We start from the raw sequence: 101,149 nt of genomic DNA on the forward strand, positions 1-101,149 counted from the left end.
TTTTTTTCCCTCTGCCTTTTTAACCCGTGCTCATGTGCTTCATCCTTGACCTGGATGGTCCATCAATTCCCATGGTCCATTCAGTTCTTGGCCACTGCTGATGCTTCTAATAAGGCAGCCAATTACTGCCAAGTGTAGCGATGGTTTTAGTGGAGTCTGGGACCTGTAAAAAAGTTTGTCAGTTGTTTCTAATTTGTATACAGTTCTCCAAAATTACAGCTCCTGACAGGACCATGATGAAAGAGCATGTGCCAGGCAGGCAGCTGCCTGGGCTGTTGGATGTTTGAGGACTCCAGAGACAACCCAGTTCTCCCTCCTGTAGTGGAATCGGCCAAGGCCCCATCAATGTTATGGATCCAAAAGCCCTTAGGAACCTAGATGAAACTCATTAATTTATCTACTCAGACCACTAGCACTATTTGCTAATGCAAATCATCCTCAACAGATGAGATTACACTGAAAGGAAATGGGCTCGAATAGTTCACATCCAATTAGCTCGGTTGTTGTGTCCTTTTGCTTCTAGGACCACAGGAAAGGGCTGCTGCACAAGGAGGTGGATACATCCTCTCTATCCTTATGCACCTAAGCTCACCGGCTTCCTCCTGTTGCTTCTGCCTCCGTCCTGGCTGCTACACAGACACAGCGCAGCCAGCCCTACATAGCCCGGCTGCTGGCCCAGCCCCACGCCAGGATCCTCCTCCTGCGAGCCGCGGCTGCTCAGTGGAGGACCGAGCCGCGAATCACTCGGTGCCCACGTGCAAGGCCCTGCCCACCCCCGCCCTAGTCCTGCCTGCCCACTACCAGCCCGTCTGCGCCAGCTCCCTTCAGCCAGCCGGGCGCTGCAGTAACTCGCCAAGTCGCCTCCTGCTTTTAAGCAACAGCTGCAGGTAGGTCCGAGACCAGAGCCCCGCTGCAGGGCTCGGGGGGTGCCTCGGGCAAGCGGGAGGCGGGTGCCTGCGCTTGCTCCGGGCTAGTCTCCATCGGCCGCTCCCTGCTGGAGACAGCCCCGGGCGCAGCAGCTGCCCTGTTCCAGCAGGGCAGAGCGGGGACGTGTCGGTCCCTCCTCCCCAGCTGCTGGGGGCGGAGGAAAGAGTCTTCGCAGTCCCGTCTGGGAGGCTGGGGGGACAAGGACCCCATCCCGCCTCCGGTGGGGACAATGGGAAGCTCCGCCTGGACGCCAGTGACTCAGGATGGAACCCTCCAGCTTCCACAGAAGGGCAGGAGCTGGGATGCAGCCCGTGTGGCCCCGGCACATGAGCGCCCTTGGACTCCGGAGCTGGGGTCCCGTCCCTGGGTAGCAGGGAGCCGCCGTGCGCCCTGGGTTACGCGCGTGAGCGCAGCCAGTAGGGACCCACCCAGTCCAAGCCTGATGCGCTGCTGGAGAGTGCGGGGAGCGATCGCTGCTGTCCTTCACCCTGTGGCTGCTTTGATGTATCTAATAGAAACCTGCCACGTAAAATATTCCACGGGTGTCCGTCCAGCACCGGATGGTACCAGATCCTGGCAAGGAGCTGGGTGCCCTCCACTCTCCCTGACTCCCTGGGAGGGAAAGGTGCGCAGCAGCCTGCAGGACCGAGCCCAGATTCTGTTCGGAGGCATCGTGAATTCTTACTCATTAACCAAGAAGGGAGGTATATGTTGATATTTAAATAAACTCTCCTTCCTGAGGCGCTGGCACTATTTCAAAATCTATAATAAAGAAAGCTCATATGCAAAAAGTTCAAAACTGCCCCAAGTTACTAATGGTACTTTCTGCATAGCTAACTTTTCTTTTTGGTACACCACTTTTCACTTAATGGTGAAACTTAGGTGCTGTATCTACACTCAAACAGAGCCACTCATTGGAATTGAAAGAATATTTACATATAATTTTAAAGAGCCAGTGAACAAACCTTTCATTAGTAAAGGGACACTTAAAATGTAATCAGTTGTACAACTGTTAACAGATAACATTTTGTTTTCAGTCTTAGCAGCAGAATGGACCCGGCTGCTTTTTGGATGCATATTTGGGGGGTTCTTTTTGGTAATTGTGTAGTAGCTTAAGGGTAGTAGCTGCTGCTGTGAATTTTCTATGGTTGTAAAATCTAGCAGACAAGATGGAAGGTCACTATGAGTCATTGCTTGCATATGCACACGCCCACATCAATGGGCATTACTGAAATGGTTTTGGATGGCAAACCATAGTGGAAATGGAAATAAAAGCCTGCAGCAGTTTTTTTGTGTGCCTTAAAAACAAACAAGCAAATAGAATGTTCTCCTTTTGAGAAAATATAGTAATACCGCACAGCTGATTGAGTAGCTATGATATCATTTCACTTATTTATTGATATTAATGGCTGACCAGTGAGATTATTTCAGAGGCACAATAAGGTATTTCCTATTACTACAGTGAGTATAAGTACCTAGATAGATTGACTGAGGAGAGCTCGAAGAAATTTTTAACTGTAGAAACGCAAGCTGATTCAAAATAGAAATTATTTTTTTGTAGCCTGCTGACAATGTACATGGCCCTGTACAGTACATGAAGTAGACAAGCTCCCTGTCCATAGAATCTTGCAATCAAAGAGCAAAGAGAATATATTTGCTTAGGTAAAACATCCCCTAGCGTGAACAGAAAATGAATGTTCAAAGTCCCTGTGTTTTGTGTGGTATGTGAGATTAATGACAGGGCACCTGCTGTGTGATTTGGCATTACATAGTCCAGCAACACATCATAATATATTTTGTGATGTAGCTACATGATAGTTTCTGTGTTTCAAGGAATTTAACTTTGTTTTTTTAAATTCTCATAAAATCACTGATGTTACAATTTTTTTTCAAAATACTGAAGATGTATGTTCTTGTTGCCCAGAGGCAAAAATAGCCCGGTGTAATCTGGTACAGAAATCCTGGAGAAGCTTCTACTCCATAACATCCCACTGCTGTTCTTGGATATCTTAATAAGAAACCTGTGAAGATTGTATTGGTGGATTTGCAGAGGAGATCAGCGGGTAAAGGGTCATCTTCCTCTGCTTTACAGCTGATTTAGGATAGATGCCAAACACTGGTAAAAATAGCACAAGTCTGTTCACATTGGTGCCGGGAATACTGGGGGCTTTGTGTTTGTTTTATGCCTGGAGTAAGTATGTTTTGAAAACACTATTTGAATAGAAATTTCAAAGATGTATACACTTAAATGTATTTAAAATGTTTCCTAGGAAGAGAGTTAAAAAAGTTATGGGGATGACTTGTTTCAAGGAGGCCTCATTAGTAAGTAGATCCTCTTTGAATAAACTGCTTTGAATGTTAACTTGCTTTTGGATGTAAAAATCCAACTTTGCTAACAAGGATCCTACCATCATTCTTTTTCCTGAGTCTGTTATTTCTCTAACTGATAATTGCAGTTCTTTCCACCCTCCATAGCCAGCTTCATGCATGATGCAAGTTTATTGGCAAAAAATCTTCCCTTTGCTGGGGCGTGGCATGGCTCAGCACAGGGTATTCCTACTTTAGGATAAAAAGGGGAGCTTTTATAGCATCTTTCCTCCTCTAGGTTTCTCAAACTACTCTACAAAGTACACCTCTACCCCGATATAACGCAACCCAATATAACACAATTTTGGATATAATGTGGTAAAGCAGTGCTCCGGGGGGGCGGGGCTGCGCACTCCGGCGGATCAAAGCAAGTTCCATATAGTGCAGTTTCACCTATAACGTGGTAAGATTTTTTGGCTCCCGAGGACAGCGTTATATCGGGGTAGAGGTGTAATGAGTTAAATACTGTTTACAATGACTGTTGAGGCAAGTGAAACCACATTTTTGTGACCTGGAATAGTTCTCACACAACCTTAGACATTGCAGCCAGGTTTATTAATTTTTATCTATGGGAAAGTTTACACCATAGCCCCTTTGATAAATTGCCATGAGCAGAAGAGATCCCAATTTAACATGCCCTTGGCTTCTAGCATTTCAGCAGGCATCTTGCAGAGCACTGCAACGTACGTAGTGGCTACAGTCTTAAGTTTTAGAATGGACTCCACACTATGACCTCTGTACCTGGTGGTGAGAATGCTGGCCACTGTGTCAGAGTGACCCTATAGTGAGTGTGTGCCATTTAAAATACTTAGTTTATCTCAACCATCTATTGCCTTGATCATCCTGTCACTAAAGTCCGTGGGAGCATTACCATGGATTTCAGTGGTACTCAGCCTGAAGACAGTCTGGTTTATCTGGAAGCACCTGTAGCCCCAGGAGAGTGGGGATGTAGTTATACCTCATGGAACAGCAATGATCAATCAGTGAGTTTGAAGGTGAACATTTTCATATGCATCTAAAAGTTACTGGGGAGATTTTCAGAGACACAACTGGTGTTGAATTTCAGTGGGAGCTAGGTCCCTATCTGCCACTTGTGTCATTGAAAAACTCCCCCATAATAAAGTTTAACTTGTAAAACAAACATGGCACAATGACTGGCTATTTCCCACAATCTGATGACAATCAATGTGTTGGGAGGGAAGAGGGAGAAACTGAATCAGAAATCAAGACTTGCCTATTTCTACATGACTAAAGAGTAGCAAGGCAGAAATGACAGAGAGTTCTGTTTGTTTCAGCTTTAATCTTAGTGTAACCTAAATTTAACTCTTGATCATCATGAGTGTTTTAGCCTGGGACATTCATTACCAAAGCACAGACCTCTACCAGTTGAGCTGAAGGAGGGACAGCATTAGCCAATTACAGTAGTGGGCAGTTGTCCTCTATGGACTAATTCCTAGAAGGTGGAGGCAGCATCTAGTTTCAATCATGGTACGGGCTAGTTTCATAATATAGAGGTGTTGCTCTCAATTCCAGCTATAATACAAGTTGTCTAGCACTTTCCATTATAAAACCTTGTTTTGTAAACATTTTGTGTAATATATAAGCAAATCTCGCAACTCACAAATGGTTAATGTGTCTGCCAACATCACAAAGTTGGATGCGACTGCTGCAAAAAGAGAAAAGCTAACAAGATGATAATACAGAAAGCAGTACTAATATTTTAAAGAACCACCTCGACTAACTGCTTTATATGAATTTGAATACAACTTTTTTTTTTCCTCTGGTGCAGGAAAGTGATTTGATCTAGGGACTTTTGGTGGGAACCACGCCATTCCTAAAATAGCTGCCATGTATTTGGTGGTTACATTTGTTTTTTCCATTCTCTTCACAAATATGATCTTTCTGGTTTGTAATCTGAGTTTGAACATCAATCAATAGCTGTCAGATGGAGGAGCATGCTGGGTAGGGATGTGCCACAACTCACCAATGTATCCCCACTTTTACGTCTGCCTCAAGAAACAGCTGTTTTTGAAAGCGTGCAAGAGTTACCAAATTGCATTTAAGCCAATGGAACTTTGAGTCCTTCATTCAAGTCAAATGCAAATCACTGTTAAGCTTAACTGTCAAGTAACTTTTGTAAGACACTGAGTAACACTGGACAGCAAAAAGCAGATGTTGTAAGTAGTTTTTGTTCATTCATAAACAGCATTTAGGAATATAGGAATTGCCATGTGGACTGTCTAGTCCAGCATCCTCTGTCTGAGGTTGGTCAGTATCAGATGCTCCACAGGAAGAGTTAAGAAACAAAGAGTATGGATGTTCTCATTTTCTATATACATTTCTAATCCTATTTTGAATCCTGCTGAACTCCCGATTCAGTGATGTCTAGTGCCACTGAGTTCCACAAGCATCAGCTGGAGTACTGTCTCCAGTTTTGGGCACCACACTTTAAGAAAGATATGAACAAACTCGAGAGATTTCGTAGAAGAGCAACAAAATGATATGACATTTGGCAAACATGACCTATGAGGACAGGCTGAAAGAACTGGGCATGTTTAGTCTAAAGAAGAGAAGAATGGAGGGAGGGAGTGGGAGGACGTAATCTTCAAATAGGTAAAAGGCTGTTATAAAGAGGACTTTCTAATTATAAAGATAGTTAAACATTGGAACAGGTTACCTAAGGAGTTTGTGGAATCCCCATCACTGGAGGTTTTTTAAGACAAGGCTAGACAAACACCTGTCAGAGATGGTCTAGGTTTACTTAATCCTGCTTCAGCATGGTGGGGTTGGACTAGATGACCTTTTGAGGTCTCTTCTATCCCTGCATTTCAACGATTATGTTCTACATAATCTCTATCATTTGTAAATTTGCTGCTTTTCAATGTCATTAGCTGTCCCCTTTTTCCTGTAAGGATAAGTGGAAGTACCTGATTATCTTTCCTGTGCAATTAATTATTTTGTATACTTCTGTCATGTCTCCTTTTATTATTCTCCTCCACATAAAATTAAAGTCCCAGTCTTTTCAAGCTCATCATGCGTTTATCACTCCAAACAAAAGTATGAACGAACAATTTTAGGAGGCTGAGGGATAGAGAAAGACCTTAAAATGGTTATCGGCTTTTCCATAAAGAGATGTATTTGCATTTGGGTCCTGTGTTAATTGAAAGGATACCAGAGATTAGATTTAAAAAAAGAAAACTCCTTGAATGGGGATGGCACACAGCACACGGCCCATGTGTTGTTTTAGGATGTCAAGGATTTTCACAACTATGACATGGTTTTGATGCAGAAGGGTCCACAGGACAGTGATCATGTTAAAAGTTAAACACTTAATGCTCAGGACAAGATGTAGCTACTTGGACAAGTGCAGCATATAGTTCAAATATATAGTATTAGCAGCCTTGCTGTTTCAAAACAGATCCTGCAACCTGTGTCATGCCCTCTACCCTGACCAAGACCTCAGAGAGGGGAATTTATATTTGTTAGATCCCAGTTCTGCTTCCTCCAAGACCCATTTCAGAGTAGCATCCCCTTGGAACTTACTGGACATGTCCACTAGGAATGCTGCCACCTTAAAATGCAGCCTAGGTAACTTATTTTCCCTCCCACATGGTCCACAATGGAGGAGTCAGGCTGCTGCTCAGCAATCAGGCAACACAGACTGGGGTTTGTCTGAGCAAAAAATATCCGTCTTCCCAGAATAGTCCTCTGAGCAGAAAATAGCTTTTCATGTAGCACTGTGAAAAAGAAAATGGAGGGTAAGACAGAAAGGAGGGGATCTGAAATGTAGCGTGTTACCCATTGTACCTACTCTGCCTCCCAGGGCCCTCCTTACCCATATGCAAAGCACGCAGCTGCGTAGGGCTCCGGGGAATTTAAGGCATCACATTTCCTGGTGCCCTGTGCAGCTGCGTGCTGCTCCAGCCCCTGCTCCGCCGCTTCCCACCCCTGTTCACTCCCCTGAGGGCTGCTGCAGGGGATGGGCCTGCACTCACTGCATGGTAAATGGAGCCACCCGGCCTCAGCCTGCTCCGCTCCCCTGGCTCCCAGCCACACTGCTCGTGAGTACTGGGGAGTGGTTCCTCCCTGCCCCCCAAGCCTGGGAGCCAGGGGAGCAGAGCGGAGCAGGTTGGGACCGGGGGGGCAGTTTTCCCCCTTCCCCCCAGCCCTCTCCCCTTGGAGGCCTGGAGCTCCCCACAGCCCTCCCACTGGGGGCTGCGTAGGGTACCAAAATGGCTAGGCACAGCCCTGCTGCTTCCTACACTGATTTGCTGCTCACGTCTCCATTCAAGGCACAGTCCTAGAAAAGATGGAGAAGGAATGTTTTTTTGCAGGAAAAGCAAAAGCAAAAGCAAAAGAAGTCAGTGGGACAAGCCACTGCACAGGCTCCATGCGAGCAGGACTTGGATTCCAGAGAACGTCCTCCTGCTTCACCCCTGCTTCCTGAAAGGTCATGTTGGCAAGCATATGCTATTTACACCACATCGTGCAATCTGAGATTTCCTGACTGGAAGAGTACGTTAGTCAGGCTTTTTGTTAGCACGCTGCTCGTTCACTTTGTCTACTATCCATGCACCACTATGTTTGTGTGCGCTCCTCCATTTGTACCTGTTCAGCTGGTAGCTGTTCTAGTATAAGTTATTTATTTCATTTTTGTATTGCACCAGAGGCTACAGTCAGGACCATTGTGTAAAGTGCTGTACAAACACACATGAAGATGTGAACCCCGCCCAAAAGAGTTTACCATCTTGTACCTCTTCTACCAGTACAAATCTGAACCTGTTCTGTTTGCAGAGTGCTGTTTATATACTGGTACCTGTTCTATTGAGATAAGAACCCACCCTGAAAAATAATTAACTGGTTTCCCAGTGCCCTCTAGCAGCATTGTCAGGCACTCAAAATCCTAGAGCACCTGTCTCAAGGTTACCTAGGCGATGAACATTTTTAAGCACCTATCTCTAGAATTTAACTGCCTGTTCTTTGACCTGATTCATTCAGATGTTGAAGGTGTGCCTAGTGATGGTATTAAGTAATAGCAGCCACCTTGGGCGTTATGGGTATTCTGCATCCAGCTAGGGAAGGCAACAGATTGGCTAGTATCTGTACAAACATTAAAGTCCTAGGGACATGCCTTACCTAGGTAAATAACTTACGAACCTAGCACAATGCTAGGCTGAGGGAAAGGAAGCTGTAGCATTTAGCTGTCTTCCACAGGGGCTAATCTGCCTAATTGCCATTCTGCCAGCTTCTCTTAGGGGGATTCATTGTAGCATATGTCACAAGGTTATGCTGGAAGGGCTTTGTGAAGCAATATGGGAACTCAAAACATCCCATCAATCCATAGCTAGTCAATATCACACCATGGAGTGTGAATGGTGGCTTGCTGTGGTATTGTATATAATTCTGGCTAGACACAGTTCTTTCCATTTGGAACTGCACTGAGATGCATCCAGTTAAATGTGTGTGAAGGATATTCAGAGTAGGAGTCAGTGATCCTGAGAGGACTCTGAGAAGTGATGGGGTGGGAGAAGAACTTGCTTCTGTGGATTCTCAAGAAAACTGGTTCCTTCCTACCTAGCTGGAAAGATAGCCACCCCTCCTGCCCCAGTCTATAGGACAATCGGGATTTTTGATCACCCTCCTTCCCCAGGAGGAGCCTGGAGAATCCCAATTGATCTCAGGCATGGAGGTTTCTATTCTGTGCACAGCCATCACCGGAGAGAGACTTGCTTGTCTATATTAGGAGCTAGTCGGTGAGTCAGTGGGAAATCATCCGACAGTGTTTAAACATATGGGCTTAGTAAATATTTGCACACAAAAAATGATAGCTACAATTCAAAACAAAATATATAAAACGCAGAAGGAAGTGAATCATGGAAAAGAAGCAAGATCTTTCAGTTTGGACAGAGCCTCAAATACTAGCTGAAATCAAAATCGTTAGGGCTTTGTTCTCTCTCGCTTTCTGATCCGAGTAACACTTTGGTTCCCCAAAACCAAAAGTCTGAATCACGTTAATAAAAACCAATCAACCCTCCAGAGCTATCTGTGTAATCACCATGAAGAGAACTTTACACACCTTAATATGAAGAGGAACTAGGTCAGGGGTAGGCAACCTATGGCACGGGTGCCGAAGGCAGCACGCAAGCTGATTTTCAGTGGCACTCACACTGCCTGGGTCCTGGCCACCGGTCTGGGGGGTTCTGCATTTTAAATTTAATTTTACTTGAAGCTTCTTAAACTTCTTAAAAACCTTATTTACTTTACATACAACAATAGTTTAGTTATATATTATAGACTTAGAGAGAGAGACTGTCTAAAAATGTTAAAATGTATGACTGGCACACAAAACCTTAAATTAGAGTGAATAAATGAAGACTCGGCACACCACTTCTGAAAGGTTGCCGACCCCTGAACTAGGTAGTATACTGTCTATGTATTAATGATATTGCCTTCTAGTGACTGGCTGGCAGAGATGATCAGCTAGCTGGTACGGGACTACCTTAGCTCAGATTGTGATGGACCTCTTTTTGCAACTAAACAAGGGTTCCAGTCCTGGCTGCTCAAATGTGTATGATGAATGCAGTAGTTGTGTCTAGGTTTGTTATATCAGGGGAGTGAATTGACAGAATATACTTATATAGTCCTTTATTTTTTCAGAGCAGCATGAAAACATCAACTTTATAAATCACCGCCACAGATCAATGATGTTTGACTGTCCAAACTGAATGAAATGCAAGAAGTAAACAAATAGCATAAAGGCTGAAAAATAAATTAGAATGTTTCTTTATCTTTTAATAATGTCGGCTGCTGATAACAAAAGTTCAAATGAATGTGATTATTTAAAAGGATATATTCTAACAAAGCCAAGATTTTGGTGCAAGTAATATGACGGAGATAAACAACAGACTTGTCATATATGTCAGTATGTTTTGTTAGTAAAACACACCCAGTTACTGTCACAGGAACTCAAGAGCCCGCAGAGCATTTAGTTTTTGTATCTCATTGTAGGATTATGATTTTGCCCTGTTAGCCAGCTATAATCTGGGGATATTAAGTGGAAAGATAAAATTGGTTTACATGCAGTGGATTGGAATCCACTTATCCTCTTTCTGAAAGACCAGGCTATTTAATACCATGTCTACACTACAGAAATAATCAGGTCTAAAAATATTACGCAGCTGTATTGCAAGAGTGTTATTACTAGTGTGGACAGAAAAACTCCAAACATGTTCAGGAGCACAATTTTCATCAACTTAATGTCAGCAAATTAGTATCATTTCTTCAGGGGCTAAAACATGTTTTTCCTTTCCATTCAAGGTGAGAAAACTGTGCTATACCGTGTTTGGAACACAACCCTGGATCTCATTTGTGATTGAGCTGATTTTGTAGGTTAGAAGGGTTTGGAAAAGAGCAGAGTGACCTTTGACTTTTCATTTGTGCAAGAGTCTTCAGCTCTTTCTAAAAGCACATCCGACCTCTTTTAAAGTTCTGAGTGTGGTTGTTCAGCAAGGTCCCCGGCTGTGAACGGGGGTGGAACTCAGAATGTGGGCTGAATGGTCACGTCTGATGTTCCTGCCATTCACCATTGTCCCAGCCATTGCAGTGAGTGGAAAAATGTGCTGGCAGATGAGCACTGTGAGCACTGAGGATCCAGTATAACCACATTCCCTTGATGGAGAGGCGGTAATTTAGCCTCTTCCCCACAAAGGCCTGAAAATGTTCACTTTTAACTTTGTTTCAGGAGTGATGAGCCACCTGTTACAAGGATTAAACAAAAGCTAACCTGCAGCATCTGGTTTACAACAAAAGTTTGTGTGAGGCACTGTACAAAAACAGTAAGAAAATCCCTGCTCCAAATTGCTTACCAACGAAACAGAGGAAAAAGAGAGGCCCAGAGAACTAAATTGACTCACCTGAGGTCAGTGGCAAGCCAGGCATAAAACCCAGAGTATCTGAGGCACAGCCCATATTCTGTTCAGTGGACTACACTGCCTCTCTAGTTACGCTGATTACACTGTACAGCTCTTCCAGAATAACTCCATGTGGAGACAAACCCTGAAAAGCAACTGGGTAAATCCTAACCCACTTTTAAAATGCTGCTTTTGAGGAAGGAAGATACTGCAGCAAAAACAGGGATGATGAACTGAAAGGATCACTTGGGGCTTGGCTACACTCAAAACTTCAATGTGCTCCCGCGGCAGCGCTTTGAACTGCGAGTGTGGTCGCGGCGCCAGTGCTGGGAGAGAGCTCTCCCAGCGCTGCATGTACTCCACCTCCTCATGGGGATTAGCTTGCAGTGCTGGGAGCTGTGCTCCCAGTGCTGGGGCACTGTTTACGCTGGCGCTTTGCAGCGCTGTAACTTTCTGTGCTCAGGGTTTTTTTCGCACCCCTGAGCGAGAAAGCTGTAGTGCTGTAAAGCACCAGTGTAGCCAAGGCCTTGTGCTTGTGTGCCCGGGGGAGAAGGACTTGAGAAATGTTTGATTGGTAGGCAGTCTGTCCGTTTAGCTTATATTTAGAGCAGTGGTTCTCAACCTGATTACCATTGTGGGCCGCATATACACCTCTCTATGTGTTATGTAGGCCACATCCTATATATGTGTTACCTGTATGGCCCTGAGGATGTCACATGAATCGCAGTTGTGTGCTGATTGCGCCGCAAGCAGCCTGCAGGTTGAGAACCACTGATTTAGATGAATAAACCAAAAACTAAATGCAAGCACCAAGCACTTATATAGTGGTTGTTTTAATTCTTACTACCTGCTCAGATCAACCCCCAGCCCTCCACTACAAGAAACTTATTATCGGTTTTGAACATATATAGGTTTGAGCTTTATTAAGTCAAGAGACTGAATACGTTCAGTGCTGCTTTATGTATTGTAAAGGTCTTTACGAGGAGGGAAGCAGAACATTGGATGGGGATGGTTTGGGGCCCGGTTGCTAGCTGGAGAAGTGGGAACCAATTAGTGAGGTCTTCGCCTTCACCTTGAGTCTGCTGCTGGCAGTACGGCAGCTTAAGGTGCAGGCATAATAGGGACCATTCACTAGCGCTCAGAGCTGGGCTTATGCTGGGATACGACAAAGTAACAGCTAAATGTGTTTAATCACAAATAGATCTTCTACAAATGTAACAATTGCTTATACCTCTCTCTCCCTAGATAAGCCGATAGCAGTGGTTTGTTGTGAGAGCTTGCAAGTCTGAACCACTTGCATCCGTCAGCTTTGTGTTTTATGCTACAGTTATTGTGAAGAGCCCTATTCTGGGCCTCTGCAGATTGCATTTCATCTCACGCCTCATTCTGGGCACTTCTGCAATGGTGTCCAGTTCCTTTTTTCCTTAGGAATCATTTATTACTTGTTCATTGATTTGCTCGGGAGGTTTGTGAATTGAACAAGAATGTCTGTGTTGCTGGGGGGTGTAGAGCTTTGCCAGCTCTACCATGCCAGGTGAGCAAGTAGTCGCCTGAGGCTGCTAAACACTGCTCCTGTTTGTGTTGTGTTGTGTGACTAGGGGCTGGTGGGATGAACATGTGCCAGTTTCCCTCCAGCGGATGCTGTGTAGAGCCTTGGCACGTGTCCTCCTCCTATATCAACATCCCAGGCGCTTCTGTTTTTTTGCTATTGCCACCTGATCTAAGAGTGGTTTATAACATGGCAAGATTGTTGGCTTAACATGGAGAATTGTATCTCACTGGGTACTTATGTCTTCCTCTAAGATCTGAGCTATTCTCAGCATGTTGGCAATGTGACTATCTAGGTCATTTGTGCATAATCTGGCTGCCGTGCAAAATCATCCTGAGCTACCAAACCAAAGACAGATTCTTGTTTACATACTTAACACAGCAGGAAGCATGTAAAAAAAACAAACAGCTTGGGTCATGTAGAATAAATAACCAGGTCTTCTGTCCTTTGGAGAAGATGCTCTGGACAGATTCCAGTAAGATGTGTTTACACTTGTAATCAGGGACAAAAACTTAAATGGATTTGTGTGTGTGCGCACTTTTGCAGAATAACTGTTCAGCGGGTGTGTGGTCTAGGATCTTTGCGTGAACACAGATCCAAAGCTGTTTTTCCTTTATTAAACTTATTGACAAGTGTGTGCTTCATGAGTAAAGAGGAGGTAGGATTTAATATTCACAGCCAAAGCAATCACTGATCACATAAGCAATTGATGAGGCACTAGTGCCTGCTTGAAAGCTGGAATTCAGCAAGCGATGCGAAGGAAGGGAAAGAAGTTCTTGAGGCCAATGTACAGGTCTTTGAGATCAAGTCAGGAGGTCCAGCCTCTCTTCCTGGTTCTGCCACACACTCCCTTTGTGACCTAGGACAAGTCTCTTGGGCCAAAAGTGGCCACTGATTCTCAGAACCTCAGCTTTTGAGATGAATTTTCAGAGATGCTCAGGAGCCCTGCCCTCAACACTCATTTTAGTGACACTCCTTCAGTAACATGGGCTCTGTGTCAGAGCCCTTCTCTTAGCTGACTGAACTTCTGGTCCCGTGGGAAATCATCTGCATTCAGATAAAAGGCAGCATTAAAATTTCACTGTGTGGGCACAGGATCAGCTCACATGTGATAATGTTTAGAAAGTATCATGGAGAGTCTAAAAAATTGCTGAACAGAGAACCTTTCAAGTGGGGAGTCTCTTTGAATTTGGAGGACGGTATGGAAAACAATGGGTCTGATTCTCCATGGACTGACATGTTGTGTCACCATTTACACTATGCCACGGTAGGGTAAATGTCACAATTCTGACTTGGGAGCTTCATACGCATCCCTTTGCATATGTTCAAGTGACCACACAAGATGCAAAGTAGTGGACAATGAAGACCTCCATCTCTGTCAGCTCTCCTGAAAGAAGAGTTACAGGCTAAGTGCAGATCGAGAACACCTGTTTACCTCAAGCCTCTGCTTTGGCGAGATCCAGACTTCCACAAAAATGTTCCTTTCTTCTCTAAAGGAAGAGCCAGCTCTCCTCTGACAGATTGCACAATGCCTCAGCCACTATTGTTGGGACAGACAAGAGCACTAAGGGTATGGCTACATTTGGAATTTCAAAGCGCTGCCCCGGCAGCGCTTTGAAGTGTGAGTGTAGTCAGAGCGGCAGCGCTGGGAGAGAGCTCTCCCAGCGCTGCATGTAAACCACATCCCTTATGGGTGTAGCATGCAGCGCTGGGAGCTGTGCTCCCAGCGCTGCTGCCCTGATTACACTGACGCTTTACAGCGCTGTATCTTGCAGCACTCGGGGGGTGTTTTTTCACACCCCAGTTGCAGCGCTGTAAAGTGTGAGTGTAGCCAAGGCCTAAAGCAGGTTGCAGCCTCTTCTCATTGCTCATCTTATACTAAGGAGATTTGACATTCCTGTTTCTGTGTAATTGCATCAGGCTGGTCACACCTATTGGCCTATAGGCCACATACCATGTCATGCCTTTTGTGTATGGCTTAGCGATTCTTTATGCAGAACTAGAACACCTAGTCAGCATTTTAGCACTGATTTGCATTTGAATACGATTTAGGATTTGTTTGCTCATGAATAAAAGAAAGCAGCTGGCTTTCTGAGATCCTGAGGTGGTGTGTACTGTGCATTTAAGAGCACGACTGAACTCCTACTTATTGTGTTCACTAGGGTAGGGCTTTGTGGTTGAGTCAGTTGATTCTCAGCTGGATGTGACTGTCTCTCATCCTAGATGTGGTCCTAGAATGTTCACAGAGGGTCTAGTTCTTTTCTCCCGTGCCAGTTTGAGCCTGGTGTAACTTCAGTGGAGTTGCTCCTAATTTACAACAGTGCAAGTGGGAAGAGAATCAGGCTCTTAAGTTGAGATTTTAAAAGTTAGCAGTTCCTCCTGACCTCTTGTGTTTAATAGGTGGGTCTTACTTAAGTGACTAAAAGCTAGCAGCAAAAACTAGTAGTTGTTGGAAATATCAGACTAGAGCTGGAATTGTTAATCATGAGGCAAAGAACATGAGAATGGCCATACTGGTTAGACCAAAGGTCTGTCTAGCCCAGTATCCTGTCATCTGACAGTGGCCCAGTGCCAAGTGCCCCAGAGGGAATTAGCAGAACAGGTAATCATCAAGTGATCCATCCCCTGTCACCCATGCCCAACTTCTGGCAGACAGACACTAGGGATGCCATCCCTGCCTGTCTTAGCTAATAGCCATTGATGGGTCTATCCTCCATGAATTTATCTAGTTTTTTTTTTTAACCCTGTTATAGTCTTGGTCTTCACAACATCCTCTGACAAGATTTCCACAGGTTGACTGTGCCCAGACTATGCATATAATAATTTGGCCTGTTTCACCTGGCTATTCTCATTTGTTAAAAGGATTCCACGGGAATGTTAATCTGTGAATGCAAAAAACAACTTTGCCTACAACAAAGATATTGCTATACTTTGGGGGAAGGAAATTTTAACTTGTTCTCTACAGGATTTAGTTTTTAAAGTTGAGGGGAGAGCTGTTAAAAGGACACCGTCAACTTGAACATTGTGAGCTTCTGATAAAGCCGCCTTTAGTCGGTGTCCTGAATTTTGTTTTAAATGTACATTTGTACCATTCATTTTATGTATCTCACTAGCGTGCTGGTTTTCATTAGTATGAATTTTTTCAAATGTGAAAAAAAAATACAACAAAAAAGTTTTAGACTGTGTGTGCAAAAGGAAAAAAGTAGCATTTGACTTACCCACCTAGAAGGATGGGTGCAGCAGTTAACTACTGCTAGCATGCATAAGCAGCAACCAGTCCTAGGAACACCATTAGCAATGCTGTTCCTCAGACAGCGAGAGACAAAACTAAAATAGATTATGGGGTCACTGTGGTTGTCCTAAAGATGCTTTCTTTACAAGTTTCTCAGCGTGGGGATTGTTTTTAGTTGTGTGTGTGTGTGTATGAATTTAGTGCTGCCTGGAGACCAGAGACAGATCTAATCTACTGTTTTAGATATTTTTCAGTGCTTGTCACCGTGGTGATAAAGCTGAAAGAGACCATGCGGCCTTTTCAGTGTCTGACTTAAGACTTAGTCACTCATGCTATATGCAAATTTTGCAAAGAGCTAAAAAAAGTAAAGACAAATATTTGACTGTTTCCAGGGTGCAGTGTCATCAGTTGTTAATATTGTACTGAATTGCTCTCTTCCACTATACTGTCTTGTGCAGAGTGACCAGATGTTCCTATTTTATAGGGACTGTCCTGATATTTGGGGTATTTTCTTCTATAGGCGCTTGTTACCCCCCACCCCATGCTGATGTTTCACACTGGCTGTCTGGTCACCCTAGTCCTGTAGGATGTCACAGGGTTTCTTTAAAGCTGCAGAGACGCTTCACTGATCCCACAAATTCCCACAGTTTGTGCAAATTCATCAAGGCTTTTCACCAATCCCAGGTGTAGAACAGAGGTGAAGAAAAGTGAGAATTTTTAGTATCTCAGTGATTACTACGCTCTGTATCTAGAGTCTTGAACCTACCTAGAGGCTGGATTGTGGAAAATAAGCCAGGCTCGATGCCTATCAAAATGCTTGCCAAAGAGTTTCCTCTTATGCCCTCCAAACCAGCTTGTCAGTTGCAGCTGGAGGTACTGAGCTAGCCTGCTGGTGCTTTTTGTTCTTGATGCCTTTTATCTAAATAACTATTTATAGCCATGCAAAGCAGCATTAGTTGGTAGACAATAAGTCTGTGAAGCCAGCCAGGGGTTATTCCCAATAATGGTGCCACGCAACACTGCCTTCCTGTTTTTCTAGAGGAACAATACTCTTGTGAAGCATGTATGTAAACCTGCAAGCTGAGTAGAAACCAATGTGCAAGGTATGGACTTTTCAAGTAACAAGGCAAAAATCAGAATGCAGCAGAGGAATTACTACAAGCAAGGTTTACTAGTAGGAAAGTAGGTAACGTAAAATAATATAGGATCCGAGTGTCCATGGAACAACAGGCTCCATAGACATTTTATTAAAAGAAAACACATTGCTGGTCATAAGTAATTATACCTGTGACTCTGATGGCTTTTTAAGAGCTTTTCTGGTCCCTTTGGATAAAGTGGATCAGCCAGATTGTAAAAGCGTTTATTAAGCCAAAAGGGAAAAAAAAACAACTTCTAGAATATTAGCAAAGCCATTCATGCAAACGTGTAATTAAGGCTTTTATTTTCCAATGGGTGGAACATGTATAGGACAGACAAGAACATTGGAGCTATTACATCTCCTGTGTAACTAATTTGAAAAAAAAAACTCTCTCTCTTTTAAGGAAACATTATTCTATGAGCATTTGTCAGGCAGGACTTTCAGACAAGTCTGTTCGTTGGTGCAAGTCACCTTTTTATTCTTGAGGCCAGTGTTATTATTGTAATAATTCGCAGTGCCAGTTACCGTTATTTTAACCAGGTAGTTAATTGTATTCTTCACAATGCAAAGTGTTAAGTGATGAAAGAAAAATGTAATACATGATTAACTCACGGTGAGAGCTCTGTAAAATGTTCTCGCCAGGTTCAAGTCATCGTGGTTTCAGCTTTCATTACAAAATCAGACGAGGTTCCTCCAAAGGTTTCTAGCAAACCTGGTGTCAACTTATGAGCTTGTGCTAACACCATGCCGATCTCACTGGTTCCTTGTTTCAGTGCAAAGCCAGGAGGAAGTTTGGGTTTGGCTGAATTTTGAGTTGGTTTTAGGGTTTGTTCTAACATGCAACTTGGGGTGGAATTTTCTGAACTGAAAAGCCTTTTTTTACTACAGGTCTACTTGTCCTGGCCACTGACTCATTGCTTCGCATCACATGGGATGCATGCTGGGAAGTCCCCACTTCTGGTGGAAAAGGATTATAGACTCAGAGCCCATACCAGTTATGATAGATGGATTCAGGATATGTGGCAGAGAGAGATTGCAGTGAGTGACTGGTAAATGGGAAACAGAGTGGCTCTCCAAGAGACTTTCCAATGCACTGACATGGGAAGTGTCACCCTGAGGGTGCACAGTGCCCCAAAGGGGGTGAAGAGGAGGTGGGGCCATGACTCTGCCTCCCCTGCACATAAGCTGCATGGAGGGGTTTGTGTTGCACTCCAGAAAGGCATACGTGCAGCCAGGAGCTCCCTGAGACAGAGCAGCCCCTAAGGCTTCCTTTAGTGTGTGCATCTCTGCACTGCACCCAACCCATGGCTGTACAAACATGGCCGTCTGAATTTGGTGGTGCTGTAATGCAGGGGAGTGAGAGAACTGGCTGACTGCAAAGGCAGGTGTGGGCCTTCAGGGTGCAATGTGAGCTGGTTCCTAAGGGAAGTTACTGCAGCAGGAATGCTGGTTGTACACTTACTGGAATAAGGCTTGCTATTCACTACTGTAGGGGTTAAATCTCTAGCCTGCTGCCTGCCTCCCTCCCAGCTTGGGTTTGTGCAAATCCCAGTTTGACAGTCTGCCCCACAGAGGGTCCTTTTCTGCTAGAAGCAGTCAGATGTCTCCTGAAGCTTAGGGTAAAGAGAAGCCACAGGCCCAAATGAAGTGCACAGAGAGCACAAGAGTGCAGATGTGACAGTGTAATTCACTTCTGTGCCAGCTGCAAATTCCCTGCGATTCAGCTTTCTTCCAGCAGTGACCAAGGCCTCCTTTATCATCTTGATTTAGCCAGCTGTGATTTCTTGTGGTCCCACTTTGCCTAGGGAAGTTCAGTCTGCATTTTTCTACATTAGAGCCAGACAGTGGCCTTGTTTGCATTGCTTATAGCACAGCTTTGTTTAACAAAACAGCCCCCCCAAACCCTCAGTCAGTTTCCTTGTTATAGTAAATAGAATTCCTTTCACTGCAGAAGCTAAGGGCTTATGGGTAAAGTGTGCTGGTTTCTTTGGGATATTAAAGGGAGAAGCTGGCTGCTTAGAAATGAGTTAATTTCTCTTTTTAAAATGCAAAACAGTCAGCTTAGCTAGACTGCAGCCTTCCCTCTGCCTGCCGGACAGACTGTACATGGGTCTCAGGTTTGAAAGAGGAGGACGCTCCAGTTAAAGAAGCAGGCAGCATAAAGCAAAAAGAACAGCATGTTGTAGCTGGTCTTGTACAGACTGGACAGCATGCCTGATGCAGCCCAACAAAGCCAGCTAAAAAGAGGTTTCAAATTTACCTACTTCCAAGTTCTTCACTGCAAATGGATAGGTGCCAACATTTCTGATATCAACCATTACTTAGATTCATGGAAGGGAAGTAATTTATAGCACTTACTCCTTGCTAATGAGACACAGCAATAAAGCTCAGATGGAAATAAATTAAGTGGCTGGTTAGCCTGGTTACTTTTCAGATTTACATAAAGCTTGCTAGGACTAGTACAGAGTAGTGTTTTCAAAGTCTAGAAACAGTTAAAATCCAAGTAAAGAATAATAAAAAAAACTCAAGTTTTTTTTAAAGTTATTTGTACTTTTGTTTTAAATATTGTGGGCTGGCCTGTGCTTCCCTCAGCTGGTGAGCTTTTACTGACATGGGTAGTCCTATTGACTTGCCACAGCAGAAATGGTGTGGTAATTTACTCTGTCTTCAGCTGCTTGGAGTAACCAACCATGAGAGCTGGGTCTCCCCTTTCTTAAGGGGATGCACTCAAACAATGAATCACTGTGTATTATATAAAGAGGGCACTGTAGCACCTGGCAGAGCAGTTATTATGCATTGTCCATATGTACTAAAGAAATACAATCTGTACTAGAACTGAAATTTCATTTCAGGGCTCATACCAAAAAAATTTAGAGGCTTTAAAAAAAAATTCCCTACAGTCCTAGAAATGTAAAGAACTAAGAAGCGCAGACATTTTAGAGGTTTTGTGATATGATGGGGATGTGGGTGTACACTAGTCCAGTTTGACTGGACACCCTAAAAATCCTGCCTTCTTCAAATGCATGTTTCTCTCATAAAAAATGTCTAACAATAGTGTTGCCCACTAGAATAGTAACGTAAACTGTTGCACAAAACATTTTAACTCTAAAGGAGCATTGGTTTCCCTCCCCCCCCCCCCCCGCCTCTAGTTTATTGTTTAAGAAACAACCGTTTTCCTACCTGTTTGGGAAAACTAATTTTGATGCTCATACCACCACTTCCAACTTTGTCTGCCCCCCTCCCCCAAACACATACACCCTTTCTCTTTCAGAAACACAGACACTTCTCTCAGCTAAATCTATACACCAAACAGATGCGCACTCCCTCCCTGTTTCACAACATTTTTACCAATAATGTAATTTATAAGGAGATATGGAACAGTAATTTTTCACCTCTGCCCCCTCCCTCACCATGTATTAGCCATAAATAAAGGCAGTGAAAAGCCTTAATCTTTGTGGAATGGCTGAGCTGTAGAAATACCATCCTTCTAGTCTTACTGCTTTCATAGCCACAGCTGTTCTGAGGAAAGACCTGTGTGCAAATATTTGTTTCTTCATAAACTTGACTGTTTGGCTCTTTGAATAGCCAGTCCCCTTATTCCAGTGTAATTAAGAAACTGGAATCTCACTTCAGTGAATTTTAATTTGGAAACTGTTAGAATATTTTTATTATTTTGCACATATTGTGCTCTGGCAATACCACCAATCAGTTGATGTTTTGGTAGAATTTGTGCATTCCTTAAGCTTTGGTGAGCCTGCTGGAATGTTTGTGGTCAAATGTGAATCAGAAGCTTGAGTCTAGCGGAAAGCTATCTTGTTTCATGCATTGGCTGCAACATTTTCCCCTTTCTCACTAAGCACCGGCTGATTCTCCAGCGCCTGTTGCCACCTTTCAAAAGGGGGTTTTGGATAGCAGCAGTAGGAGTTGTAGGTAGTGTTTGTGGTGAGGCAGTAGGGAAGTGTTTGAATTAGAGGTGCCAGGATAGGTCAGACTAGAGTCATTGGAAAGTCTATTCCCTGTAATTGACATTGCAATGGGATACAGCCAGGAAAGTGAGCAGATGTGAGTCTGGACTATACATGCCAGAGATCATGTCATGGGCCTGGGCAGTGGTAGCTCTTTTCTATCCATTTTGTTTTTATTTGCGTAACTGAGGCACTATAGAGCTCTGGTGAGACCATGCCTGAAATGTCACATTCAGCTCCAGATATGTTACCAGAAACACAGAAACAAGGTAGAAAGAATTCAGAGAGGAGCAACAAAATGAGTACGAGGCAGAAAGATCAGATTTACGGGGGTCAGAATGACAGTATCCTCAATGGAGGATAGATCCACCAATTACTATTAGCCAGGAATGCAACCCCATGGTCTGGGTGTCCCTAAACCTCTGACTGTCAGAAGCTGGGAGTGGACCAAATGGGGATGGATCACTTAATAAATTGCCCTGTTCTGTTCATTCCCTCTGAAACATCTGGCACCGGCCACTGTTGGAAGGCAGGATACTGGGCTAGATTAACCATTGGTCTGATCCAGTATGGCCATTCTTATGTATCTTGGCGGAATGAAAGCTGAGTGTGAAGCATGCCAGTCTACAAATATATGAAAGGCTTAAATGCCCAGAGAGAATTATTTAGGGACGTAAAAAGCAGGGTATCATTAGGAGTAGTGGGGTGGACTTAAGAAAAGGAACTTTTCAGTTGGATACTAGGAAAAAAAACCAACCACAAACACTTTGTGGAATTGTCTCCAGAGAGAAGTGATGGGAGCTGCATCCCATAAGAGTTTTGAAAGGAGACTGGACAGCATGCCAGAGAAGATATATAGTAGGGGGACATTGAGCCCATCCCCCTCGGCCAATGAGCTGACAGGTGTTCGTTACATCAACTTCTAGGATAGGTCACATTTTTTACCAGCTGTAACACTGTAACCAAAGTCCTGCATTTCCAGTCCAGTCGCTAGTGCGCAGACACCCACCTCAGAATGCCCCACTGCAACTGGCCCCTGGTTCCTAGCCACTAGGAGCGGCCAAGAATTAAGTAGGCCCAGGAGACTGAATGCCCCTTCCTTGGAGGGAGTGTGTTCAGAAGAGAATTGAGGCATGCTGGCAATGGCAGTGTCGGGGTGGGGCAGAAAGGAGCCTAACCTGCACCACTCTGGTGCTCAGGGGAAGCCCTCAGTACCCAGGGCAGCCAGCCTACCTTTCAGGGGCAATCACGTACTGTAGAAGTGTGGCCTCACCACTAGCATCCCCCATCTCACAGCTGGGTGTAGCGCAGCAGTTCTTTCCTCTCTGGTGCCCCAGGCAATGGCGGCTGGAGTGGTCTGCCTCTTCTTGCAGCTCAGCCAGGTCACATTTTAGTTCCATCCCTCCTGGGGTAACAGCAAGTCCAACACAAATCCAGTGTCCTCACATTTGGGCCTCAGACCCACAGTCCGTACATGAGGGCTTTAAAGCAGCCTTATCCCTCTGTGTCAGGGGCTTCACACCACCTTCCCAGTGGTGGAAGGAGAAACCCAGGCCCACCCTGCACAGTGGGTTGCAATCCAGGGAGCCTGGAAACAGCCACAGTCTGCTCTGTCAGACACCTTGCCTCGGCCTTCTTGGACCAATCCTACCCTGAGCCTTTCTTCAGGCCCTTTCCCCAGCCCCTTGCTGGGCTATCTGTACTGAGCAGTGCCTCCCAGGCTTTTCACCAGAGGTCTGCTTTCTACCCTTGTATCAGCATCAGCTATAGGAGCTTGCTCCAGTCCTGTGCCTTCAGGTACCTTTCCCTACACAGGGCTTCCTCCTTACCCTGCAGGGGTGTTTCCCACAACTCTTGCCTGTCCCAGAGAGCACCTGCACAATTCTTCCCTTACAAACCCTTCTGTGCAAGACCTTCTGTCTTTGTAGCTCCACCCAGCTCCTCTCCAGTAGGGCTTCATCTTTCATTAGGCCTGGGGCACCCTCCAGGTTCAGCCAGGTGGGTTAATTGGCCTTTAGGGCCCACATTAACCCTTTCACCACTTGTGCAGGGTGAACACCTCACCACAGTTCGCTGAAAACTTCTTTTGAAAAAGCAAACTCCAAACTGGAAGACTGATGTACCCTGCCACTGAGCAATCAGACAATTCAAGCTTCCTAGTAGATGTTACTTTTCATTTGCTATACGTCAGGGCATTGTGTGCTGTAATTAGTGAGCATATCCCCATAATTATCTCAGTAGGAAGGTACACGTTTATAAGATGTTCTTGAATAGACCTTTCATGCTTACTGAGATGTTAATCACACAGCTGGCGTCCGTAATAAGCAGTTGTCTTCTGCTGTTTGTTCAAAACACAAGGGCTTCTTTCCTTAAAAGCTTTTGTTTTCATCCCTGAGCAGCCAAACCTCCTTCAGATAATTCCCCAGCAGTGAAACTGTGTATTCAATGCCATGTGTTTATAGAGCTTTGCTGTCCTTGAATGCATTTTCTGTGGGTAAGATGTTGGGTTTACTCTGCATCAGTTGTGAGGGTGATTTGGATGGTTATACTAGTATTTGCTTCACACCACTTCTTTGCCATGCTTTCCACCAGTGACATCTTCTCTATAATCTATGCACTGACTTCTGCCACGTCAGCAACGAGCTTTGAACCCTTCACACCAAAGCTCAGTTTTCTGCCATTCCAGTGAAAGGCGTAACTACATTTGCTGACAGCTGTAGTAGGCTGGACCAGCCACGTGAATATTACTTGTACTCCTCACCTTATGTCCTAAGAGCACCATAATTTATTATTTGCTCACTATGTTGGTCACATAATTTTTGTTTCATTCTCCTTTCCTTACCCATTTCCTTTGTCTGCCTTCATGCTTTGCACTTGTCTGATTGATATTGTAAGCTCTGCAGGATAGGGGTTGGGGCTAACATTTTCAAACCCACCTAAGTGACTTAGGAGCCTCAGTCTATGGGAAATAGGACCCTATGTCACTTTTGAAAATGGGGTGTAGGCTCCTGAATTACTTAGGCACTTTGCCTTGGGTCTTTTTCCCTCAGTCTCAGTGGAGTTGCATGCAAAGTTCTGGCACTGTATAAATGTTTATGAATAAATACTTGAAACTCTCTTTCCATCTGCAAGGGACTTGTCTCTCTTTCCAACATTGTTACTAATTTGTTTTTCAGTGTAGTCCTCTGGATTTGGGTGGACCACAGATGGAACAGCTGTAAGAGCCATTCACTGATGGCTTCCCAGCACTGCTCAACTTGCCTTGGCCAACACTTATGATTCCAGCAAAATTTTTGCTGCCTTTCAGACCCTTGATGCTCTGTGTGAGCTCCCTCCCCGGGGACGGGAAAAAAATCTGTCCAAGCCCAGCCAGATGAAGAAATTGTTTTTATTCTCTGTTAAAAATTGAGAACTTCCAAGGAAATTTTGTTTTGATACTTACTGTCAAAAGTCTATTAACTGAGCAGAAGCTTGCCAAGATCTGAAATACTTAATAGCCAAATGTCCAGACACAGAGCACCAGCTCGGAAACTATGGAACAAAAAACATAGTGTTCTAGCAAAACAGAGAGAGATGGAAAATGATTTTCATGAGGAGAGGAGAAAGCTTTCCTATGTTACGGAGTGTGTGTGTGTCCCTCATCTTGATCCCATTGAGGTCAATGGAAGTTTGGCCACTGACTTCAGTGGGGGTGGGAGGAGCAACAGATCCTTGTTTAAGTATCTTCCTAGAAATTGGGTAATTAATCTGAAGATTCCACTCAGTTCTGCTCTAGATACATGTAGCTTGCAATATAAACACATAAAGAGATTCATTTCCTCCCTGATCTCCTAGGGTAGGCGTACCATCCCAGACTCTATAGCGTGGTTACAACAAACCTCTGCATGGGTTTTCAGTAGTGCTTAAACCCAGAACCTTCAGCACCACAGCATCACCCTTAGCGCTTGGAACTCTAGGAGTAACTCCATCATGTGGTAGTGGTAGTAGGCTATTATATTTTAATGGACTAGCCACTTGAGGGACATATTGCACACACAGTTCTAATGTGGCCCAGCAGTGCAATCAGTGAGAAATCTTATTGTAGGGCACTTATTGTTTTGTACACTACTTGGATGAAGCAGGCTCATTGCTGGCACTGTTCATCTCATGCCAGGAGACAGTAGGCCTGGTTCTTGAGTCTTTTGACATCAGCTCTACACTGTTATTGTTGAACTCAATAAGCCCAAAGACTGCTGGATGCATGTCACAGTTATCTTGCTCAATCCCGAAAAGCATACGGTGTGAAATTATTGAGCTGGCTTTGCTCTCCCATCTTGTCTGGCAAGGGAAGTCCTTTTGCCAGCAGACGAGTGGTCCTTCGTTGTTGTACCTAGAACCCCTCTGCTTCACACCAATTTCATTGTAGCTGGTTTCAGAGTAGCAGCCATGTTAGTCTGTATCCGCAAAAAGAACAGAAGGGTGCCACAAGTACTCCTGTTCTTATCGTAGCTTGTGTAGAGGCTTAAATCCATGCGCAGGAGACCAAAGCATTTGTCAAATGTTGCTTCTTGCTTATCTATATGTACAGGGAAATATGAACACATCATTCCTCACTCTCCAACCTCTCAACCGGCTCCCTTTAGCACTCTTTGTCCTTTCCCACAGTTCACTGACGTATGTATGAGAATCTTTTCCTCCACAGGCCTTGCCATCTGGGACGACCTTTTTGTTCCTCAGCACCTCATCAACTCTCTGTCTATTTCCAGTTCTCAGCGGATGCATTCTTGTCTCCATTGCTGATGCCTCTCTCTGTTATTGGCCTTTTGATGAAATATTTAGCTTATTTGTCCATTATTGCACCGCCCGCTGTAATGAATACCATATTTCCCTGTATTACTGTCTTTTGGAATTGAGCCTCCATAAATGACTGCACAGAATAAATCTGTGTAGCCTCCAAGTGGACCGTGTGCATAGGCATGTTACACCCTTATATTTCAGAGGGAGCTGGGTGTGTTTCCTTGTGATAAAGCACCAGCTTATGCAGCACATCTTTATTGACAGGGAAACAAAGAAGGGGCTGTGGCTCCTCAGTCCCTCTTCTGTTGGAGGTGAAAGAGTGAAGAACCCTTTGCTGTTAAAAACGCTTCTTAAATTCCAGTGCAAACACGGCTAGAGTTGCATTCTTCTCACAGCTTTTTGTACAATGGCTCTGAGGTTAAGGTACGCAAACTCTGTATCTGTCGCAGGGCTCGGCTATCTCGTTACAGCAGCTGTTCTTCTTTCAGCTGTGGTAAGTGACCAATCGTATAATTAAACACTGTAAAACTTTTCCTCTGCTAAGAAAATACTTGCAAGGGTTGTGTTCTCCTGCGTGGTTTTAAGCTTTCCTAAAAGGCTTCCTTAACTAAGCTGTGCAGCCTGTGGAGTGGAAACTGTAAGAGGGCACTGTTTTAAATATCCGTTTGATGACAGGGTTCAGTTTAGATACGGATTCAGCAGCTAACTTGCTGTATTGCTTTCCAGTCTGCAGCATTTTGTATTTCTGGCCTTGTGAGCTGAGCATAAATTTTATTTTTGTCCATTAATTATTGTGAACTTTCCTCTTTGTTGACGTACTGGATGCTTATGATGTAATCTTATTTCTTTCATCTTTGCCTTCTAGGCCTGCCCTGGTAGAGGGACACAGACCCTTCTTTAATCTAAAATACATCAGGATTGGTTTATTTCTTTTTAATATTGCTATCCTGAATTCTTTCTAGTTGTAGCCATAGAACTTTATTGTCTCAAAAGAAGTGATAACACATTGTCCATGCTTAATAAATAATAATAATAATGTAGAGGCAGCAATGGCAGGTTCGAATTGCAAAGTTTGCTAGGGACAGGGAAGGGAGTCAACAGCCATCAGGAGTAGTGATTTATTAGTGTAATTCCTAGAAGCCATATAAAAGCGTTGGAGTAAATAGTGCATCATAATATCATAGAAGCATAGACACTAGGGATGTACAAGTCCTGTTAGATCACCTATTCACCTCCCTGCCAATGTCAGATTGTTCTCTGTCATGTTTTTTCCAGCCTAGCAATGATGGGACTTCCAGTGTTTGTCTGTGAGAGACTAATAGATCACATGTTATAGGGAAATATAACAGTGATTTTGCAAACCACGTAAAATATATAGATGAAAGGAAAATATATATATATTCCCTGGAGCCTTCCAACTTATGGAATGTTTCTATAAAGGAACGGATAGAAAGGGAACTTCTGTGTCTTTTGCCTCCACCCTTCCACACAAAGAAATGACTAATCAGCAGAGAAGAAAGAACTGCAAAACTGAATGGATAGGGAGAAAGTAATCAGATAACAGGGAATAGAGGCAAAAAGAGGCTAGGAAGGAAGTCAGGAAATGGAGGTGGGTGGACATGGAAAGTAATGAAGGTCAAGCAGGATTTTCCTTAGATGATTTCAGTGCGAGAGCCAATGGAAACTTCCCAATCGTTGTTTGGAACCGCAGTAATTAGGAGTCCAGAAGCAGTCTTAGTTTAACAAGAGTTTCATTGTACTGCACAAGCCTAAGAGAATTCTCTGTTTCATTTCCCTCTCCCAGCCTGTCAGCATGGTGGAACACGCTGAGTTTCTGAAGGCTGGAAAGGAGCCGGGCCTACAGATCTGGCGGATTGAGAAATTTGATTTGGTACCTGTGCCAAAAAACCTGTATGGAGACTTCTTCACTGGAGATGCTTATCTGGTTCTGAACACCATCAAACAGCGGAGTGGGAACCTGCAGTATGACCTGCATTTCTGGTTAGGTAAGGTCTGAGGGGCTTGTCTCTGTCTTAATGGAAATTGGCAGTTCTTCCAACTCCTGGAGCTAAACCCGGGAAGGTGAACATTCTTGCACTGTGTTCCTCTCACTGGTCCAGGACTCTTGGGTAAACCTGTCCTGCCACAAGGGAAAAGAAGGCAAAACTGGCACTGTTAAGGCCATTTAATTTTATATTCCCATAGCACCTCTCATCCTAAAGTGTTTCGCACTTTCCCTGAACAATGCACTACTGACATGCAGCCACCTCTGGGGTGGAGGGCAGCAACTAATCATTGCCCTGCACAACCACAAGAAGGGAAAATGTTGTTCAGTCTCTACAACAAACCTTTACGCTTTTGTAAAGTGCCATGGGGTCTTTAATGCCCACATAGGGACCTCAGTTGAGCTCTCATACAAAACACGCATCGCCGCTGCAGCTCTGCAGTGCTGTAAAATGGAGTAGCCTGCTAATGATCAATGGGGTTCTATTCTAGTTCAGTGCGTTGTCATATCTATGTTGTAGCAATGCCAGATCTCCTGAGAGAGGGATTCTCAAGGGTTCCTGAAAGTCTGCAGAGCCAGGCTGCCGATGCGCTAGTGCCCCCTAAGGGTCTGCTAGATTGCCTGACTTTTGGGCAGACTGAATGCATCTTCTTGCCAAGTCAGCTGGCCAGGCTGTCAGGGGTAGTAGCGCCTAGCTCTTATCCAGAGCTTTTCATCTGTAGATCTTTACAAAGGAGGTCAGTGTTGCTATAGCTGGTATACAGATGGAGAAACTGAGACTCAGTCCCTGCCTGGCTGTAATAAAATACCTGTCAGTAAAGGTTTTCCGGGAAACTCGCCCTCCAGGGAATTGTTTGCACAGTGTGAAACAGCTGGATGAGAAGGCAGAGACCCTGCATTCACTCTGTGGTGTCTTCCTTCGATTTCTAGGGGATTTCTGTAGTCAGGATGAAAGCGGTGCAGCTGCCATATTCACTGTTCAGATGGACGATTATCTTCATGGGAAGGCTATCCAGCATCGGGAGGTGCAAGGGCACGAGTCTTCAACTTTCCTGGGATACTTCAAATCCGGCCTGAAGTACAAAGTATGTATTTGCTGGACATCCAGCCTAGCAGGTCTGAATCTGAGTAGGATGGTTTCCCAGCCTGTCCACATCACCGAGGAGAAGTAAGGATTGCCTTCTTGTCGATCACCAGCTGTTTTCAATGACAGGGCACAGAACAGCAACTCAGCAACTCATAGTAAGAGAGCCCGGGCTGGATTCAGTGAGACAGAAGTGAAAGCCCCAGGCAATTGTAGGGATTGGAGTTTTGTTTTTCTTGCAAGAAGGGAGCTGCCGCAAGGTGTCTGCAACTGATTTGGGAAATAGACATCTGAGTTAATGGCAGATGCCTGGCCCTGTGCATTGATTGTACCCTTCCCCAGCTACTCAACCAGCTATGGCTTTCCAGTGTCTCTTTTTCTATGCCCAGCATATTTCCTCTGCTAGCTCTCTTGGCAGCGATCATCGGTAGTATTACGGGAAGGTGGGGGAAAGCATTGGGGAGTCATTCTTCCATAGTGGTGCAAAATGGTGGGATAGGAGAAGAGTGGAATTAGATTGTCCAGAAATAGTTATCCACATTAGCTATCCACTGGCACAAACAAAGCAACATTACGCCAGACTCTTCTGCAGTTGGCTATTTTTTTCCTTGTCCTGGATTTTCCTACAATTTTTTTTTATTTGCTTATTCGTAACCCTAGTATTTTCCATTCCTTTCTCCTTTTAATTTGGTTTCGCTTTTGGGTGAACGGCTTAAACCTACTGCCTAAATTGTCCAAGAATAGAACAGAAGCTTCTGCCAGATACAGACCTTTAATCTGTGGAGGTATCAGTTTTGAAAGTGTTTTAAACCTTCCCGTGGACAAATGCAGTGAAAAGGACAGGTAGCAAAAAAGTGAGTTCTCTTACTGCGTGTGTATGGAGAGTGAAAGAATATGTGAGAGGCAGTTGTCCACAGACAGACTGCTCAAAGGGAGGCAGCGTGTTTTAGTGGTTAGAGCAATGGGCTGGGTGGTCAGGAAGTGTGAGTACTATTCTCAGCTCGGCGCTGATATGGTCTTTGTAACTTCCTCTTTTGAATTCACTTTGTTTTCTGTTCACTCTTTCTCTTTGCAGCCGTGAGAATGAATGGTGGAGTCTGGGTAACTGGGAATAGCTGAAGGGGCATGTTACTCTAATACACACAGTGCAATAAAAAGGCCAGCGTAGACCTGGCTTCCTCCACTTTCCGCTCACCCCCTTTATATTCATATTGTGAGTCGGAGTTACCTTCTTCTTTGTTCTTTTAGGCTGGTGGAGTTGCCTCTGGCTTCAAGCATGTGGTTCCCAATGAGGTGACTGTCCAAAGAGTCCTTCAGATCAAAGGCAGGCGAGTGGTTCGAGCTACTGAGGTCCCTGTGAGCTGGGACAGTTTCAACAACGGAGATTGTTTCATCCTTGATCTGGGCAGTGTAAGTCTGCTAGTTAAACACACGTTTGGCAAATCTTCGGGGAATGGGAAATGTCTTGGTGGGCCATTTGTTTTTCTTCCTAGTCTGTGTTAAGCTGTGTGAGGCTCCCCAAGGTCACCAGTGATTTCACAAACTGCACAGCCGATCTGTTAACTCTCCTATTGTCACGGTGGAAAGTGAGCTGTATTTTCCTGGTCTGATGAGCTGTGGACTCTAGGCCCCTAGATCCACGTTTCCCAACCCCTCACCAACTGCTGCTGCAGGCTGCCCCTTCCTACCTGCATGAAAAGGCCCTAATGCACCACTGCTGCTTAGGTCAGGCCTGTTAACCCAGCCATTGGTGTGTTCTTTGCATTACGCTGCCTAAAGAAGCCTCGTGTTTCTGAGATGGGGCTCTCTGAAATGCCATACTCTTTATCTGTGCCCTGCAGGACATCCACCAGTGGTGCGGCTCCAAGAGCAATCGGTTTGAGAGGCTGAAGGCCACCCAGGTGGCTAAGGGGATCCGGGATAATGAGCGGAGTGGCCGTGGCAATGTCTACGTGGTGGAGGAAGGGTCAGAGCGGGAGCAAATGCTGCAGGTCACTTTCTTTGTATTTCACTGAACGTCACAGCAAAGTCCTGTCTGTGCAATCAGCTGCAGGGGTGATGAGTGTGGCGTCTGGATGAAAGGATGGCCTGCACGCACATGTGCAGTACAGAATGTGTGTGTTGATATACAGTATCAGCAGGAGAAGCGTTGTCGAATGGCTAGAGCACAGGATTGTGAGTCACAATATCTAGGTCTAACTCTGGCCTTGCCATTGACTTGCTGGGTGGCCTTGGACAAATTGTATAGCCTGTCTGTGCCTCAGTTTCCTCATCTGTTTCCTGCATCATAGTGTAAGAATTAATGAATATGTGTGAAGTGCTTTGAGATCCTCAGAGGGAGGGGACTATTCAAGTGCTCAATACTAGTGTTGTTTCTGCTGGCCGTTCTCTTGTGCAAGGGACAGAAAACAGTGGGTGTTGAGCCCCATTTGGAGATTGGAACATACCAGTTTTGATGTAGCTGACCTACATTTTTTCTTGTTTTTTTTGTTGTTTTTTTTTTGTGGTCAGAGCATCTGGGGAGCAGAAATTCTCTTGGATCAACACACATAGCTAGCAGATTGTTTTCCTCTCTCTCAGGTTCTGGGACCTAAGCCCGATCTGCCAGAAGGAGTCGCTGATGACCTCAAAGCTGACGCATCCAATAGAAAGCTGGCTAAGCTGTATAAGGTAACAAGAAGCAGATGGCTGCTGACAGAGGAATCCTGTAAAGGGTGGAATCATAGAATCATTGAAATGTAGGGCCGGAAGGGACCTTGAGAGTCCAGCCCCCTGTGCTAAGATAGGATCAAGTAAACCCTGAAAGATGTTTGTCTAACTTGTTCTAACTAGACAGAGCTGGAGTGGAGCAGAGGGGCTCTGATTCTCACTTGTGTCGCTAGCTATTTATGAAGTGTTAGCAAAGAAAGTTTATGCAAGACTATCTAAGTAGCCACCATTGCTTTGTTGCCTTGCCCAGGCCTTACTGACTCCCATGTGAGAGCTGGAATTGTCAGGAATGGAGGTGCAATGTCACACATGCCAGGCTGCTGGGAGAGCTTGCAGTTGCTATCCATGAGAGAAGGAAGTAAAGTGAAATGAATCAGCCAAGCAGCTGTATTTAGCAGGGGAAGAGGGAGCCCTCCTCTGTCCTGTCAGGAATGAACTAGAATCAAGGAGCTTAAGACCCCAACTCTGTTAACTCCTCTGCCCCTGTCATGCAGGCTGGCTTGACAGCTAATATATATATATATATATATATATATATATATATATATATATGGAGATATACCTATCTCACAGAACTGGAAGGGACCCTGAAAGGTTATTGAGTTCAGCCCCCTGCCTTCCGTAGCAGGACCATGTACTGATTTTGCCCCAGATCTCTAAGTGGTCCCCTGAAGGATTGAACTCACAATCCTGGGATTAGCAGGTCAATGTGCACACCACTGAGCTATCCCTCCCCCCAGGAGGTTTAGTGCTCTAGCTAGCCACAGTGTGGGCAACAGCAGGGCAGACTGGCCCACAGGGACCTGCCAGTGTCTCTCAGCCCTGCCCTGCAGAGCCCACTTCAAGGTGCAAGAAGGGAGTTTAGTGTCAATCTGCTGGCAGGTGATTTAGTAAATAAGTATGACATGGTTTTGTGATGTCCACACTTGTCCATTAGTAACTCTAGAGTCTGAATCCCCCACACGCATTTCATGTGGACCAGCAAGCCAACCAGTGGCTTTTCCTTGGGATAGTCACCAGGATGCTGAAATAGCCCTTTCCAGTTCTTAGGGAACAGGACAGTTCTGCTGACAAGGCCCCTTTGGCTGCATTTGCATTGAGGACATTGGAGAGATGTGCTGCCATTTCTGTAGTCTCATAGGAAGTTGCAGTGGTGGGAGAAATCCCTGAAATCCTAGGGGCAGACCACCCCTTTGTATCACATCACTGCTGTGCCAAGAACAGCACGTTTGAAGGACAGGAGGCGTGAAGGAAACCAATGCACCCAAGTCCCAATGTTCACCTCCAACTACATGTAGCTGTGGAACGCTGAGAGGAGAAGGACTCCAGGTTCTTCCACAGAGTGCCTCTGAACTGAGCCTCGTGTTGCATTATCCCAGGTCTCCAATGGTGCAGGGAACATGGCTGTCTCTCTGGTAGCAGACGAGAATCCGTTCTCCCAGGCTGCACTGGACTCCAATGACTGTTTCATTCTGGACCATGGCTCTGATGGGAAAATCTTCATTTGGAAAGGTACCCGGGGGAGGGAGGAGTAGATAAAGGCAGCTGTGCATGGGATCTATATTCGATTCTTGGTCCCAGCTTCCTGCAAGTAGGGGGTGAGGAGGGAGTGCATGGTGCTGGTCAATTGCAGCGTCTCCAGGGAATTAAAGAACAGCGCACGGCTCAGAAGGGCATCTCGGGAGACTTCGCAGAAAAAGTTAAGAAGTTCTGAGTGGAAGAGAAGATCATTTAAGTTCTTGGATACCCGTGCAGGGATCTTTGTGTAGGGCGCTCTGGCAGGGATGCGGGTCTGCATGTGGCAGTGAGGATGCTCATGTGGAAATGGTTCCCCCATTAGCTATGCCAGTCTCTCTCCCTCTGTGCGATCCTGATGCCTGAGCACCAGGGGAGAGGGTCTTGCTGACTGGCCCTCTCTTGGAGCCTGCCAGGCAGGGTGTAGCCAGTGCAGGATCTCCGGCTGTGGGGCTCGTAGCTGTGGATCATGGATGACTGGGATGGTGCAGGGCAGGGGGGAGGGTTTTAGACTGTGTCACTGGACCATATGCTGCAGTACTTTGCACATACAAAAGACGGTTACTCACCTTTGTAACTGTTGTTCTTCGAGATGTGTTGCTCACATCCATTCCAGTTAGGTGTGCGCGCCGCGCGTGCACGTTCGTCGGAAACTTTTTTACCCTAGCAACTCCAGTGGGCCGGCAGGTCGCCCCCTGGAGTGGCGCCGCCATGGCGCCCAATATATATCCCTGCCGGCCCGCCCGCTCCTCAGTTCCTTCTTGCCGGCTACTCCGACAGTGGGGAAGGAGGGCGGGTGTGGAATGGATGTGAGCAACACATCTCGAAGAACAACAGTTACAAAGGTGAGTAACCGTCTTTTCTTCTTCGAGTGATTGCTCACATCCATTCCAGTTAGGTGACTCCCAAGCCATACCTAGGCGGTGGGGTCGGAGTAAGAAGTCGCGGCATGGAGCACTGCAGTTCCGAAGGCCGCATCCTCTCTCGACTGCTGTACCAGGGCGTAGTGGGAAGCAAAGGTGTGGACCGATGACCAGGTCGCTGCCCGACAGATTTCCTGGATGGGCACACGGGCCAGGAAAGCCAGCGACGACGCCTGCGCCCTGGTAGAATGCGCAGTCACACGGCCCGTAGGGACATGGGCCAAGTCATAACAGGTCCTGATACAGGACGTAACCCACGAGGATAACCTCTGGGAGGAGATAGGAAGCCCTTTCATACGGTCCGCTACCGCCACGAAAAGCTGGGGGGATTTGCGGAAGGGTTTGGTCCTCTCTATGTAGAACGCGAGAGCTCTACGGACATCCAGCGAGTGGAGCTGCTGCTCCCTGCCTGAGGAGTGAGGTTTTGGGAAAAAAACCGGGAGGAAAATCTCTTGGTTGACGTGGAAGGCTGAGACCACCTTGGGTAGAAAGGCAGGGTGTGGTCTAAGCTGCACCTTGTCCTTGTGGAAGACCGTGTATGGGGGGTCCACCACAAGGGCTCGGAGTTCCGACACCCGTCTAGCTGAGGTGATAGCTACTAGAAAGGCAGCCTTCCAAGAGAGGTAAAGCAGGGAGCAAGTAGCTAACGGCTCAAAGGGGGGCCCCATGAGCCGGGACAACACCAGGTTAAGATCCCAGGTTGGAGCAGGGGGACGGACGTTAGGGAATAACCGTTCCAGCCCCTTAAGGAATCTCGACACCGTCGGGTGAGAAAAAACGGAGCGACCGTTCGCACCCGGGTGAAAGGTGGAGATAGCTGCCAGATGGACTCGCAACGACGATAAGGCCAGACCATGTTCTTTGAGGGACCAAACATAATCTAAGATTTCGGATACCGAAACTTCCATAGGGCGGAGATTTCTCTCTACGCACCAACAGGAGAAGCGTTTCCATTTTGCCGAATATGTGGCTCTTGTGGATGGTTTCCTGCTGCTCAAGAGCACCTCTCTCACAGGCGTGGAGCAGCGCAGCTCGGAACCAGTTAGCCACGCAGGAGCCACGCCGCTAGGTGCAGCGACTGCAGGTCTGGGTGACAGAGGGACCCGTGGTCCTGGGTAATCAGGTCCGGATGAAGGGGCAGGGGAACTGGGTCGGCTACGGCCAAGTCTAGCAGCATGGTGTACCAGTGCTGTCTGGGCCATGCCGGGGCCACCATGATCACACGAGCCCTGTCTCTGCGCACCTTCAGGAGGACCTTGTGAACCAGAGGGAACGGAGGAAACGCATAGTACAGGTGGGTCGACCACTGGATGAGGAAGGCATCCGCTATCGACCCCGGCTCCCTGCCCTGAAAGGAGCAGAACGCTTGGCACTTCCTGTTCCCCCTGGACGCAAAGAGGTCCACCCGGGGATAACCCCACCTCCGGAAAATGGAGAGAGCGACGTCCAGTCGAAGGGACCACTCGTGTGACAGGAAGGATCTGCTCAATCGATCCGCCAGCGTGTTCCGTACTCCGGGAAGGAAGGAAGCCCTGAGGTGAATGGAGTGGGCTACGCAAAAGTCCCAGAGTCGTATCGCCTCGAGGCACAGGGAGGAGGACCTGGTGCCGCCCTGCTTGTTGATATAATACATGGTCGTCGTGTTGTCCGTGAACACGGCTACACAACGACCCTGAAGCTGATGACAAAACGTTTGGCAAGCAAGGCGGACCGCTCTCAACTCCCTCATGTTGATATGTAGCCCCACCTCCTCCTGGGACCATAGGCCCTGCGTCCGCAGGGTCCCTAGGTGGGCCCCCCAGCCTAGATCTGAGGCATCCGTTGTCAGGGATACCGAGGGCTGAGACGGGTGAAAGGGAAGACCCGCACACAATACGGACTGGTCCACCCACCAGCCGAGGGAATCTAAGACCTTCTGGGGGACTGTAATTAACATGTCTAGCGGTTGCCTTGGTCTGTAATGACTGATAAGCCACAGCTGGAGAGGCCTCATGCGGAGCCGAGCGTAGTCGGTCACAAAAGTGCACGCCGCCATGTGGCCTAACAGGGTTAGACATGTCCTCACTGACGTCAACGGGGCTGACCGCAAGCGTTGAACGATCGCCGCCATGGTCTGGAACCGCTGCCGAGGCAGCGAGGCCCTGCCCACAGTGGCGTCCAGGACGGCCCCGATAAATTCCACCTTCTGAGTGGGCCTCAGGGTGGACTTGTCTGTGTTTATCAAGAGGCCCAGACTCGCAAACATGCCGGTGATCACGCGGACATGGCTGTACACCTGCTGTTCCGACGTGCCCCGAATCAACCAATCGTCCAGATAAGGGAACACGTGGACACGGTTGCGCCGAAGATGCGCCACGACAACTGCCATGCATTTTGTAAACACCCTCGGGGCCGTGGACAGGCCAAACGGGAGGACCACAAATTGATAATGACGAGCCCCCACAACGAAGCGGAGGAAGCGTCTGTGGCGTGGCCAAATGGCAACGTGGAAATACGCGTCCTGCATGTCGAGGGCGGCGTACCAGTCTCCCGGATCCAGGGATGGAATAATGGTCCCCAGGGATACCATGCGGAACTTCAACTTCACGAGGTATTTGTTGAGTTCTCGCAGGTCGAGGATAGGCCTGAGGCCCCCCTTGGCCTTGGGGATCAGAAAATAGCGGGAATAAAACCCCTTGCCTTTCTCGTTTTCGGGAACCGCCTCTATAGCTCCTTTGCTGAGGAGCGTCTGCACCTCCTGCCGAAGGAATTGCTCGTGAGAGGGGTCCCTGAAGAGGGACGAGGAAGGAGGGCGGGAAGGAGGGAACGAAACAAACTGCAGGCGGTACCCCGTCTGCACCACGCTCAAGACCCAGCGGTCCGATGTTATTTGGGACCACGCCGGGAGGAAAAACGAAAGGCGGTTGGAAAACGGAGGGGAAGGATCCGTAGGGGAAACTGTTACTGCGCCCTCGAGCGCACCTTCAAAATGAAGGCTTAGGACCAGGCGGGGGTTTTGAGGAGCCTTGGTTCTGCCCCCCTTGGTTCCCCGACTGCCTGCGCCTCCCGTTCCTGCCGCGGCGCCTGTAAGGGTCCTGCCGCTGGCGGAACTGGGAAAACGGCCGACGGTGCTGCTGTTGTTGCGGCCTAAAGGGTCTACGCTGTGTCACGGGGGTGTGCATCCCGAGGGACCGCGCAATGACCCGGTTGTCCTTTAAACTCTTAAGTCTGGGGTCTGTCTTATCGGAAAACAGGCCCTGGCCTTCGAAAGGAAGGTCCTGTATCGTGTGCTGGAGCTCTGGCGGAAGGCCGGAAACCTGCAGCCAGGAGATGCGACGCATCGTAACTCCTGACGCGAGGGTACGGGCAGCCGAGTCCGCAGCGTCCAAGGAGGCTTGCAAGGCCGTGCGCGCGACCTTCTTGCCTTCGTCCAAGATGGCCGTGAACTCTTGGCGAGCATCCTGTGGCAGCAGCTCCTTAAATTTGTCCACTGCCACCCAGGAGTTAAAGGCGTATCTGCTCAGCAGGGCCTGTTGGTTAGAGACCCTGAGCTGCAGCGCCCCAGCCGAATACACCTTACGGCCAAGGAGGTCCATCCGCCTGGCTTCTCTGGATTTGGGGGCCGGAGCCTCCTGGCCGTGACGCTCCCTATCGTTCACCGATTGCACTACCAGTGAACCGGGAGTCGGGTGAACATGTAAATATTCGTACCCCTTAGAAGGGGCCATGTACTTCCTCTCGACTCCTTTCGCTGTCGGAGGGATGGAGGCCGGGGACTGCCAGATAGTATTGGCATTGGCCTGAATGGTCCGTATAAACGGCAGGGCGACCCTGGTGGGAGCATCGGAAGAGAGGATGGTGACAATCGGGTCCTCTATCTCCGAGACCTCCTCTGCCTGCAGACTCAGGTTTTGAGCCAATCGCCTGAGGAGGTCCTGGTGCGCCCTGAGATCCAGCGGGGGGGGACTGTTGGAGGAGGTACCCGCCACCGCCTCATCCGGGGAGGAGGATGATGAGACCCCAGGCACAATAGTGTCCAACTGAGGGTCTTCCTCAGCCCTCGCCTCTGTCTCCGGAGCCGCAGCGGAGTCCTGCTGTTTGGACCCTTCGTCCCCTTCCGGTCTAGCAGGGAGCTGCTGGGGGCCCTGGGCCTGATGGTACGCCCAGGGTGTCCAGAATCCCCACTGTGGGGGGCCTTGGTCCTGCAGCGGCGGATCAGCAAACAGCGCCGCCTGCCGGTCGGTGCCCAGCGCATAGCCGCTGTCCGTCTGGGAGGACACGGACGGCTGCCTGGAGGGCCACGGCGGGGCCGACCCTGGATGGTACGGGTCTGCGCGGGCCGGCACGGAGGATCGTCTCGGTGCCGGGGACCGGTGCCGGGAGTCATAACGGTGCCGGGATCGGGACCGGGATCTGTCACGGTGCCGGGCGCTGCTTCGGGACCGGGATCTGTCACGGTGCCGGGCGCTGCTTCGGGACCGGGATCTGTCACGGTGCCGGGCGCCGCTTCGGGACCGGGATCTGTCACGGTGCCGGGCGCCGCTTCGGTGCCGGGACCTACTACCAGCTCGGTGCCGGGAGATCGACCGGGACCGGGACCTGCCACCAGCTCGGTGCCGGGAGATCGACCGGGACCGGGACCTGCCACCAGCTCGGTGCCGGGAGGTCGAGCGAGATCGGGACCGGGACCTGCCACCAGCTCGGTGCCGGGAGGTCGACCGGTGCGGCGAGTAGCGTCGGGACCTGCTCCTGGAGTCGCGGTGCCGGTGTCGACTGGAGCCTGACCGCGACCGTCTCGATGCCGACCGGTGCCGCGAGTGCGACCGGTACCGCTGAGGGGAGCGGTGCCGGGACTGCGAGCGGCGTCGGGATCTGGAGCGCCCAAGACGTCGGGGCCTGGATGGCGAACGACTGTCCGTGGGCGGTGCCGACATCATGGGCTTGCCTCTGGACGTGACCCGCACCGGAGGAACCGGGGGTGGCAGCCGAGTAGGCTCCGTCAGGGCAATAAGGTCCCGAGCCGAGGCGAAGGTCTCCGGTGTGGATGGGACCATTATCTCAACCCCAGATCTCATGGGGGAGCTCGGCGGCACCGGACTCAACAGACCCGCCGGGCCCGGAGTCAACGGTGCTGACGGTGCCGGCGGCGCCGCGGCCGATGTCGAGGCCGGGCGTTCAAGCCGGGTCTGCCTGGCCGGAGTATTAGACTTCGACGGCCTAGGCTCTGATTCCGGTGCCGGAGAAGGTCGGTGCCGAGGAGTCTTCTCGGTGCCGGAGCGATCCGGTGCCGGTGCCGAAACCACGGTCTGCGAAGTCGACGGGTCAAGTGCCGCCTCCATTAGGAGAGTTCGGAGCCTCTGATCCCTCTTCTTTTTTGTCCTTGGCTTAAAAGCCTTACAGATGCGGCACTTGTCAGATCTGTGCGATTCCCCGAGGCACTTCAGGCACGCTTCGTGGGGATCGCTGGTAGGCATGGGCTTCTTGCAGGCCGCACACTGCTTGAAGCCTGGCGAAACAGGCATGAGCCTGGCGCCCGGTGCCGGGAAGGGCTAAGCCCCCGGCAAGAAACTACTTAACAGCTATTTACTAAACTATCTACTTAACAATACTAATTAACAACTAAATAGAACTAGAGATAAGCGATAAACAAGCGATAGAAACTAGGAGAGCTAGGGACGTGGAGGACAGCTATGCCGCGCTCCACAGTTCCAACGACCGACACGGCGGTAAGAAGGAACTGAGGAGCGGGCGGGCCGGCAGGGATATATATTGGGCGCCATGGCGGCGCCACTCCAGGGGGCGACCTGCCGGCCCACTGGAGTTGCTAGGGTAAAAAAGTTTCCGACGAACGTGCACGCGCGGCGCGCACACCTAACTGGAATGGATGTGAGCAATCACTCGAAGAAGAACTATAGAGTCATAGAATTCAAGGCCAGAAGGGACCACGAGCCCTCTAGTTTGACCTTACATCACAGACCACCAACACCATTCACCCATCTCCACACACAAACCAGCCACCAGAATCAGACCAAAGTGTTACAGCTGTCAGAAGACTAAACTAGCCTGAGCCACAGCCAGAGAACAGGAGGGACCGAGGAGCTCCAGTGCCAGAGGCCCCCAGACATGGCAGAGAATTGATTTAATGAGCTATCTCAGGTGATCCTAATCATTCACTACATGACAGATGGTGGTTGTTTTCTCCATGATGTCACCTGCAGGTGGAGTCCTTCTGCAGTGCAGGGGATTTAACTTGTGGACTGGGTGACTCGCTTTCCCCTCTGGGCATGAAGGAAATCAGGGGAGTGTTTTGTTTTTAAATCAGAGTGTATTATTTAACAATCATCAGCATTGCCCTTTTCTTTCTTATTAAAGGCAAGAAGGCCAACTCTGAAGAGAAGAAGGCAGCCCTGAAAACTGCTTCCGAGTTTATCTCTAAGATGCGGTACCCCAAACACACCCAGGTAAGCAGCGCCGTTGGGGCTTAGGTGGCTTCATGCCTTGTCCTTGGGCTGACGCTCAGACACCATTGAGGGTGCACCTCAAACTCTCCTCAGCCAGACACCTGGGGTCCAGGAAGGACTCAGAACGACTCCCATTGGGCATGAAGAGAGGCTGACTAACCTGTCCCGTGGGGATGACCTGTCTCTGGCTTCTCCAGCATTTTCTTAAGAGAGATTCCTCCTCTCCCAGCCCCACTGTGCGGTGGTAACCAGGAACACACTCTTGAGGTCCATGGTTTTATTGTGGTAGCACAGACTTTCCAGGTATATTTGTGCTTAAAACAGGCTTGACCAGACACATGGACCGGGTGAAAACTAATGCTTCTCAGCCAATGGTCACTTTGCTGGTGGAGAGGCTGTGGGAGCCAAGCAGTAGGGTGTGTAGAACAGCACCTCTCTTCTGGGGCTAGTGGGAGGGAATGATTGCCATGTCTCCCCTTATGAGGCCAGTGAGACTGGTGGGCACCTCAGAGGCTGCGGGTTTGCAATATATCAATTCAGGGCTGCCCTGGGATTGCTCTTTGTGGCTGAATCCCTCTCTGGGGCATCTGCCGTGGAGTCGCTCTAGGGATTTATATGGCCCTGTGTCATCCTGAAGCCAGTGCCCGTGTTACAGCTGGGATTGGCTAGAACTGCAGCCCAGCCAGGCTCAGGGCAAGACTCCCCCTGACGGGCTGGCTCCCCTGTTTCAGATCCAAGTCCTGCCCGAGAGCGGCGAGACCCCCTTGTTCAAGCAGTTCTTCAAGAACTGGCGGGAAAGGGACCAGACGGAGGGGCTAGGCACGGCCTACATCTCCAGCCACATCGCACGGGTCGAGAAGGTGCCCTTCGATGCCGCCACGCTGCACAACTCCACAGCCATGGCTGCCCAGCATGGCATGGAGGACGATGGCTCTGGCAAGAAACAGGTAGGGGGGTGATGCGAAGAGAGAATGGCAGCACCAGCACCCCCAGGGGCCAGTTTGTGTACCCTCTTGATTCTTCCATTATCTGCCTCCTGGCAGGGGAGGGTGATGGTCTGGGAGTGCATTAGGGGCAGGGGGACTGCCCAAGGGAGTGTCTCCTCTCTCCACCTGGACTCCTGGATTTGTGCAAAGAACCCATGCTGAGGTTGTGCTCAGAAGGGCTAAACGCTGAGGCATCCTCTTCTCTCTGCTGCGCAATCCCAGTTCCAAGCTGAAAAGAGGTTCTGGCCAATGCTTGCTCCTTTGGAAATCTGGGGGGCCAGCCCAGCTGAAAGCTCAGCCCAAGGTTGCCCTAGGCTGGAGAAACTCTTGGGTACCACCAAGCCAACAAGACGACTTGTCACCCAGCTCACAGGCACTCTGCCCCAACTCACATTTACCCCAAGGATTCTGAGCCTTTTGGTGCACCTGGTCCAGGTTTGGGATTTGTAACGAAACCAGGCAAATTTTGCCTGGATTCTGGGGCTCTCTGGAAAGGTTTTGCACGAGGCTGTATGAGGCTCCTTGTTTTACCACCTTTCCCCAGCAGGTGGCACTGCAGGGCCATGGCTTGTAGGAGGTTGACTATGTGAAGTCAACAGAAAAAAAGTCCCTTGTTAATTAATGTAGCACCGTTTGTTCTGTCCTCACATTTCGTGGTTTGGGGTATTTGCCCTCCCCCTTCTTGCTGCTGGTTTTGTAGATCTGGAGAATAGAAGGCTCTGCTAAAGTGCCCGTGAATCCTTCGCTGTATGGCCAGTTCTACGGAGGGGACAGCTATATTATCTTGTATGACTACAAGCACGGTGGAAAAACGGGACAGATTATCTACACTTGGTAAGAAGGATTTTCTGGAGAGAAGCCAAAAAGCAAATGCCCTGCGCTGTAACTGCATGGGACTGGAGTCCACTGCGGTGAGATCAGGTCATTACGGGCTGCTGCTTACCCCAGGATCCAACCGGAATTAGATTTCTCCCGGGAGAGGCTCCACCTGCAGGCCAGATGTTAGTAGGGGGATGGGGGGCAAGAAGGAGTCAGTGCAAAAAGGAATCAGGCACACAGTGATTGGGCCTTCCAGGCAGTCCCCAGTGGCACTGAGAAAGCAGCAGCCACAGCCAGGGGAGGGGAGCTCTCTCGTGTGGCTTACACGCCATCATGAGCTGTGTAGCTGAAATCTTAAGGGAGTGTTCCCTGTGTGGAGGCTGCTAACAGCCACCGCAGCTGTGTTGTTAAATCAGCTACCGCACAGCTGGGCACAATGGAAGAACGTGGATACTTAGAAAACCCTGCTCACCTTGTAAAGGTATCGATCTCCCTGATTAAACATTTCACTCTCTGTACGTTAGCGGATTCCCCTCCACACGTACAGTGAAATGCTGTGCACGTTGGTTAACAACCAGGAGTCCCTGGCCTTTTCCTGACCTCTCTAGGGCTTAGGAAATTTCCCTGTGACCTGAGGACAAGGCTGTTAGATTTTGTTCTGTATTTTTCAGGCAGGGTGCAGATTCCTCCCAGGATGAGATTACAACCTCCGCATTCCTCAGCGTCCAGCTGGATGAAGAGCTGGGAGGCAGCCCCGTGCAGGTAGATAAAACCACTGCTTCTGTAACTAATGACGTGTGTGCCTTTGCCATGGCAAGCCAGTTTCCAGCACCCCTCTCCGGTGAGAGATGTAGCCCTTCTGCGCCTCACTGTTAATAATGCTCAGGGGTGAATAAACTTCACCTCATGACAGTTGGTTTAAAGTGTCGGTAGTTGACACTGCTTGCTGGCAGGGAGGGCAGGAAAAACCTTGGATATATTTAACTTTCCTTTCCATAGGCTGCGGTACTGATCTGAAGTGCAAACTTCCAGAGTCAGCGTAGACATCTGTTTTGATTCTTGGCTGTATTTAAAAATCAAAGCGCAAGGGAAAAGAAATGTGAGAGAGAGGAGAGCTGTCATAACCTTAGTCCCAGATCTGGACCTTAGCGTCCAAAATATGGGGGTTAGCATGAAAACCTGCAAGCTTAGTCACCCGCTTGGACCTGGTACCTGCTGCCACCACCCAAAAAATTAGTGTGTGTTGGGGCACTCTGGTCCCCCTGAAAAACCTTCCCTGGGGACCCCAAGACCCAAATCCCTTGAGTCTCACAACAAAGGGAAATAATCCTGTTTCCCTTCCCCCCTCCAGGTGCTCCTGGAGAGATACACAGACACAAGCTCTGTGAATCCAAACAGAGTGACTCCCCCTCTCTGTTCCCAGTCCTGGAACAAAAAGTACTTTCCTATTCCCCCAGAGGGAATGCAAAATCAGGCTAGCAAATCCAACGCACACAGATTTCCCCTGATTTCTTCCTCCCACCAATTCCCTGGTGAGTACAGACTCAATTTCCCTGAAGTAAAGAAAAACTCCAACAGGTCTTAAAAGAAAGCTTTATATAAAAAAAAGAAAGAAAAATACATACAAATAGTCTCTCTGTATTAAGATGACACAATACAGGGCAATTTCTTAAAAGAATATTGAATAAACAGCCTTATTCAAAAAGAATACAAATCAAAGCACTCCAGCACTTATATTCATGCAAATACCAAAGAAAAGAAACCATATAACTTACTATCTGATCTCTTTGTCCTTACACTTAGAAACAGAAGACTAGAAAGTAGAAACTACTTCTCCAAAGCTCAGAGAAAGCAGGCAGCCAGAAAACAAAAATCTCAGACACACACTTCCCTCCACCCAAAGTTGAAAAATCCGGTTTCCTGATTGGTCCTCTGGTCAGGTGCTTTAGGTGAAAGAGACATTAACCCTTAGCTATCTGTTTATGACAAGAGCCTCTGGCACCAGAGGGTAAATGCAGGCGGTAGAAAGAGGCAAAGAGCTCCCAAGAGCCAAATAAATTCCCCAGGGTTTCTAAGCTGGATCCACAGTGGGGTTAACCTGTCCAGAAGGGCCATGACACAAAGGCTCAATGCAGCCTCTCTCTCATATAGCTATACATTTGGCCTATTTCTGTAGTATGTAGGTGCTGTTCAAGGGTTATAAAAGGTAGTACAGGCAGCGTAAGATTTGACAAACCTCTTCTCTGCTGCCCCTCAAGAGTGAAAGGATGAGGGACTCAGGGAAGTGACTGTTTGGCAGCAGGAAGCTTAAACATGCAGTTTGTCTGTCTTTAAAGGGGAAAAAAGTGTGTAACTCATCAGATCCCTGAGCGTGTGGTTCGTAGATTTCTCGTGACTCTAAAGGAGAGGTGGGGACTGAAAACCCATGATGGTTTCAGGATCCTCGTCAGAGCAAATGTCACATCTGTGGTGAGGGTCGGTTTCCCCTTATGATACTGGATAGCAACAGGCCTGTTTGCACATTTATTTCCCCGTGCAGTTCTCTGCTGCCAGACCCCAGCAATGGTGCAGCAGCCCTTGCACACCCTGCCCAGCCAGAGCTGCTTGGAAGAGGCTTTGTGCCAAGCAAAACCAGGAGCCCAACCCATGGACTAGTAAAAGTTATTGACTCAGCCCTTGCCAGCTTTGCTTCCTGTTATGATCAGCTGAGTTCCTGTTAGCATCTTCTCCAGATGCAGTGCAAGAAGCCACCTTTTCAGGTGGTTTCTGCGGTGTGACAAGGGACTTCTATAGCTGCATCTACATCAGGTGGCCCCGGTCCCACTAAACGAACTTGACAAAGAATAGTAAAAATGAGGTGACTGTTCAGCTGTGTAGCCAGAAGGCACCTAACACTCTTTACACTAGTGTTTATTGCTGCTAGTCGGGTCAGGCTGCCGCATGTAGGGTCCCTGCTATGCAATTTTGAGGGCCTAATTTACCCACAGACCAGTTTCTGTGTGAGAAGCAGTGGTTTGGTTCCCTGCTCCCAGTGGGGACATGCTCTGAGGGAGAAAAGAAGCGGCCTATTTGGGAATCCTTGGCTGCTCTGCATCATCTCATATGTGACTCTGAGTTTCCTTCCCCCCAGAAACGAGTGGTGCAGGGAAAAGAGCCAGCTCATCTGATGAGCATGTTTGGCAGGAAACCTTTGATTGTCTACAAGGGTGGAACCTCCAGGGATGGAGGCCAGACAGCCCCAGCTGCAACACGGCTGTTTCAGGTCCGGTCCAGCACCTCTGGAGCCACCAGAGCAGTGGAGGTATGTGATGGGAAAGCCAGCCAACCCCGAACGTTGGGTTCGCAGATAGCAGCTGGAATATAAGATCTTCTCACATCAGGTTCCCTCTGAGAGCAGAGGCAAGGCCAGGTTAAACTTTCTGGCGGACTTGTGCTAAATTGAAACAACTTCGGAGTCTAGATAAGCTATCGAGAGCTTCCCCTTTTCTCATGGGTAAGTAGTAATAATCGCCCTGTTCCCATGAGTTTATTAATACCATATTATGTTAAGGGCTTTTCTCCAAAGTTCCCAAAGGACTTTGCATACGAATATAAAGTGAGACTTTCACCTACCACTGAAGAGCATCAGCCTCGGGGGTGGGACGCAGCTGTTGCTTTAACAGCTAAAGGCAGGAAGTGACAAGGATCGTGTCTCCAAATAGAATTTGAGCCAGGACTTGGGTTCATCCCCCTGTTCTTGCAAACAAACAAATAAATAAATAAAAATCCTGCTCCTTAGTCATAAGTATCTGGTGTAACCAGCAGCCTCCTAGCTCCATGCTAGGATATTGGTTCATTACTGACGCAAGGGAAAAATGCCAACTACAGAATCACCAGTGCCAGCAGCATGGAGTTTGTTCTGTGGAGGTCTCCCCTCTGAGTACTTAAGTATCCTGCTGTCATTAGTGAGATCTGGCAAGATCCCAGCCTTACCTATTCTGGCTGCAGGTCATCACACGCCCACACACATATGCCCTCACACACCTGATTAATCTTTTCATGCTTGTTCAAGAATCTTTCCGCTTCAGCGACTTGACTGCAACTGGCAGCGTGATGTTATTCCTGAGTCACTGGTGTTTGTAAGGTGGAGGGTTAAAGTTTGTTCTGCAGTGCCAGGGGCGCTGATCATAGTACTTATATAACTGTCAATGGCGAAAGTACCGACCCGTTTGATAGCTATGGTGCTGTTGCTTTCCAGCTGGATGCTGTTGCCAGTGAACTGAACTCCAACGATGCATTTGTCCTGAAAACTCCCTCCACTGCTTACCTTTGGGTTGGCCAAGCAGCCAGCGACACCGAGATATCTGGGGCACAAGAGCTGCTGAAGATTCTGGGAGCTCGCCCAGTACAAATTGCTGAGGGAAGCGAGCCAGGTGAGGGAGGCCTGGCTGGGCCTCACAGATTCCTTACATGGTAGCTGGAATTTCTTGCTCTCGTTGGCAGTTGCTCAATGGGTATTTACTTTGGGCTTCCCACATCAAGGCCAATCAAAGAGGTGAGCAGCGGTTCCGCCTCTGGGAAGCTCATCCTCCTAGGCTCTGCACTGAAAGAGATACGGGTATGTCATACATGGGGGAGTCCAGCCACTCAGCAGGAGGTTAAGAGGCCTCCGGCTTATCTGGGAGAGGTAATGGGAGTAGGAGCGGTTTTAAAATCGCACACATCCGAAAGAGAGAAGGTTGCTCTGGGGACCCATTGAAAGTTATCAGGTCATGTTAGCAGGCAGGGGCCTAATTCCCTGATTCGCCTCCTGACATCTTTGGTAGCCACTAGGGGAGAGCCATGGTTGGAGCAGATTCTAAACAGCCAGAGAACAATCAGGGGACAAAGTCAACCCCACCCCTTCATTGAGATACAATGATTCTAGCCTCCTGACTACCTGATCAAGGTGCAAGCAGGAAGCTGACTCGGACTCTGCTGTACTTAGTGATGCTTCCTTGTCTGTGGCATTGGCCTCCCACGTCAAGGATCCCATGCGACTCCCTAGGCTGCTTTAGCGTCAGCGCTACGTGCGGCTGCTTCCCTCACAGATGTATTCAGAAGCAGATGTGCCACTGAAGCAGCACCATTGCATACGTCACTGGAGTTCGTGATCAGACTCTGCCGTAGTCCCTTGCAGTCTGCAGGTGGGCAGAGGATGTACCTTTGCTGTCCCAGTGTTTTGGACAAAGCGCATTATAGGGAGCACAGGGGGTGTCCTTTCCTGTCCCCCTGCCACTGCAGCCCCATGGTTGGGCACAGTCGGGTGCATTGCCCAGGTGCGGAATGGCTACTCCAAAGCACCTTCTTTACACTCGTGTAGCGGCCACTAGGGATTTTTGCTATAGGCGTAAGAAGAGCAAACACACCTGGCCATACTCTGTGCATGAGCAGTATGTGCCTCTGTTCAGCCAGGTGTCAGACAAGCAGAGGGGATTAGCAAGGTCCCAGTGTGGGTAGCCCCGCAGTGGACATGGAAGGAGTGTCAGCATACCCTTCTCTCTTGCAGATAGCTTCTGGGAAGCTCTGGGTGGAAAAGCTGTGTATCGCACCTCCCCCCGGCTGAAGGACAGGAAGATGGACGTTAACCCCCCTCGCCTCTTTGCCTGCTCAAACAAGAGCGGACGCTTCATTGTGAGTGTGTGATGGACTAAGAGGAGGCGTTCCTTAAGGAAACAAGCCTCCAGTTGCCAGGACTGGGGAAAACCCATCTCAGCCAGGCAGTAGGCTACAGTTCTGCCTCCCAGGCCACTCCCCAGCAAACGCACAGGGGGCTCCTCCCCAGGGGGCTCTGCAGGAGCGTGTTAGCGGCACCCTGCTGCAAAGAAAGCAGCCAGCTCTAAAGCCTTGTTCTCCCTACATGAATCCCTGCAGCGAGCTCGGTCTCCTTTGCCTGAGGCTGGCAGTCAGGCTCTTTTGGCTTTAACTCCAGCACTTGCTGAGTGACAGGGGTTAGAATTAGGAGTACGGAGTGTGTGAATGACTGAGCAGCACCAGAGCCTAAACTCTATTGTTTACTGGGGTGAACTGTGAATGAACTTGTGTTTCTATGGAAGAAACAGGCTGCTAACACTGACCAGTAGGCAGGGGCGGCTCTAGGCATTTCTCCGCCCCAAGCACAGCAGGCTGCATTCGGCAGCTTGCCTGCGGGAGGTCCGCTGGTCCCGCGGCTTCGGCGGACCTCCCGCAGGCAAGCCGCCGAAGGCACCCTGCCTGCTGCCCCCGCGGCGCCAGCAGAGCACCCCCTGCGGCTTGCCGCCCCTGCCAGTAGGTGTTGTGTGATCAGGTACCATGCAAATTCCCCCTCCCCTATATGCTAATGCACCTTGTCACCACCAGAGCACCCCTTTGGGCCACGATGCGGCATTGCTGGGCTTCTTCTCTGGTGCTGCACCCCCATCCTCTGTCATCCTGGGCTGTAGCAGTCTCCAGCTTCCATGGCCTGGCCCTCTGGGCCGGCCTTCTCTCAGTTCAGCGCCCTCTGGGGTAACAGAAAAAAATCGAAGCTGTACGCTCTGTGTGCCAGGCCTTCAGTCCCCATCTGGGACTAATCTGTCTTTTGCCTCTTTAAATCCCGATGCTTGTGCTTCCTCTTGTTGCCTGATCCTTTTGGCTAGTCAGTAGTATGTGTAGTGATGGCCAGTTGATCCGAAGGCAGAACGGTTCTTGTCCCAGAATCAGGTGACACAGAACTAAAACCAGCGAGTTCAATAGCTTGTAGGGACCCTTTAGGCATATGGCAAGGACACACCCACTCAGGGCAAAGCCAAGCCTTAGAGACTTGTATTAAAATAAGGACTAAAGTCAGAAAAGCTCCAAACCACATAAATAGATAGGAATGTTACAAGACTGGAGGTGTCTCTGGTGTCATTCTTTGCATAAGTTCTTAGATTTGCATAATGACACCCTTCCTGGAGGCCCGGGTGGTAAGAGACAAAGGACCAGCGCTGTCGCTGGCATGCCAAATGCATCTGATGGTCCAGACTTCCCAATGCCCAAGACTGGTGGTAGAGAACAATAGAGTAGAAGGGACAAATGGTGGAATGCCGACAGTGGTGGGAAAAGCTCCCTTCTACATGGTAATTTGCCCTGTTATAGGGTCTGAACATCATCATGAATATTCATGTGAAGGCTTAGCCTTCCATGCCCAAATCTAACTTCCTCACCCTCACATTATTGGGATTACTTATCCTATAGGTTAACATATTAATGCCATTTAACTCATTATATTAGTCACCTCTTGTGCAAGCAGATTTGCAGTTATCACTTCCATGAGCTTGCAGTTGCCATTTACCATTAGGTTTCAACTCCTGCTATTAAGCAAACTATTCCTAGTTCCCCAAAATCTAAGCATTAGAATTAAGCCATTTATCTAGCCTATAGTCACAGGCTTATTCTACCTGACTATATTCATGAAAACTTGCTTAAACTACTGTCTGACGGGATACAGGCCTGTAGTTTCCTGGTGTTACAGCAAAGGCTAAGCTAGCCCTGTAGGCTACACTCTCTAAGTGGGAGAGAAGGGGAACTTACCTTCTCTTCTAGGCTCCAGCCCAGGGACCCTGTGTTGTGCAGTTATGGGCTGCTTGTTCCAATCCACTGCCACTTCCCTGGGCTGCTCCTGCTTTTTCCCTTTTTGTCAGTGTCCCTTACAAGGCTGCAGACTCCACTATTCCCACTCAGAGCTCTGTCTCCTCATGCAACTTCTTCCCAACCGGCTACCAAGGAGCTTCCTAAGGCCCTTCCCAGCTTCATTGGCAGCAGCTGGGCTGTATGGCAGGCAGGCAGCCAGCCCTTTTCTCTCTCTTTCTGTTTCCTTAAAACAGGAGCCCACCCTCCCCCTAAGCTCTCCTTGGAGCTTGGGTGATGATTTAGGCCAGCTGTAGGGCCTTAGCCAGCTTCTCCTTCAGCTGACACCTTGCCCCCAATTAGACCTCAAGTTTGCAGGATTCAGCAGGCAGCCTTCTCCCACCAGATCTCCCCTGCTATGTGTGAGGAGGCAGCATATATGCTGATCCCCTTCCCAAAGCTCATCCCAGTTGGCTGGGAGAGAGGGAAGCATTGCCCTGCCCACTCTGCAGGGCCCCTGGTCCCAGACACTTAAAGAAACAGCAATGGGTTTTCTTCCCAAATTCTATTTACTCCCAGGACTTCTTCCTGTCTTCCAATATTTCCTAGGTCCTTGCACACCTCTTCTTACGTGATAAGTCCATTACTGGAGGTTTGTACCATAGTAGCCCATTCTGTATGATCCTCCAGTAATCTCTTTGTGGATGAATACACCTTTTGATCTACCCAGGATACCATTGTCCAGCCAAGATCATCTTCTGCCTTGTGTTCTTCTGCCATCAGCTTTCCCTTCCAGCGCCTGCAAGCATGCATCTTGCCCCCTGAACCTCTTAAAATGTGCCCTACAAATCCCAGTCCATTTAAATTGGTTATGTGGTCTATCCATCATATTTTCAGAATTCTTCCATAACACCCGAATTTGAAAGACTGTAGTTTCTTTATTATTTGGCTGTTTGAATGTCCATGTTTCACAGCCATACTTTAACACAGATCAAATGTACATTTTTACATCTCAGCTGTCCCAAAATCTTAAAGGGACAGCCTATACCGTCACACACCTCATTCCCCAGTGGTAATATTAGCGCCTCCATGGACTGGTTTCCTATGTGACATAAAATGATACAGACTTGTGTGGCTCCCCTGAAGGATCTGATCTTCCTCTAACCTCATTCTTTTCAGATTGAAGAGGTTCCCGGAGAGCTAACCCAAGATGACCTTGCTACAGATGATGTTATGATCCTTGACACATGGGACCAGGTACCTTCAAATATATTGACTAGGGGGGAAGCAAAGAGAGGCTATTGGATATGAACCATACGGCTTTAGGCTGAGAGACCCACAGTCAAAATAATTAGAAATAGAAACGATCATGGAATCCACCCCCCCTACAAGCTTGAGACCAAGTCATCCAACAGAGGATGGATCAGGTATTAAACTATATTAATTTTAACCCAAAGGTTGAGGGTGGAGTTGGGCTCCTGCCACTTCCTTTGGTCAGATGATGGAGCAAAGGAGATAGGCTATGTGGATCCTAGCACAGTCTGTTGTCTCTCTCAGACTGTAAGGTCATGAGGGGTTGGTCTCCTGCCTTGTCTGTATCTGACTGAGCATGTTGTCAGCATTCAACAAATAATTATATCAGCTACTGGTTTCTTAAGGAAAAAAAGACGGCTTCAGTGTGAAGATGCAGTTCAAACACCAGCTGATTCTCCCGTGTATCAGATTCACATGTAATTGTTCCTACCTTGGAGACTGGCTGAAAGTTCTCTCTCAAACTTCGCCAGCAGTAGTCTTCACTTTGTGTAGCGGGATGAGTGATTCAGTCAAAGCAGCAGGGATTTATTCTAGTTCTGTATCATGCTCCCTCAGACATTTTGCAGACATCTCTTTCCCGTCAGATAGAGGCTGACGCTGTTTGATTTTTAATCTGTAGGTCTTTGTCTGGATCGGAAATGAGGCTCATGAAGAGGAAAAGACTGAGGCCGTGACATCCGGTAACAATCACATGCCCCTCTCCTAAATAACTCTCCTCTGTTGATCTTCACCTCCAGTTTGATCACTTGGAGTAGAGGGTTGAACATTCTGAAAAACACAAGTCTTTATGGCAGCATAAAATTGACAGACTAGTACATTTACAAGGAGTCACTTATGTCTGTAGGAGTCTGGAAGGATCCCTGTAGCTCTGCCTAGGAGCTACTGGTTGTCATACATACTGCACTCAGCTTCCAGCAGTGAAAAAATAACCATTAGGATAAATGAATGATTTTACTTATGCATGTGAGAGAAGCCATAATTTTCTCTCAGCTGCCTGCCCTTTAAGCCATACACCTACATGCACAGCTGAGCAGTACAGCGGTAAACAACTTCTTAATGGAAGGTTAAATCCCTAATGGGAGTTAAGTGATCTTTTGGGTGTCTGACAGGATAAGATGGTACTTTGCTGTTTAAATAGTAATATTCATTAGGGGTGCAGTCATGTAAATCACATGTGAAAGGAGCAGTTTATATCTCTGATTGAACCCTGCCAGCTGTTTGGCTTGTCACTGAAAGCAGCTCCTGAGACAAGCTGCCAGTAAACCTAGATAAAAACCCACTAGCAATGTCACCTATTTAAAAAAAACATTTTAGAAACTAGAGCCAGCCTGACATTATGCCTCTGTTTTGCATTTAGCTTTTCCAGAGCCTCTTTCTCTGATTGCTCCATATGGAAATGTAGTGATTTTATGGGCTCTTCTTACTTGTGTATTTGCAGCCAAAAGGTACATTGAGACTGATCCTGCCAACCGAGATAAGAGAATTCCTATCACTATCATCAAGCAAGGATTTGAACCTCCCACCTTCTCTGGCTGGTTCCTGGGCTGGGATGATGATTACTGGACTGTTGATCCTCTGGAAAGGGCCATGGCAGAGCTGGCTGCCTAAGCAAAGAGGATCCTTTTTTAAATAGAGCAAGTTTGGTGCCTTCAATGCCTACAGAGCTAGTTCCTCCTGCAGAAGACACATTAATGTGGCAACTGTTTTTAATAGCCAACTAGCTGTGCAATAATTAAAGAAATTCATGATGAGTCCTATCACTCTACCCGCTGCTTTGAACGTGGTGTTTAATACAATAAAGCTTACATGGAATGTGCGAACGCTAAAAATGTTCCTGTTTGTTTTGTTTCAGCTACTCGGAAGAAAACTGCGTTAGGCAGAAATTGTATAGCGGTGTTGGTCTAAACTCTGGACTATCTTGAAACAGAGACTTAAAAAAACCCAAACTGTCTTCCTTGTGCCACTTTCACAAATGCGTTAGCTACTATCTGTGAGGTCCCTGTTGGTGCAGATCTGATACTAATGTTTTTTTATTGCACAAAACTAGCCCATGATTGGGAAGCAAATTATGGTCTTTTTAAAGATTTTTTTAATTCCAGTGCTTCTAAGCGTGTGGAAAAGGACTGAACTGGTAAGATTATAGAATGCAGCAATGAAGTAGGAGCTGCCTCTTGTTTACAGTAGATCATAGAAGCAACTGAGGTTTGGTCCACTTGCTTTAGATGTTTTAATGAACTAATGCTAGATCCTTGAAGGAAATGGTTCATTTTATTAACTTGTTGCTATTAGCAGGCTTGGAACCCCAGCACTAAATGCTAAAGCAGCTTTGTGTATTGGATGAAATGCTGAATCCCAGGGCTGAGGCTCGCACTGTGCAAACAGAGCAATACCATGCAACCACACCTATAGATCCAATGTGTTGCTACTTGGTGGTACTCCCAGGAGAGCTGGTTTCATTGCCATACAACGCAGCTTTTCCTCTGCTGAATGGAATAACCACTCTGGCCTTATTACTGAGTGAGACTGAATTATCTGAGCTGGGCTGTTTATCATCAGCTGCTGTTAGCATCACTCCCCTGCGAAAGCATGTTGTTGTTTCTGCCACAAGAGAGACGCTCTGCAGGTTTCAGCCTACAGCAGCACTCTGGTATTACAGAAAAGGCTGCTTTAAAAAAAAAAAAAAAAAAGCAAAAGCAGCATAATTGTTCCATAAAGAATGTGCCTTCGGGGAAACCTGTAGCAAGATCTCTGGTGGAAGAAAAAGTAGAAGATAAAGCAGCTGCTGATAAAATCAAGGCCAGGAGAGCATCTCTGGATGTAAAGTGCAAATAAAAAAGTAGCAAAGAGAATTCAGCTAGAGAGAAAGGAATAGTGCTGCACTTTCATGGCTCCCCTTCACACAGTTGTTCTTGAGTCTGTAAATGCAAAGTGTCCTAGCAGAATATTAAGTAGAAGGTAGGCCAGCATGTCTGCATATGCTCTCATGCTGGGGATGATAGTTTCACTCAGGCTGTAATTGTATCAGACTGGACATTCCCTCTCAATTCTCAAAGAAAATATATTGCCATTTTTACATGAGAACAGCATAAAGTCCCTATAAAGATTTAGTTTTGAAGGCAGATACACTACAATTGGCCTCTAGTTTTTAAAACAGCCTAGTAACTGCTACTCAGTAGAACTACATTCAGCTTTATTGGTCCTGTGTTTTCTCCCTATGAAAAGAATGATCTGGGCTTCAGCTCACTGTAAAACCCAGGCCATGTCTACATCTAAAATTTTGCAGCGCTGGTTGTTACAGCTGTATTAGTACAGCTGTATAGGGCCAGCGCTGCAGAGTGGCCACACTTACAGCAACCAGCGCTGCAAGTGGTGTTAGATGTGGCCACACTGCAGCGCTGTTGGGCGGCTTCAAGGGGGGTTCCGGGACCGAGAGAGCAAACCGGGAAAGGAAACCAGCTTCGCCGCGGTTTGCTCTCTCGGTCCCGGAGCCAGCCAGCAAACCGCGGGGAAGGAGACCTGCTTGCTCGGGGTTCCGGGACCGAGAGAGCAAACCGGGAACGCCGCGGTTTGCTCTCTCGGTCCCGGAGCCAGCCAGCAAACCGCGGGGAAGGAGACCTGCTTGCTCGGGGTTCCGGGACCGAGAGAGCAAACCGGGAACGCCGCGGTTTGCTCTCTCGGTCCCGGAGCCAGCCAGCAAACCGCGGGGAAGGAGACCTGCTTGCTCGGGGTTCCGGGACCGAGAGAGCAAACCGGGAACGCCGCGGTTTGCTCTCTCGGTCCCGGAGCCAGCCAGCAAACCGCGGGGAAGGAGACCTGCTTGCTCGGGGTTCCGGGACCGAGAGAGCAAACCGCGGCGTTCCCGGTTTGCTCTCTCGGTCCCGGAACCCCGAGCAAGCAGGTCTCCTTCCCCGCGGTTTGCTGGCTGGCTCCGGGACCGAGAGAGCAAACCGCGGCGTTCCCGGTTTGCTCTCTCGGTCCCGGAACCCCGAGCAAGCAGGTCTCCTTCCCCGCGGTTTGCTGGCTGGCTCCCCCAGAAAAGTTGTGTGTTTCCTTACAAGTGAAGCAAATTGTTTGTTAACAGCAAATTACGAGGGTATCACCTCCAGGTATCAACTCGTACAAGAAGTGGTTTATATTGAGAGAGAAAGCGCCTTTGCCCTGGCTCACACTCCTTGCAGGAGTACAGAGTACTTCAGGAATGGAGCAAGAGCTTTTCCTTTGTGTGAAAAAATGGAGTGAGCTAAGGGGGAATGTGCAAGCAAAGGTTCATAAACAGCCTTAGCGCAGAACGTTGAACAGTGCTGGTTTAGAAGAAGGTGCTGCTTAGAATTAGGCACCAAGTTACTGTCTGTCTAATCGTGCAGCCGCTCTCTGTGTCTTTTCATAAATCCCTAAAAACCTTTTCCCAGCACCCACAGTGATTTCTCTCACTGACTCCAGAGCTAATGGCATCCCCTACCAACTAGCCAGCGCAAGTAGAGCTCAGCTGCTAATTCTTCCCACTGCAGAACAAATGCCAGGCACTCCAGTGCACTGAGCATTCAAATTAGACTTTGTATGTTCCGATATCTTAGTCAGTCAAACAGTCCAAGTCCTTGAAAAAGTGAGTGGATAGATCAGAGAGGAATGTGGAATTTTTTTTTTTGTTCAAGAGGAGGGCTGAGTTGTCCAGCTCTTGTCAACAGTACCCCTCTGGATGGCAGTCTAAAATGGCAGTAGAAAGAATTAAAGGCTCACAGCTGTATTCCCAAGACTTAACATCAGCGGTCTGGTTCAAGTCTCTTATGTTGTGCATTACAAGTGAAAGGAGCTGGTGCATTCTGCTTAATTACCCGGTACCAAAACTGGACTCTTCCACCATAAGCACCTCTTACATCACCCGTATCACAGCTAATAAGCCCTCATTAAAAGGATCGCATACTAGATTTTGTCGTACCAGAAATCCTGACTCATAGCATGTAGGTATAAGAACAAGACAGACCAGTAGTCACACAACGTGGAACAGAGTGCTGCAGGAACGGTTCTTAATGCACATCATCAGTTTGTGGGGCAATAAGAATTCATCCAGAAAATGCTGGTCAAGAACAAAAGGTGCTTTTTGGCTCTTCATTCCATTACTAAATAGAAGTGATGAAAACACAAAATGAATCACACCTGAGAAGTGATTACACAAGAAAATACATACTTTATTAAGGGCAATGTGATAAAAAGGGCACTTCTGGAATCCATCATTGTCTTTATGTTTGCCTTTGTCCTCCATGCCAACTACCCATGTTTACAGACAAGGGGCCCAGTTCAGTGGAGTTGTTCCAGTGCAGAATCTGGCTCAACATCTCACCACAATCTCTAATTACATCCGCTAAACAGGTGCAAGATATAGCTGTGCATTTCAGAGATAGGCATGTGAAGGCGAGGATTAGCAGAACTGAAGAAGCCACATGCTTCTGGTTTAGCTATATATGCAAATCACCGTGAGAATTTTTATTTCCTGTTTGCTTTCTCTGTTGTGATCATTTGCTTCCAGTCAGATGACACAGAGATTTGTAAAACCAGTAGCACTGCTCAGAGCAATATCAACTGGAAACATCAAAGCAATGGAACTTCTAGTATTACACTAGAAAGGGAGTCAGAGGGAATCCAAAACACAAATAAGTAATCCAATTGAGATCAGAAAAAGAGGGGAGCTGACTGAATTTTGAAATAGCAGACCAAATAGTGAATTCTCTTTTCTTGCATCATTCTTTAAAACTGGACCATAGAAATGTTTAATTTGTACCACACATACACTGCACTAAGATTAACAAGACAAAATGTAAAAGGTTATGAAATCTTCACATAGTATTCAATCACAACTGTAAGTGTTGAATGTCAAATGTTGCTTTTCAGCAGAAAACAAGTAAAAATAGACACCAATTTCCTCTAACAGACAGAAAAGCTGTGTATAGATCTTTTATTAAAAAGGAAATACAAGGACTTTAAAATTGCTTTATCTGCAAGAGATGCAAGGCTTGGGACTAACATACGGCACTTCAAATTGTTTACAAGCATATTTAAAATCAAGACAAAAAAGGCTACTTATTTACAAACAAAACTCAGATTTTTTTTTTTTTAAAAAAGGAACATTCCTTTAAAAAGTGGATGCACAAATAAAGGCAGATCCAGAGACATTTAAAATGCTTTAAAAAGGCATTAATCAATACAGACAGACACACAAACCATGACAACTGGATAGCTTATACAAACATTGTATCCATAACTACAGTGTGCTCATACCTTTTCCGCTGTTACAGCAAGGCAGGAGTGGAAAGTAATTTCAGCAGTGCTGGCAAACTGCTGCATCTTGCAAGAGGGAAAACTGTGTTTTAAGAAGCCACTGACCTGGTTTTCAGAGAGATTGAGTATACACATTGTTTTACTTTAGCAATTGGGCAGAACTGAAGGAACAGTCTGTGTGGCTACCAAGAGATTCCAGCTTACATTCCCTCCACACCCAGCGCCAGGGACCCTTTTCTCTAAAGGGAACATCACCACAGAGAGTGTGTGTGGCTGATGTGAGGTAACCACTTCTGTGGTGTGTGATCATCTCACAGCCCTTCCAGAAGTGAGCTCTTCACACAAAGTGGTCATCCCATTTGCAAACGGGACGTGTGTGCAGATTACAAAAGCTTGTGACCCACGGGAACATTAAAACAAGCATCTGTATTTAAATTAAGAGCAGAGTTTGTTTATATAAATTGCAGAAGATTGTGATCAGTCACACTCACATACACAAGTATCACACAAAAAAGGCCCCTTTAAAGATCCCCTCTGCTAACATTGCTTTAAGCTTTAGCAGCTAATTTGGTTTCACAGACCAGTCCTGCTGGGGAAGATCCCTTTCCCACTACATCCCAACAAGTTTAGTGTTTTGCACCCAGGATGCCCTGCAGCATGTCTATGGGCAGGGGGAAGACAATGGTGGAGTTCTTCTCCGCAGCGATGGTGGTCAGAGTCTGCAGGTAGCGAAGCTGAAGGGCAGCAGGGGACTCTGAAATAACCATAGAGGCTTCTTTCAGGGCCCTGGAGGCATTCATTTCACCCTCAGCCGCAATTACCTGAGGAAGAGAAATGCATGAAGCAGCAGGTCTAGCAGAGTGCTAAAATGGAGACTAGTTTGACTATTTCAGTCTCTTTCATTGTAAGACAAAACAGTGCTCAAATGAGAGAGCTTCAAACAACAGTTTTGGGCACCCTTTGTGCAGATTTGGTTTACAACTTAAGAGATTTGTACCTTATGAATAAGGCCCTATCAAATTCACAATCCATTTTGGTCAATTTCAGGGTCATAGGATTTTAAAAACCATAAATTTCATGATTTCAGCTATTTAAATCTGAAATGTCAGTGTTGTAGGGGTCCTGACCCCAAAAGGAGTTGTGTGTGTGTGGGGGGGGAGTTGCAGTACTGCTACCCTTACTTCAGAACTGGGCAGCTGGAGCACGGTGGCTGCTGGCTAAGAGCCCAGCTCTGAAGGCAGAGCCGCCGCCAGCAGCAGTGCAGGAGTAAGGATGGCCTGGTCTGGCATTGCCACTCTTACTTCTGCGCTGCTGCCTGCACAGCTGGGCCCTCAGTCAGCAGCCCCCACTCTCCGGCCGCCCAGCTCTGAAGGCAGCAGCGCAGAAGTAAGGATGACATGGCATGGTATTGCCACCCTTACTTCCGTGCTGCTGCTGGCGGGGCGCTGCCCTCAGAGCTGGGCACTTGGTCAGCAGCTGCTGCTCTCTGACCACCCAGATCTGAAGGCAGTGCAGAAGTAAAGGTGACAATACCATGACCCCCCCCCTAAAATAACCTTGCAACTCCCTTTTGGGTCAGGACCCCCAATTTGAGAAACAGTGGTCTCCGCTGTGAACTCTGTATAGTATAAGGTAAAAGCACACAGAAGACCAGATTTCATGAGGGGAGACCAGACTTCACAGTCTGTGACATATTTTTCATGGCCGTGAATTTAGTACTTATGAAACAGCTGCCAAGACTCTGCCAAACAACCCCCTTCAAGAGCCAGCAGAAGGGACTATAACACACGCTGCTACTGCACCCTGTAAGCACTTCCTGTGGGTATTAGTGGAAATAGTGCAGATACCTGAGCAGAGCAGCCAATTAAACCTGACTCCACTGCTCTGGAACAAAGTTATACATTAAACATGGCTTCTACTGTAAGCTAAATCAAAGCACAATATTCACTGACTTTACTGCGACACCCTGGGAGGGATGGGATGGGATGGGATAGAGAGTAATAATAAGCTCATCTTCGTATTTCAGGCCTAAGATTCACTTTGAATATCAAGCTATGAAACAAGCTAAGAGGTAGATATAAAGTGGATGTCCTCAGATTTAAGGGTGACTGCAACATACTAAACAGCTGAATCAATATCAGAACTCATGATTATAGACCTTGCTGGCTAGTAATCCCACTGGGGGTCCAGATCTGAGACTGTGAATCAATACCAGATCCCTTTAAAGCCACAGAAGCCAGACTGGACAGGATGAGGGTGGTGGCATGGTGAATTATAGTTTACTGGTTCCTGAGTGGGGCAAGGTAGGTATGTGGAGGATACTTCTTCCTATATAACATAGTCCACTCTGATTACTCTTGCAATGGGTCTCCATCCTTTTAACCATCAGACTAAGTTAAATTATTTGCAGATTTCATACTGTTTAGCTACCCCAGAACAGGTCCAGGATTTACCATGTGGAACACACAAGTTATTGCCTAGAATCAAGGCCTCTTTCTTGCTGCCCTCCCAAGCTCACCTTCCATAACTCCTAGCACCTGGATCCAATGAAATACAGATTTGCTCTCGTTTTTATTTCCCCACAGAAATATAAGAGAGTTTGAACAATTTTTAAACAGGAATATACATGTGGCTCAAGAAGTCTCATTAACTATTTCCCTAGGGGTGAGTCTCTCCTCCGTCTGTATATGATAATTAAGGCTGTGTTTTAATCTGAGTAATTTTAGTAAAAAAGTCACGGACAGGTCACGGGCTAAAAACCAAAAAAAATCATAGCCCCTGACCTGTCCATTATTTATACTAAAAATACTCATGATTGAATCTTGGACGGATCCACTGTGCGGGGGAAAGCTGGAGAGGAAACCCAGGAGGCCAGCTGCTGCTCTGGCCCCCGCTAGTGGGACAGGAGTCCCAAGGAGGCTGCTGCCACTCTGGTCCCCACCGGGAGGAGGGAGCCCTGAGGGGCCAGTGGCTGCTCTGACCGCCCCAGGACTGCCGAGTCCCTGGGGCCTGCTGCATCGGCCACTGCTCAGGTGGTCCCCAGGGCCAGCTGCCCAGGGCTGCCAGTGCAGCTGGTTACAGGACCGCCTGAGCGGCTGGCTGCAGAGCTGCCACAGCAGTGGCCAGTGCGGCTGTCCCCAGGGCTGCCTGAGCACCTGGTCCCGGGGCGATTTGCTTGGGTGGCCCTGAGGTCAGCCACACTGGCTGCAGCAGGAGTCACAGGGGTCGCAGGAAGTCACAGAATCTGTGACCTCCGCAATCTCTGACAGACACGTAGCCCTAGTGATAATGAATAAGAGGTTGGATGCCAAGAGTCAAAAGGGAAATAAAAGGATATCATTAAGTCAAATGTAAGTTCCATAGTATCAAATGGACTATGGTGAAACCTCCCATTGCTGAATGGTGAAGATTTGTTTTTCTGATCAGAGGAGGCTCTGAGCAGACTATTGACATGTTCCTGCTAGTGAGAAACAACCTGAACCTTCGTCTCAGACTGGAATTCTTAAACACAACCTGCAGTTTCTCACTCAAGCTAACTCAGTAAATACAAAACACACAAAATGCTTCCCGGGTTCCCCAGAGGATCGGGAAACCACCAGAGGGAGCCAGTTCCACAACACAAGGCCCTGAAAAGCTTCCCAGAGCTTAGCAACTGGGGCTGAGTCTACATAGCAAAACCAGAAGTCTCAGGGGATCTTAAATGCTTTACATCAGATTTTCCCACCCTACACTACAAGCAAAAGAGAGTAACAAAACCAAATGGATGAAGAGTGCTGCAGAGTACTTTACAAACATTTAGCTTCATGAGCTCCCTAAGGCATTATACCCTTTTTTTCCCCTAAATGGAGAAATTGAGACAGAGTATAAGAGGCTTGCCTAAAGCCACAGCAAGTTAATAGAAGAGCTGGAAACACTGCAGAAGTCATGACAGTCTCACACTTCAGCCACTAGGTCACATGATCTCCCAAGACTCCATTCTATTTAAGTTTTTCAGAACTTGCTCTTGAGGGGGAAGGTTGGGATTTCAGGGTTCACAAAAGTGAGACAGATGGTGTGACCCAGGATGAGTGCTGGCTTCCAAAGACAGCTCTACCAGAATCTTGCCTTGCATACCCCATGCTATTCTGGCTGAAGATCTCCATCCTCAGAGAGAGCTTCACGTGACGTTACCGATGAAAACGCAAAGTATGTTGAAGCTACTGTATTACCTTGGCTCTTGCCTCCCGGGCAGCTTCTGCTTCAGCAGCCATTGCTCTTTGTAGCTGGACTGGCAACTTTACATCCTTAATCTCCACGCGTTCCACCTTAATTCCCCATTCGTCTGTTGCCTCATCGAGTGTGACCTGTTAAAGAGGCAAGACAAAGATGCTAGATTCATTTACTTGGCTACATTACAAAAATCATGGGTAAAAAAAAATAACTCCTTGCACCTGAGAATCTCAATGCACTTAGCTGATGGTTGTGTCATCGTTGAACCACGTAATATCAAACATTTTGAGAAGGGTGCACAAGCTGGTGGTCATCTCTTCGAACTATAACGTAGGCCTGAAATACTGGTGCAACCCACCCTTCAGGCAACAGTGGTCCTCCCTCTGTCCCAAGATTCTGTCTGCATCAAGCTGGGGAGGGTCTTCTCAAGGGTCCATGAACACAATTCTAGCATCCCTTTGCAGCTATCTTCACAGCTCAGGGGAGGGCCTTTTTATTAAGAGTCAGGAAGTAGTTTTGCCTTTTGGGGATTATTTTTCTTTACTCCACCCTTTCACCTACAATTTTTAAAACTAAAAAACTAGATCTCATTGGCTCACTAGTCCATTATTGCCTTATTTGCATGCTGTCACAATAGCTCTCATGGAAGCTTTATACAAAACCCCAAATCCAAGGTTCACCTAGATATGCTCGGCTTTTCTCTGTACTAGGGTGCAAGCCTGACTCTGCAAGGTGCTTATAGTCCTACAGTTTAGCTTTTCTGACTAGAGAAGCAATGCACTCAACACTGCTCATACCTGCATGCTGTGTGCAATTTCTTCTCGATCAGACAGGATCTGAGAGAGGTTCTTGGTCCCCAAAACGTTCCTCAGGGTGGTTTGTGCCAGGAGCCGGGTGGCCGAGTCAGCATTTGTGATATTTGCAACAGCAAGGGTGGCATTCTGGACTTTGTAATAAACCACTCCATCCACATTAACTGTCACAGAGTCCTTGGTAAGGATCTATAGGGAGGTAAGAAGTCTAATAATTAAGCAGAACAACGACGAAGAACGAAAAAGACAACAGAAAAAACTAATTATACTACGAGAGAGAAATGGGCCTATTTGAGTGGGGCCTAGTCTACAAGTTTCTATTTTCCTTAGGTTCTGTAGCTTTTTCTTCTTTTAAGCTTAAGTAGGATTTATATTAATAGAATCTGACGGGTCTTTTGCTCTGAGATGACTTTCATCCAATCAGGCCACCAATTGTTTAGCACGCCAATTCTTTGCCAGCAAAAAGCCCAGAATATTTTAAGGAATACTAAGAGAATGAAATACCGATGAGTCTGAGTGAAATAAGAAACAAGAAGCTATCACATCACTGTTCACATCTAGAACGTGTAGAAACCCAGAGGTACTTGACAATCTGCAACTCCCCAGACAAGGTATAAACTATCGAGCAGAGACAACATTCTTTGGTTCCCTGAATTGCAGTCCTGCCTCTGATGTTCTGAAGACCAGTGAACTGAAGAGTCATTCTCTTTGTTTTTTATTTTAACTTTTTCTTTTTCCTTTTGTGGTTTGACAGGGAAGCCTATCACCTGTAATTATGATTTTTCCTTTGACACTTTCTAAGATGTGAATGAGCAAAAGTGTGTGTGTGTGTGTGTGTAAGAAATAGCACATGCATATCCAAATTTTAAGTCCTACTTTAAATCACTTTGTGTTAACAGGGACAATACAAACGTGTCTGTGCAAACTACTCTGCTCCCAAAGGGATCTTATGGGTTGTTAATCACTACGTATCATAGCAGAAATAAACTGGTCAGGGAATGAGTCAGCTGTAGATGTCACCTAGTAACAGAGCACCTCCTTAGGTTTCCAGGAAGTGTACGTATAAAACTGATCATGTGTTACATTAACTTCATGAGTCATGTCTTGATTGTGTTCATTCAATGCGCTGGTCAATAGTTGATTCCATTTTAACTGTAATTTTGACTTGATACTTGTGCTGTTTAATCCTTAACTAGTTCAGTAAAAATATAGTAGTTTTGATTTTAAGATTGCCTTTTATTAATTTGTAATAAAATCCATAAAAATAATAAAGCTGTTTTTTCTTTCAAAATTGCAACAAGAGTCACAATATTTTCTCCAGGGTTAAAGGTAATTTAGTAAAGTATTTAAGAGGTACAGTTCTGTACTTAAATTTGTATCTTTATCCCTCACAATTATATGCTGGTAATACCATGTGGGGAACAATCCTGAGTCTGCCACAAGGGGGTAGTCCTAAAACTGTAGGTTGTTTCTATTTCAAAAGAATACAACGTGTAGGGCACACATGTGTATGTATGAATATTTACATATATGCATACATGTGAATGAACCATCTCAGGCTTAAACTCCTTTAGACTAGGAGGAATTTGGGGTCAAGCTGCATGTCACTGAAAAGTAACTTTTTGCTAGGTTTGCAATAAGGTGTTATTGACCTCAAAGTCATGAGGTGTTAAAAATCCCCATATAGGTAAACAAACAAATAAAAAACAACCCCAACCCTCAGTAAAACGAGGGATTGACACAAAATATACCTGTCCTGCAGATAGGAAGCTTTGCTAGTTCCAGAATATTTCCCAGCAGCAGAACAGACTAATCTGTCATAAGCGAAGTGGCGAGATAAAAGGACAGATGCCATATATCAGAGAGTGGGCAAAAGCTCTGTTAGAACCCTGGACTGAATAGTAATGTGAGGCAGTGTACATCATTGAGTGCCCAAATCCCTAGGTCTTTCTGGCAAGGGAGGCTCCGGGAACATTCAGAAAGCAATAGGGCTGAGAATACTCCAAGGTTTTTATTTAAATGCAAAGGTAGGAGTTTGGACCGTTCCATTTGCACATAGTTAAGGATTGCTCTCTGTTTAAGAGCAAAAAAGCAGACTATCAAAATAATGTATAATGACAGATGACTTGTTTGATATTTGTATAGGTGGGGAGGTCACTTATGACATGGGTGCCATCTCATAGCAGATAGAGCGCTTGTGATTCTCACATCCATGGTACATTACTTATGAGACCACACTCATCAGATAAGGTGCACCTGACTATGAGTGTCAATATATAAAACAAGAACAAAGTAGGTGACCTACTTAGTAACCAGATAGGAAAAAAGGAAGTGGTATTTTCACTCTGCTCTTTAAAATAAATGCCTCAAACAGGAATTGCCATGTAGGTGTGCGTAAAACAGAAGACAATGCCATTAGTCAGTGCTTATCTGACAAAACAGAAATGGCCATATAAACCAATCTAGCCTGCAACCCTGTCTCAGCAGTGGCCAATGCCAGCTTCTTTACAGAGAAGTGTAAACCCCCCCAATAAGATACCTTGCCATATGAAGTTATAGAACAGAGAGAGGTTTCTGACAGTTAATGCCCATGGCACTGATAAGCCTTGCAAGTATTTTCCCCAATACATGCAAATACAGATGCTTTTCTTCTGAATAATCCTTTTTGCAATCTTATTGCTGTAGGACATTATGGAGACAAATAACTTAATTACATGTTGCATAATCCGGCACTCCAAGTATAGCAAGAGGCAACCAGTTAATGAATTTATAACACCCCCATCACCTACTTAACAAAGAGAAAGGACTTGATTTTTTTCCATTCTCCTCTTTAAAGCACGTGTTACAAAAGTACTTACATAGGAATAGGAAGGCTAAACACAATACTTAACTGTGCTGTTTCCTCTCTGAGCATAAAAGAGTTTTGACTTTGGCTGGATGAGGAGGTTTTAAATTGCTCTACTATTCTATGTGCATAAATACAACGTAAATTGCAAACACTCACACGATAACTTAACCAGACTCTGGGGCAGAAGCCCTTTTCTCTTCTTCACGACCAAACATTTATATCACTTCTTAACGGGTTCAAAGGAGAGAGGAAAATACCGTGGTTTGCCAAGGAACACAGAGTTCTGCATTCAGATGCTTCCACAGAAATGAAAAGAATAGCTGGAATGGTACTGCTTAAAAGCAGCACTTCCCAAGCAGCAGCAAGGTTATGACTTCTTTTTTTTTTAATTGCTAAAGCACTGAATTTGGCTCTCCTGGTAAACTGGAGGAATGGGGAAAAACACTTCAAAATTACTCTAGAAAAGCTTGTGAGGAACCACTCACATCAGCTAGCTACTTAAGAAATTAATTTTCCCAGGAAGAAGGCCTAATGGATTTCATTTGGTCTGGCACAGTTTTATTTATTGCTTTTCTTATGGCTGTTGATAACGGACTAAGACATGGATTTGCCAAGCATCCACTGCATTTTAATTGGACTAAGACGTCATATCTGGATTGCAGTGGGAACGGTACGCCGCAGAGACTTTCCAAGCCAAGTTCTAATAACCTATTATGTTTGCATTATTACTTAATATTTGTAAGCAGTGCAAGAGACACGCTTGGCACTTAATTGAGAGACAAAGACACTGACTTTCTCCAAGGAGTTTTGTAGCAGGGTGCTGGTGCAAAGGCACCTAATTAGCCCCTGCTCAGCCAGTCCCAATCAGGGGAAATAGATTGGGGCTGGGGAGAAGCCTGGTGCCTGGCCTTAAGAATTGGCTGCACCTGCAGTTTCAAGGGCGATAAAGGCTGGCTGGCAGCCAGAAGAAGGGGGATTGGCCAGGGGAAGGTCAGTCTCCAGGCTGAGGGCAGACTGTTTAGGAGAGGAGATCATCAGGCCTGCAAGCTCTGTACATAGCACCATATTGGTGGTGGGAGAACGTTGTGTAAATAAAGCCATGGGTGCTGCATAAATAGAAGTCTCTTTTAGCTTTATTGGGGCAACCGGTGGGCCCCAGGAAGAGGGGCAGGCAGAGGACTTGTCACAAGTTTATATTCAAGGATAGATACAACAAAGTGTGACTTCGGGAGAGATGATCTCTGGCAAGCGAAAATGACATACAAAATAAAGTCAGGAGGCTGCTTAAAATGTTAGTTCCTTTTAAGATGATCATAAAAACACACTACTCTGTGCTGGGCTGGGAAAAGTAGAGTCCATGTCTAAGGGATTGCGGCTTTTGAGAAGGCTCATGGACAAGGGGGCATGTGGTCTGCTTGGCCAGCTATACTTGCTGCCCTTATACCTCAGGATACATTAGTTGCAAACTTGTTGGAGCAGTAACATCAAAAAGAAAGACTTTTGAATGTGTCAAATCACACTGCTCCGAATTTAAACACACACAGTTCCGCTGGCATGTTTTACAAAACTGATTTATTCAATACCAACAGATTTTAATAGGGCAATAGCTGGAGAGAATTCCTTGGAAAACATCTCCTGGCAAATCAGGAAGTAGAAGGGGGTTCAGAGAACCTTAAAGAGAAGAAAGGGGTATAGAGTGTTGAACTCTGTTTACATTTGATAATAAGTAAAGAAGACACTTAGAAAAAAGGGAAAACTTACCTCCTGGGGAGGTATATCAAATGAGATTGTCCTCATATCCACCTTGATGAAGCTGTCTGTGCAGGGCAGGATGAAGAACAGACCTGTATACAAAAATCCACCCCACATAATGAGACAGTGGACCATTTACACACATTTATTTTAGCAGCAATTTGTGATCATCTCATCCTAATTCAACGTTTCTAGCTAGTGCTGCTACACTTGTCAGGATCCTGGCAGATTTTGATTGTTTTTTTTTTTACTACCAAGATTTTGCACTGCAGTTAGTGGATCTTAAATTGGATTCAGACATTATCAGGGGCCAGATTTTCAAGAGCTTAGCACTCTCACTTAGGATTTTTAAGAGATACCAACAATGTGTGACAATGCATTCACCTCTTCTGAAAATCTGACTCTTGTTTAGGAAGTTGAGCTCTTTTGAAAATCTGGTCCCAAATGGCTACTTGTAGGAACTAGTTCTTGGAGGCAGGCTTTACTAACATTCTATGGCACTGGGGAGGGGATGTCATTATTTACTTCCCATGTCCAGACATGGGGAAACATTCCAGAAGCACCAAGATCGTGGGATGATATGACAGGAAATTAGTGCCTCTGCTGTTCATTCCTAGCATCAGGCTTGACAGCTGAAATCAATGTTGTAATCCTTTAAGGTCTTGGCCCCACTTCTAAAGTACACAGATAAAGTTTTCAAAAGTGCCTAAGTGATTTAGGAACCTAAGTCCCATTCTCAGAAGCATCTAGGCTCTTAAGGCATGCAGGTATTTTTGAAAACTTTACCCCACATATTAATTTTCCAAAAAATACCTTAATCTGATTAGATTGTTTGTTTCATATATTGTTCCCTATTTGCCCCCACAAATATACATAGCCCAAGGAGGGCTGGATGAGACTCACTTTGTGAGGAGGAGACAGAGAAGCTAGGCAGTCACTGCCTGTAACATACTACTCACTGGATAAGCAGAAGCGTTCATTCTCAGTGGCTATAAATCCAGTGCCTTTAATGTAATTCTTTAAGATTAAACTACAAGGACTCCTATTTTACCACTCCCTACAAAATTACAACAATTTATAATTGTATGTATTTATTAGGCGTGTTAGCCCTCACACCCTGAGCCCCTAAAGGTAGAGCATATTCCAAATGAAATCACAACCGGTGTAAAGAGTAAAGTCCTATATATCCAAATAGCTTGGGGGACAGCGAATCTCTGTATAAACAAAGAGCTATTCAATGTAACCAATGCAAGTTGAAGACATTACCTCCACTAAATATAATTAGGACTACTTGATAAGAGGAGTTTTACTAAAATTAGTTTGAAAGACATGTCCAACATCATACAGTTCCTTCAATAAATTAGAGAGGGAAATAAAAATGTCTTCAGTTTTGCTCAGAAAATTGTCACCATTAAACTCCAATTTACATTGAGGGAACTTGACATATAATATAAATTTTGAAATATTTTATTTTCTAGACAATTAACATTTACTTTAAGCTAAGAAGGCCATCCGATGCCTTTTTTTGGGGTTAAATTTCAAAGAAATTCATTCATTCATTCATTTTGGCGAGTCATTTAAAAAATAGTACCAAGCTAGTGAAGTGCCTTTACAATGTGGTTTCATCTTGCAGACCATCATATAACTGAATCACATGCCTTATGCTGGATCCTACACAGGACTGACCTGGTCCTTTTGCTCCACCCCTTCCAATGCGTCCAAGTCTAAAGATGATAGCTCGCTCATATTCCTTTATGATCTGTAATGAGAAATCAGATGTTTAATACAAAAAAGTCTCCATCAAGAATTTAGATATAATGTCTTGGCTTCCAAATATATTAAGGATAACTGAACCGTCTCAGGTCTTGCAGAACATAACACGCACACTTTTCACGTCCTCACCCCAGTTGTTCTAAGCAACAAATACTAAAAAGGGTTATCGGTCAGAAAAATATTCTAAAGGATTAAATCTTCTGGGGCGTGGAGTAATTTTCCAAGGATTTTCCTGGAGGGGGACAAAACATTGGAAATACACTATCAGGAGCACTACTGCACTGAGGTGGGCAGATGGACTAAATAGGGTCTAATGGCCTTTCCATTTCTAATTTTTCAGGTTGTATTGTGTTTTTTTCTTTTTAATAAAAGGTTTATAATTTTCTCTGCTCCAACTGAAATGCATTCAAAAAATTGAGATTAAGCCAAAGTATAAGCATTTCCCCAGGGTCCAGAAACCCCAAGCTCAGGGAATTGAGTGACAACACAACCTTGTAAGTGCTTGTCATTCCATCGTAAATGTAAGGAGTGGCTCCTCAAAATTAATACTTATTCTTGCTATTATTTTGACCCTCCAATGAAGTTTAGACAGGGATGAAAATTTGGGATTCCTCTCTTCTCTCGCAACCTCTCAGCGTTTTCCCTTTCCTCTTCTTTCCTATAGAGTAGTAATTGAGATGCCACTGAAGTTAGCCTTCTGATTGATATTATAGAAACATGGCAATTCTTGTGTGCTGGGCTTGAATACATTGAGATGTTAAGGATTGTCCTTAACCATTTGTTATTGTCAAAGGAAGAGGGATCAGGACCAGCTGGGTTTGAGACAAAACAGTGAATTGGACAATGTTGTTAAACTATTAGGAAACATCCTGCACCTTTTTAAACTTTAGAGCAAGCTTTCATGTGAACATCTTTACCTTTATGCACAACCAGATTGAGATTGGAAAGGTAATAACAACGAAGAAGAATGAAAAGATCACTAGGAGCCATCCACACACACCAAGGCCAGCATTGGTCTCTTCTGGAAGAGAAATGTAGATATTTTAATAGTTAAAGCAGAACCATCTTTGTTCTATTAAATGATTAAAATTTAAAAGATACAACTACACATTCCATGCTACAAGTCATCATGAGAAACGTCCCTTGGGACAAAGCCAAACCTCATTAGAATTAGAGCATGTTGGCCACATTATGGACTTAATTCTGTTTTTGCTTCCAGTGATGTAAACCTCAGAGAGCAGAATTCGGGCAAGTGAATGAAATCATAGAATTGAAGTATGTTTAATCCACATACCTTAAAGATATGAAGATATAAATTTAAGACACTGCAATATTTTACCCAAATCAGTTTCCTCTCTCTCTGTCAGGAAAGAATGTGAAGTAATAGTAGAAACCTGTCTGTCAGGCTGATTTAGAAGCAAGAACACATTGCTATGTCTCCCCAAGAAAGGGGTAAAAACACCAGTTGCTTCTGCAAATGATTCTAGTGATTTACACCACTGAATCCTGAGTAACCTGTCACAGAAGGTGCAAAGTGCTGCAGTTGCCCCCCCAGCCCTCACAAATCACCGGAAGACCTGAAAAGATGCCCATTCTCAGAGCTGTCCTATAAAAAAAAATTCTAGAAAGTAGGATGAGATACAATGCTTAGGGAGCTAGCTTGGCCCCTCAGCAAAGGACATGTTCCTGGCTCAGCACTTTCCTGCTGAAAGGTCCTCATATTCGAGGAATACGCACTAGTTCTCTGCTGTGAAATGGCTGCTCTCTCTCACCCAGACTCCACAAAAAAGGTTTCCTGGAGCAAGGAAGAACAAGAGCCAGTAGTTCTGAATGGTTCAGAGCTTGAGAAGAGTCTGCCAACTGCCATCAGGGTGATGCTGAGCTGTCAGGTGCAGACAGTGAAAATGGACACTCATTGAAGAGGAAATCCCTCATCATTCCAGCTAAGCGTCTCAACTAGCAGCCAAAAGTCTCATGAGGCCATGGCTACACTGGCACTTTCCAGCGCTGCAACTTTCGTGCTCAGGGGTGTGAAAAAACACCCCCCTGAGCGCTGCAAGATACAGCGCTGTAAAGCCTCAGTGTAATCAGTGCTGCAGCGCTGGGAGCACAGCTCCCAGTGCTGCAAGCTACACCCGTAAGGGATGTGGTTTACGTGCAGCGCTGGGAGAGCTCTCTCCCAGCGCTGGCGCTCTGACTACACTCACACTTCAAAGCGCTGCAGCAGCAGCGCTTTGCAATTTCAAGTGTAGCCATACCCTCAAGTTGCTAACTGTAGAGTTCCCAGGGTGAAACTGATCACAGGTAAAGGCTGCATTGATATTAGGAGATTAAAAACATCATTGTGCCACTGAAATTCATCCCCACCATCACCCTCACTCCTTAGCCCTTTAAAATCCTTAAAAACAAAAGTTCTGAAGTGTAGTACAAGAATATGTATACAGAAATAAATAATGAAATATATATATATTTTTTAAAAAATCACAACGCTAAGATGTGTCTGCTAAGATATACAGAACACAATACTTTAACATCTAAACTATAAGACTTTCTTTTGGACCATGCTTCTGGGTTTTGCTATATTTCACAAACATCAAGATGGTGCATGCTCAACTGTAAACAAAAAAGTTTTTTTTATCCCAACATAATTGCCATTCTATGCAAACTCTGCTTTTCAATCTATTTCACAGGACCTGGGATTTATTAAGCAATAGACTGTGCTACCCAGATGCTGGAGTTCTAAGAATAGTGGTCAGAGAATCTATCAGCTTCAGCTGCGTTTTATTTGAAGACTTCTGTGTCTTTCTCCTCAGGAAACACACAACTGATTATTTTCTGTACTCAATAAAATTACAATTTCCTATAACAGAGGTGGCTAACCTATGGCTCCGGAGCCACATGTGGCTCTTCAGAAGTTAATATGCGGCTCGTCGGGGCTGGAGCTACAGGCGCCAACTTTCTAATGTGCCAGGGGGTGCTCACTGCTCAACCTCTGGCTCTGCCACAGGTCCTGCCCCCACTCCACCCCTCTCCTGAAATTGCCCTGACCTCGCTCCTCTCCCTCCCCCTCAATAGCCTCCTGCACTTCACGAAACAGCTGATCGGGAGGTGTGGGGGTGGGGAGGTGCTGATCAGTGGGGCTGCCAGTGGGTGGGAGAGAGCTGATGGGGAGGTTGCTGATGTATTACTGTGATTCTTTGGCAACGTACATTGGTAAATTCTAGCTCCTTCTCAGGCTCAGGTTGGCCACCCCTGCTCTATATATAGTTCCTATAGAAAAGTAACTCAATTGCTTCACAAAGGATTAGCCTGCATGTTCCCTGCGCCCTGCTCTATCCAGTTCTGCAGGTCAGTATGGTTCCCATTCATAGATAAGGACACTCTTAGAGAGGTTGCAAAGAGTCCTGTGGCACCTTATAGACTAACAGACGTTTTGGAGCATGAGCTTTCGTGGGTGAATACCCACTTCCTCAGATGCATTCATTCACCCACGAAAGCTCATGCTCCAAAACGTCTGTTAATCTATAAGGTGCCACAGGACTCTTTGCTGCTTTTACAGATCCAGACTAACACGGCTACCCTTCTGATCTTAGAGAGGTTAAAGTCTATATTTTCAAGTGTGTCCACTGCTTTTGGGCACTTAACTTTAGACAAGTAGGGCCCACTTTTTAGAGGGGCTGACCACCCACAACCCCAACTGAAATCAGTAAGAGCTGCAACTATTCAGTGCCTCCAAAAAATCATGCTCCAAGGGTCTCAAATTGAGACTCCAAAATGTGAAAATTTAGGCCTAAACTAATCTGACCAACCTCACACAAGAAGTCAGTAAAAGAAGCCCTGAGGCTTAGTTTCCTCCTTCAGTCAACAGATCAGCTCTGAGGTATTCTTTGGCCTTTCAGCTAAGACAATTCAACTTGTCTTGAAGGGGGATGGACGTCACAATACAGTATTACTCAGAAAGGTAGGACGAACTAATCAACCTCCTGTCCTTAGCCAGGAATGAAAAGAATCATCAAAGACAAGTTAGCTTAAGCTCTAGAATGTGCTCACAATACCAACTCGGGGCTTCTTGAAGGAAAGACCCCATGACCTGTTGCTTAGTAGCTCTGAGTAATAAGGTTATCTGTGGGTAATGGGGACATACAGAGGACAAGGAAACTATTGCTGCAATTTGGTAATCAAGGAAGTGACAAACAATTGTGCACAAAACTATTAAGCAACCAGCTGTCAGAATCTGGTCATTCAGGGTGTGTTCACAATGCAAATAAAAAGGCACAGTTGGCCCATGCCAGCTAACTCAGGTTCACACATCTCAGGCTCAGAGGTTGTTTCACTGCAGTGTAGGTGGTCAGGCTCAGACTGGGTCTCTGGGACAGTGATTTCAATACGATTTGGTGGCACTAAAGTCACATGGGAGAAAAAAAAAAAGAAAGAGGATATTGTAATATGTTTGGTGCCCCATTTAAGCCCTGTACCTTTTGCTTGGACAGACACTACATGTCCTCAGATCAAGTATATATAAAAAAAGGGTTTCGCACAGCCTTATATACAGCATTCACCTCTGGACTCGGTCCACCTCCCGCCCACTTTGATCAGATTCTAACTACAGTACCATAGTGCTTGGCAGAGTGTGACAGAACAAAATCATTCTTTTCACAAAATGCCCACCAAATAATTGACAATAGAACTGCTAAGAAAAAAGGCACGCAGCATACTAGGTTCTGGGATGAAAGCAGCAATAGATGAATAAAGACACGTTTTCGTTTCAGCACAGGTAACTGTAGAATGGAGTTCCACTTCCATTGGAACAAGAGAATCAGATAAAGAGAGATTAACAGAATGAGCTAGATCTGGACTGAGATTCTGAGAACTGGGTTCTGTTCCTTGTCCTATCACAGCCTCCTGGTGTGACTGAAGGTGCCTCACTTTCATATCTGTAAAATGACACTTCTCCCATCCCAGAAGCATATTGTGAGGATTAACCTGTGGATCCATGAGATCACCTGATACTACAGCAGTGAGCACTATACAAAAGTTCATCAATTATTATTAATTGTATTAAGGTAGTGCCTAGGAGTCTTAGTCATGGACCAGGACCCCATTGTGTTAGGTGCTGTACAAATACAGAACAAAAAGAGTCTCTGTCCCAAGAAGCTTACAATCTAAGAATAAAGTAAGAGACAACAGATGAATACAGATGGGGGGGGGGTAGAAGGAAACAGTATTGGTCAACATGATTGGCAGTGGCCTCAGCACATAGCAACCTAACCTAAAATAAAGGATTTACTTTTATCATACAAAATATGGAAATCTATACTTTAAACCTCAGTACAACAGAACCCCATTTATCCAATCTAATTGGGACCGGACCTAGATCGGATAATCAAAAAACCGGATAAACCGGAGAATTGGAAAATAAATTGCTGCAGTGCCATCTAGCAGCTACAGAGAAGATCACACGCTTCTGGCCCTGAAGACCTGGTTGTCCGGTGAATGCAGAGAGCTGGTTAATGAAGGGTCAGATAAATGTATTTGTACAGTAATGGATTTACTGTATCTAGTAAATAAGAGGGAGTTTCTCCTAAATAGAAACAGGTGAGCAGAGGGAGACTGAATTCTGCAAATTCAGAGCAAGTTTATCTTTGTTTCCACAAAATAGTTCAATTAAATCTGGTTTATGCAACCAATCAAGGAACTGACAAAAACTGGCTGCTTAAACAGGAGGTGTAAAAGAATTTATTCAGTGTATTTTGGGACACATCTTATACCAAGTAGTTGCCTAATAAGGATGAGCTCCTGTACAAGTGTCACTGTATTGAACTTCAATATTCTGCTCTCCCTACACATTGGGAACTCCTGTGAGAGGAGTGCCAAGGGGACAGCCGCTCTTGCGTGGGGGAGGAGTGGGAGAATACCAAAGAGGACTACTATCACATGGATATATGGAGGATTTCGCCTTTCCAAAAGCCGCCATAGACTCCAAAATCTGACAGAAAACACACACACAGCTAGAAGCAGATTTTACAGGTTTGTGGTCCTCATACCCACACATAATCACTGCCACAAGTATATGTTATCTACAATAATAACTTATTAGATTAATTATATAAATCCTTGCTCAGTATGTCAAATTATGTTGAATACCTTAATTTTCAATTAATTTGTAAAGCTGGTGAATTTGATTATCTGTTCTATTAAGACAGGGAAGGTGGGGAAATCAGCTTGTGCAGTTTTGTTACTCTATTTACTATATTATCACTTTCCTTATATATTGAGAAGTCACCAAAGAATGACTATAATATATATCCATATGTTAATGGTCATTTTTGTCAGCTTACTGGAGATGCAGAACTGGATGTAGATATGCTTTATATCAGCAGCCAGGGCCAGTGCAAGGATGTTTCGCGCCCTAAGTGAAACTTCCAGCTTGCGCCCTCCCCCATCCCCAAGCCCACTCCCTGAGGCACCCCCCCATAGCAGCTCTCTCCCTCCCTCCACCCTCCGCCCTGAGGCGCCTCCTCTACCCCAGCTCATCTCTGCCCCACCTCCTCCCCCAGCACGCTGTCATTGCTTCACTTCTCCTGCCTCCCAGGCTTGCATCGCCAATCAGCTTAGGCGCTGCAAGCCTGGGAGGCGGGAGAAGTGAAACAGCCACGGCGTGCTCGGGGAAGAGGCACAGCAGGGGTGAGCTGGGGCAGGGAGTTCCCCTGCGTGCTGCCCCCCCATTACTTGCTGCAGGTGGTCCTCCTCGTGCTCCCCTGCCCCAGCTCCCTCTGCCGGCGGCAACCGGGGCGGCAGAAGATCCGGCCACTGCCGAAGAAAATGCCGCCCCCCAAATCCTAGTGCCGGTCGCCTAAATGGTTGCACCAGCCCTGTCAGCAGCTAAAGTGCTGCCATCTGTCCTTCTTAAATTTGGCCCTTCTGGTTTCTAAGAGCCTTCAAAAATGTAACATCTGTATCTTCCTCTTCCTTCTCCTCCACAAAGAAATTGTGTATAGTGGACACAAAATGCCTGTATATTCAGGAAGGAAAAACAGTTTGCCAAATCAGCAAACTATTTCCTGCAGTTCTTGGGCAATCCCTGGGTTATTCAACTGTGTCTTGACCCAGTGTATTTAGTCTTTGCTTGTGAGTATTCAAATTTTGAAAAGGATCATAAAAGGTTTTGGTTTAAACCTACAAAGGAGCAATTTGTTGTTGTATAGAATCAGATTTTTCACTGGCTACACAAGCTTTTACTTTTCCCAAATCCCAGGAAACTTTCCTCACAGTCAGACTTCCCATCCCACTGCTGCTTCTCAGAGCTATCAATAAAGAGGTAAATGGAAAGCTTTTCTGGATGGAAGTTGTTTAATGTGTTTGAGAGTTCAGCCAACTTTTTAAAAAGGCATTTAAAAACAGAATGTTTCAATTCACTTATTCAAAGTCAAACCCCAAATAAAACTCAGTAGAATACAGCTCTGCAATGCTAATGGAAATCACATGAACAAACACACCTTTACTGTGAGAGCAGAAAGGCAGTTTACATCAGTATTTTATTGCTGTATCAATATTTAATAGCATATTTTAGTGACAGGATACTCATGAGATCACAAAAGAAGTTGTCATGATGAGCTCAAGATGCCATTCAAAACAGAGATAGTTCATGCCCTGCTTGGCTTTTTACACCCAATGAACTCTACAGAAATTAGCTCATTTGGGAATTCCTAGCATTTATTACAGGATTCATCAGGAAAGGAGTGCTCTAGAGACTAATCATATATCTCACAATCATACACAAATTTCAACAGCATTTCATATGAAATATTAGTAAGAATGAACATTTCCATATCGCTACATAGTCAAACCTGACAGGGACAAATATTGTCCCACTCCATTTCAAGAGAAGAAAAAGTCATATACGCACACTGCATGATCACTAACATTTATTGCTCAGGATATATATTTAAGCTTTAATATACAGGAATACTTTAGGCAACTACTGAAAAACTGACTTTAATAATCATAATGAACAAAGAGAAAATGCATTAGATAATTCGTCCACAGTAAGAGACTCAAAAACAGAGTAGTGTTACATGTTGGTAAAAATGCTTGAGTCCCATCTACACTACAGCTTCCACCACTGCTACCACTTACAGAATTGCATCATTTTTCAGAGCCGTAACTCCCTAGAGCGGTCAAGGTCTACAAAAGTCAGTACCTGTATTACAGCAACTGCCAGCAACAGCAAGCTGTTTACCACAGTGCTATCTAACTCTGCTCTGAGCAGATTTTCATAGGCAGAAATATCCGAGTCCCATGTGTGCTAGCAACTTAGCACAGGTGAAACTTCACCTATTGTAATACAAATCCTAATTCTTCTGTTTCAGCATGTGAAGAGAAAAAAAACTTGCTTGACAATTCTTTGAAAGGCAGATCCTGCATGCCCATTAAATAGCTTCTAGGCCATATCATACCCCAGTGGTTCTCAAGCTTTCCAGACTAGTGTACCCCTTTCAGGAGTCTGATAGGTCTTGAGTATCTCAAGTTTCACCTCACTTAAAAACTATTTGCTTACAAAATCAGACATAAAAATACAAAAAAGTGTCACAGCACACTCTTATTGACAAATTGCTTACTTTCTCATTTTGTCTGTATGAAATTTTAGTTTGTACTGACTTTGATAATGCTTTTTATGTAGTCTATTGTAAAACTAGGCAAATATCTAGATGAGTTGATGTACCCCCTGGAAGACCTCTGCATACCCCTGGTTGAGAACCACTTCCAAACCATCTCTCTTATTTAGCATTCTTAGCTTCCTGTTGATGTCTCCTGTAACTTTTCCAAAATACATATTATTTACAAACAATACCTTTTGTTTTGTATTTTAGTTCCTTCCATTGTTTATTACAAGAGACATTTACAAGAAAACAAGGTCTGTTTCATTAACAGTTGGTCTTCTGTTGCTTAGTCCCTATTTAAAAATCAGTCACCCTCTGTTTGTAACATCACAACTGGGTTTTGTATATAGAGTTATGGGATAGAGATTAAGGAGTCAATTCAGCATTCAGAGATCTAAGGATCCCCTCAGGAACAGAGATACTCTGACCAATAGACAATATAGCAAGATTGGCAGTCTCAGTCCAGCTAGGAATGGAGAGTTGTCCATATTGCAAAAGCCACCACCATTGGCACCAATTTACCCCCTAGCAGCAAGGCAGAATAGAAAAGTGAGGACTGAACTATCCATTAATCCCTAAAAGAAAGTCTCTCTATAAGCCAGTGTTGAGGCAGAAACTTGTATTTATACTGCCTATGCTGTACCTGTACTTAAGACAGATGATTTAACTCTCCAGGTATGTCAGTTCAACACATTTCACTAATACCAATTTTTTAAAAAGTTAATGGGATTAGGACTGAGTATCTGCCCCTAGAATGCTTCCATCCTATTGGGGCACACCCACTGGGTTTGTTCTTTGTTCCCTTGCGCAAGTGTCTTATTTTGGTCTCTACAGATCCTCTCCTAGCCAGTTGGGTAGGATCCTATCAATCAAAAGGACAATGATAAATTTGTACCCTTAGAGCCAGCAACAGACCTTTTACACAGGCTTCTCTACTTTTCCTTGGTTACAGTTAAGCAACTCTATCTCCTTATAAACAATTAATACTCCATTCTGCATTAATGGCTGGAGCAATGAATTGATTTAATGATGGCAAATTGTACTGAATCAAAATAATTATAGACATCAGTAAGTCGTATCAATTTACTGTATAAATACTTCATCTACTATGGCAAAAATAATTTACAGCCAGTATCTTAGCCTCCATGAGAACATAAAACATACAATAACTTCTGAATGACTGATAACTCGGAATGTGAAAAGCTAAGAGAGAAATTCACTTAATCTTATTCCAGGCACTTATTCAAAATGCCTGGTTTAGTTATTAATATCCAAGATACACAAAGAATGATATAGATCTTTTAGTGGATACCAGAACTAGGCATTGGCCCCATGCCTAACAATACAAACAGGCATGCTGATATTTACACAACACAAGCTGCTCAACTAAACCATTATATTTAATCAATCTTATGAATAATTTCCTTCACCCCAAACTGGCTACAGTGCAGAACAACCCCATATTTAGTTGCATTCTGGCTGTCTCAATTTCCATTACATCATGTATTTAATGACAAAATAAACTGGTTTTCAGTAGTCAAATTAATATTGTAGGATGATAGACGTGGAAAATATCTGTTATATTGAGTTCATCCTCTGAAAACCAACTCCGGGAGGTCATATGAGATGTTAAAGTGATAAGAACAGATAATACAGGACACCCAAAAGACCAAAGAATGTTGGATAGTCCAACTTTTTCTGGTACAGCCCAAACTGCTAGTATAAAGCACCACTGAGAAACAGAGAAAAGAGTGGAAATTGAAGAAGAGTGATCTGTCCCTAGCGATGCAAGCGTGCATGTGTGTAGGTACAAATTAAGATCTGGTTAAAATAAAGTTTTATGAACTTCCATTATGATTATTTTGAAAATCTTGCAGTCAGGGTTGTTTCACACCCCACCACTCCTATGGAATAGTGACCAGACAGCAGATGTGAAAAATCGGGACGGGGGGGAGGGGGGTGTAATAGGAACCTATATAAGAAAAAGACCCCCAAATCAGGAGGCGGGGGATGTCCTGCCTGGAAGCTGCGAAGAGTCTGAAGCGAACTTTGCCCTTGTTCAGTCCCGCAGCGAGCGGCTACCGCGGGCAGCCCCGTCCCGGGGGATCGTGCTCACCTCGAGACCCGCCCTGGAAGCGGGGCCCGGGGTCACGCGGGCCGCTCCTGACCGGCCAAGGGGCAGGCAGCGCCCTGAGGGAAGGGGCGCGGAGCGCGAGGCTCTGCCAGCACCGCGCTGGGCCCTGAGGGGCGATTCCCGCCTCCTGCCCGCCGCGCGCGCCTTACCGCTGAAGGTGTCCGGGACCCGCCGGCTGCGGTCGGTTCTCGCTCCCTGCTTGTCCGCCATAGCCGCGTCCGCTGCGAACCGCTACCCTCGGCTCCGCTCCGCCGAGTGGCCGCACCCCAGCCAGCAGCCCCGCGCTTCCCTCCGCCCTGAGCGCCCCGGGGCCGCCCCCTGCTCCAGGCCCCGCCCCGGCCCCGCTCAGCGGAGCCCTCTGGTGTCTGGCTGCCTCGATGGGGAGTCCCTCGTTTTCCCCCTGCGGTGAGGGGATGTGCGGGGCTATGGAGTGGTAGAGGCACAGGGGTGTCAGGGGAGAGGGACATGGGGCTTTCAGGGATGGGGAGGCAATAGAAGGTGGGGCTATGGGGAGACAGATACCGGGATATGGGGTGTTCGGGATATGAGGAGACAGATACCAGGATATGGAGGGCAGGGATCTGGGGAGACAGATACTGGGATATGGGGTGTCCGAGATATGAGGTGACAGATACAGGGATATGAGGGGCAGGGATATGGAGAGACAGATACCGGGATATGGGGTGTCAGGGATATGAGGAGACAGATACCAGGATATGGAGGGCAGGGATATGGGGAGACAGATACTGGGATATGGGGTGTCAGGGATATGAGGTGATAGATACAGGGATATGAAGGGCAGGGATATGGAGAGACATACTGGGATATGGGGTGTCAGGGATATGAGGTGATAGATACAGGGATATGAAGGGCAGGGATATGGAGAGACAGATATGGGGTGTCAGGGGTATGAGGTGACAAATACAGGGATATGAGGGGCAGGAACATAGGGAGACAGATACCGCGATATGGGAGGCATGTATAGGTGGAGACTGACAAGACATAGGGTTATGGGGATGTAAGGGATATTGGGGGAGAGAGATGGTTTACAGGAATATGGGGGTGTCAGGGATATGAGGGGCATCTCCTGGGAGCTCTGGGGCTGGGTTTGAAGCCATGTCTCTGTTAAAAGTTATCCCTTCTGCTTTTCACTTTTCGTGTTGGATAGTCACTGTCGGTGCCCAGTGCAGGGTGGAAAGGAGGGTGTGGTTGAGTCAGGTTTGCAGGGAGCAGCCCGAAAGAATCATTTTGCTACTGACGTGAGGGTAAATTAATACCCCTTTTTACCCAATTACTGGTCACACTGCGGGCAGCTTACTTGGGGTGACCGTTGGCCCTGTGACGTGGGAAGAGATGGAATTGTTCAGGCCAGAATGTTCTGTGGCTGTTACAATTCCCTGGGTGGGAATTGGGCAGAGGGGCCCTTGGATGTGGTGTGGGAGGTGGCAGCTGGAGAGTTATCTGGGAAATGAGCTGAAGGACCTTAGGGCATGGTAGGGAGCAAACACGGATAAGGCATTTGAGAAATGGGCCTTAAGGGGAAAGGAAGAGGAGAGGCATATCAGCACTGGGCCATTAGAAGAGGAGAGATTCTTTAAAAAGTGCAGTGACCACAGCAGAGCCCCCTTGACGAAGGGTGAAAAAAGTGAGATAAATTGGACAGGGTGTAAGCTTAAGTGTGTGAGAAGAGCAGAGTCCGGGACATGAACATGATGTGAAAAGAAAAGAAAGGGAGAGGACAGAAAAGAAACCAATCAATCCAAAGAGAATATGAGAGCACTGAAAGCAAACAGGCTGTGAAATTACCTGGGAAGGTAAGTGAGCCTCTAGTTTGTTTGAATATGAACATTTCTGGGTGTTTAATAGTAAATGTTTCCAGTGGAGGGATAAATGGGCTCAGAAGAGATATTGCTAGAAGTAAGGTGTTTCTGCGGGGACTGGGAGTGGGCTCTAGGTCATCTCTTTTACCTAGAGTCCATGGCCATTTAGGATAGGATTTTTTTAAAAAGTGCTCAGCATTGTAACACTGTTCCTGTTGAAGTCAGTGGCAGGGTGGGGGAAGGGAAAAAGAGTTTACTATTTTCTAAAATTGGAGGAGAGTTAAGGCAGCTTGAACACTTTTGAAAATGCCACCTATAGGGTCTTGGCCTTAAGTGGCCCATGCTGTTTCTCTCTCTTACTGAGGTACTGCTGGAGACACTGCTTGCTTAGCCTAGTAAGGTGCTGATTCTATATTCCCCCCCCCTCCTTTTTTTGGCAGAAAACAGAGCCATGATCTTGCAGCTTTCCTATGAGATTCTTCCCATGGTAACAACAATAGAGCCATAGAAGCAGGTAATTACATACTCAGCTGCTGCACTGTAGCAAGGTTGCTGTGCAAGGTGTCACACCTGTAAACATTTCAAGGCTGAGTCCTGGCATTAGAAGTTGTTAGAGGGCTATATGTGACCTGTGGCTATTCTTTTATCACTCTTGGATGATGGGGAATACATGTTTTCCACAGCTATGAAAGTGGGGAAGGAATATACACATATATTTATTGAGTGGCATCATTATATTTACAGTTTATAATCACTAGCTTACTGGGTAATTTTGCTTCATTTTCTTCATCTGCAAAACTGAGATAATGATACTTAGCTCCTTTGGAAAGTATTTTGAGATATATGGATGAACAATGCTATATAGTAGCTAGGTGTTACTCGTGTAATTCAGAGGCTTAATGTGAACTATAATATATAATAATTCCTCTTTCTTTGAATCTTCCCTTGGAAATGCCTTGACTTTTGCTTTCCGTTATATGATTAATAAAGCCAGGGGGACTAGAGTTTCCTGTTTATGTAGCGTGATTTGTAGCTAAGTAAAACGAATGCTTGGTAAGTGATATGTAAGCGTCTCCTCTATATTATGTGCAAGGGAAATTACATTCTTTTTTAGTTAAAATGAAATTTTTTTTTGTCCACTGCAGCCTTATTTCAGAAGCATGTGAATCCCAAGATAACATGAACAGCATCGCTGCAAGAGCGTAATGGTAAAACTCTTTCCCACTGGGCCTAAGATGCCTGATAAACAGCCCTTCTCATCATCAATTGGCATAAAATTCTAATTGCATCACTTTACTAGTAGATTTCAGACTAGCTCTAAGTAGCAAAAAATCCTCAGAACAAATCAGGGATAAATGAAAACAAAGACCAAATCTATTTTATGGTCCTGGAGTCCTGATAACTTTTTTGAATCTCCCTTTTCTGACCACCACTACTAATGTGTTTAAGAATATTGTCTGTGGAGAGCTGGGATTAATATGTTCATAAGTGTTGTCACTTAGGGAGGTTTCTCAGGCTGGTAGTGCTTCTATGCTTTGTTTTTCATTTTACTGTTGTGTAAATTTACCTGTAGTTCTTCTTGCAAAAGATGTCATGCAAACAGCTTTGGAAACAGTATGTCTCTTTATCTGGAGAGCAGCTACAGCAGGATATCAACGTGAGGTAGTCAGATGCCTAATAGTTTAGGGCAAGGAGTTCTCTGACAGTTCATCTTTAATATGGAGACAAGAAGTCTCAATGTACATTACTGCATCTTGATCAGAACATATCTTACAGCAGACTGGAACACTGCATATTGGGGCATTTAGTATCAAGAGGCTATACCACTATATTAAAGATGAAGGAGACTGCAGTCTTCTCTATTTTGTTTGTACAAATTAAGTACAGTCCCTTGGACTTCTGAGAAGTTGTAGTGCTGATCTCTTTTGAGAAAATGGATCCATCTCTGCTGTAGGGGACCACTGTGCTGAAAGTGTGTCCAGTGGTAAGGACAACTCTTAATGGTAACCTCAGTAGGTTAGGAGGTAAAGGAGGATGCTCCTGAAATACAAGGAGTAGATACTGTGAGCTGGTGGTTTACTTTAGACCAAGTTTCTGCAATGAATAGTAAGCAGATAACTGCTAGCCCCTCTTAAAATCAATATCAGTAGTTAAGGCTTGGGCATTTTCACCTTAGTAAGGCTAAAAAAAATCACTTCATGAACACTCAAGTATAAAGCTGTTGTATGGAGTCTTATTAACATCTCATGCATTTAGCTACAAACTAATACATACATCTCTACCCCGGTAGAACGCAACTTGATATAACACAAATTCGGATATAACTTGGTAAAGCAGCGGGGCGCCCTGGACCCTTTAAAGCTCCACCTGAGCCCCACTGCTTTACCGCGCTATTTCCAAATTTGTGTGGAGCCCTAGGCCCTTTAAATGACCTCCCAAGCCCTACTGCCAGAACTCTGGCAGTGATTTAAGGGGCCAGAGGCTCCAGCCTCTGCAGGGAACCCCAGACCCTTTAAATCCCCGCCCAAGGCCCGCTGCCGGAGCTCTGGTGGTGATTTAAAGGGCCAGGGGCTCCCCGCAGCGGCTGGAGTACTGGGCTCTTTAAATTACTGCCGGGGAAGCCAGTCCAGTCCGGCACGGCGTACTAGCTCTTGCCGGTACACTGTACCGGACCAAACCCGATATAACGTGGTCTCACCTATAAGACAATGAGATTTTTTTGGCTCCCGAGGACTGTGTTATATCGGGGTAGAGGTGTATTTATTACAGCATTTTGCTCAATGATTTTAGAGTAGAAAGCCTTTTGTCTGATTTCTTAAAGAGGATTTCATCCCATTCCTGTTAAAGTCAATGGGAATTTTGCCATTAACTTGAGTGGTACTCATTGGTGATGGGAAAAACGTAGGGATGAAGACAAAGGTATTGTTGTTCTGTGGATGGTTGCTGCCATCGAGTGCCTCCTACCATGAACTACATCCATGTAATTGCTAGAAAGTTAACCAGTGTAATCAATAGTTTGTATATGTATGTGTTTTCTTTAAGCTGTGTAGCGGTGATTTATGTTATAATATTAGTCAAATATGTTATTTTCATCCTTCCTAAACATATCATACTTAAGAGAGCATGCAATAATAAACAGGTCCAGCTATTTCCATCTATCTATACATAGGACTTTCTTTCAACTTATCCTTTCTACTTAGATTCATTTGAAGAAGGCTGCTGATGTTTGTAAGTAGGAATTATTCTCTCTAAAACTGATTTTTACAAATAAAAATTTATTTCAATTTTAAAAAGAATCTATCATGTTCTCTAAGTATATATGTTTTTTAAGGACATATTATTTAGTATTAAAAACTGACTATGTGAACTAAAGCATTCAACAATCTCTCCAAACCCAAAACAATTGGCAGAGTACCCTGAAAATCAACAAGTCCACCCAGCTTCCTTCCCCTCCTGTCATTCCTATCTATTCCCTCACCTGTGGTTCTTGTCCCTTTCGCCCCTCTCCTATTATCCACCCTCTGTCTTCAGTGGGATTACCAGATAGCAATTGTGAAAAAATGGGATGGGATGGGGGGTAATAGGTGCCTATATAAGAAAAAGACCTCCAAAACAGGACATCTGATCACCCTAATCTACAGCCCCCTCTCCACCTTCATCTCCTAGATACTGTGTGGGTACCAGTAAGAGTGCTTCATCCTTTTTCTTTGTGCTGCCTGGGTGCCACCAGGGGTGTGTGGTGTGCGGTGAGACCACCAGAGAGTCAGTCTCCCTGCTGCATTTCTAGTAGCCAGTGTCATAGCTGGAGGAGCAATTGGAAGGAAAGTCATGTTCTGCCCCCTGGCAACCCCAGAATGAAGCATACTCAGGCCAGTCACACACAGGCAATCTGAAGAGTTAAGCATGCTCAGTTCAGACAGAATGCTCAGAGAATGTGGCTGCTAAACTCTAGTACAGGGGTAGGCAACCTATGGCACGTGAGCTAATTTTCAGTGGCACTCACACTGCCCGGGTCCTGGCCACCGGTCCAGGGGGCTCTGCATTTTAATTTATTTTTAAATGAAGCTTCTTAAACATTTTTAAAACCTCATTTACTTTACATACAACAATAGTTTAGTTATATATTATAGACTTTTAGAAAACATTCTAAAAACATTAAAATGTATTACTGGCACACGAAATCTTAATTTAGAGTGAGTAAATGAAGACTCGGCACACCACTTCTGAAAGGTTGCTGACCCCTGGTCTAGGATGACCAAATGTCCTGATTTTATAGGGACAGTCTTGATATTCAGGGTTGTATGTTATCCCCTGTCCCGATTTTTTTCATACTTGCTCTCCAGTCACCCTATGGATGCCATACACAACAATGCATTTTAAAGTGCAGGACAGGCTATTTCAAAGCATTGTACTGACATCCATTTTGCATTGCATATAATATTAAATACCATAAAATTTTCTCACTGGGTGCCGTCCTTATCTGCACAGAGGGGAAACACTAGGATTCTTTGAAACATATCTGTGTGGTTTTGGTGCAGAATTAATTCCCAAGATGCAGAGATCGGGCCTTGGGAATCTCCAGTGAATCTTGCGAACTTTCCCAGACTGACGGCTAGATGGTGCTGTTGTGTAATGCAGTAAATATTCCTCTGCCATTTCCGTAAGATGGCAGGTTAAACAGGACAGTCACCAGTGCCTGTTTATTTTAATTTTCTTAAGAAACTGAATTTTATGCTGGCTAAAGGTGCCATATTATAACATCTTTTCAAAGTGATGTCCAGAGAACAGCTGTAACATAGGCCATAGGAGTGCAAGTTTCCCTACATCACTTACTGCCAAAGTGCTTCAACCTTGCCCTAGAGTGACCACTTTTAGGCATGACAGAGTAGTTCAGTATCGGTGGCTATTAAATTTTGTTCCCTCTGCCATGATATTGCTAGTAAGGGTATCAATTGTGATGGAGAGTCTTGTGGTGTGATCACCTGATCAAGTTGAAAATGGACTGTGACCGAAAAATTCATGGCACATAGAACAGACAACCATCAGGTGATAGTTTACAGGTAATCGGTCATACAGGTCACCATCCACCTCCAAAACACCTTTTAACAGAAATACATAACCAAACTAACAATTTTTGATAAAATAAGATTTATTACTATTCAAGATTTACAACAACATAAAATAAATCATTTAAGAACTATTGCCAATTTGTATTTTAAGAATTTTTTTAAAAAATAGCAACCTAAATTCAGTAACTGTTGGAAGATGACTTTAAGCCCTTAAATTCATATAGCCAGATCTATTACTATATACAAAACTCAATATTATCTCAAACATACCCATCCCTGTTCTAGATCCAGTCCCAGAATGCCAGTGTTGAGGGTGTTTCCTGCTTCCCATCGCTCCATGTCATTTTCTGGACCAGGGCTAAAACAATTACCTTTTGCACTATGATCTCATGTTCAGCTCCTAATGGACCTCTTCAGATGTGCCTCAGCATCCTTTGAACTGATTCCCACAGCACTTCTTGTGGGTACTTCTGGAATATGAAAAGAATCAGTTGCAGAGTCCAATTTAGTGAAATGCCGGAGCGAGGGAATGGAACAAAGGCCTTGGCTACACTGGCATTTTACAGCGCTGCAACTTTCTCGCTCAGGGGTGTGAAAAAAACACACCCCTGAGCGCTGCAAGATACAGCGCTGTAAAGTGCCAGTGTAAACAGTGCCGCAGCATTGGGAGCGCGGCTCCCAGCGCTGCAAGCTAAACCCCATCAGGATGTGGAGTACATGCAGTTTGAAGTTTCAAGTGTAGCCATACCCAAAGGCTCAATGAAACCACCAGAGATCTGATAGCAATCTCTCTGCTGTTGGAAGCTACAGATATGGAATGCCTGTTTCTAGGCATACATTCTGTGAAAGTAGAGAGAAATCCAGCTGCTTGTGCCTTAACCTGATGGACTATAGAATGCAAACATCACTGAAAGAAAAAGAGGGACTGTAGCCTGTTTCTGGATGGGTTAGCCACTTAAGAGTACATTTTCAAAGTGCTGTGGGTGGAGTTTTAGGATCAACATCAATAGGAGTCATGTGATTAGATCTCATACTACAAGAATCTCTCTACAGTGAAAGCAGCAAAGAGTCCTGTGGCACATTATAGACCAGGGGTCGGCAACCTTTCAGAAGTGCTGTGCCGAGTCTTCGTTTATTCACTCTAATTTAAGGTTTCACGTGCCAGTAATACATTTTAACGTTTTTAGGTCTCTTTCTATAAGTCAATAATATATAACTAAACTATGGTTATATGTAAAGTAAATAAGGTTTCAGAATGTTTAAGAAGCTTCATTTACAATTAAATTAAAATGCAGAGCCCCCTGGACTGGTGGCCAGGTCCCGGGCAGTGTGAGTGCCACTGAAAATCAGCTCGCGTGCTGCCTTCGGCACTCATGCTGTAGGTTGTCTACCCCTGTTATAGACTAGCAGACATCTGTTAGTCTATAAGGTGCCACAGGACTCTTTGCTGCTTTTACAGATCCAGACTAACACGACTACCCCTCTGATACTCTACAGTGGTTACTCTTCCCCTCCACTGCACTCCACCCAATCCCCCTTTAGCTGAATGGAGGTCGATACAGGGCAATCGTTTCTTCCATCTCTTTGGTGCTCTGTTCTTGTTCAAAAGAGGAGATATAATAGTGCCTCTGAAACATCAAATAATCCTTAGCATTGCTATTAGGTAGGTATATATTGTAATATCCACATTTTACATGGGTAAATTGGAGGAAAGGATAAGCCAGTTGTCCAAAGCCACACAGCAAATCAGCAGGAGATCTGTGCATAGAACTCAATTGCTCCTCAGTCCCTGATCTGTACTCAGGCTGTCGACCATGCCACCACTCTGATTTTAACAAATAACAGTAGGCCATGGAACTTTCTAAACACAGTGTTATACTCCAGAGACATCAAGATATCACACTGTAGTCAGACAATGGAACTACAAACTCAATTCTGTCGGATCTTTGTCAACAGAGAGCAGACATGTTGGTTTCTAAGTCTCTCTTGTCTGTGCTGGGCAAAAGTGTGCCTCAAACTATTGACTGGAACCCCTTAAGGTTCTCCACCTGTACGGTCTGTCATGCTCATATTCAGAAGACATTTTTCTAGTTCTTGTTATGCCCATTAATTGCAATGCTTGTGGTGAGGTCTAGAGCTGTGATCTGACTGAACCAGTCTAGCCTTGTCCCTTTAAAACAAACAGGCAGAAGAACAAGGGAGCTAGGCCATGAAATCAATGTTGTTTGAAATGGTATCTCATATAGTGCAGACCTACTCTTTTTGTCTCAATTTTTTAAATGACTCAGCAAAGCTGGCAGTCCCAGTTGGAGCCAATGTTAAAAGAAAATAGTTATGTGAGTTATTGTGATTTGTCTCATGGTTTTTTTTTTTGTAGATGTGTAATCACAATAATTAGGTTAACCATATTGATTTTCCTCTTTTAGCTGGTTCTTGGTGAATTCTGTTTCATAATCAACTTGCTGTCTGCTCTATATAAGCTGCTCCAAAGCCTGGTGTGGTGAAGGAAAAGAAAATCTTAGGCATAAAACAAAGAGTTTGAATTACAGAAAGACATGTGCTGCTGTGCAATAGGTTGAAAAAAAGACCTTGCTTTGTCTGCATTAAAAATATTATTTTCAGCCCCATTGTGCTATTGCTTAAATACATTTGAACCTTTATAAAAAGAGAAATCTGGTAATAAAAGCAGGCAACTGGGAGCTCTTGGTTTCTACCCCCTGTTGTGCTACTGACTTGCTGTATGACCCTGGGCAAGATACTTAAAGCTTTCTGTCTCCTCCAGCAGGATATGACTGGCTTTAAAACCAGCAATCCACAAAGAATGCATGTGAGTATTTTGTTTGACCACACCTACATGATTCAGGAATTCAAAAGACAACTACCATATCATAAAAGAAAAGCTCCAGCTAGTTCTATCAGGTAGTCACTTTAGTCAGAGAAATTTGTCCTGGTAGCAAGTGCACTGGGATGAGGGTCATTTTACCATGAATCTGGGAAAATACAGATTTACAACTAAGTTCAAGTCACAAGTGCAAATGCACATGGCAAATGCATACTGATTTTTTTTTAAAGAGCATGTGGCACAGTTAGAAGACTCTAGTCAAGAAAGACCAAGGACTCTAGTAGCAGGAAGTGTTGCAACCAGGATTGACGTGCATTGAGTGGGAAGTTTTCACAATACTTGCTCATGGTCTTGGGTGCTATAAAATAATAATTCATGGAATTAATAGTTTATCTGTCTGTCAGATAGGGGTATCAATACCCATGTATTTCCCAGAAGCGTTTTGAGATTTCATAAGTGAACATTCTGCAAGGGACAGGCAGATCACAGGACAGGTGGACAAGAGAATAGTGTGCTGCCTTCCCAGAACCGAGACACAAGATGTCACTCTAAGATTGGATAGGCTTCTGAAATCTATGGGTAGGGATCCATTAGTGCAGTGGTCCCCAATGTGGTGCCCATGGGCACCTTTGCGCCTGCTGGGGCATTTATGCGCGCCTGCCTAGTGCCCAGCAGCAGCAGGGGAGAGAAGCCACGGCCCCGTGGCTGCTGGGGACCGAGAACTCTGGGGCTGCAGGCTGTGGGCACCGGTGTTCTCTGTCCCTGGCAGACGTGGGACTGCGGCTTCTCTCCGGCTTCTCCGGGGCTGCAGGTGCTGGTGTTCTCAGTCCCCAGCAGGCGTGGGGCCACAGCTTAAGCCAGAGAGAAACCGTGGCCCCATGCCTGCTGGGGACAGAGAACTCCGGGGCTGCAGGCTTCATTCTATGTTAAAGTAAGAATAATAAATATATTTGGACCATCAGTTCAACAATGTTTTACTTTTTTAAAATAAATAAGATGAAAACTGTTTATGATATTTATTTTGTAAAAACCCCTTAATTTTTCTTACAGGTAGATAAAGAGCAAATTCACATGGTAAGGTGAACAGAGTAATTGCCGAATAATTTAATTAATACCTTTTACATGTAAAATTACCCTTTTTTATCTTATGGATTCATATATTATGTAATATTAAATATGTTTTTCATATTATTTAATGTACAAATACAAAATAAGCTTTGAAAAATTGTTGGTGCCCACCACACTCTTCTGAAAACATGAATGTGCTACCGGTCACAAAAAGGTTGAGGACTGCTGCATTAGTGATTCATACTGGCACTAATGACACTGCATCAAGGATTATCTGGTAGATAATAGATGACTTCAGGGAAGTGTGCTGAAAAAGACTATCCAAGCAAGACTATCCTGAGATCCTTCCTGTCCCATGAGCAAAGGAAGACAGAAGGCAGAAAATTCTGGAAGTGAGTTGCTGGCTATGTGAGTGGTGTAGGCTTTGGCTTCGTGGAACATTTGTGGACCACCTTCAAAGGGATCTGTATAGTTTGGATGGCCTCCACCTCAGTAGAAGAGGGACCAATCTCTTTGGGCACAGGCTGGCTAGAGTAGTCAGGAGGGGATTAAACTAATAACAAAAGAGGAATGTGACGGAGTGGACTAGGTCTGGAGGCCCCCTGCTGGAGGCCTCATGGCCCTGCCTCACCCTCCTGCCCCCGAGAAAAGAGCAGAGGAAAAGTCCTCCAGGCAGCCTAGAGTGGCTGCAGGTGAAGCAGCCAATCAGTGGCCAGAAGCTCCATATTAAAAGGAGCAGCAGAGGCAGAGCAATCAGTTGCTGCCTGGAGCTGGAAGAGGAAGAACTGGTTAGAGGAGCAGCGGGACTGTGGAGAGCTCAGTGCAGGCAAGACTGAGTCCAGGGAGGGCTTCGGAAGACCAGTGGTGCTAAGAAGGAGCTTCTGGCTGGCTGAGGGGAGCAAGGAAGGCCTGAGCCCAGAACCTAGCCAGACCAGGCAAGGGTACTGTGATGGGCCCTGCTAGTCTGTTTAAAGACTGAGCCCAGGGAGGGCTGCTGAAAAGGACACACCAACTGAGGGTACTGCAGTGGGCCCTGTTGGACAGTTATAGAAGGCAATGTCTCCAGGGAGGAAGCCTTGGTGGTACTGCCCAATACCAGGGTCGTGAGAAAGTAAAGACTGTATGCCCTGGAAGGGTTTTTTTTGTTTGTTCCATCTACAGACATTGTGTGCGACTCAGCCAAACAGCTGAAGACTTGCTGAAGAAACCACCGACCAGAAGAGGGGTGCTTGTGAGAGGTGGGTGCTGACCCCATTGCAAGGAGGATAAAAAGAAGGAAGATATAAGCGCTCAGTCAGCACAAACCAAAGAACATGAAACGAAGAAATCCCTAAATTGTCTATATGCTAATGTTAGGAGTCTGGGAACAAACGAGGAATTGGAACTGCTCATTTATTAGCATAAATTCAATCTAGTTGGTATTACTGAAACCTGATGGGATGATTTGTACAACTGAAATGTTGAAATTAATGGTCCCAATCTATTTAGGAAGGATAAAGTGGGAGTGGGTAGTACTATGTCAGAAATGGCATTACATGTTTGAGTCACTGATAAACATTCAACTCACAAGAAAATGATCTTGTGTATCATTGTCCTAACAGATAAAGTGCAAAATGGGGTACTAATTGATGTCTGCTACTGACAACCAAATCAGCTAGGGAACAGGATAGGTGCATATGGAGGCAGTCATCTACAATGTGTAGGAATAAAAACTGTGTGATCATGGCAACTTCAACTTGATTGACACATTAGGAGGTCTCCTGCTGTCAGTACTAAAACATCCTTGGAATTTCAAAACACTATAGATGACAATTTCCTATCTGAAAGTGTTGCTATCCACATGGGGAATTTATATATTAGACCTTGTCCTAACAGATGAAGAAGGATGTTGATAAATTGGAGAAGGTTCAGAGAAAATCCATGAGAATGATTAAAGGATTAGAATATATGCTTTACACTAGTGATAGACTCAAGGAGCTCAGTCTCTTTAGCTTAACAAAGAGAAGGTTGAGAGATGACTTGATTACATTCTAGAAGTACCTGCATGGGAAACAGCTATTTAATAAAGAGCTCTTCAGTCTAGCAGAGAAAGGTATAATATGATGCAATGGCTGAAGTTGAAGCTAGACCAGGGGTTTCAAACTCAAATGACCACGAGGGCCACATGAGGACTAGTACATTGGCCTGAGGGCCGCATTACTGATACCTCTCCCCTGCTGCCCTTGGCCCTGCCCCTACTCCACCCCTTCCATGAAGCCCCGCCCCTGTCCCATCTCTTTCCACTCCTTCCCTGCCCCCATTCCAATCCCTTCCCTGAAATCCCCACCCCAACTCTGCCCCCTCCCTGCCCCCAGGGGGTGCAGAAGGGGTGTGGGGTGTGGCAGGGGCTCAGGGAAGGGAGTTGGGGTGTGGGGTGCAGGAGGGATGAGGGGTGCAGCAGGGGGTCAGGGCAGGGGGTTGGGGTGCAGGAATGGGGAACTGCAGCCAATGGGAGCTGCTGGGGGTGGTGCCTGAAGCAACATCAACACACACACACACACGCCTAGGTCGCCTAAATGGTTGCACCGGCCCTGACTGCACACAGCAACTGGGTGTTGTAAGGATCAGTTCATTAGCACAGGTGAAGTACTCATAGGCTACATTGACGGAGCCATTGGAGAATCTAGCTAGAGTAGATAGTATTCCTCCACCACCACCCCCCCCCAATTCAAGTGGAGAAAAAAGTTGCAGGACAATGAACAAAGATGTCTGAGTATTTGCAAAACTGACTTTCAGTAAAGTTGCAAGTTTATGAACTGATTTTTTTGAAAGGCACAAAGCAAGAGCCCCCAATGAGTCGCTTTGGCAACTAGAGTTTAAGACTCTGTCTAAGAGAACAATCTGTCTCTCCTTTTCTCATTGGGGTAGAGAAGGTATAAATACAGCACTGGCAAAATCAATATTTGAGTGTTTTCTCAATGTACAGTTAGTACTGGGGGACGAAAGCTGCCATATAAATGTCAGGTGACAATCCTTTCTTAATAAATACCATTAGTGAGTTCCTTCTGGAACAGTGTCTGGAATAATGCTTTAGGACCTCCACCTTAGTCAGAATAGCTATACATTTCCATTCTGTCACTGTTCTGTTGTGTAATTTGTTTATTTACACTTTGTGTCAAAGTGAGGGCATAATATGCTTTGCCATCATAATGCACATAGGTATCATGTAAACCTCCTATGTGAAACTCTGCCAATTCTCAGTCCTGCCGGCTCTTCCAGCTCTGCCCCCTCTGACGCACCTCACTCTCTGCTATTTCAGTCCTATGCCCCCACAAAGCTTTGCTAATGCACCTCAGTTGTGACCTACAGCAGCCCCTGCTATTCCAGTTGTGGTTCTTTGTGAAGCAGACTCTTAATGACGTTGTGCCATATTGTGAGATGTGCACAAATTGTGATACGGAAACATGTTTGCTAGTGCCTCTCAAACTCATACATTGTGATATAAGAAAAACCTGGTTTCCAGAAATGAAAGTTATGACCCATTAATTCATTTTGCTATTTTGGCCCACGTTTTAATGTCGAGTATTTACATTTTCTGATTTAACTCTCAACAAGGACCAGCTCACATTGTACATAATAAATTCTAAGAATCTATTCAGCATTACATCCTACCAGGTTCTTTAGCAGTTTGCAATAAAAACTGATCTTTGCTTAATCAACTATTTGTTCGGAAGCCAGTGGCACCTTGTGCTAGCTGTGTTAACTCCTTCACAATTCCATGGGCCATACAAATAGCTTCATTATGAAAATATCATATGGTCGTGCTTACAGTTGGTTGAGGCTAGGCTGTCTTTGACAGTCTTCTAATATTGGCTGTCAGAGCAAATGAAATAACATATGTATTCGCACTTTCATTCTAATGAGGAAAAATATTGAATTAAGAATAGCTGAATACTAATGGCTGCCATCTATTTTCACTCTTACAAAAGAAATCATGCCCATCTGCATGGTGCCAGGTTCTGATAAAACAACAGATGGGTCTCGCAACCAGCAAGAATGAAATGCCCTGGAACTTGATTCAAAGGCCTGTCTTCTGCACTTTTTATGTACATGGTGGATTTCCATGGGCAATTTAAGTGTGTGCAGAGATAGGATGGGACGAGTATATCATTTTGGGATACAACTGAGTGTGGATGTGGAGAAACTGCTCTGGTTAACCTGTATTTCTTTATCTCTATGTCTTTACATAGATTTGAGCAAATCATTCTTTTACAGGTGAAACGGATTTGGATATAAAATAAGAATCAATCCAAGGTGTGAACATGTCCCTTTTTGGAGAATTGAAAAAGTTAGTTAAACTCATTCTCACCTTCCTATTGTTTTTCATTTTCTGTACTTGTGTGTTCCATCAAAGGGAATGTAAGAAAATACATCAGGAAAAGTTGTGAAGGTGGTATCTGGCTAGAAGCAAGAAGCTGAGAAATCTTAGCGGGGGCTGACCCTCTTCTTGAGATTTGAAGCCCAGTTTTAGAGATCTAAAATATTTGTATAGTTTAGAAAAACAGCCAGAAATGTGGGTGCTCTTATTTTGTCTCTGGGGGTCACCATTCCATGGCTTCTACTGGGGTTTCTTCAAAGCCATATTTTTACCTACGTGCCATTTCAGAAACTGCCTAAGATTAAGCATATGTGTAAATGCTGTCTTGACAAGGGATTCTTTCCTCAATCAGGGCCTTAAATCTAAGAATGATTTGCAAAACAGTAGAAATTTGGTGGACTAGGAAGACCTTTATTTCTTTCCCACTGAGGATTAGAAAAAGAGGTGACTGCAGCATCTTGGCTTCCTTGGTTAGTTTTTACAATTAAATCAGATTCAGAACCAGAAAGTATTTCATTAGAACTGTTGCTGACCAAGAGAGACTTTTACTGAGATCCGCATCTTGTTTGGTCTCATTACTGGTGAGAGACTGTAGCATCCAGCACCATACTTCAGCACTAAATACAGTAAGGATGTTCATTCTCAAACAGCAGCTAGTGAGCTAGCCTTGAGTTTTCATACGAAAAGCTTCCTGAGATTCAAGGTGAAAAGTTTCTGTGAATCAGACCATGTTAATGCTATTTGAAATGGAACAGATAGCTTATTCCAGTGGTTGGAGGTGTAACACACAACAGCAGCCTGTTGTTGTTTCTGACTTCAGTCACTTTTAAATTAGAAGACATGATTCAGTGAAAGGCAGTTCTACCACTTGCATTGTGTAAAAGAGAATGGAATTAGGCAGGGGCTAACAGCTAGGCAGTGTCTCATTGCAAACCAATGACACTGCTTTAGCTCTGTGAGACTGGTAGGCAGTCCTCGACTTACGACGAACAGCACTTAAGATGTTTCTGAATTGGCACCCTGATTACAACATTTGTTTTGACTTTATGATGCTCGGTCCTGCAATGGAGTGGATTGCAGTTCCAAGTTACAACATTTCGACTTATGATGCAATTACCAGGAACCAGTGATGGGTTCTAAATTCAAAAGAGAAGACAATCCTGCAGAGTTTTATTAAGTACTCTCCGTGTTTGTAGTACCACTCCAGGTGCATTTTCCTATCCAGTCTTCAGAATGCTGGACAAGCTGAAATTCTAGCCAAATGTTTGAAAGAATCAATTACATTAATGAATTGAAAGAGTAGGTTTTTCCTTCCTTGATTTATAATCTAATTTTTACAGACAGAAACTCTGCAGGTAATCAGGATCTTGGAATAGTTCTTGAGAAAGAGAAGAGGCCGAAGAGCTAGAGCAGGCAACAAATGCATGTCTGAAACCTGACCTACTAGGGTCACAGATGGGTTATGGGAGATTTCGGTATATTTTCCTTTTTTGTATTTTGTTTTTGTTTTTAACTTCCTCCCTGCCTTGGAAGAAACTGGACAAGCTCAATAAATCTTTTCAGCAGTCTAGAGATTGCAAGATAAACCCTTACCCCCTATAATTACCTCCTGATGTGTCAGGACAAGGAGAAAAATCTCTGTCATGCAAGGAAACTATTGCAGTTCAAGGTTAGCTTCCTTAATTCCTTCTCATAAATTGATTAAACTCAAGAGGAAGTCTCTCCTCAATAATGATGACAGAACCATCTTGGCAATATGTCACAGATACTGATGATGAGAAGAGAGGAGACAATGGCTGAAACAAGGAATAACAGAGATCCAGATTCTCTGCAGACAGAAAACCCCAGGAATGCTTAATTGACTAGCATGGTGCTGGGCTCATTAGAAGTGCCTTGAAGAACATATGTAGAGTCCTCCCATGTTCTCTTTGATAACATTGTAGTCAGATGCTTTGGGTTGTTGGATGGTTAGAATGTGACCTCAGTCTGTAGTACGAGACACCTTTAGCTCATACTTGGAACCACCTTTAATTCACTTACTCTACTCTTTTGGTTGCACTGTTCTGGGAAGATGGCCATTTGAGTTTCTCTCTGCTTCACTTTGCTCTGTTGACAGGAGATAGCCAACACCAGTAGTGTCAGTTGGTGTTATCGTTCATGCCAGGGCAGTGGCTGTGCAGACCTGAAGCATTTGCTGCTTTTTCCAGTGGAAAAATGTCTCGTGACAGGTACGATAAAAATTAAGAGCGTGTTCCTGCCCTCTTTGGCCTCTTCTTAGAGGAGTTGCATAGGATGTCAAAATGTCAGGATTCATTTTTTAAATCTCTGGCCTGTCGTGTTGCTGTCTCTGGCTAGCTTATATCTGAAGTCTAAAGAAACCTAAGTTCCTCTGTTTGGGTGAGGATGTGCTTCCAATATCTCCATAGCTACTGGATTCTTATATTTATCTTTCTCTCCCTCTCTTGGTGGTAGCATTGTGATAGGTCAGCCTTCTGTGTCTCTGCACTGGGTCTGTCTGCAGTAGCAGCTGTTTTCTGTGTGTGGCTTCCTGTGGTGGTTCGGCACTGGCTTTACCAGTTAGAGGAATCCCCCATCCAGTAGTTGGACTCTCTCTGAATCCTGCATGTGTTGGCAACTGAGACACAGACAGATTCCCACGGTATGTAGACGGCAGCAGGACGAGATGAGCAAAAGTGGAAGCTCCTGTTGTATTTAGGAGGCAGCTATGCTGAGCCCTTCTTTGTTATGCAGTATGTAAGTGTCTTGACAACCTAATAGTCTCACAACCTTGTATAAACCTGACAGAACATTACTTATTGCTACTTATTGTTGCACCTCCTTCTGGGACAGCTAGTACTGCTATGTGTCTGTGTGAAACACGTATGTCTATGACCCGCTCCACAGAGAGGGCAAAGGAGTCTAGACTACTACCAGTTAAAGAAGTTGTTGTCCTATAGTTCATGGTAGCTGAAGGACCAGAAATCTAGGCCCAGCTCCCCAGAGGTGTCTTTGTGATCTCTAGATTAATTGTGACACTTCTCTGTTATACACTGCCTCATTGCAGTCTGAACTGCATTAACCTCATCTCTTCTGGTAGCAGAACTTGCTTATCTAGCATTCCCCACCATCATTCCTTATTCCTGCATTTGGACTTTCAGATTTCAACTGCAAAGTCTAAATCTTCATGCAGTGGTTCCTCCAACTTGCCATGTTGTCAGGCTCTGGCAGTGCTTTATCCAGGCTTCCACGAAAATTCTAATGCTTTAAAAATTCGAACCTCAAAATTCTGCAACCTGTTCTTGCAGCAAATCTAAACTTTAGCAGGAAGAAGCCCCTCGGGTTAGTTACCTTTGACCTTGCACCTCTGCAATAGGAAGGGGAAGCTGATTGTGGATGCAGTGGGGAGCTTACTGTAGGCCACTGCAGAGTTACAGGTCTCGCCAACACTGAAGGTTAGAGTTAGCTCAAACTGCAGTTCTATTATAGTGGTCATTGCTGAAGTTACTGTTGTTCCAGCCTCACGCTGATTGAAGAGAAGAGATCAACTGTTTTATGATGTATTGGTCATTTTACAGCATGGGCTACAATTAGGATGGGGAGCAGAGCTTGCCTTTTAAGAGCATTTCCAGCCATTTGCTTATCCCACCCCTTGCAGCCTACAGTCGGTGCCATAACAAATGGTGGAGAGGATTACAGCCACCCCCTACAGCCCCTTCCTGTCTCTTGGGCTTCACTTTATCACACACTTGTACAACATGCCATTGGATCTGAGGATCTCCTAGCACATCCAAACAGTAATGAATACAGCCTCCCACCGCCCGTGACACAGGCTTTATTATACCCACTCTACAAAAAGGATAAACAAAACTTCAAGTGACTTACCCAAGTGCACAGCAAATCAATACCAAGGCTTTGGTTAGAATCCAGTCCCTTGCTTTCACCACTAGCCCACACACCCTCAATGGCTAATGTAGTTCCTTAGCCACTAAAACTTCCCTGATAAGTTCTAAAACCTCTCCATCAACTCCAATGAGATTGAGAAGCTACCATATACATAAACCATATATGTATTTAACTAGGTGTTGTGATGATCTGCTTCAATTTTTCAGTTACAATCTAGACACTACACACCAAGTATATAGTGTGTAATGTTGTACTGCGTGTTAAACCAGAACCCAGCAGAACCAAACAAACATATGTTTCTTTATTATCAGCAATGATATTATTTGGAAGGCAAATAGAAATGATTATTTAACCAAATGTGATTGCCTCTGACAACTTGTTTGGTGAACAAGGTAGCATTGGCTCAGTGACTGGGTAAATTTGGCACAAATTATGATGAAATAACTTCATTTCTTGTAAAGGGAACTCTTCAAGGGGGATATTGATGTGCACAGTAAATCTCACTAATGCAGCACTGCTTCCAAGAGCTTTTAATTGAGCTGTCTTTAAAACTGTCAAGATAGCTCTTTAGTCCATGATGTTTATTGCTTGCCTTTGTACAATGTACATTGTGCTTCTATTATCATATAATCAGCTGCTTGGCATCCAATATGCTGCATGAAACAAACATTGCATTTTATTTCTATTGCTTCAGCAAGACAATTTAATATCCAGGGCATCTGTTCTCATTATTCCTAGCTGAAGTAACATGAAGAACCCAGAAGAAACTGCACCATAAAGGGATTATATCTTGAAGTTTCTTGACAGGTAAATTGCTTTATGCTTTCCCTATAGGGCTAATTTTTTGCCATATTTTCAAACTTGTTGAGCGGGAGGCCTTTATTTTAGGGTTATTACAGCCAAGTGTTTTACTTAAAACAATTAGAGATTCTTTCCTGCTTTATAATTTTACAGAATGACAAGAGGGGAGTTTGCCAAATGCATAAAACTGAATAATCTGATGGGTGCTGTGCTGTTCTCGCTTAGTTGTTTTTAATCAGTGTATGTCAGTCAGGAACTGTTGTTTTATCTGTAATGTGCTATCCACATGTCCCTGAAAGTTGGCTCTTTTTTACCCTCTGATATCTTACTTTGTACTGTAGTCTCATCAGATTTCATAAAGTAAGCAGACTTGGGCTGGGTCAGTGTTTGACAGGAAACCTCCAAGGAGCACCCATGGGACTGGGGAAACGGTGCTTGAATTCAGTCTGAGAAAGTCTTTGCTCAGAATCGATAGTAAACTAATGCCTGATATTATAGGGAATCTTGGTAGAAATGTGAAGCGGAGCTCTTGACCTCTCATGCTGCACTTAAAGATCCCATGACATTTTCTTGGGACACATTTCCTGTGTCCTATCTGAATTCCAGTTTGGGTAATTGCACCATACTTCTCTAGATTCCTCTGGCGGTATCAGTTGAATGCGGTGTCCTCACTCACCTCCTGCCCTAAACAGTTGAGATGCTGCTCTGTGCTGTTAAGCAATTGCTACACTTCACCCCAAGTTGATGAAGTGATTCCTGTATAGCTTGTACTGAATTAAATCTGTAAAGCACTATGGGATCTTCTGGAATGACAGGCACTCTGTCAATGTACCATACCATGCTAGGGGGAGGGATAGCTCAGTGGTTTGAGCATTGGCCTGCTAAACCCACGGTTATGAGTTCAATCCTTGAGAGGACCATTTAGAGAACTGGGGTAAAAATCTGTCTGGGGATCCATCCTGCTTTGAGCAGGGAGTTGGACTAAATGATCTCCTGAGGTCCCTTCCAACTCTGATAGTCTATGATTCTGTTTTTACTTTAGTACCTGTAGCCTGACTGGAGCAGAGGTGTAAATAGCAGTGTGGAATATGGCCAGCCCATTGTCTCCTTTCCTCCCAGGGCAGATCTGCCATTACGCACAATAGACTCCTTTACCTCCAGCAAAACTCCCATAGAGCCAGTGAATGTTTTGGCAGGGCAAGGAGTATAGGATCTTACCCAAGTTGATTACAACCCAGCAGGGCAGCTGAAGAGAGTTGCTGGTGTGTTTGATAAAGGGCTTGATGAGGAAAAAATTGTGGAGAAGTATACCCTTCCTGACATGGAGCCCAGCCTGAGGGTGAGGGCAGAGGCTGTGTCCCTGCCACACAGACATTCCTGTTGTTGTGTTGTGTTTTTTGTTAAGCACCCACATTATACAGTAATGAATTCATTATTCGTAGAGCACCTTTCTGCACAGAAATTCATCTTGATCAGTTTTCCCAAGCCATGTATTACCACCTCACAGCCAATCTCCTGCTTTAAATGCCTTTCAGTCTCTTCTATTCCTCTGAAAAAACATTCTGGCACATTGGAAGATTTC

General features: G+C 45.5%; 2 protein-coding genes across 4 annotated transcripts; one reads left to right on the forward strand and one right to left on the reverse strand.

The window, feature by feature from the left end:
* The first annotated feature begins 561 nt into the window (after positions 1 to 561).
* GSN (gelsolin) lies at positions 562 to 52,997 on the forward strand. 3 transcript variants are annotated; one of them, XM_030535292.1, is made up of 18 exons: positions 562 to 887; positions 3,198 to 3,249; positions 27,669 to 27,870; positions 28,800 to 28,954; positions 30,202 to 30,363; positions 30,795 to 30,944; positions 31,534 to 31,623; positions 33,042 to 33,174; positions 40,452 to 40,540; positions 41,272 to 41,487; positions 42,227 to 42,360; positions 43,017 to 43,107; positions 45,476 to 45,646; positions 46,583 to 46,757; positions 47,873 to 47,997; positions 51,112 to 51,189; positions 51,866 to 51,926; positions 52,685 to 52,997. In XM_030535292.1, exons 1-18 carry the CDS (start codon positions 577 to 579, stop codon positions 52,852 to 52,854), a joined length of 2,565 nt encoding a protein of 854 aa, XP_030391152.1. In that variant the 5' UTR covers positions 562 to 576; the 3' UTR covers positions 52,855 to 52,997. The 3 variants fall into 3 exon arrangements, with proteins under 3 accessions (XP_030391152.1, XP_030391154.1, XP_030391153.1); XM_030535294.1 differs by lacking the exon at positions 3,198 to 3,249 and having other exon boundaries at positions 804 to 887; XM_030535293.1 differs by lacking the exons at positions 562 to 887; positions 3,198 to 3,249 and adding an exon at positions 25,975 to 26,357.
* Positions 52,998 to 57,179: 4,182 nt separating this feature from the next.
* On the reverse strand, positions 57,180 to 79,987 carry STOM (stomatin). Its single transcript, XM_030535296.1, has 7 exons — positions 79,857 to 79,987; positions 69,831 to 69,934; positions 68,827 to 68,899; positions 67,150 to 67,232; positions 62,526 to 62,729; positions 61,728 to 61,862; positions 57,180 to 58,340 (listed from the first exon to the last, which is right to left on the reverse strand). Exons 1-7 carry the CDS (start codon positions 79,915 to 79,917, stop codon positions 58,146 to 58,148), a joined length of 855 nt encoding a protein of 284 aa, XP_030391156.1. The 5' UTR covers positions 79,918 to 79,987; the 3' UTR covers positions 57,180 to 58,145.
* Positions 79,988 to 101,149: the final 21,162 nt, after the last annotated feature.

This window comes from Gopherus evgoodei, chromosome 16 (assembly GCF_007399415.2).
Source record: "Gopherus evgoodei ecotype Sinaloan lineage chromosome 16, rGopEvg1_v1.p, whole genome shotgun sequence".
NCBI classification, from domain to species: Eukaryota; Metazoa; Chordata; order Testudines; family Testudinidae; genus Gopherus; species Gopherus evgoodei.

Coding starts and splice junctions, on each gene's coding strand:
- STOM (XM_030535296.1), bottom strand. CDS start 79,917: ATGGCGGACAAGCAGGGAGCGAGAACCGACCGCAGCCGGCGGGTCCCG. Junction 62,730..67,149: donor TTGATATACCTCCCCAGGAG/GTAAGTTTTCCC, acceptor ACCTCCCTATAG/ATCCTTACCAAGGACTCTGT. Junction 58,341..61,727: donor CCCGGGAGGCAAGAGCCAAG/GTAATACAGTAG, acceptor TCTCTTCCTCAG/GTAATTGCGGCTGAGGGTGA.
- GSN (XM_030535292.1), top strand. CDS start 577: ATGCACCTAAGCTCACCGGCTTCCTCCTGTTGCTTCTGCCTCCGTCCT. Junction 27,871..28,799: donor TGACCTGCATTTCTGGTTAG/GTAAGGTCTGAG, acceptor TTCGATTTCTAG/GGGATTTCTGTAGTCAGGAT. Junction 41,488..42,226: donor ATGGCTCTGGCAAGAAACAG/GTAGGGGGGTGA, acceptor CTGGTTTTGTAG/ATCTGGAGAATAGAAGGCTC.